General features: G+C 47.5%; 5 protein-coding genes and 6 non-coding genes across 11 annotated transcripts; 5 read left to right on the forward strand and 6 right to left on the reverse strand.

Moving 5' to 3' along the window:
* The first annotated feature begins 1,875 nt into the window (after positions 1-1,875).
* Positions 1,876-12,283, forward strand: LOC119381850 (uncharacterized). The gene is made up of 6 exons (XM_037649604.2): positions 1,876-1,896; positions 2,402-2,563; positions 5,292-5,433; positions 7,767-7,990; positions 10,844-11,127; positions 11,998-12,283. Exons 1-6 carry the CDS (start codon positions 1,876-1,878, stop codon positions 12,281-12,283), a joined length of 1,119 nt encoding a protein of 372 aa, XP_037505532.2.
* An 18,235-nt stretch (positions 12,284-30,518) lies between these two features.
* Positions 30,519-39,739, reverse strand: LOC119381851 (sodium/hydrogen exchanger 10). Its single transcript, XM_037649605.1, has 4 exons — positions 39,561-39,739; positions 36,942-39,444; positions 36,617-36,898; positions 30,519-30,872 (listed from the first exon to the last, which is right to left on the reverse strand). Exons 1-4 carry the CDS (start codon positions 39,737-39,739, stop codon positions 30,519-30,521), a joined length of 3,318 nt encoding a protein of 1,105 aa, XP_037505533.1.
* A 6,124-nt stretch (positions 39,740-45,863) lies between these two features.
* On the forward strand, positions 45,864-45,945 carry Trnal-uag (transfer RNA leucine (anticodon UAG)). Its single transcript has one exon. It is a non-coding gene; the product is annotated as a tRNA-Leu (tRNA).
* Positions 45,946-48,292: 2,347 nt separating this feature from the next.
* Positions 48,293-48,374, forward strand: Trnal-uag (transfer RNA leucine (anticodon UAG)). The gene has a single exon. It is a non-coding gene; the product is annotated as a tRNA-Leu (tRNA).
* Positions 48,375-50,781: 2,407 nt separating this feature from the next.
* On the forward strand, positions 50,782-50,863 carry Trnal-aag (transfer RNA leucine (anticodon AAG)). The gene has a single exon. It is a non-coding gene; the product is annotated as a tRNA-Leu (tRNA).
* Positions 50,864-70,104: 19,241 nt separating this feature from the next.
* On the reverse strand, positions 70,105-70,186 carry Trnal-aag (transfer RNA leucine (anticodon AAG)). The gene has a single exon. It is a non-coding gene; the product is annotated as a tRNA-Leu (tRNA).
* Positions 70,187-72,553: 2,367 nt separating this feature from the next.
* Trnal-uag (transfer RNA leucine (anticodon UAG)) lies at positions 72,554-72,635 on the reverse strand. Its single transcript has one exon. It is a non-coding gene; the product is annotated as a tRNA-Leu (tRNA).
* A 3,442-nt stretch (positions 72,636-76,077) lies between these two features.
* On the reverse strand, positions 76,078-76,159 carry Trnal-uag (transfer RNA leucine (anticodon UAG)). The gene has a single exon. It is a non-coding gene; the product is annotated as a tRNA-Leu (tRNA).
* Positions 76,160-91,607: 15,448 nt separating this feature from the next.
* On the forward strand, positions 91,608-107,845 carry LOC125757367 (uncharacterized). Its single transcript, XM_049412913.1, has 3 exons — positions 91,608-92,687; positions 100,699-100,860; positions 107,558-107,845. The coding sequence occupies exons 1-3, from the start codon at positions 91,608-91,610 to the stop codon at positions 107,843-107,845; spliced, it is 1,530 nt and encodes a 509-aa protein (XP_049268870.1).
* Positions 107,846-121,739: 13,894 nt separating this feature from the next.
* LOC119381852 (protein aurora borealis) lies at positions 121,740-122,552 on the reverse strand. The gene has a single exon (XM_037649606.1). It carries the CDS (start codon positions 122,550-122,552, stop codon positions 121,740-121,742), a length of 813 nt encoding a protein of 270 aa, XP_037505534.1.
* Positions 122,553-133,301: 10,749 nt separating this feature from the next.
* Positions 133,302-143,973, reverse strand: LOC119381853 (sodium/hydrogen exchanger 10). The gene is made up of 2 exons (XM_037649607.2): positions 140,851-143,973; positions 133,302-133,656 (listed from the first exon to the last, which is right to left on the reverse strand). The coding sequence occupies exons 1-2, from the start codon at positions 143,971-143,973 to the stop codon at positions 133,303-133,305; spliced, it is 3,477 nt and encodes a 1,158-aa protein (XP_037505535.1). The 3' UTR covers position 133,302.
* Between the last annotated feature and the right edge of the window lie 206 nt (positions 143,974-144,179).

Genomic DNA, 144,179 nt, shown 5'->3' on the forward strand with positions numbered 1-144,179 from the left:
GTCGGTAGGCATGCAGTGATAGTTCACCTTAAAATACTAAACAACAGAAAAAAAAAGACAGTGCTGATTTCTCGAATAATCGTTTGGACAGACCGCAAAACTAAACCGTGTAAAAATGTAAAATGCCGCCCGAAAAGGGAAGCGCACACTAAAACGATAGCTTTCTTCAATAAGGCAACCTGATGTTTTCTAATATTCTGTAATTTCTTCCAAATTTTGGTGTACAGGCCATAATCTGTTGCGAAAATTTCTAGATATAAATTTTTTTTTGTAATCCAATCAACTACTTCTGGAATTAAGAGGCATATAGGGAATCTTGTCTTCCTTTTAAGAATCACCTCCCCCCCCCCCCCTGGTTAACCTCCCTGCCTTTCCTCGCTTTTATATATATCTCTCTCTCTCTCATGGCTCTAAATTATAGCTCGCGCATTCGTGTGAATTCAGCCTTTTTTGGCGGCGTTTGTAGCTCAAGAACTTTCGTTGCGGACTTCACATGCACATTTAGTTAAACTTGGCTGCAGCTGGCTATTTTGAACGTAGTGACGTCAGCAAACGATTCAACGGAATTACATGTTTGCTAGCTGACAGACTAAACAATCACTTAGTTGTGAGTATTGTCTTTCAGTACCTTCCCTACATCGACGCTAAAGAGGAGAATGGCCACGTCAAGCTCCTGGGCTTCATTGGAAAGATCGCTCATGCGACGATAGACTCTCTGCGACTGAAGTGAGTTGCAGGAACCTCGACGTTGCTATTACGTAACTGTTAATCACGCATCGTAATGTCGTTCAAGTGTTATTCATGTACCCCCCCCTCCTTTCTTGTCCTATTATCTCTTTTTTTTCTTACATAGTGTTACGTTCGTCAAGCCTAGATATGGCACGTTCGGCGGGGAGTCTGTGAACAACAGCTGGCCCGGAATTGTTGGAATGTTGGTCAAGAACGTAAGTTTCGTGCCACTTCGTAGCCTTGGTAACCACTAAGTTACATCTTATCATCTTGCGAAACAGAACGGGCTTTCCACGAAATGCAAGACGTATACTCCCGAGAACAGGGGCCGAATTCAGAGTTCTAACTTCTCTTTCGTAAGTGCGTTTCCCAATTGGTCAGCCGGCTTCGCTAATGATATGCCCGTGATTGGCTGAAATGTTCTCTCACGAAATTTTTTTTCGCGTAAGACGTTTTCGTGAATGCGGAGCCAGAAGTATCCAGGGCATGAGCAGCAAACGCAGATTTTCTGCTCTGCTAGTGCATGACTCTTGCTTTAATGAAAAAGTGTGTGCAGGTCTCAAAGTCTACTACAGACTCCAACAATCAATTATAGACTATGTTCCTAGGCTGAGCTAGAATTCGGCTTTTTCGCAAACCTCATGGGTACCTTTCGTCCCCAGCAGTACGATTGAATTGAGGAGAAAGGGCGACAACTTTCGTATGCTTTTAGTAAACAAAGGAAAGCTTTTTCAGTTACTATAGGTAATCGACGCTGTTATACGTGCTTACCTGACACTGAAGCGTCATTAAGTTGTGATAAGGCCCCTGTATATAACCTATACAAACGAAGATGTCTGCCTAAAGATGGTAGGCTGCGAGATCGAGCTACATTTTGGGTCATGTATGGTTTTGAAGAGTGTTATAATCATAAACACCTCAAATTCGACCACTCACATGAATCAGCGAGACAATGACGGACAGTTTAGCTTCAATCATTGAAATAAAACTATACTTCAAATCAAATTAAATCACATCAAGCGTATTTTTTCTCGAAAACACGCGTGAAGTGGGCACTTGCAAAAAAGGTGCATGAAGCAGTAGCTTTAGAAGACACTGCATATAGTGGCACGGAAAAAATAGCTGCACAAGAAGATGCTCAAACAGATGACCGAAGAAGTCTTTTGCGTAAATTCATAGCGCCATATAAACGCAATTCTATGTAAGGTTGAAAAAAGTCAGTTTAAAAGCATATTAAATTTAACTAGACGACAAAAATGAGCGCACATTGGTTCCACAGTCACCCATGTTTTCCAGTCCAGGTTTTATAAACTCTGCAAGCGGATGAGCTGTGTTTCTTGTTAGATCTCTTCTAATCTATTATTGCCCTTGTCCTGAAGAACGCGCCATTTATCATTTCCAAGTTAAAAAAAAATGCAGTGTATTCGTTTGCCACTTCCACTTACATTTTCAAATAAGGTAAACATTCTCTGACAGTAAACAACCAAAACAAAGAAATGAAACTCTACAAAATAAATAAACGAAAAAAACTAAGAAAAATAAATAAATACAAAAACGAGAAATACGCCTCGGCAGCCAATGCACTAAAAAGACCTAACAAGATGCAACATTGTACTCATGCAGCAGCAGTCCAATGAATGAGTTATCTGCCTGTTCTTCTTTTTAACGACAGGAGGCGGATATCGCACCAGGGCCCCTGGTGGTGACTGCCCAGCGCGTGTCGGTGGCCGACCCAACAGTGCCCTACTCGTACGAGGAGATGGTCATCCTCGGAGGGAGGCCGAAGCAGTTCAGCAGCAATCTCTTCAGCATCGCGCTCACGTTTTCGCCCACGGTGATCAAACAATCATAGCATGTACTTTATGCTGTGGGCAGAAATTAATACAGATTATCACCAGTGACCCTTTCATATCCTTAACTCAGTGCGAGTCTAGTGGACTAAACCTCCTAATAAGTTGGCAGGTCTTAACGAGCTACCGTTTCGAGCCCGTTTCAACTTCCGAAACCGTGAGAAATTCCTTTAACAAAGTCCTCGAGACACCCACGTTCAGTCCATTGCGTAATACATGCGGGTGCCGACACCTTGGGCTGTTAAAGGAATCTGTTTTTTTTTTTTACGTAAATTGATAAGGTTAGGAAACATCATATGCACCAACCCAACCGTATTCATGCGTATACGGTCACCGTAGCGCTGTTCGTTGTGCTAAAGATACAAAACTGCAAGGTTGATAGCCCCATATATGGCGGCACCGAAACACATCCGTAAAATAGTCTATACGCGCGGAGAACTTTTCTTGGCCATGGAGCCAAGGTATGGAGCCACCAAAACCAAGGGTACACAGCCAAATTGCGCGAGTGATACCGCTAATGAGGGTAGTCCCACAATTGTGCCCGTATTTTTCTACGGGGAGAATAAAAAAAAAGCTCCTTCATTTTCTAGAAGACGCGCCTTGCGACAGGTTGCAGCGCACCAGTGACATATTTATATACGTTTAAATTTATAATCGCCACTTCGCGTTTTTGCACGTGTGAGACTGTCGTGCCTTTTATCGCGTACCTGAAACGCGCGACGGCGTCTGCATCGTTAGGTGAGCGTCCGTCTCGTTCTGGGTTTTCCATACACTCGCCTGAGAAACTTGCGCCGAACTTCACCCTCAAATGGTCGTCCAAGCAGACAAATCAAAATGCCGTCCAACGCTTATGCCGCGCAGTCATCACATCCCACAGTGGTACGAAAGGCGCACCAAACCGGACTACTTGGCGTAGAAGTATACACATGCAGAGGCTCCGCCCCCGCAGCTTTCCCTTCATGGCCAAGAAAAGAGAGAGAGGGAACCAGAAGAAATAAGCCAGTGCCACACAGCGAAGCTGTAAGCGTGCCACTGTATGTAATTGGCTCGCGAGATCACGTGGTGTCGTAAATTCTCCGATAGATTTGAAATACGCGCTCTTACACTTGATTGGTCAAAGCGAGATCACGTGACCTGCCGTCTCGGGCGTCTTAGCCAGCTCCTCCTCTGAGTTCAGCGAACGCCTCTCGTCACGTGATTTCTAGCGAGATCACGTGGTGTCGTAAACCCGCCGCTAGAATTGAAATGCGCGCGATTACACCTCATATAAATACAAAGAAGTTACTTTGAAGAAAGCAGAGGGGTCGCCCTGAGATAGCACTTTCTGCATACTACTCTGCACTGAAGGTCAATGAAAGAGGATGCAAATGTGTAATCGTGCATGATGATGGTGATGATGCACAAGTCGGATGTCTAAAAAATTAAAGATAAAGGCAATCCGCCCCCCTCCTCCTCCCTTTCCATATAAAAAATTTACTCAGAAATTACAGGATATTTTAGATTTCTTGAGTGGCGATTGGACGCCTTGAGATCTACTCTTAAAAAATTATTAGAGCTGTTCGCTTTGAGTTTCTGCTCGACTCTTGAACAAACAGTATTAGGTATGCGCGTTGCCGTCGTATCTTTCAAAGAGCGCGTTGAAGTAAGCATAAGTTATTGGGACACGCCTTCCAATACACCCGAGGGCTATATACACAGCATACTCGTAAGTAGAATACGCGTACTGTTTCAATAGACACCCAGATCGTTGCATCGTCTCCGGGCATGCTTCTTGAAAAGCAGTTATTTCCCCCGTCTCTGCAATAGGAACCTTGCATATGTATACTTGCCGAAAACTTCACCGACAGTTTGGAATAACCGCTCAAGTCATGATTTGCTGTAGCAATCAGCGAACATAAAAGAAAACAATAATATTAATAACGACTATTAGGGCGCGCTGCAGCGATGAATGCACATGTATATTGATTGACTTTGGGGAGCTTAAAATGTTAACTCAAGTCTCTGCTAGAAAGTTTTGGAGCATGCTCAGGAACGGTTCTGCATCAATGTCACGGAACACTTTGTATGACGTCAGCGTCACACTTCGGACCATTTCGGAAACCATGCGGTTGATGTAAACGACAGCGGGAAATTGCACGCGAGGAAGTTGCGCAATCTGAATTTGTACGCGTTTTATTAAGGCGAAAGCCTTAGACACCACATCAAACGCGAAAATTAACCATCGGCGTCAACAGGAGTGAAGCAAAAAATAACCACCACGTGATGACGTCCCCATGTATGACGTCATCAGGACGTCACAGATCGACAAAATTTGTGATGTGACCATGCGGTGTCATCTAACGTGACGTCACGTGATGACGTCACCACATGGCATCGTCCCTTGGTCAAGCGTGGGCCGATACCGGAGGCAGGGCAAAACTAGGTGAGGTACAAAAAGCTGTGGGAGATGGGGGACAATCAATACATCGACTGAAAAAAAACAAAGAAAGAAAGGCGAAGATGGCTTTCGCCTTCGAGTCGTGTTAGGCGAATGCATAAGGGACCCTGTGAATTTTTCTTTATGTGCCTATGTTGCAATATGTATGGCTTATTACGGCAGATTTGAATTCCTTACGAGACTATAGTTTCCTAGGAAACCTGTCGTAAACCGTGTGCTGCAGGAAATACACGGCGTGGTTGTATACGTTTGTTTTTTACGGTTGCAATTTTCAGGTCTGGATGCTGATCGTCGCCAGCCTTCTGGCGTGTGGTTTGCTCCACTACGTCATCGAAATAGCCTTGGGAGCGGGCAAAGAGAAATCTCGTGGTCCGGGATACTTCATTTGGCATTTCGTCGCCAGCGTTCTTTCAGAGAGTGAGTGCAAGAGTGCGCCATTTTGTTCACCGCTATACTGCCCGATGCATACGATGTCCGCATTAACTAGGACTAATTTCGTCGGCAAACAATCCATGATACTGGCGGTATTACAGAGCCATGGAGTTCCGCGTACAATATAAGGGCACAGGGTGCAAATTTGCGCGTCATTTCTCGTTCGTTCAACGTGGAAGCTAAGAAAGAGAGAGAGAGAGAAAGAGAGGAATAAATTTTAGCTTAGTGACCCAGCCTGACATGTTTACCTAGAAGGGCAAAAAAACGAGAAAAAGAAAGACGAATTCCAAGAACAAACATGAAGAACATACACCTGTCAATGCATTAATGCGCACGAAATGCACTACCGGCAAAATATCAAGGAGAAAGGCTCGTATGACTCATGAATAAAAATACGGGCGTTCGGCGTCGAACACAAACCGTTTACGAAAGTTGGATGGGCCGATCCAAGAGGTAGTGCATCACAGGGCGAGGTGCAGAAGGGTTCAAAAGGGTTGCTTACAACCGGTATGCTAAAGAGGTCATGAACCACTATTCGAAGTGATCATCGAGTTATACCTCGGAATCGGAGTTTATTCCCTCACGAGTCGAGTGCCTGAAAAAAAAAATCACAGCATATCCACGGAGTGAATGATGATGAGTGGGCGAAGCTGCGGAGGTTCATCGGTAAACCGTGAATCTTCCGTGAATTCTGCCCAGTACATCATCACCGACGTGAGATCGGGCGCGTTTATACTAAAGGTTCGATGAGTTATGACGACTTGCAGCGCACTTTAATTTCACATGTACGCTGTGAATTTTCATTGTTTAGAAAAGCATTGCTTAGAAAACATCTGGCGTCTTTCGTTAAGCAGCTGGCGTCTTTTCGTTTTGCTTTAGAAACATCTGGCGTCTTTTGTTGGTTTATTTCATCAATCAACGGCGTTTTGAACAAAATTTTTATTGTTTAATCACGCACAGGAGAAATCTCACCAGGCACTACCTTGGAGGTAAAGAATGGCTGCTAATGGGAATGAGAGACAGAAGAAGTCGGCTTTTAGCTAACGCTGCGAATTTTTTATTGTTCAACAACGCACAGAAAAAATCTCCCACCGGCACCACCTTGCAGGTCAAAGCGTAAGACTGGTTACATACTACGCTACGAGGGACGAACGGGTGCCGCTATAAGGAGCTTCGCCCCTAAAATTTCTCGAATTCTACAAGAACGAGCGGAGTTACAGGGTGGGTCGTGCGCTTAAGCGCTTTCTCTCGTCTCTCGTTTCGACGAACGCGCTGGAAACTACATAGTGAGGTATGGCGCGAGAGAACGGAGTTATATATGTGAGCTCGTCATGACCTTGAGAGCGCGTGATGATACGCGATCGCTCTCTCCCGTTGTGATTCCTGTGCGCATGTGTGGCTCACTGTGTAATGTTAGCAGATTATGGAGCTCTGCGTTAGCACGTGGCGGAACCCCGTGCAAAGAAGCGCAGTTGAACAAAACCCCGCTCTTGAGTTATGTCGGCTATTAGCGAATAACATGCTATCTGTTGTTTGACGTCAAACAGCAGGCGCCAGCATCTCCGAAGAGAGTGAGCACAGGCCGCTGTATGAAAAGAGGGCGCCTGAAAAAAATGGCAATTTCGCGCTCCGCTTCTAAACCCTCTTTGCCGCGCACGACTGCAAGATTTGGCCGAGATGTTCAAAGCGGTGTCTGCTATCCGCCGGATGTGTTATCTCACCAAGACCGAGGGGTAGTTCATGACCCGTTTAAGGCGAAAACCTTTTATGGCTCACGAGAACAAAAACTCGGTGTCCGGTGTCGGCCGCGCGAACAAGAATGGTACCGAAAACCCATAATTTATTGAGTGCCATGTGAGAGCATAGGCTTTCGCCTGTTACCTGCTTATCGTGGCTAATCGAACTGTCAGGATTTAGTTTAGTCTTATGAGGCGCTCTAGCGACGCACAATTCTGACACAGAAGGTCGCCATGGTCGAGAAATGTGCCGCAGTTGAACACATTCGTCGAAAGCTGAACACTGGTCGTTGCCCGTGAGGGAGATTGCCCGTGAGAGAGAATCGTATATAAATACTAGGGGCACACTACGCGCCCCTTCTGGGCGCGATGGTTGTGACGTTGGCATTGAGAAAAACCTTTACTGTATCGTCAGCGCATGTGCTCATCATGAACGTTTAGCAAACATATCTCCTATCATGTTCTCTCAACATGCGACACATCTGTAGCCGACACGAACGAACGTGTCCAATGTCACACAGCGTGTTTTGAGGCTGCGACGCCTGCAAGGGTTGAACCTCTCGCTTTACTCTTTCGCTGCAGCCGTGTCCTGTTGGAGCAAGCCGAACCCCGTCAGCCAGCGTCTGGTCACGGGCTTTTGGCTGATAAGCGTCATCTTGGTGACCACTTTCTTTACGGCGTTTATGAAAGCCAGCCTCCTGGTCAAGCAAGATGTCGAACGAATCTGGGATATAGAGGATCTGGCACGGGAGGAGAAGATACGACCGGTGTTGCTGCGCGGGTCTGGATTCTATCAGGCCATGAAGGTACAAACGAGGCTCGTCACGTTATCAGATATAAACATCATAAATGCGAACAGATAGTACTGCATACAATGTTCTACTAAAGTTTCTTCATGGTCTGATAATGCGATGATGATGAGAACTGTCTACCTCTCTTTGTATGCGGGAAGACCTTGAGACAGCTATAGATAGGGGTCGGAAAACAGCACCGGTGCTACCGCAAATCTTTCAAAACCTCACCTGCGTGGCGAAAAGTTTACGCAGTGCATCATTCTTGCGTTGTTTGCATGCCACGAACAGTTCGATACGTACATGATGTGGTCTATAGCTACGGCTCCCATAAGAGCACGAACATCTCTGTCGACGGCCTTCTGTAAAAGAGAAATAGGTATTCAGTGAGAAGCACGAAAAAAGAAGTCACAGTTTCGCCGCGAGAGCGGAGCGATGAATGCGATAGCAACAAATTGTAATGTTATACGACGCAGAGGTAGCAGCTAACTCCTTTTAGAACCGACCTCGCGTAACTCTGCAAAACGCTGGTGTAAGGGAATACGGCCGGCTTACTGGGATTACTGGGAGCGCGGTACACACAACAGACGAAGGAAGAACCACAGAACACGAGCGCTCACTAACAACTGGTTTAATCACACATTAGAAGGACACATCAATACACAAAGGTGCGCATGTCAAGAAAAGGTATAAGTGTATAAGCCATCAGTGTATAAGCCATCCAGTGTATAAGCCACCAGTGTATAGGCCATCCTTCATTATCACCACATGACTGTGAATTTAAATACATAGATAGTTCTTAGACAAGTGCCTCGATAAAGTGCGCCGCGTGCTGCTCGTGCTGTAATTTTTTTCCTTTTTTTGACATGCGCACCTTTGTGTATAAATGTGTCCTTATAATGTGTGATTAAACCAGTTGTTAGTGAGCGCTCGTGTTCTGTGGTTCTTCCTTCGTCTGTTGTGTGTACCGCGCTCCCAGTAAGCCGAAGAAGTATGAATTACCAACTAGCCCACCTTTCGATACTTTTGGAAGGCCGCTACGGCCGCTCGAGGGAGCGAAGCGGTTTTCGTGCTGTCTGTGGCTTCAACGCGAAGTAAGTAAGAAGAGAATGCACATACAAGGTTAAGATACTTCTAGTAGCGTCTGTCGAGAATCAAAGTTCGCAGTTACTGCCCGAGCGAAAAATCCCCCCCCCCCCCATACACACACACTGGCACCCCAGCAGCAACGTAAGACGCAGCAACACAACACGCACATTTGGACTTTACACGGAAAATGATGGCGAAGGAGTCATTTCCGTGTAAAATACACCTCGAGAGTCCATATAATTGCTATCGAATTAAAACAAAATGCCAGGCCTGCGCTGAAACCGCAGCACAGTCACAGCGAAAGCTGGCAGAGCGGCGTTTCTAGAGCCCGTTATAAGCTCTCTTCGGGCTACAATACAAGTACACTAGAAAGGTACCCACTACGCCATAAATCACAATTTTAGTGAAGTTGGGAAGCACCTACTAAGCCATTATTCGTCATTCTGCGGAGAAGCGAGGCACCAGCTACACGTCTGTAAGGCATTATGTGCACTTTGTTGACGCGACGACTGATGACGATGAAGAATTGTCGCTCAGCCCTTTGTAATGGGTTGGAATCTTTAAAAACGGCCCACCAGGTATGTAATTTGAATTGGGTGACGCCCGGTCGCTATTTCCCTCTCCCGTCATGCTGTATAACATACGTTGACGTGGGAGAGAGACGGAGGGGGGGCGAAGAACTTTACTGAGACCCCGAAGAAATGGATAATGCGCTTATGGGCTTCCTTGGCAACCAATACAAGTGCACTTGCGAGGAACCCACTAGGCTATAAATCATTGTAATTTTACTGATACCCCGAGGAAATGGATCATGGGCTTATGGGCTTCCTTGGCAACCAATACAAGTGCACTTGTGAGGAACCCACTACGCTATAAATCATTCTAATTTTTGAGAAGTAGGGCAGCAGGCACTGTGCCATTTTTCGTCATTCTTCGGAGAGCGTTGGTACCTGCTAAACGCATGTAAGGCATTATGCGCACTTTGTTGATGCTGTGCCTGATGACGATAAAGAATTATGGCAGAGCCCTTTGTAATGGGTTGGAAGCATTCAACAACCTACTCGCCTGGTTACAGAATTCGCGTTGTGCGACGCTTGGTGCTTATTTTACTCTTGCTATATTGCATATGCTAATGTGGTACCTTCCCGACATGAAGCCTGTATTGGACCTTTTTGCGGCGCAGTTTCAAGCACCGGCATGGCTCAGAGGTTAAATACTGGGCTCCCACGCTGAGGGCCCAGGTTCGAACCTCGTTCCATCCTGGAATTTTTTTCTTATTTCGTTTTTTTTCTTATTTCGAGCGATACTGGTTACGGACACCGGCGGCGGCGGACAACTACGGCGCCAAAAACGGCCGGTGAAATGACCTCATAACAGCTTTCGCTGTAAAAAACGCCGGTATATAGTTGGGGAATGTAAAACTATTACGTTTAGTTTGTGGAGGCTGGAAGCGTTATGCGGGACATGACAGTGACAACGAAAATAGGCCCACAATTTAAATGTATTTACTATCGCAATTAAGTACGAACAAAGCGTAATGAATGTGTGAAAACACAAAACTGGTTTATATGCCACGTTGACGCTGACGCGAGGCAGGGATTCAGTATGCTTAGATCATTTTTCTTAACACACGAAGTTCTAGATCGCATCTGAAGCGTACCATGGAGAGGTCACACTGGCAATGCATGTTACAGTGCTCCCATGCACGTTACCTTCCAAAGTGGTTTTGCTTAATTCACGTCCGGGTCGCCGGTCCAACTCTCCGCTGGGCGTGCGCAGTTCACGCGCGTGGAGTCGTTCCAGAAGGTCTACCGGCGTCTGGTGGAGCAAGGCGGTGCGCTGCCGGCCGCACAGCTGTTCAGCTTCTCGACGCTGCAAGACATCCAGGCCGAGCGTGCAGCCATGCTCTTCACGCGTGTGGCCATCAATCGGCGGCTGCACCGCTACTGCCCGATGCTGCACGGCGAGTTCTACTACGCCCGGCAGCCGGTCACCCAGGTGCCCATGGCCATGTTCGTGCGCAAGGGACTGCCCAGGGCCGTACGACGTACGCTGGACGCCAAGTAAGACATACTTTAATTAAATGGCTTCACGACAGTGCCTTGCAGTGCAATGCGGTAGGCCGCATAGTTATCGCTCTGAAGTGGCTCGCACTCCTGTGCACCGAGAATGGCTCTTGCAGAGGATAATTTATTAGAGCAAACGACGTAGAGAGATGGGCCTCTGATCAGAGTTCTCTGTAGCCTGATAATGTGTCCATGCAAGGATGCAATGAAAAGAGTGGAAGAAGAGAGGCACGAAATGTGATCACGGGAACAGACTGCTACTTCTCTGGAGAGACATAAATAGTGAGAGAGCTCTTTATTGCAATGTAGAGTGATAAGCCAGCCTACATTTGATTACTTGCAACACTACAGGGAATAGGATGAAGGGAAGAAAGGCCTAAATAGAGTGCGGGTAGAAAGTGATGTTAACTGGATACAAACTATGCACAAGCATGTCATGCATTAAAGCCGGTGGCCTGAGAACTGTAAGCTCTCTACGAGTACAAGCACATGGCGTGATCCACGCACAATAATCATTTTTATCCTTGTTTACTTTTACTGAACGATGTTCACCATGCGCTGGCCTTGAAACTTGCTTAGCACAATGAACCATCTTTATCATTATTCCTTATTCTATTTACAGGTTTTATCCTGGTTTACATTTCATTCATAATCATGTTTCAATCTCTCTTTTGAAGTTCTTAGACGAATATTTGATTCAGGTTTCGGTGCCTTCGTTCTAAGTCGTTCTCGGCGAAGTTCGTATGACGACCATCTTCGTAACCCCTTTCGTAGACCACGTTCGTATGCGTCTTCGTCGTGCTAAAATACTCTCATTGGTGTGCTTAAAATCTGACGAGTTCATTTCCTTTCGCCTCGCCGTCGCAGGCTAGGCCAGATGCGTGAGGGTGGACTGCTGGACAAGTGGTTGGCCGAGATCTCCGCTCCGGGTTGCGAGTCCGTTGTGCCGCAGGCGTCGCCATCTCCGGAGTCTGACGAGGGAGAGGCATCCGCTAGCCTTGAACACTCCCTGGCCACGTTTCTGTTGCTTGGCCTTGGGCTAGGCCTCGCCGTCATAGTGCTACTCCTCGAGAACCTCGCTCACTTCCTCGCTACGAGAAAGCCGCACGCGGAGAGGACGCGGCGACGCTGGATAAATGCTGCCCCGCGCTAGCATAGGGGCAACAGAATGGCGCCGTAGTGAGATTGAGACCAGGGTGGAGGGGAGTGGGCGGGCGGCTAACCCCCCCCCCTCCCCTTAGAATCGCTTGCCCCACCTTCCTCACTCCCAAGAGCAAGCATTGTCAAACACAACGCATATGTTTCCCGCCTCCCTGCTCCCCCACCCAAAGGAACTGCACTTGTCGTGTGTGCCCCCCACCCCACAGTAAAAAAATCATGGCGCCCCTGGTGTTGCGATGAGGGAAATGATGAGAGAGAGAGAGAGAGAGAGAGAGAGAGAGAGAGAGAGAGAGAGAGAGAGAGAGATAAAACCAAGTGCACATTCGTTTAGCTGTAGAGGTCGCACGCATAGGAAGGCAAACAAATGAAATAGACTGCAGCGTTGATCGCGACTCATATATTGCACAGCCACCTGAACGAGCCCCTAGTTACTAAGAACACCTCCAAACGTCTGTGACACAGATATGGCAACGAGACATTCGAGTGAAAAGCTTTACGATTTCAGGCAGGGCGCCTCAATGTGTCCGCTTCCTCCGCTACAGGGTGGAGACACAGCAGGGGCGTAGCCATAAATTTTTTTCGGGGGGGGGGGGGGTTCAACCATACTTTATGTATGTTCGTGCGTGCGTTTGTCTGTGCGCGTGTATATATACGCAAGCAAAACTGAAAAATTTCGGGGGGGGGGGTTTGAACCCCCCCAACCCCCCCCCCCCCTGGCTACGCCCCTGAGACACAGCATCTTGCGGGCACCATCTTGGTTTGAAGGTTCGCGTTCGCTGGCACTGCCCGTCGTGAAGCAATGAAGTGGTTTCAGTAAAATGCGCAGAAACTGGGCTCAGTTTATTCCTTCTGCCGGTAGAGCTTGAGGATATGTCCTTGGTGAGGCTTTTATTATTAAATGCTAAGCATTTCTTGGCGAACCAATGTCAGTTCGTGCGTATCTGTCTGTCTGCATGACAGCCTACGTATTCGTTTCCGCGCGGCCGTTTCATTAACTTGATGTATACCAAAATTAGCATGGCACGTCAAGAGCATGAGATGAATGTGACAGGTCATAGCCTAAAAAATTGTCATGCATCTCATGTACTTCATGATGTACACGACGCGGTCTTGATGCTCTCGCGGTGGTTTTGTTAAGTGGGTAATTACGAAAATTAGCAGGACATGACTTGGGTGCGCAACGAACACAAATGACAGGTCATAACTTGAATATGATGCCATGCATTTCATGTACATAATGACATACATGACACGGTCTTGGAGTTTCGACACCGTTTTATTTACTTGATATACATACATCGCAAATGGCACAACGTTATACATGTATGACAAAGAGATTACAGATCATGATATGTATACGATGTCATGTACGTCACGACATACATGATGCACACGGTCATAAGGATTTTGCGGCCATTTAATTACTTTGATGTAAACCAAGTTGTCATGACGTGACACTAGTGCATGAACAATATTAATTCGACTCAATTCGACTAATTCGACTCAAGTTCGACTCAATGATACGTTGCACTCAATTAGCGTATGGTGTGAAACATGGGGATTGAAGCTTAATACTTCGAAGACTGCGTGTATTACATTTAGCAACAAAAAAGAACCCTTGGAATTTTCTTATACTATTAATACTGCTTACATTAAAAAAACCAATCAAGTAAAGCATTTAGGTGTTACAATTACAAACAGTTTAACTTGGGAAACACATATAGAAAATGTGTGCAGCAACGCGCTAAAAAAGCTCGCATTTTTGAAACGAAAATTGCGTCGTACGTCATCAACCGTAAAATTAACTGCATACAAGACTCTCGTCAGACCGAAATTAGAATATGCGGATCTGATATGGAGCCCGCATCAAAAGTACTTAATCGGGAAATTAGAAAGAGTGCAAAATCTGGCCTTGAGGTTTATATACACCACATACTCGCGTTTTTCAAGCGTGTCCGTTCTTCGCGACAGGGCAAAATTGAAAAAACTAGCTCATCGCAGAAATGTATGAAATTTTTATATCAGCTGTACCACGGTCACTATAAAATTCCTCGTGAAAGTTACTTAACTGAGCCCCCCATGCGGTCGGGTCGTACAAACCACAACAAAACCGTTAAACAGCCATTTAGTAATCTTAAAATACACCAGCATTCCCTTTTTCCGCATGCAATATCACTATGGAATAAATTACCCGAAGAAGTAGTTAACGCTAATACAACAGAATCGTTTGTTCAGTTTTTAAATAACCTTTCGTTTGACATGTAAAGCTATGTTATGCTGAACAGCTATGTTGGCAGTTGACTCCCACCGTTCATTTTTTATGTATAGAGAATTTACCTCATGTGTTGAATTGTTGTATGTGCATGTTTTATCACGGTTATAATGTTGTGTGTTTGGAATTGCGAAGCATATGTTGATTGTAGTTTGCGTTTGCTTTACCGGTAATTTAGCGACTGTTGTAATCAGTATTGTTGTTATTGTTTATGTTAATGCTGTTCCCACTCCTGCTTGGGCCCGAATAGGGCCTGCAGTATTTGTAAAATAAATAAAATAAATAAATAAAAATAAAATTAGGACTCATGACATGAATGGCATGGCATGCTTGTCACTTCGTGTCATACATGACAAGACGCCATCGCGATGTCGTAGTGGCCACTTCACTGCATTTCTCTTAATAAAACGGACATCAAATGATATGCGTGCATGACGAACATAACGGCAGGTGACGACACGAATGCTCATGACATGCATGTCATGTATATCGTGACATGGATAACACAAGTGATATGATGCAGACGCCTTTCGTAGCGTCTGGTCAAAGAACTGATGCAATAAACACCAACGTGCTTAGAAAGAAGAAGGCGAGTGTTCACAGTACTCGACATTGCGGGAATTCCAAAGGCATGCGCAGTCCAGATGCAGCATTTGAGCAAATGTGGTATTTGGACGTCGCATTAAATTGCAAGGGTCTTGATACACTGACCTCTGCATCATGCACACTCGTGATGTGAGTCTTTGGGAAACTCGTCATTGTATCAGTGTTAGGCCCGTTATTATTTCTACTTTACATAAATGACATTGCTGACACACATAATGGTGAAATAAGACTGTACGCAGACGACTGCGTGTTCTACTTTGTTGTTAATTTTACTAACGATCAACTGCAACTGAAAAATGAACTCATGGACGTTTTCAGTGGTGTAATACATGACAAATGTCAGTAAACCTTAAAGGAACACTAAAGAGAAACAATGAATTGGTTTAGATTGATAAAGTGTGCTCGGAGAACTCTCGTGTAGTTTATTTCACCACCATAGGTTTATTGTTAGAGAAAACCAAGTTCAAAGTTTCATTTTTAAAATTTCGCGCCCAACTTTGTAATTCGTGACGTAAAAGACTTCAAAGAGCATTTAACATATTTTGGCGCCACTGGCTCGACGAAATTTCCACAAACTCGTTATGTCAAGCCTCTGGCCCCCTCAAAGGACAATGCACTTCGATTTATCCGATTAGGAACTAAGTGGGCCCAAGCAGGCGCCGTCGAAAATATGTGACGTCACGGCAAATGGTGCGGGAATTCCAAGGTGGCGTCGCCACCTGTATTTTCTTTTTGCGCGTTTTCTTGCTTATTAAGCGTCTTCGTGCAGAAAGCGTGGTGTTTTTGGTATCGTGGAAGACTACTTTACTAATGCGAGAAAAATCGTTTTGCTCTTTAGTGTCCCTTTAAGATAAGTGTTGTCATGCCTATAATAAATAGAACACAAATAAACTCATTTGACTACGCAATTAAAGGGTAAGTAACATCATATGTCGTGTCGAGCGCTATAAGTACCTTGGTCTTCACATTCGCAGTGATCTGCGCAGGAATGACTACATAACAGAAATCACTAACAAAGCAATGGCTTCGCCATTCCTCATGTGGCACAAAGCTTAAAGCATACGGAACTGTCGTCTTATCTATTCTTGAGTACGCTAATATTTTTAGGGACCCCGTTTCTTATGTGAATAAACTAAAAGTATAGAAATGTTTCAATGATTGCTTGCCAGCTCATTATCTAAAGTTCTTTGTATATGTATTTTGTGCCTTTCTCTTATGATTTTCCTTAAGCGAGTAGTATTTATGTTCTTAGCACCCTCTGCTGCGTCGCAGGTCTGACCGCCGCCTTGGTCAGTTGCTTCGCAGCCGCTTCGCAGCCGCTTCGCAGCCGCTTCGCAGCCGGTCAAGCCATGAAAGCCTCAAATGCAACAGACAAAATAGAGCTGGCGGAGCTTTCAAAGTTAATCAATAGGGGTAAAGTAGCCGACATAAGAAAGTATAATATGAAGAGAATTGAGCATGCTCTAAAGAACGGAAGAAGCCTCAAAGCTACGAAGACAAAACTGTGCATAGGCAAAAATCAGATGTATGCATTAAGGGACAAGGAAGGCAAGGTCACAACCAATATGGATAGAACAGTTGAGGTAGCGGAATAGTTCTACAGAGATCTGTACAGCAGCCAAGACAGTCAGGATGATAACGCAAGAAGCAGTAATATCCCAGAGGAATCCGACATCCCAGCAGTATTGACAGGAGAAGTAAAGAAAGCCCTAAAGGGAATGCAAAGAGGCAAAGCCGCTGGTGAGGATCACTTAACATCAGACCTGTTGAAAGACGGTGGAGAGATTATGTTAGAAATACTGGCCACCCTGTATACGAAGTGTCTCTCGACGGGGAGGATACCAGAATCTTGGAAGAATGCCAACATCATCTTGATCCATAAGAAAGGGGACGTCAAGGACCTGAAAAATTACAGGCCCATCAGCTTACTGTCCGTTGTCTACAAGCTATTTACAAAAGTAATTGCTAACAGAATTAATACGACATTAGAGTTCAATCAACCAAGGGACCAGGCAGGATTTCGTACAGGCTTCTCAACAATAGACCATATTCATACTATCAATCAGGTGATAGAGAAATGCGCGGAATACAACCAACCCCTATACATAGCCTTCATAGATTACGAGAAGGCATTTGATTCGGTGGAGACATCAGCAGTCATGCAGGCACTGCGGAATCAGGGCATCGACGAAGCCTATATAAACATAATGGAAGAAATCTATAGCGGATCCACAGACACTATAGTCCTCCATAAAGAAAGCGACAGAATCCCAATAAAGAAGGGCGTACGGCAGGGAGACACGATCTCTCCAATGCTATTCACCGCGTGTTTACAGGAGGTTTTCAGGGCCCTAGATTGGGAAGAATTAGGGATAAGAGTTAATGGAGAGTATCTCAGTAACCTGCGATTCGCTGATGACATTGCGTTGATGAGTAACGCGGGAGACGAATTACAGCTCATGATTACTGAACTGGATACGGAAAGTAGAAGAGTAGGTCTGAAAATTAATATGCATAAAACTAAAGTAATGTGGAACAATCTTGGCAGAGAACAGCGCTTTGCGATAGGTGGCGAGACACTGGAAGTTGTAAAGGAGTACGTCTACCTAGGACAGGTAGTAACCGCGGAGCCGAACCATGAGATTGAAATAACTAGAAGAATAAGGATGGGATGGGGCTCATTCGGCAAGCATTATCAAATCATGAATGGTAGTCTACCACTATCTCTCAAGAGGAAGGTATATAACAGCTGCATCTTATCGGTACTTACCTACGGAGCAGAAACCTGGAGACTTACAAAGAGGGTTCAACTGAAATTGAGGACGACGCAGCGAGCGATGGAAAGGAAAATGATAGGTGTAACCTTAAGAGACAGGAAGAGAGCAGAGTGGGTCAGGGAACAAACGGGGGTTAAGGATATCATAGTTGAAATGAAGAAGAAGAAATGGATATGGGCCGGGCATGTAGCACGTCGGCAGGATAACTGGTGGTCATTAAGGGTAACTGACTGGATTCCAAGAGATGGCAAACGCGTGAGGGGGAGACAGAAAATTAGGTGGGTAGATGAGATTAAGAAGTTTGTAGCAGCAGAAAGCACAGGACAGGGTTGATTTAGCGGAACATGGGAGAGGCCTTTGCCCTGCAGTGGGCGTAGACAGGCTGATGATGATGATGATTTATGTTCTTGCTTGATCATGTGTTTCATACATTTTATGCCACTGTTCTCAGTTAAAAAGTCACAGTTTCACCGCAACGGCGAAGCAATGAATGCGATAGCAACAAATTGGAATGTAACGCGAAGAACGGAAAGCAGCTCGAAATTTCCAGCGCGTCGCTCAAGCGCAAAGGACGCACGAAAAACACACACAAGACGAGCGCGAACTATCAAGTGTCGCAGTTGTTACTTATTTCTGTTTGAACAGCGTGCTTGTTTCGCAAACGCGGCAGCTGCAGCGAGCGAAGTCACCTTCGTACGCTCTGTAACTGCAGCGCGGACATCGCGGTGAAAGCACAAGACATACAACCCCCCTCTTCCCTCCACGAGATAAGCGCAATAAGCGCCCACGCAGGCGACCACGCCCTGTAGGTCGAAGTGCACGGAGGCGTGTGCGCGACGCTACGAGCGGGGCGATGGCCTTTAAAGCGCGCCCCTCGCGCACTTCGCGCCATCTCGCTGGTGAGCAAGAAAGCACGCTGAAGTAAATGGTGTATATAAATAGCTCGCCGTTAGCATGCTGAAAGACGGTACTCTTCTTGGCCTAGCCGTCTAAGGCCGCGCGCTGCGGAGCGAGAGGTCGCCCGTTCGATTCCGCGCGTCGGAAAGTTTTTCTGAATTATTTTTCTGTGTGGATATATATAATATATATATATATATATATATATATATATATATATATATATATACACACACATACGGGGCATGACAGCGACGCCGCCGGTAAAAACCAGCTGAGAGTGTCCATATAATTGCTATCGCAATAAAAGTTTGTTTTATTCGCTATTGCAACACACTCTGCAACAACTCCACGGGAGTCAGCAGTATATTCAAATAAATAATAAATAGCGCCGCTAGTCTGGAGGTGTTGACGCACCTGTCTCTAACGGCGCTGCCGGCGAAATTCTATTCTACGAGACTAAAGCGCCTTCTCGTAGACGCACACTGCCTCGGTTCACTTGAGCAGGGGCTCAGTTCCAAGAAGCCAGGCGGAACGACATCCGTCAGCTCCATGCGGGACCATGTGGAGGGGCGTCACGGAAGAGAGGCGTCCATGGAGTCGTCAATCACTAGGCTTAGCGGTTGGCAGTCCCGGTTCTTCTTCGATGACGCCGCAGAACAGCCTGCGCCTAACGGATCTGCGGCCAGTGATTGCTTCATGGTCTGCTTGCCTGTTTTGAGTCGCGTGGAATGTGTAGTAGTCCCCCAACACTGTGCAGAGGTCGACCTCTGGGGCTACTGAAAGTGTCGTCTGGCTCCACACTGTGGCTGCGTGGAGCTCTCGTCCCGGTTGTATGCCACTGTTCTCACCAACGAAGGCCGGAGTAGGGCTCCTGACCCTCGATGGAGGCTCCAATGGCGACGGGACGATTTCCTGGGATGAGAAGAACTGGTCGATGGTCTGCTGCAAGCGCTCCTCAAACGGGTCGTAGCGATCTTCTGGCTGGAGAGAACTTAGCTCTTCTTCATCAATGTTAACCGGAAACAGGACGGCCATCTGCTCGATTGACCACCTGAACGAGCGTGACGATGCCAGTGTTTCTGGGCTTCTCAATCGAAACATCGACGGCGAGCAGAGTCGTTGACTGAGCTGTTCTGCTTCCATTTCGAAGGGATTTGTTCTGTTGTTGCTGCAGATGCTGCTGCTGCTGTGGCGGATGCCGCGTCTAGTCTGCGGCTCCTTACTCGCCATTGCGCTGCTCCCATCGCGAGGGAATTCGGGCTCACCGAATGAGAAACCAACCTCTTCACCGTCGGTGCTAAAGTCACTGCTGCTGGTGCTGCTGCGCAGGAAAGACTGCGGAATTTCGGCCATTGTCGCGGCTACGCGAACACGATTCAGTCCCCTCGACATTCGCCGATTCGGTGCTATGCTGCTGCCACGTGCGAAACGGGGCTTGCAAAGTACCCAGTGTATTTCACTAAGCTGTTGTTGCCAGAGTAAGGCGCATGCTTTCAGTGAGAACCGTGAAAGCGTTGCATCTCCGTGGGACGTTGCCGGTAGCCTTCACGGGTGTACTTGGACGTTCAACTGCCACAGTGATAGCACCAGCGGTCCCTCAGACTTCGGTGCCTTTTGGTGTCCAGGTTGACGTGACAGCACCTGGTAGAGCTAAGGATACGCTGGCCCACCTCGACGTGGTTTAGACGTAGATGTAGATGTAGATCAGAACCGCAGAAGCAGCGTCGGCTTTCAGAGCGGGCACGTGAAGTGGCGCGAGCTAATGGCGGCGTGAGGGCGGAGTAGTAGTAGTATCCTCTACTGCATGGCTCATACCCACTCTGGGGAATTGGCCAAAAATTCATCTCATTAAATAAAAAAAAGTATTTTGAGTATTGAATGTTGATGCCAATAAAAAAGAATAAATAAATAAATAATAGTAATAAAAAGACGTACGCACTGCGAAATAGTTTTTCAAACATTCAGACCAGCCACTTTAATAGTTGTCCCGAATAGGAATTAGAATAAGAATAATAATAAGAAGAAGCACAATAATAATAAAAATAATATTAAAGCTTTTTTTCTATTACAATATTACTTATACAAGCGGGAATTTAAAGTCGTATTCGTTTTGTTTCGTGAAGGTATCTACACACGGCATCAAACACATTCCTGTGGCTGAAGCCCAGAGTTGAAGCACCGAAGGTAAGCACATTGTCAATTGTGAAGTTCAGCCCCAGGTTAATGAATGAGATATCAAGAAGTCTTTTTCTGAGTAATCTGTATCGGCGACATGATAAAAAATAGTGCTCTATTGATTCCATTTCTAAACAAAAGTGACATAGGGGCGATATCGCCAGACCAACCCTGTGTGAATAAGATTTAACGGGGGCACACGACATCGTAGTCTAGTTACTAATACTTCCAATTGTCTAGTATGACACCATTGGATCTTCCACGGAAATCTTAAATGACTAAATTCTGCCCTAGCTGTTATTAATTCTATGGCGTCTGCACGAAGTGAAAATTTTCTATATCAAATCGCAGTTATACTGGCCACCACAGGAAGGACAGAAAGAATTAGACCATTCAATGCAGCTCGCGCTAGTGAGTCAGCCATTTCATTTAATTCTAATCCAGAGTGGCCAGGTACCCATAATAATTTTAAGAGCTTCAGCTGTGGAGGAATTAGCGTCAGGAACGTCTTTAGGGCAGTTGATTTTGACGTTATGTAAGGGACGTGCATACTGACATGGAGTCTGTTATTATTATTGCACTATGGGCGTTCAAAGCTAGTTTACGCAGGGTTTAGAATAATTGCCAAGAGTTCAGCTTCAAAAATGGGGGTGAAGTCCGGTACTCTTAATGAAAATGACCAGCCAAGCGAAGGGGAGTAAATGCCTACTCCTGCCTTTTCGTCTATTACTGAAGCGTATTACTGAAGCGTCTGTGACTACTACATTATTTGTTTCCACGTGTGGAAGATAATCTTGCAGCCGGCTATTTAATACCCTGTATGGTTGAAATTTAGGTTTAGAGAGGAAAATCTCATCATATTCTATGTTTAGGTTCTGATTGGACACATTTGCTGCAGGCACATCTCGAATTTTCACGTTTATTCGGTCTAGCTGCTTCTGAACAAAAATAATCTGTGGTGTGCGAAAACGTGGCCAATGAGCAAGAAAAAAGGAGTATTGGTCGTTTATAAAAGCATATTCAGATCGTCTTAACGGATAGCTATAAAATTTAAAAAATGCCTGCACCGTTAGGATGCCGAATCAACAAGGCAATGTTGGCAGTCTAGCTTCCTGATATATAAAAATGTTAGCTACAAACCTAGGGAGCCCTAGACATAATCGCGAGGCTTCTCACTCCAGCATAATCACAGGCTTAAGTTTGTAAGCAGGGCCACCTGAGAACGGACGGACGGGCGGAGGATTGACGTATCGTCGTTTTCCTCGGCCTCACGTAAGTGACCCTTAACAAGATTGTAAAGAATACAGAAAGCTTTGGATAATTGTTTGACACTACATACATAAGCTGACTGTACAGAACAGGCAATCAATCGAGTAGTAATAGGATAAAACAAAACAATTTCTGCAATAAAGGTGTTTTAAATTGATGATGATGATCATGATGACCTCTTACTGATGACCCTTACCCACAAAGGGGGATGGGCCAAGAACCGGGCGGCAGGATATTTGAGGAAAATACTTATGAACCTAAAGATAAACGCTGTAACTTTAGACTAAAAAGAGAAAAGAAAAAAAAAAGAGCAGCTAATACTTGAAAATTCTGTAGAGCGAACAGTCAGACTAACAGATGTGATGTTTGTAATTAATAATGAAAATAAGCCAATATACACTAGCATGGTGATCTTTTTGTTTCCTGTATGTAATCAAACACTGCAGAGTGGACCTCCCTGTGGCTAAAACCTAATGTAATGCCACCAAATGATAAAGTTTGTGCAACATTGATTTTTAATCCTAACTTATGAAGGAGAGGGACGAGGCATTTTTTTCTCTGATTAGAATACCGGTGACAGAATAAAAAGAAATGCTCTATTGTCTCTATTTCACCGCAAAACTGACATAACGGTGACGCGCTGAGTCCAGCGTTATGTAAGTAATAATTCAACTTCGGAATTCTGCAGCGTAGTCTGGTGAAAGTAACTTCTACTTGCCGTGATACACACCACTGCTTATTCCAGCAAAATCTTAGATGTGCGAAGTCGCTGAATTGATCCAATGAAAATTTGCCTATTTCATTATGCAGACACGCATTTCGAAATTTTATTGTTGTCGCGTAAGCAGTATCGGGTATAATTCGGAGTAATGGGTCCGCTTAAATATATTGTGGCTAATGAGTCCGCCATCTCATTTAAATATATTCCGCAGTGGCCTGGTGCCCATAACAGCTGATTTTTTCGCAAGTTTGCCGGTGTTAAATGATGGAACATATTAATGAGCGGTAAGTTTGTCGCCGAAGAGAGCGCCAAACATACTGAAAGAACATCTGTAATTATAACTGCTTCTGATTCGCTTGAAGGAAGTTTTCGTAGAGCCAGAACAATAGCAAATAATTCTGCAATGAAGATAGGTGTGTAATCTGGAAGTATAACAGGAAAAGACCAGTCAAGAGAAGAAGAGAAGATGCCTACTCCAGCCTTTTCGTTTGATACAGATGCATCAGTCGCAATTATGTTGTCTAATTGTCAGGTGCGCAATGTAATCTTGCAACTGATCATTTAAATACCGTAATGGCATATCGTTTCGCATTCGGAGGAAAAATATTATCAAAATCTATGTGAAGTTTTGAATGACTTGTACGTGTTGAGCCAACATGTTTAATTTTTACTTTCAATGGTTCTAGCAGCGCCTGAACGAATATAATCTGTTTGGTGTGTAAGCGCGACCACTGTTTTTCAAAAAATAGGCTCGGATCTTTCATAAAAACGTAAAATAACTGATTCTGAGGTGAATTATATATGTTTAAAAAGGTTTGAACAGTAAGGATTTTGAATCTATTCATCAAAGATGGTATTCGCACTTCAATATACAACACATTATTTGCCACAAACTTGGGAAGACCAAGGCACAAGCGCAAAGCTTCCCTTTCTAGTAGTATTAAGGGTCTCATTTTGTAATTCGCGCTTCCAGAAAATAATACACAGCAGAATTCCATAATAGGCCGCACATACATTTTGTAAATCATTATCAATGTATTTCTTCGCAACCCCGTTTTCCTGTTTGCAAGCTTACGCAGCCACCACATGGCGCGTGTTGCCTTAGAGCCAACTTGTTCAATGTGACTTCTCCAATTTAATGTTCCATTATATATGATGCCTAAGTATTTAAGGGAATCAATTTAGAGAATTATTTCTTGACCATACATTAGCGAGGTGTTGACCGGGTCCCTAAACAAAAACGCGAGAAGCGAGCTTTTGTTGACGTTTCTTGAATATCTGAAGCCATATGCTTCTAACATATTTATATAATTTTGTAATGTCTGGTAAAGAGAGTGCAGATCACTATTGGTTGCGAAGAATGCAATGTCGTCCGCATACACATATAATTGAATATCGCGATGGGTTGGAATGGAGCTCATGAAAATATTGAACAAAACAGGCGATAGCACTGCTTCTTGTGGCACACAGCGTTTCTGCTTATATCTGTTGAAGAACAACCCCCTTGAAAGCAATAAAATTCTCTTTCCCTCGAAAACTCTGCAATCCATGTCGTTATGTAGTTTGGAAATTGATAACGTTTCATCTGTTGCATTAGAATTATATGCTCCACCTTATCGTACACCTTCGATAAATCTAGGGTCCCTAGCGCACAATATTCTCGTTGGCGCCGAGCCAGCTGTATGCGACTCTCCAAGTCCACGTGCTCACTCCATATGGAGCACCCAGATCGGAAGCCAATTTAACTCGGGTTTAGTATTGAGTGCTCATCAATATATCTTATTCGTACATTCAAAACTCTTTCTATCAATTTGATCAGATTAGACGTGAGAGAAATTGGCTTTATATTGTCAAGCGCAAACCCAACTCCCTCTTTTTTCGGTATCGGAATTATTTTGGAAAGCTTCCAGTCTGCAGGTATCCAAGAATTTTTCAACGAATAATTAAACCGTGTTACGGATTTCATGCGGGGAAATTTCGTACAACACTTTCATTATTGTAGCGGTCGCCCCATCTGGCCCTGGTGCTGCAGGAGGTAAATGCCTTACTACATTCGCCAGTTCTGTTAATGTAACCTGGCTGAATCCCTCACCTGCCATCGGGTTTACAATGTGCATAGGCATAATTGACATGGACCTATCTTCTAATCCTTTAGCGATATTTTATAATAATTCAGAGAGTTCGCGAGGAGAGAGAATTGTAGAATCAATCGTTTCTGATGGTCGTATCATTTTTCTAGAGCGTAAAAATCTAAAAAGCGCCTTGTTATTTTTTGACTTAGAAAGGTAATTAAATTTGTTAATATCATAGTCATCTTTTGCTTTGTGTACAGTGCGCTTAAAATCTGCTGCCATGTATTTGTAATCACACCAATGTTTGGGGGACTGATTGAGGACAAGTTGTTTCCACGGAGCTTTTTGGTTTCTATAACCCCTCATACATTCCGCATTCCACCAACCGCTAAATGATCCTCCTGTGGTCGAGTTCAATGCAAAAGTTGAATTTTTTAATGCTGTTTTCAATACCGCACACAGGCTCATAGCCCTAATATCTTCGTGCATGTCCTTTCGAGGAATCAAGGTAGCCTTTAGGTCTTTTTGTAATTTAACATAATCTACGAATGAGCAAATTTTTCTGGTTAGAAATATCTTCGGGAAGTTAATTTCGAAACTAATAGGAAGGTGGTCACTGTTTGAAGCGCTGTCTAAAGTATTCCACGAGGATATACTTATGGAGGAGGTTGAAAAAGTCATATCTATAGCCGACTTAGATTGACCTCTGACAAATGTAGCAACTCCTGTATTCACACAAGATAAGTTATTGTCAAGAGTCCATTCCCACAAGCGTCTTACACTTGTATCTGTTCTGAAACCCCAAGAGACATGGTGGGAATTGAAGTCACCAGTCAGTAGTATATCCTTTCTGCAGGAGGCTATCATGACGTCTAGGCATCTCGTGTCCTGTACGCCTGCCGGGAAGTATGCATTAACAAAAGAAAAATGAGAGCAGTTCGGCAATGTTACGTCTAACACCAAAATTTCGTAATCAGTAGCCATACACTGATAAGCTATCTTGACTCTGTGACTAAAGTTATTTGATACTAAGAAGGCCCGTCCACCACCTCTGCCAGGTCAATCCAAACGAAATGATTGGTAATATCCTAGGTAAAATTTTTGGCAATCTGCAAGCCAGGTTGCTTGAATAGCAATTATGTCTGGGGAAAATTGCGAAGGAATATGTGATAAATCCGTGGTTGCCGACCAAATCGATCGGCAATTCTATTGCAAGATTTTGAGGGAGCCTATTTTGACGCTAGAACAGTAGCAGGAACTGCTTGATCCAATATATCTTTTTTTTTTCAAGAAGTCTTGTTTCGAGAGCTTCTCAAAGACGACTTTCTTTGACAGGTACTTTTTCCACTTCGACGTTTGGGGAGACAATCCAAGGAAATCGTCTTCTTTCTCAGAACTCGGTTACTATTATTTTAAGCCTTACGTTACGGATAGCTATTCTTATTCATCGATGTGGAAAAATATAGTGAAATGAACGTGGCAATCTGTTCAACGTATAAAATTAATGTCTAATTCTAGACGTTCATGTTGCAGAGAGAGAGAGAGAGAGAGAGAGCCTTTCATTTGAAGAAGTGTGAGTGCTCTTCCTCGTAGGCTGTCGCGCTTAGTTCAGGGCCCCATTGGCTTACGCCCACCTCACGTGCCTGCTGGAAAAGCCGACACTGCCCCTGCGGCTCTGAGCTGGTCGGTACAGTCTCCACAAGTTCCGTGATTGTTTCTCCTTTGAATGCTCCAGCTAGCATTTCTCTTAAGTATAGTGAAGAAATAATTCCCCAAGATGACTCCATTAAATACCTATAGGAGCATTTATGATGAAAAACTAAGTTGATGCATTTACTATTACCCTGAGCATGTTAAATATAAGGCAACACGCGCTGTTGGGATGTTACGTAAACTTTGTCAACAACCCTCTGTGCTACGCAGAGACAATGTACTTAAGATTCATCGTATGTATGTTCGTCCAATTTTAGAATTCGGTTGCATTTTATATTCTGGGGGGGGGGGAGGCAGCACACAAGATTAATCCCCTGGTTCCTTTAGAGCGAGATGTCAAGTTGTCAAGGCGTACCAAAATTTACCGCAAATAATCTTTTGCATAACGAAGCCCGAATCCACACTCTACAATGCAGATTCCGCATTGTCACCATCAAAGCACATTTGAAAATGTACGTATCCTCACAAAGACGATTACAGTTTGTATTCATTTCTGAATCGAAAACTCTTTTTTTTGTTTCGTTTCTGCAATTTCTGAATGTTTTGTTTCAGCAAGATCAACTAGAACCCTTAAATGTTAACATACTTGACATGTTTTAACGAATAAACAATTCGTCAACACATACATTGAATTTGATGATATATTCCCCATCTAATGTCAAGCTGTTACCTTCTAGGTATTTAATAGGCTTGTTAGAAGACAATTTACCTCAATTGGGAAGTGTTCATATATAGTTGCCACTGAAGCATCCATGCGTTAAGAGAAAGCGGGAGTGGGCATTTTCTCGGACGCTTTATCTTCGTCCCACACGCTGCGCATCACGGATTATTCCTACTCACATGTTCGAAGCAGAGCTCTTTGGAATTCTTTTAGCCCTGCGAAACATTTCAGTAAATGATTCGGCAGTTGTTATAGTGACCGATTCGCCGTCTGTAAGTTGATTGGTTGATTGAAGCTTACCAATTTTGGCACATACCCACTCTGGGGGATTCGCCAAGAAAAATTATTGTAGCCTATGGATGATAATTACATTAATTTTTTACCTCCCTATTACTAAAGAAGAAAAAAAAACGCGAAGATAAATAGCAATCAAATTATAAAAGTTATTATAGCCTATGGAGGATAATTACATTAATTACAATTTTGAGCCAACCAGACAGCTGAGTTTACCTGACCCGACCAAATTTGACACTATGACTTACATTACATCTCTCACTTCATCTCCTTCGAAGTCTAACTTCTGAATGCATTCACATCAGTAATCCCTAAACACTTGCGTGCAGTGTGGTTGGTATCGGTGCCAGGCTTTATCGATACCAAATGGGAGTGGGAATAAGAAAGCCAGGCGGGACGGAGGGCTAGATTGGGACCCAGGGGGCCGCAACTCTAGGAGACCAGTCTGGCCAGTGGCGTTCCAGGATAGAACGAGGTTCGAACCTGGGCCCTCTGCGTGGGAGCCCAGTATTCTACCTCAGAGCCATGCCGGTGCTTGAAACTGCTTCGCAAAAAGACCCTGTACGGGCTTCATGTCGGGAAGGAACCACATTAACATATGTAATGTAATGTGGTAGAAGAGTAAAATAACAACCAGGCGTCACACAATGCGAATTGCACAACGAGTGGGTTGTTGAATGCTTCCAACCCATTACAAAGGGATCTGCCATAATTCTTCATCGTCATCAGCCACAGCATCAATAAAGTGCGCATAATGCCTTACAGGTGCTTAGCGGATACCACTGTTCTCCTCAGAATGACAAAAAAATTGTGCAGTGGCTTCATCCGTACTTCAAAAACATTATAATAATTTATAGCGTAGTGGGTGCCTCGCAAGTGCACTTCTATTGGTTGCCAAGGAAGCCCATAAGGCTCCCATGATCCATTTCTTCAGGCTCTCAATAAATTTAATTCCCTCTCTGTTTCTCACGTTAACGTATGTTATAAAGCGTGCTGGAAGAGCTAAATAACGACCGGGACTCACACAATGCGAATTACGTAACTAGCGGGTCATTTAGCGCTTCCAACCCTATATAAAGGTCTCAGCCGTAATTCTTCACCGTCATCAACCGTCGTATCAACAAAGTGCACATAATGCCTTACAGATGGTACCTCGCTTCTCCGAAGAATGACGAATAAAGTCGTGGTGGGTGCTTCCCAACTTCACAAAAATTATAATTTGTGGCGTAGTGGGTACGTAGCTAGTGTACTTGTATTAGTAGCCACAATAGAGTTTATAACGGGCTCTAGAAATGCCACTCTTCCAGCTTTCGCTGTGACTGTGCTGCGCTTTCCGCGCAGGCCTGGCGTTTATTTTTCTGCCGTGGGATACACAGCACAAAATGGGACTCGGCTCCACTTACCTGCCGGGACCTCACGTCGGATAAGGGCGTGCCCTCCTCCCCCCCCCCGAAAAAATTTCTGCCTACGCCACTGAGTCCCGCAGCCACTGTAGTGCGGAGCAGAAGCGAGAGAGTAGGGCGCCTCGATGTGTCAGCCTGGAGGCGCCCCAATTTTGGGATATGCGCAGCGGCGCCTCGCAGGTGCGTTTGGAGTGAACCACTCTAGCGGTTATACGACCGCTTGCTCCTCGTTCGAATCGCTGTGATCTTTATTCCCGGATATCCACAAAGAGTAGTAGCGCTCCAAGTACACTGCCTCAGCAAATATGGTCCTTCACTCGACTGCTGTGGGGGATCGTTCGTAAGCTAGCAGGAATGCTTAGCGATGAATCTTCGCAGCCGCGTTTTACAACAGTTTATGCGCGAGAGACATCGCGATAGAGATCAAGTAAAATACGCTTAATAGGGCCGCGAGGTCGTGGCTGAGAAAGTGCATCAGGAATCAGCTATAGCTCCATAACGAAGTGCTAAGTCTCCTTCCAACGGTTCACACTGTACAACTATCGAGTGACTCATGCCCGAGCTCTTGTATGTACATGCGAAGCGAGTAATAGCCAGGCAAACGCATATGTGGATCCAAAACCCGCGATAAACAACATTAAGAGGCCTTAGTTGGCATAAGTTCGCTTTAATGCGATGAGTCACAGGCTTACTAACATCGCATTAAATTTCTGATTACTTTCATTCATTCGCTCAAACAAACGGGCTGTATGTATGCTACCGCTTGCTTTGGAACAGCCACATGGAGCGCGGACGTCAAAATCTGTCCCTTGAGCAATGAGCCAGCGCAGCCTATTCCAGTGACTGGACACTGCCAGCGTGTTCAGTAGTGACACTGTTGACACCATCCACGGCACCTTTTGAGCCCTCATGCAGGCCTGTGCAAACCGAGTCCTCGTAGTGCGACTAGAAAATATGCCGAGTTTCATGTATTTAAACCAACAATCGCGAAAAAAAAAGCCGCGCGCTTCAGTCAGTTCAGCGTCCTGCACATTGTAAGTAGCACGCACTAGGAGTCCAGTCCTGACTGGTAGCATGCCGTAACAGCAAGTCTGTAAGAGGAATACGTCTCGATAGGAAATTCTACAAAAGTTGAGCGATGATCGTGAAAGCTACGACGAAATGATAATATGAACAAGTCTCAAAAACTAAAGAAAAACTATGATGAAGTCAAACTGTACATTGGCGCATCAGTCTGTGCGACAATTGTCAAAGACGATTCCATCGCCGCGTGGTGGTGGTTCCAATGGCGGCACGTGGAAATACCTGGTCCACCGCCACGGTTGCTAGCGCTTCATTGGCGTGCCGTCGAACGCACCACACAGCTAGCCTGGTCTGGCCACTGCCACGGAGACGGCGCGTTGCTTCTTGTAGTCGTAGTGCGTGAGCGGCTGGTGGAACCAGTCCAGGTCGCTCGGCAGGTGGTATCGCATCACGGTGGTGATTAGCATTATGGGCCGGGCCCGATCGGAGGGGTTACCCGGCAGCGTCATCTCGCGCACCGTGCCGGGGATGTACGTGGGCCCAGTGTAAAGCTCCTGCGTCTTGGAGCACTGGACCACTCCCTGAACCAGGATTACATCCAGCACGGCCTCGTCGAGCGAGAAATCGATGGCGTAATACAAGTTCGGCATGATGCCGTTCTCCAGGAAGCGCTTCAGCTTGTCGTGAGTCCACTCCTGTCGAGCGGGAGAAGTATGTGTATGAGCACACTGTGTCGCGGGTTTTTTTAAACTGAGGAAGCGTTAGATCTCTCGTCAAACGCAAGAAATGCACTGTGGGCATCGGCGGCGTCAACACGAATGGTAAAAGAAGAATCAGCATCAGGTGATGACGTCACCATTCTACGTCATCATGACGCTTGTAGCATAGCGCGGAAAACGATGACAAAAGATGAGGTAACAGGCGAACACAAGCGTCTGTTACCTCATATGATGTCCTCGTTCGTTTTCCGTGCTATATGCTACAAGCCAGTTTGTGAAGAAGCAACAAGCCCATATCGGTACCCTTATGACGTCACATATCGATAAATTAGTGACGTCATTATGACGCAACATTGCGTACCATTGCTCTAAAATGTTCTTGTATGTTTGCTTACCCAGCATGCGGTGTCATGCCAACGGAACGTACGTGCACAATGTAACAAATCAGAAATGAGGTAGCTTTTTGACGATCAGCTAATTTTGAAGGCAAACTAGAAAGCGAGCGTTGATATGGCAATAACATATTCTCTGTAGATGAGACGAAATTTCATGTTAATTGAACATTTTGCTTCTGTATTTCCATATGGCACCGGTAGACTCAATAGCCTCTGCCCATATGTGTTTATGATTCCGCAGGTCCCTTCGGTCTTGAGGCTTTTCCCGTCACGAAGTTATCGCACAGCAGTCATTAACAATATTCTAGGACAGCTCCGTGAATATCGGCTGATCGCACCGGCTCGCGCGACCACTGCCACACCGGCGTTCCCGCATTGTCTGCGCCCTGGCTGAACATTACTACGACTAGCTGTCTGGCCCCACCCGTTAAGGAGAGACCTGCCGGACGCCCTGGACGAGGCCGTGGGGTCGCCCCCCTGGCTCTCCTCCCCGGACACCATCGACGACCTGTACTAACCACCGTTGGTGCCGTTCGCTTCAACGTTGTGCGCGGGACGCTCGCCAAGACAGCCCCGGCGTCTCGCCGGTTGCATCGGGGGGCGGCAACGTGCCCGCGTTCTTTATGTGAAGCAGTATCGACGCCTGCAGCGGAGCCTATGATGCGGGCATCACAACCAGCCTCCGCTACGAAACGCAGTGCGAAACGCATGGCTGACTCACAAATTGATTCCTTCTTCCTCCTGTATGCCGACGACTTGACTGTGTGAACACCACATCCAGATCGGCAACGCCAGCAGCATGCCCTCCAGAGTGCTCTCTACAAGGCCTCGGACTGGTGTGCGCGCATAAGACTGACACTGTCTGCCACGAAGACGGCATTCATGTCTATTACCAACAGACAAGGTCGCCGTCGCATTCTGCAGACGCCTATTTGTTTGAGCGTAAATGGCCAAGCCCTCAGCACTGTATCCACGATCCGGGTGCTCGGAGTCGAACTGGACGCATGTCGCTCCGCGATTGCATGGGTTCGCTCTGGTCGTCGAAAGAGTGCTATACCCTCCATCTCATTCGATGCATATCTAAAAAAAAAAAACCGGAGGTGCTTGCTCTCGAATGGCCCGTGTTTCAGTGTGGTCGATCCTGCAACCTCGGCTTGTTTATCAAGCTCAGTTTCAACGCCTGGCATTGAGAGATTGGGACTTGCTCGAAACCGCCAACCGAAATGTCATGAAGGCGATCACATGCATTCCTCCGATAACACCTATCGCGACCCTCTAGGCGGAAGCGCAGCTCAATAGGCCTCGTGCGCTGCTGTTTCAAATCGGATATGCAGCGCCACTGCGGCGGCTGCTGGCAAAATGTCCCTGTTCCCTCCGTACCGCCGCGCTTGGCCGCAGCAGGTTGGCAATGACCCCTAGCAGCGCAAGCGTGTGTACGCGGCGAAAAAAGTCGACTTATATCTGCTCTTGCGAGTTCACATGTCATAAGAGCTTCAAGAACACGGCCGGGAAACTACCGACATTGGAATTCGTACGAGGCTGATCGGCAAAAACGTTGGATCGCAGCCGTTCGGAGCGCCCGATAAGCAAACTGGTCCTGTCTTGGCACAGTTTCTTTCGATTTCTATCCAAGTCACTGGCTATTGACACCCTTCCTCGTCCTTACTCCCGAATCTTTTTTAAAATTCAATTGCATGTGTATGTATATTATTATACACGCACACATTGAAACGCGCACGGACGAAGATACATAAAGTATGATTTAACCCCCACCGAAAAAAAAAAGTTGTGCCTGCGCTACTGTCCCAGGTAATATTGACACATTGTTGGTTCCCTTGATCCTCTTATTTACTGTTCGCCCGAACGGAGATTTGTGGAAACGATTGCGGCGCAAGACACTCCTCTGCAGTGCCCAATTTGTCGGCTGTGCACGACTGTATCTGAGGGGCCTCAGGATCGGCTTCATGATCGCACGACCTAGACAAAAAACACAGTTGCACATGTTCAAAAATATAATTTAGCAAAGTGTTTGACGTACCAACAACGCTAGAAAACTAAAAGACGGGAACTTCATGCGGTCTCTATCTTTTTATCGTTGCTAATATGTCATTTCAACTATCCCCGCTTTCTGCTAATGCGCGCCGGTCACAGGACAAGCGACGCGCGAGGCTGCCGATAAAAAGTATTCTCTATCGTACGCCAAGAAAAAAGTTTACTCGCTTGTAAACGCTCGTCGTACTCTACGCTTTTTATTTGTGCGACGCATTTTCCGAATATTTTCGACGGACCGACGGCACTTGGAGTTCTTACCTCACGCAGTAAACGTGATTAGCGGCGTACAAGTCGCCACGCCGAAGCGAACTACTTTGTTTGAAGTATTCCTGAACGTTTGCTATCCGTCCGTAGCCGCAAAAAAAGCAAGCAGGGCTTGTTTTGCGTTCACATTTTCACGCATCGACGTTCGCCACACACAACTTCGAGGTACGCGCCGGGAGGAGAACAGGGACAAAATGCGCGAAGTGGCCGCATTGGCGCTGCGCACTCGGGAGAGCGGTGGCGCCATCAACTGAGCGCACGAGGACTATACCATCGACGAAATCGTACACCAGCGTCGAATGGCTCGCCACCTAAAAAGTCAAGTTCCCTCGGCGGCAGCTCTAGCTCACTACTATAATTCAACGCTGCCACAGCCTGTCGCATCCTTGCCAGAAATTCTGCCATGGCTGAAGGCACAGGCCAGCGACAACGGACCACTGACTCGCCTGCGACAATCCAACCGACAAGTGGAACAGGAGGCCATCGTCACTACCATCGACGACTCACTCGCGGTATACGTAGATGCAGCTATCAATAGCTGCGTTTTGCACACCAGCCTCGTATGCCCCACGCTACCTGAAACGCAACATACATGCTCCTATGTTACAGAGGCACCATTCCCATCAGTGTTGGCGGAGCTCGCAGCTATACGAGACGGCTTAGCATTCATGATACCCAAGGTGGATTGCTTGTCACTCAATAGGTCGCTTGTCTATACGGACTCCACGCAGACAGTTCGAGAGTTGCGAAAAGTGACCAGCTCCCTCGATATAGCTTCTGATGTGCACCGACTAATTCACTCGTGCGCCTGCCCTGTCCGCGTATTGTGGACCCGTCGGTCTACACCGGCCAAATGGCCGCAGCTGCCGCTTGCCATACAGCGGAAGTTCAACACCCGCTCGCTCTACTTCGTTTGCCCCCAAAGGACAGCCTGCTCCTGCACAAAGAAACTACCCAGTCATACCGCGCCGAACGCCAGCTATACCCCCCACCCCACCGATCCCTGAAAAATTTTCACCAAATATTATGGCGCCGCCTTCAGACCCGCACCCTTCCCTCCCCCTATTTCTTTTCCCGCATTTACCCGGGAGCGTACGCCCCGTCCTGTGCTCAGTGCACTCATCCCCACGCTACCCTCACCCACATTCTCATGGAATGTCCGGCGGACCCTCCCCCGCGGGGCCCGGAGCCACTGACCACATGGGAGGAATGGGAGACCCTGCTGCGCTCGACAGACACGGCCAAGCAGAAGATCGCCACTGACCGGGCCGCCCACGTCATGGAACTGCATGAACTCATGAACGCATAGCGCAGTGGGGTCGTGCGGGGACCCTGGGACGTACGTGCCCAAATCCCTTGGTCAAATAAGTTTTACCCCCCCCCCCCTCCGGTGCTCCACGCGTGCACTCATTTCTTCGCGCGGATGAGACCTTCCCGGCAGCTTAACTCGCCGAGAGAAGGTTGCGCTCAGGAGTATTCGTATGGGCGCCGCGTTTACTCCTGCCATAAGGGCTGCATGAACATCCGGTGCACAGCCTCCCCCAACAACATGCCCCGTCTACGTTGCCCCAGCCACAGAGGCAACGATCGATCACCTACTTGGGACCTGTCCGGGCCTTCACAAGGCTCGCATCCGCCACCTCCTAGGCCTTGACTACCACCCCGGTCGACCACCTGACTTAACGCGCTGGACGCACGGGCCTTTGCATCGACCGCTCCTGGCATTTATCCGCGAAACTGAACTCTTTCTTTTTTTAACACGAAAGTGTTTTATGCCGGGATCCACCAAGTACTTCCGTTACCGGATATGACGTTCATAAAATGGAAGCCAACGAGTGATAAAGAAAAAAAGCCAAGCAAAAGATCCGCCTCTGGGAATCGAACCCACGAAGCTGCGGCCACGACGGTAAGCGCCCGACGCTAAACCAACTAAGCTAGCTTGGCAGAAGCCCGACACCTCACGAACGCGCCTTATACCTTTCACACATTCTCTCTCGCATAATGCTCTGTTGGCGGTGTAGATAGGCGGAGCGGGGCTGTGCCGCCGTGATGGACACTTACTAACGCTTACTCCGAGATTGCGCGCGACATAGGAGGTCATGGTTAAAGCGTCTCGATACCAGCGAGGGTCACTGGCCGCGCTGGCGTCGCCAAGGCACCCTAGACACAGTTACGTTCTTTGCCTTTCGCTTCGGGTTAGCGTACACTGGTTCATCGGAATAGTGCAGCTTCGACGTGCACCAACGGGATTTCTCCGAAGCCGACTACTTCGCTTGCGAGAGCACAGACTAACAAAACTGCTGCATTACGTGTTGCAGAAAGGACACGATTTCGACGGGCGAATGTCGTGCCTTGGTGGAGCAAGACAGAGGCCAGCGGGACCCACGCGTTTGCGGCTCAAGCTAAGAACCTCTACGAACTAGGCGTCAACATAGGTGCATTCACGCCAATCAGTGCTATAGCTGCCAAGTACGAATAGACATTGTACAAGCTCTGATATATCACTACAGAATAAGAACTACTTTTGTGTAGACACGTTTCACTTTCGTGTTTTACCGATTCCTATGACGGAGGGAACAGCCATGTTTTTTAACTTATGCCGTAGGGCATACTGGCGCCAATGAAAAAAAAAACAATATTCTAATGCATACGAAACGCCCATAACATGAATATGAATTCCTTTATAAACGGATTATTTGATTCCATTCTTTCGTGACATAGATTAACGACAGCCGATCAAAACTGGCCACTCTCATGCTGGTGGTCATACCTTCCAGAACCACGCGCGTAATGATATAACGTAAATTATATCTTGAAATAACTGTGCTACAGGGCAGTGCCATTTTGATGCTCGTTATTTTTTGCTCTCGTACTTTCCTCTAAAATATTTATTTAACTATCGCTGTCGGACAAAATATTGTGCCAAAATGTGCCTGAAGTAGAGCGTCCACCGTTGTCCGTTCTAAGGCACCCATCTCAATTTTCAAGGGACGACGGTTACATGCTCACCTGGTACCGCTTCTGGTTTACGAGCACTGCAAGCCCGATGCGGATGGCGACGCTGAGCCACATGCGATAGACGAGGTTCGGCGCCTCCGGGTGCTGCTCGACCAGCGCCGTCATCTCCTCCATGGGAATGCAGCACATCTCGACGTCCGTCTCGCATACGCACTGGCACACCGACGGCCTGGACGTCAGGAAGCCCAGCAGCCCGAGAGTGTCGGGCGCCACGAGGTAGTCCTGGAAGGCGCCCTCGCAGAAGTAGAAGTGCGTCGAGTCCGAGTTGGCGAGCTGCAGCGGGGTTCGCCCAGGGCTCCTCGTTGCAGCCGCTCACCCGGACAATACCCGAGCAGATGATGAAGACGCAGTCGTGCATGTTGTTCTTTTCCACCAGCAGCTCGCCTTCCTTCAGGTACTGGTAGAAGGAATTGAGCAGCCGCGGGACGACCTCGCGCGAGAGCCACGGCACGCTGAGCATCGTGTTGAAGGCGGTGTTGCCCACGGTCACGTTGGCGGGCATGCCGTCGGCGCGCTGGATCATCCACGACAGGCTGGAGAAGAGCAAGCCGAACTGCTTCTCGTCCAGTAGGCCCCCTTCGTGCAGCTCCCTGAGGCCGTCGAACGCCTTGTTGAGGATCCTTCGAGCTGCCTGGCGCGTCTTGGTCGCCACTTCAATGTTGGGGTAGCGCTGCTGGATGTCCACGACGTTCTTGAGTGTCTCCAGCTTGTTGTAGCCGCTGTTCTCGCGTATGGCGGCCGCCAGCTGTGGTGTGGTGACGAAACGGGACACCTTGTTCATCGCCTCGTCCTCAGCCGTGATGTAGGCCCAGCTGAGGTCATACGCGTAGAACAGTTTGCGGTTCAGCAGCCCGTCCAGAATGTCCCAAATCCACAGGAAAAGCACGACGCGCTTCTGCAGCGTCTTCACGATCCGGCACGAGATTAGTATGATGAAGCTTATCTGCAGGAAGCTGGTGTAAGTGGCGTCGGGCTTGCCGCCACCGCTCACAGTGGCCATGCTGATGAGCACGAACTCAGTCACGACGAGGAAGTACATGATAACATCAAGCTGCTTCCATATGTCCTTGCCCACGCGCAGCATGCCAACGGTGTACACCAGAATGCCCATCTCGATCGAATAGAGCAGCACGTAAGCGCCCTGCACTGACGTGATGATCGACAGCAGTAGCTCGTACTGTGACGGGTCCGCGCGCTTGTTGATCATAAACAAAGCCAGGCCACTGAGCAGCAACACGAAACCCAAAGCAATGAATCCGACCAAGGCGTGGTACCAGCCTTCCTTCAGCATGGCTGAGAGGAGGCTAACTTGCTCCATATCGTCTTCGTCATCATCTGTACGCGAGCGGGTGGAACGTATTGATCTGTATTGGCGCTTCTCGATGGCTTCGTTACCGGCGAATCGTTGCACCATATCCTTAAGCCGGTAGATCCAATCGGGGACGGTCACGAAAGGCTTCATCATGTTGTAATCCAGGCAGACTTCCTTCTCCATAGGATATTGCAGGGCGGCCAGTATCTTGCTCCTCGTTTTGCTGTGAATCATGCCATCCTCGTATTGTTTGTTGCAACAAACCTTCTGAAGTCTGAGGATTGAGCAGCTGGCCTTTCTTGCAGCAGCATTCCTGTAGACGCGTGCGGGCATGTATGTGTCCGTCTGCTCAGCGTGGTCGTCTTCCTCGACGCCTTCGTAAGGGTTGTCGATATACGTGTGCATCTGAACCCACTTCCAGTCGGCACCTGAGAACTTCTTGTCTCGTCGCTGAAGGCTAGTTGACGAATTCGCGGTGTTGCGAAGCGCGATTATGACCATGTTCATGTTGGCCCTTTCCACGTCCGATAGTGCCAGGAGCCCGAGCATGGACATTAGTTTCGGCAGCGTTGTGGTGTTCAGGACTTGCACAAGAAATAGCGTTCCCAGGCGAACAAACTGTTCTTGAAGGGCGTGCTTGAGGTTGACGGTCGGGAAAGCCCTGGTCAAGTCCATGGCGATCATTATGGCACCCTTGAAGTTCGCCCAGGCCACAATCAAGTATTGTTGCCAACTGAGGCTATAGCCCACAGATGACAGCAGCGGATACATCACGATGATGGTGACGAACCGGACGCCGATCTTGGCAACGTACGCGTTGACCGGGCTGATTATCTCATGCCACGACAGAAACTCTCGCGAGTCTCGGCCTATCCGATAAGCAGACAAGAAGATGACGACGACGTTGTAGCCGTACCTGATGAGCATCCAGAACTTCCTGATCGCTATCGGGTTGTACACAGTATCCGCTGCGTGAGAGCTGGCGGCAAGACCCATCGAGAGGATGGTGCTGATTCCAGCACCGTGCATAAACTGTTCGGCGAAGGCCCACGTCGCAATCACGCTAATAGCACTCACCACGAAAGAGACGGGAAGGTCCTGTGCCAGCGCTATCATGGCCATCGCGAGCGCGTGTCCGAGCGCCTTGCCCACCAGCGGCCCGAGGAACAGCGTAGACGTGACTGTCTTTAGGAAGGCATAAACAGTCAAATTCTCCGGCAGCGTGCTGAACCGGTAAGCCATCCAGAGAACGGTGGCTCCGATGAGCGGTTCGCCCATGATGATGGTCTCGAGTATGTGCGAGCGCGCCGACGACAGCGCGTTCATGTCGGACACGAACATGAGCTCCGGACAGCAGGTGAGCAGGCTGATGAGCACCGTCTCGGACAAGTGCTGTTTGTCGGCGTCCCGGGTGCCCGACATGTACAGCATGAAGAGCATGGTGCTGAAGAGCAGACCACCAAAGCCAAGCAGCACGCACTGCCAGAAGCACTGCCTGAACAGGTGGCTGCGAAGGTTGAACGAGCCGGTGAACGTGAGCACGGGCAAGTAGAGGAACAGCAGCTCACGGATGTGCTGGTCGGTAACCGGAAGAACTTTCTCCTTCGCGTCGTAGCCACTGACGACCGGCCCGCGCCGAATCCCAGCGCTGCGACCACGGCCACGACGGGTATGTTGAGAAAGCGTCGCAGCGCGCGGCACACGCCGGCGACGACGGCCACCAGCAGGAGGATGATCACGCTCACCTGCCTGTCGTGGAGGTTGAACTCAACGTCGCCTTCCTGGCCGATCAGAGAATTCATCTCTGCGGCGCTTTGTTCGTCGACTGAATAATACGACTGAGGCCGATGGCTGCAGATCGCGAGGAATGCCTTCGCGTGACCCGTGCTCGCGTGACCCGTGCACCCGTGTTCTTGTTCTTGTTCACCTTCAACTGTGGCTCACACCTATTGTGGGGGATTGGCCAAGAATTGAGTGGGTTTATCAAATGTTATAATATTTTAGAAGGGAGGTTAAAAATACAAACATTACAAATTTGATAGCGAATTTTCGCGCTTGATCAAATATGAAAAAATAATAATAACAAAATAAAATAAGCCAATGCCCTAATTAGAAAAAAATATATATACATGTGTCGACACAGAAGGATACTAATATAGATTAGCTAGTTGACCGACTGGTTTCATTGAGATAATCCCTCACGGCCACGCAAACCTTCGCATTGGAGAACCCAGAAATAGAGGCTCCAAAATACAAAATCACAGGCACGGATAAATTCCTTCCAATAGCACGTAAAGGTGTTTCCAAAAGATGTAGATGTAGATGTAGATCCTGTACTTCCAAAAGGTGCACCCGTGGAAGGCTCTATTCTTCTTCGTTCTTTACCAGCCGTGTACAGACGCGCCTTTAGCGACGCTTATGCTGGCCGAACTGTGTACAAAACAGACTTGAAGCGCCTTCAAGAGCCATATTTGTTTTTTTCGGGACCGTGCAAACCCCAATTTTCGTGCGCAGAAGTAATAATCGCGCTTCCAATGCGGTATGAGGACGCTTATTAGTAGATAAAATTGCAAAAAATATTTGTTTTATCCAAAAATTAAGGCAGCTTCGCCCTAATGGCGCCAAACCTGAAGGAAGCTATGAGCAGGGCGGCCTTCTTTGTTTCTCTTTTCTCTTTCTTTCTTCCTCTGTCTTTTTCTCTCTCTCCGTTTATTGTGTCTTTTTTCTCTCAATATTTCTATTTATTTCTTTCTCTCTTTTTCTTTCTCTTTCTTTCAAGACGCACGTCTTGTTTTCCCTCTAGCCTGGCCGTTACTTCTCACAGTGCGAGCGGGGAACGGGGTGCGACAGCCAGGCGAGTGAGGGGGAGCTATTTTTCGATATGGATGGATGCTATGAGCGAGGCTTGGGACTAAAGCCGCCACCTCACGGTGTGTGTTGAAGCGTTGACGAAATTAAACTTGTATTGCACAGCCGCAGAATGGGACGGTCGTAGCAACGGCGCGCTTCTTTCTTTCTTTTTCGAGCCTCGTGGCACAGATGTCACCACCCCTTTATCAAGGGGACGCTCATAGCATCCACCCATCAAACCAAGAGCACCGCGAGGGAAAGTGTGAAAGATAAAAGGTGCGTTCATGTAGCCTCCGTAATGTGTTTGAGGGTAGCTCAGTGGGCTAAACGCCCGCCAGCCATCGTCGCGGACCGAGAGGTGCGCGACGATGACGTGACCAATACGTTCTGTGACAGAAATATGTCATGAAAGTCTTGGTGGACCCCGGCATAAAACACTTTCGTGTTAAAAAGGCATGACCCGCATGATCTGCAATGGGCTGAACGATGGGACGTCCATGCTATGCTTTACTATCTCCTGCCCTACCATCCAACGTTACTAGAACAAACTCAGTTTAAAAGCTCCGCCGGAGAGGCGGTCCGCGTGGCGGTCGTGAGAACTAGTGGCGCTGCAGTCACGTCTAGCTCCCGCGGCTGGCGCTTGTTGTGATCGGCGCCGGCGATGTACGAGCGCACGTGGGTTACAGCGTCGTCTGCGCTTTGTTAGCTCGTCATTTTTGCGACTGTTCTTGACCGGGCTTAGCGTCTTGTACGAAGTGATGTACGAAGCGTAACGAGGGCGAACAGATTCACAGTGCGGTATGCCGACTTGCTTTGCGCCGGGCTGCAAGAGCGGCTACCGCAACGACGACTCCGCTTCATGACACTTCTTCGGACCTCCAAAAGACCCTACGCCATTCAAGCTTCGCATCGCAAAGATAGAAAGCTGACTGCGAAATGCAGGGTCTGTGACGTTCATTTGAGAGTGACGACATTGTAAAGCACTATCGTCGTGTCGTTGCGAGACAAGAGGTTTTGATCCCACGTGGAAAGTGGGAACTCGCGCCCGGTGCCGTGCCGCGCTTGTTCCCAGCACTTCCACCCCACATTTCAAAGCCAAAATGTTCGGGGTTTTGGCGCAAATCCTCCCCAAAACGCACGGCGTCCCGCGAAAGCCCCGTGCCCAGTTTGGAGGAGCCGCCAGAAATAGAACAACAAAACGAAAGGCAGGCGATTACCTATATACGCTACCGAGACTGAGAGTTGCATCACACTGACATTCGATCAGTTGTCAGCTGTCGCCATGCCTTCAAAGCAGTGGATTTTCGAGAGATTTTACGACGAGGTATCCAACAAGATGTGCGGAATATTTTACACTCGCCGGCTCGGGAACGGGCTGCTCAGCGCAAAAATTTGACACGGTACACATAGAAAAGACGAGGACCAGCGCTGGTTCTCGTCTTTTCTAGCTGTACCGTGTCAAATCTTTTGCGCTGAGCAGTTTAATAATGTAATACCAACTAGCCCAATCCCACACTTTGCTTCGGGAACGGAGACTTACTTGTGCAAAAGATAATTGTAGTTGACGAGCAGTTTAACTGCGTAGTGAACGGCTACAGCACGAAACGCAAACGGCTGTCGTACAGTGTAAGTGCTGCGGGCATGGAACATCTGCTCGGTGAAGTTGAAAAATTGAAGTTGAATACTGACGACTGTGACAGAGTACGCGCGAATAACTGCTCGGTGCTCACATCAGGGCCGAGCTGTTCGAATTGTGTAAGGCACCGTAGAAGGATGCGACGTAGAAAGATGAGACACCGAAAATACAACTATCGCTGAAAAAATTGCTCAGAGACGACATCTATTCGATGTAATCGCACACTGAGATTTCATTTACGGAGTTCTCGTAAAATTTTCCGATTTTGGGTCAGTATCCCTTTAACCGTCGCGAAAACGTGTCTTGTAAACATTGCAGAGCATTGGCAATGTTTTTCAAAAACAATTTTTTCAATAAATTGTAGAAACACGAGTACTGTTTTTCTAGAACGTTTCTGTATCTCGAGTAAGTACGCTTCTTTGTACACTATAAAGGCTTTTACAAACGTGTTGGGTTGTTCTTGGTCTAGATAAGACGGCAGCGGCTAAAATTGTGGTGGTAGTTATAAAAATTACGCTGAAAACCCTCATTCACTTAGAAACTCTTATGCCTGGAAGTTAAGCGCAATGTAGACAGCTCAAATATTGTCACAGGGTCGTGACGTCGACGAAGGCAGCAGTCAGCAGGTCCGAGTTGAAGCTCTTTATTCGGCCGAACTTGTGGCCGAGAAACTCAAAGTCAAACTACAGCAATACACTGAAAGCGGCGAACAGAGCGTCGACCGTCGATCAAGTGACAAGCGGTCAAGGGCGTCGGATTTTATACAGGCGCTATCGAACTTTCCAGCGAAATCGCTGGTGGCGGCGTTATCTCTCGACAAAGCTGGAACATTCGCGTGCAGCGCGCAATCTTACCAAAACGATCTACGATCGCGAAGCTTCTCGAACACTGCTTCGCGGACAGCGTCGGGCGCTGATAACCGTCCTTGCTGGTCAAACCCGAATACATCAAAATAAAACAAGAAGTGGGCGTGGCAATATAGACCGAACATCGATTCTTAGCCAATCAATGAACAACGCACGCGGGCCAATGCATACAGACGACCTTATGCATATCCACCTAAGCATCCACCTAACTAATACAATAAGAAAGTTGCCGCGCAGTTGCCGCGAGCAACTGCGCGGTGCACCGCAGCGTTATGCCGTGGCAGCAGACGACGCGCCGATAGTGGAGCAAGACGGAACTGCAGCGCCGCTAGTTCTCGCGACCGCCGTTCGGACCACCCTCCTCCGCTGGCGGAGATACGGAGCTTTGAAACTGAGTTTGTTCTAGTAACGTTGCTACCATCCACCCCCACATCTCTCCAGTGGCGTACCAACTCGTTGTCGAGGGGGGGGGGGGGGCAAACGCCCCTCACTCCGTCGGACGTGTATGTACATATATATATATATATATATATATATATATATATATATATATATATATATATATATATATATATATATGTATGTATGTATGTATGTATGTATGTATGTATGTATGTATCTCAATGAAACCAGTCGGTTAACTAGCTAATCTACATTAGTATCCTTCTGTGTCGACACATGTATATATATTTTTTAAAATTAGGGCATTGGTTTATTTTATTTTATTATTATGATAGCAAGGCTAAGCAGGTTGATTGGAGAATAAAGCCAAAACCTTTTTTATCGCTTCCAATTCGGCCAAACTAAAACACACTCCACACTTCTGCACACTCATCGACCCGCAGCGGCTTGGACATGGAGCAGCGGTAATGCTGTTCCTTTTCGCTTAAAGCAAATTAATTTCCTGAAACAGGTAGAGGTTTTATCGCTCCATGAAACGTTTGATGGCTTCCGCCCGTATTTGCATCGCCGATGACTTAAATTTAAGGCCAGACAGAGCACAATAAAAGCATGAAAAACTGAACTAACGTTAAAGATCCCCTGCTCAGCGGTAGCCTGCTCTGCAATGCTCGAGCACAAGACGCCAAGGTGTCGCATAAGCGGCCTCCACCGCAGAGAGCCTACAGTGCGTGGTCGTGAGAGGCGAAGGGCAATCGTCACAGCACAAGCGTAGGACAAATTTCATTATATAATTACGCGATTGCTGTGTTGAAGGAAAACTTCGCCTCAATTGGTGCTTTGCCAGCGTGCAGCCGACAGTGACCACAATCGAAAATTGGGAAGGGGGGGGGGGGCTAGCGGCCCTCTTGCCCTCCCCCCCCGGTAGATACGCCTATGCATCTTTCCTCCTCGCCCTGACTTCCGTTTGTCATTCTCTTCTGTGTTTGTCCTCATCACTTTCTCTTTCTTCCTTTCATATCTCTCTCTCTCGCTTTCTTGCTTGCTTCCTCTTTATTTCTACCTTTTTCTCTTTATTTCTTTGTCTCCGCAGACTTCCGCATACTTTGTCGACGCCGCAACAAAAGCTGTCCAAGCTAATTCCATACCAACACCAAAGCGACGCAATGGCTCGGCAGGGGCGCGGTAGACAAAGCACTAGCACGATCGCTATTTCTTTCCGTATTCTTTCCTGAAGACTGGTTACGTCGCAACGAACCTGTTTGACAGTGCTGCTTTCTTATGCGCGCTGCAGTTTCGTCACGTGGTAGTTTCATATTTCAAGGGCTTTCTTCTTCAGCCACAAACACACGCAATTAGTAAATTGCTGAAAATAGCTGGGTACATGCCCCTTAGAGACGCCTATAGACTAGTCACTTTATATAAATAGACGTGTACTTCACGAGTTACAAAATCTATTATAAATGCATGAAATTCCAGCCATAAAAATTACTTACTGCTACTCCAATGTACTTGGAGCAACACGTTCTAAGTTTGCTTTATGTAACGCCGTTCTGTTATATTCAGAATATTGGTACTCGATATTTGGGACTTCCTGTACACATATGTCTCGAAGCATTTGCGCTGCATGCACCGAGTTCTCGATAATTTTTTTTTTCTGAGGAATACAGTTGCTTCTCAATATAAGAGACCCTGCTCCCTCTTTCTTCTTTTGTTATCTTTCTTTCTCCTTGAGGTTACAAGCTATGGCATTACCCCCATAGGGTCCATTCCTCCCGCAACTTCAATCGGAATCTTTCAAGCGTGATGGCTTTTGGTTGCGCTTTGCCTTACGGCAACAGGAAGCTGTGAACTGCTTTTCGCTGTAATGAATGTGTGTGTGTGTGTGTGTGTGTGTGTGTGTGTGTGTGTGTGTGTGTGTGTGTGTGTGTGTGTGTGTGTGTGTGTGTGTGTGTGTGTGTGTGTGTGTGCGTGCGTGCGTGCGTGCGTGCGTGCGCGCGTGTGCGTGTGTGTGTTTGTGTGTGTGTGTGTGTGCGTGCGCGCATTGTAAGGCAACGATTGCAACGGACGTCTAATCAGAAAACAAAGAGTGCGCCTGTTTTCGGTGGAAGTACGTATATTTTCCACGAAGCGCATTCGAGGCACAACGGAAACGGCAGCGCATTTGTTTGTGCCGGTAGCGTGGCCGAGTGGTCTAAGGCGCTGGTTTTAGGCACCAGACACTTCGGGGGCGTGGGTTCGAATCCCACCGCTGCCACAATAACTTTATTAATCTGCGAAACCGCGTTTTATTGCTAATTTTAGCGCTATACAAGCCTGAGCAGGCAGCAGTCAGCCCATAAAAGAAAGCAATTCATTGCGAGTTCGATGGACAAAAGGATTTATTTCTTACAAAATTACGCCTGATTAGCTTACCAGTAAATGGTTATGGAACACTAGAGGCTCACGATATTTCACAATTATGAACTTAACTGGTTACATTACCCACAGTTTCTCGCTGCCACAATAGCTGTACCAATAACTTGAATGGGTAGTCGCGATGTAACTTTGTTTCCCCTCTCATTGTTTTTTTCTTGAACTTCTCAGTCATCGCAATTACTGTGTTGCGGCTTCTCCAGAAATGACTACTGACTCAAGAATTAACTGCACATGGCTTCAGGGGCTACACGAACACCCACAAGCATGAACTCTCCAAGGATAAGAATATTCTCGCGCGCGCATGACATTCGTTCCACGCACACGCCGGTTGTCAGGTACGTTAGCATGTGGCGTGACGCGAGTAGCTGTGCAGCTGTAGCTGCAGCTGCGAGTGGGAAGTAGTCATAGTGTGACGACGCGAAGAGTGCGAATGCACACCGCGTGAGTGTAGACTCGGCGTTTCGGCAAAGATCCAACGTAGGAATAAGTAGTGTCTATAATCTCGCCACTCCGCCTTATCAGCTTATCAATGATACGCAGTTGGCGCTGCTTCGCAGCCGTCCTAATTTTCCGGAATGAAAATATTGCCACGTCCAGGGTCAGTAGCGCAGCTAGAAATATTTTAGGGAAATAGAGGAATAGGGAGAGAGGGTAGTGATGGGGAGGGGGGTGAAGACTTTCACCATTGCCAACCCTTTAATCATTGCTACTCGGCTGCTCCTCGCCACACTGATCCTTCTTTTTTTTTTCGCCCCCAACACACTATATCTACATCTCAAGGAAAGGCATAAGCTACTATAATCTGAAACAGTTAATTAGGTAAAGGCTGCAGTCCCAGGCTGATCGGGAAGTCATCTTTTTATAATTTTGTTGTTAGGTGTACCTTTGTAAAGGGAGCTTCATCTGGTAATTAACACACACTAGAGGTGTGCACGGGCTCCGGGTAGCCCGAAAGCCCGAGCCCGACCCGGCCCGCGGGCCGGGCTCGGGCGGGCCGATGTATTTTCACCTCGGGCCCGGGCCGGGCTCGGGCTACTTGGAGTTTTATCGGGCTGGGCTCGGGCCCGGCGCAAAGCCCGACTCAAGCCCGAAATATAGAGAATGAGCGGGAATTGTTTTCCAGCACGCATACAGCGCCTTTTCCGCGACCGCCCTTTACCGCTTTTCCTTTCCAGTCGTTACCTTAAACAAAAGAGGAATAGGTAGAGCACTGCCTCTGTTGCACTCCGACAAACAGAGAAGTAACACCACCTGAGCTAGTGATGGCGCCGCGCGACTGTTCCGCGTTAGATTTAAGGCCAAATCCCATATGAGTGAAAATGCACGCGACTGCGACGAGCGACCCGACGTAGATCGCCTTCGTGCAAGCTGACGCTTGCATTGGCATACCCCATACATGTGACGGCTTTGGCGAGCGAACTCCATTGTTGCTGGTATGAGGACGCGTCTACTTGTAATTTGTAATCTGTGTAATAGAGACTGTTCGTCGTGTGTCGTTTGATCATATTTGATATGCTCAATCAAATGCCAAATTACCGAAAAACGATGCTTTGTTTTCGCAGCGAACCTTCAAAAAGCCGGGCCGGGCCCGGGATTGTGTTTTCGTACGTCGGGCTGGGCCAGGCGGGCTCGCAGCCCTCTGCTGTCGGGCTCGGGCGGGCCTTCGACAAAGTCAGCGGGCCTGGGCCGGGCTCGGGCTCGGAAATACGGCCCGTGCACAGCTCTAGCACACACACACACACACACACACACACACAACACACACACACACACACACACACACACACACACACACACACGCGCGCGCGCGCACACGCGCGCACACACACACACACACACACACACACACACACACACACACACACACACACACACACACACACACACACACACACAGGCACGCACGCACTGTCGCCTCGTTACTGTTTCATGCCACGAGATATCAGGAGATATCAGGTAACGTCAACGGGAACCTTTCAAATGTGTTGCCTTTTGATTACACGTATATGCGCTTACGAGAATGGGAAGCTGTGAACTGCTTTTCGGTTGAATGTATATAAGGCAATGTGTGCAACGAACATCTAATCAGAAAACAAACCATGCGCCTGTTATCATTGGCAGTGTATATATTTTCCGCGAAGCGCCATTCGAGACACAACGGAAACGGCAGCGCGTTTGTTTGTGCCGGTAGCGTGGCCGAGCGGTCTAAGGCGCTGGTTTTAGGCACCAGTCTCTTCGGGGGCGTGGGTTTGAATCCCACTGCTGCCAGAGTAGCTTTTTTTTTAATTGTAAGCGTGCGTTTTATCACTAACTGTAGCGCTATACAAGAACAGCTGACGTCAGGATGTATAAAAAGAGCTATTGACTATGAAGCTCAATGAAAAAGAGTATTTATTTGTTACAATAAAGAATGACGTCTGCTAAGCCTAACAGGAATAATAATAATTATTATTATTCGGGCTTAACGTCCCAAAAGCACGATGTGGTTATGAGGGACGCCGTAGTGGTGTGCTCAGGAAATTTTGACCGCTTGGGGTTCTTTAAAGTACTCCTATATGTAAGTACACGGTCCTCAAGAATTTTCGCCTCCGTCGAAAATGCAGCCTCCGCGGCCGGGATTCGATCCCGCGAAACTTACCAGCAATGCGGTTCTTGATGTTGGAGTTCACTTACTACGTTATTCACAGGTGCTCGTTGCCATCCTGAACACGCTTCTTCGCCACGCCTGTAGCTTGAATGGGGAATCGCGATGTAATGATATTTCTCTCTTTTCTTTCTGCTTAAAGTTATTAATCTTTGGAATTAGTGTGTCGCTGCTTCTTCAGGAATTACTACTGGTTGAAGGATATACTTTGGGGAAAAATTTTGTAGCGTAAAATAAGACAAGGACGAGAAGGGAGGGCACAATACGTGCGCTAACTTTCAACAGAAAGGTTTATTTCAACCGAAGAACGAATATATACAGTGGTGATGCTCAAACGCTACAGCCAGATGTCATGCGCAGAGAAGTACTTTTTTGTCATTCTGATTTTAACAGGAGACGTGCAGAGAAGTGAAATTTCTTATCATAGCCTTTTATAGAAGATATGCGCACCAACCACAAAATTAATGCATGTTCAAAAAATACAATTCTTTTTCTGACAGGGACAGGGACGGCGTGCTTACACAATCGCTATTCAACTTTGCGATTTTGGCGGCTTGTACTATTAGTTTCGTTAGTGCATAACGGTTAGTCATTAACACCTTGGTGCTCTCAAAAACCGGGGCACACCCACAAGCTTTGCAATGCATCGCGAGCCAGCCATCGTTACCCTTCTTTACAAGGTTGGAGTGCTCTCGTAACCTGTCATTCAGACAGCGCCCCGTCTGTCCGACGTACTGCTTTCCGCAAGAGAGGGCAATCTGATACACTACCCCCTCTCTCAGGGGCGTAGCCAGAAATTTTTTTCGGGGGGGGGGGGATGGTTCAACCATACTTTATGTATGTTCGTGCGTGGATTTGTATGTGCGCGTGTATATATACGCAAGCAAAACTGAAAAATTTCGGGGGGGGGGGTTGCACCCCCAACCCCCCCCCCACCTGGATACGCCCCAGGCCTCTCTACAGTCCACGAACTGAGTCGTATTTCTTATCTTGCAAGCAGAGGCGTTTTGCGGTGCTGGACTACTCAGTCTGCAAATAGAATTAAGCTTCGCCGGGGCGGAAAAAACTACCTGCACATTAGCACGTGACGCCACCCGTTTTATGTTATGCGAGATTTTGTGCATGTACGGCACAACGGCTATCTTGTTTCGCACGGCATCAGCGTTCGAACGACGACCTTGATTAGCGTGCCGGTACTTCTTAATCAAGACCTCGGCGACTGACACCTGGACGTGCACGGGATGGCCAGCTTCCGAGAGGTGGAAGGACTGCTTCCAGAGACTGTCCTTTACAAGATTTGTTGATAGCGTTATCTAGGCAGTGTCTGACGATGCTTCTTTTTACGAGTTTGGTGTGAGATGAGCTGAACGGCAACAACTGCTTGTTGCCCCTGGGATCATACTGCCAGCAGGTCCGGTTATCACGGAACGTGAACTTGATATCAAGGAAGCGGAGCTTTCCATCATTAGTAGGCAGTTCATGCGTTAATGACAAAGGGTCTAGGCACTGTCGGAACAAGTTCAGTACGTTAGCAATTGGAGGTTCAGAGGGAACTCGGTCGCGTTTAAAAACGATCAGGTAATCGTCGACGTACCTAAAGATTCGCCACGTGCCTACGTCAGAGGACAAGCTAAGTAGCTTTTTGTCAAGCTGGGCTAAAAATAAGTCACTCAGAAGCGGAGCGATACAAGACCCGATACAAACTCCTTGTTTTTGAATAATAGGCTTATCGTCCCAGAGGATGAACGTTGACTTCAGATAAAAAGATAAAAGTTCTAAAAAGCCTCTTGACGACACCCCTCGCTCCGCTTCTCAGTGACTTGAATGCGTGAATGCTCCTTAACAAAGTAATACGTGTTGTGCATTGTTTAACGCCACTCTGACTTGGAGCGTTTATTATTTTTTTTTCCGTAATTGAATCGCGACGGCAGCCGTAGAGCCAGGCATGGCACGCAGCTGGAAAAAAAGTAGGTCGCCTATCGAGCACACGTGGATACAGCCAGTTTAAGTGAGTCGGACTGCAAAGCCGTCGGTAGCGTGGCCGAGAGGTCTAAGGCGCTGGTTTAAGGCACCAGTCTCTTCGGGGGCGTGGGTTCGAATCCCACCGCTGCCACAAATCTTTTTGCTCTGTCAAATTTTACCCGTTTTCAAAGTCCCAGTAATAAAAAAAAATGTTTGCTTTCGCCTGCGTTAAGTAGTCCGCAGAATACAGTTGCCATTACCTAAGTTCCGGTTTTTGTTTATACCTTTGCTGTAATTACCCCACTTTAACTTTCTTTGTCAGCCGTCAGTTCCTCTCAACACACAGAAACAAACAAACAAATAAAAAGTGCTGGAAGCACCTCGCTGCTCGTGAGGAGATCATCGTCAACAAAGAAAAATATCGACGAAGAACGGGCCACATAATAATAATAATAATAATAATAATAATAATAATAATAATAATAATAATAATAATAATAATAATAATAATAATAATAATAATAATAATAATAATAATTCACTCCTCCATCACTTGTATACCAACCTGCAGGATCGAGTCGGCTGCCAGCAAATCTTGACTACCCCAGACATGTGCCATCATATTATTTCTGTAATTGCAATTTTCTATATCATTGAAACGTCAGAAATGACATAATTTTATAGAGGGTGTCCCGAATATCACTCAGCATGATTAAAAAAAAAGAGAAACGGCGTTACGAGAAGCAAACATAGTACTTATTAATAATAGTGCACTGGAGCAGCCAGTATCGATCTTTCCGTTAACGAGGTTTACTTAATTAGTCATAATTATATTTTATTCTCGAGAAGTACTCGCCTAGTTATCAAAGTGTCAATGAGGCATATGTAGGCATGTTCAAATGACATCTGACCGGGCTATGTTCAACATCGTACTAATTGCGTGCATAATTTTTCCCGCTGATAAAGAAAACCCGCGTAATCGAAAAGCGACATGTGAATAAACTGCCGCGTGCATCATGAAGCAGCGTAATTAAACAGTGTTACATGTCGTACTCTGACCAATCGCGTGCGGCTGGATGTAACGTCACGCCTCCGTGCTTATTTTGGAACGCGTACAAGATCGCACCACACGTGTCTTTCCCGTCAATGCGAGGTAACTCTCACAAGCTTTCGCTGTAGAGTTCCCCGGTTAAATTATTACCTGCATAAACATGGCTTCTCATTAACTAATCTCTGTGCAGTTTGCAATGAACCGGAAACAATAGATCACTTTTTTCTATCATGCCGCCGTTTCGCCTCACTCCCTAGAATGTTTCTGGAAATACCGACTGGTAGGCTGGGCTTACAATTTACTATATACTTCTAGCCTGTTGTCGTTTGGAGCGAATTAGTTTGGGGCAAGCCGCAGTGCTATTATGACTGCGCTACACAAGTTCATTCAAGCAGCAGGAAGAGTACGCTGCTAGTGCTATCGACCACTGAAACCAACGTTGTTTCCTTTTTTATTAATATTTTTTTTCAGTCTTTATCCTATGTTTTTTTTAATTTCTTAACTTTTTCACTTTTTATTTACATCGTGTTTCGTTCTTATTTCTTTTTGAAGTTTCATAGGGTTTACATTTCCCTTTATAATTGTCAGTGTGGCCAATCCCCTTCATGGGTATGAGTCAGTCTCCTTAAGGCGAAAAACAAACAAACAAACAAACAAACAAACAAACAAACAAACAAACAAACAAACAAACAAACAGGCTCACCGTGGGGTAGAAAGTCAAGAAAAAAAATTACGCCATCTCCCACTCAAGGGAACCATGAGGAGATGCGAAGCAGCATTGGGGGCGCACACCAATCTTTCGTTACGCTCACTCGGCGTTTCCGTTAGTGTGTGAGGTTTGTATTTAAGTGTTTGTGTTATTATGTTGTGTTTGTGCGTCGCGTTCCGTTAGCGCCGAGTGAACGAGTGGGGCCGACGTTGACGTTGCAACTCATCTGAACGGGAGCGAAGCAAGAATAACGGAAGCCGACCGAGCGCACGCGCTTATATACACATGGAATGGGGGAGGAAGAGGAGAGAGTGGGTTACAGGCTGTATTTGGCTGCGGCGCGGCTGCATCACGTGGGAGGAAAGGCAGCGCCGCGGCTAGAGTGTACTAGAAAATATTCTAGTACACTCTACCGCGGCGGCAGCGCGGGTGAGGAGAGGAGAGAAGGCGACCGAACACCTGCGTAAAGAAGGAGAGTGGGAGAGAGAGTAGGCGCATGCGCAGTGGAGCGCGGCGCTACCACCGACGCCGGCCACAGCCCCGAGCAAAAGCTGCTTCACATCTAAAATGTACGGATCACACGATCTGCCAATCCCTGGCCGAAGAAACGCGCCGCTTTGGTCTTACAGAGTCAGCCGTAATCTGAGCAGTGCTCCGGTCGCGTTATCAATAAGAACAGTCGGTCATGAGATATCGATAATGACAGTTTCGTACAATTGAGCTGAAAGAATTCCTGCAAAGTTGCGGCGCATGTGGTTGGCGCTCGACCTGTACCCTTGCCATACTGCGGAACGCGGTCTCTGGCGGCGGACAACAGGCAACGCGGCTGCTTGCACTAAGCTTATTTGAGGGTGCTGCTTTCTTATGCGTGCTAGAGTTACTGTATATTCTACCTTTAGGTAGCATATGCAGTAACTATAATGCGGGTGGGAGCGTAGTCACGTGTTATTTTTCATATTTCGCGGGCTTTCTTTGTCAGCCGGAAAAAATGAGCACGCAGTTAATACGTCTGCAAATAGAGCACTTAAATATCACTTAAACATCCCTAAATATGCCTCATTACCATTTCAATATTAGAATGAGTACTTGTCAAGTCACAGATATAATTAGTACGAATTAATTAAGCCTCATTAACAAAAAAACTAGTAGTGGCTGCTCCGGTGTGCTGGGACCAATATGTACTAGGTTTGCTTTGCGTAATGCCGTTCTTTTTTTTTTTAAATGGTGCGGCGTGATAGTTGGGACAACTTGTGTGTATTATGTTCAGCCCCCAGCCACACTTACCAAAAATGTTTTATCAACACACTTGATTTCTTGGATTTTATTAGTTGAGTGATACACACGTGGTCGAATCAATCAGGGTTATTTTAACAGCAGTGCGCGTCCCCCAGCCGGCCATCATGTCAGCACCCTTATCACTGCACGGCGGTGGAATTTGCAAAAATAAAAAAAAAATGTACCGAACAACTTCGTTGGTAACTATGCTACGCGTTTGTTTTATTGCTATAGCAATTATATGGACACTCTCGGCTGATTTTCACCGTCGCCGTCATGCCCCGGATATATATATATATATATATTCGAGGAAAGGTGTCGCCGGATCCGGGAGTAATAGCAGAAGCAAGGTGTTGACGCACAAGTGAAAAGAAGCTTTATTTGACGTTTCGGCCGTGGGCCCGGCCTTCGTCAGAATGAAACGAGGACACTGGAACGGTCACTTATATGATATAAGTGACCGTTCCAGTGTCCTCGTTTCATTCTGACGAAGGCCGGGCCCACGGCCGAACGTCAAATAAAGCTTCTTTTCACTTGTGCGTCAACACCTTGCTTCTGCTATATATATATTATATATATATATATATATATATATATATATATATATATATATATATATATATATGTATGTATATATATATAAAGAAGGGACAAAGAAAAAATAAAGGAGAAGAAAAAAATTCCGAAGCACCGACCGGGGATTCGAACCATCGACCCCTCTCCCCAGCCCGCTGCATTAGGCAACTCAACCATGCCCCGTGCATGCGCCGGCGAAATAACGGCGAGCTATTTATATACACCATTTACCGCTGGTGGTAAGCAAATCTCGGGGGGCTTGAGCGCGTCATCTATCACGCAAAGCTCCTAATTTTCTTTCAATTTGAAAACTGCCCTTGAGACGCGCGCGACAAAGTGGCCCTTTTCTGTACCCACTCGTGATGTGGAAGAAGAAAAAAAAACAAACAAAGACACCGGGCACACCATGCATCACACGCCCCCGTGCAGCAAGAAACGCAGGGGGTCACTCCGCGCGCCGCACTTTGAAAAGAAAAAAAGAAATATCTAAGAGCATCTGATTCTCCATTGTCGACACTTGCAACGCGTTGCTCAAGCACAAAGACGTAACAACTGTGACAGGCGCTGCAAGCATCGAGCTTCTCGTTCTTCGTGTGACATTCCAATTTCTTGCTATCGCATTCATTGCTTCGCCCTTGCGGCGAAAGTGGGACTTTATTCAAATTGCCGTTTCTTTTCTACGTGTACTGCTTTGCACAACGGCTTCTTGGCCCTGTTAAATTCCTTCAAGAGTTTTCTGTAAAACAGTGAAAGGAATCAACATAGTCGTTACTGATGTTATTGTTACTTGGTATTTTATTTGCGGTTGGATCCTTCCAGCTGATGAATGGAAGTACATATTATACCAGGCGCCTGCGTAGTCAAGAAGTCAACATAGTATTTACTAATGTTGTTGTTACTCGGTATTTTATTTGCGGTTGGATTCCTCCAGCTGAAGAATGGAAATACATGTTATGCAAGGTGCCTGCGTCCCCCCCCCCCCCTCTTCCACCTGTTCCACCGCAAACACGTAATCGAGTCAAAATTTCAATGTCCCTCTAAAGAAATCCTAGGCGCGCTAATGATAATGCCGATACGTGCAGATGTTGTGGCCTGATGGCGTCGAGACCGCGAGGGGGCGCGAACACTGATTGCCTTCCTAGGTCTGCCAATTAAAATACTTTATCTTAAAACTTAATGGCGTGTTCACCAGCTTGAATGCAAGTGCTTCGGTTTAAACGTATGCCTCCGTGCCCTTTATGTAGGTTCTTCTTTATTCCTTCCTTTTTTTGTAGTTACGTAACCGAACGTCATAGCAGCGCATGTATGTATATGTATCTCCCCTTGCGACGTTGAAACCGACTCCTGATCTTGAGTAGTACAACACAAATAACAGGCCTGTCAAAGCCACCGTCTGGCTTTGACAGGCCTGTTATTTGTGGTGTTCTACTCAAGATGACAATAAAGATTATTATTATTATTATTATTATTATTATTATTATTATTATTATTATTATTATTATTATTATTATTATTAATAATATTAGAACTGCCCACGAAATCGTTCTGATCTGTTATTTCTTTACAAGCTAGTCCACGGTATCATATCATGCCCTGTACTTCTCAACTGTGTTAATTTTCGGATTCCGCGTAAGTTAACCAGAGAGAACAGACCGTTTCATGTACCCGCCTGCTTCTTCCAACACTCTCGTTCACAGAATACAAAGTCTCTATAATGTTAATTTTATTGATCTTGACGTTTTTCGTAGTCCACAGTGATTGTTTTTATCCGAGCTTTTCTCTGTCTTGACATAGTATGGCACAATGTACAAAGTCTTCCCTTCTCCGTCTTTCCGCATAGTTGTGTATATATATATATATATATATATATATATATATATATATATATATATATATATATATATATATATATATATATATATATATATATATATATATATATATATATATATATATGCAATAATATTTTTCAATCCCCTTCAACATTTCTCGTGTTGTCTTATTTTACTCCTCCCCTGTTGTGTTCATTTCTCTTTGTCTACGCGTTTTTGCTGTTGCTTTTTCTGAAGACTGTTTGAATTGTATTGCTTATTTTTATTGTTTTATTTTTGCGTGCGCCTGCACGAAGACCTTACGGTTGTTCCTGGGCACGTTAAATAAATGATTTATTATTATTATTATTATTATTATTATTATTATTATTATTATTATTATTATTATTATTATTATTATTATTATTATTATTATTATTATTATTATTATTATTATTATACTCGCAATTTCATTGACCTGACCCTCGACTTCTCACTTACGCAGCTTGTTAATCAAGCCACACGTCAGCAGAACATTCTGGATCTGATATTTACATCTGCTCCTGATAACGTAACGACTCTATCTTATAACTCTGGGTTTAGTGACCACATGCTTCTGTCCGCTGCGTTCGAGATACCTGTCTCCTCGCGTAACATAGTGCAGAAACACATTTTGAACTACAACAAAGCCAACTTTGAAGCTATTAACCACGGCCTTGAAAACTTTTCGAACACTTTCCTTCCGTCGTTCGCCTCTCGCTCCGTCACGGAAGATTGGTCTCTTTTTCAACATAAACTAACCGAGTTGGTTCATGCGCACATACCACGTATCTCGCTTACCACGTACCTCATCTAAACCATGGTTTCACAGATCGTTACACACAATGAAAAACAATAAAAAAAAGAGGCTCTTTAAGGTTGCTAAGCTCAGGGGCACACCTGAGTCTCAGGCCAAACATCAGGCTGCGGAAAAAGCCTACTGTCGCGCCCTTCGTAACGCTAAATGCAAATTTATGTCTTGTGACCTTCAATCGCTTATTAAAAACAAACCTTGAAAATTCTGGAAATCAATCTCTCCTACTAACACCGTTGACGACATTTCACTGGTGAATGATGATGGGATAAACGTTAACCCTAACGATTGTGCTACCTTATTCAATAATTATTTTTACCAGTGTTTTTACTAAGGAAGACCATTCCAACATTCCATGTTCGGAAGAAGTTGATTATAGGTACATGGATCCCATAGTCATTACTACTTCCGGAATTTCGGCACTCATTAAAAATCTGAAAATATCAACACGCGCAGGAGCCGACGGTATTAATACTAAACTTCTTAAACAGACCATTACATTTTCTAGTATGATACTTACCCATATCTTCAAACAATCATTATCAATAGGCGAAATAGCGAATGAATGAAAAATCGCCAAAATCATACCTGTATTCAAATCGGGAATCAAATCTAACGTTAGTAATTATCGCCCCATATCTCTAACAAGTGTCCCATGTAAATTACTCGAACATGTCATTGCCTCTAACATCGCTCAGCACTTAGAAGCTAACAATTTCTTTTATCAGAACCAACATGAGTTCAGAAAAGAATTTTCATGTGACACTCAACTAATAGAATTCACCAATGATTTGTTCATGGACATGGATAAGTACCTTAACATTGACTGCATATTCATCGATTTCTCTAAAGCTTTTGATCGTGTTCCGCATTGTCGTCTAATATCTAAACTGTCCTCATTAAATCTACATTCCTTAACACTATCCTGGCTCAGAAACTTTCTTTCATTCCGTAAGCAGTATACCGTTACTAATTCTTTCTCATCTCCTCTAACTGATGTAACCTCGGGTGTCCCCCAGGGTAGCGTTTTGGGTCCCTTGTTATTTTTAATTTACATTAATGATCTACCATCTCATATCTTCTCTAATATACGACTCTTCGCTGACGATTGCGTAATCTATCGTAAGATAACTTCATCATCAGATCATCTCGCTCTCCAAGAAGACCTAGATCTCATAACTAATTGGTGCTCACGCTGGCAAATGTCACTTAATACCGATAAGTGTAAGCTAATGACCTTCACTCTCAAGAAATCGTTTTCGCTCTTTCACTATACCCTTAATAACTGTCATGTAACACGCACATCATCTTACAAATACCTTGGCGTGCATCTATCATCCACACTATCATGGATCACGCATATAGATAAAATTTCAGCACAGGCATCTCGCACTCTCGGCTACCTTAAACGTAACCTTAACGACGCTCCAACATCGACCAAATCACTCGCATATCTAGCATTCGTTCGTCCTCAACTTGAATTTGCCTCATCAATTTGGTCACCTCACAGGCCTACCTAATCGACGTCCTTGAACGTGTACAAAACCGCGCAGCGCGCTTCATTGCTAAAAATTACAGCCGACATGCCAGCATCACTCACATTAAATCTTCGCTGTCATTGCCTTCCTTAGATTCCCGCCGAAAGATCGCTTTGATCAGCTTATTTCATAAAATAGCATCCGGTAAACACGTAACCACCCTCCCTCTTTCCCAACCGACACGAACGTCCCGCCGTTTGCACAATAACCGTTCCTTCAACCGCATTTTCGGACGCACTAACGCATTCAACTCATCAGCATTGCCAGTAGCACTTGAATTATGGAATGGTCTTCCCGATAACGTTGTCAACATTCATGACCCTATATTGTTTCGTCACGAAGTAGCCACCATTTTTTCATGACTAGTGGCTTCTACCTTCCATTAAATCATATACATGCTCTTCACTAACTATTGTATAATTTGTTGTTGTCAAGTGATGTATCCTTACAAATGAGTATCTCTGCATTTTGTTTATTAGTTGTATGTCACGCTTGCTCTCGCTAACAATTATATAACGCTGTTTCATAGCTTTATGTAGCATAACATGTATCGTTTTAATGCTTCCACTTATGTGATCTTATACACTGTATAATCCCCCACTCACACAATACTCCTGCTGGAGCCTGTGGGGGTTTTGTGAATAAATAAATAAATAAATAAATAAATAGATAATAATAATAATAATAATAATAATAATAATAATAATAATAATAATAATAATAATAATAATAATAATATAATAATAATAATAATAATAATAATAACAATAATAATAATAATAACAATAATAATAATAATAATAATAATAATAATAATAATAATAATAATAATAATAATAATCAATCAATCAATCAATCAATCAATCAATCAATCAATCAATCAATCAATGATTTATTTAACGTGCCCAAGAACAACCGTAAGGTCTTTGTGCTGGCGCACGCAAAAAAAACAATAAAAATAAACAATACAATACAGACAGTTTTCAGAAATAAAAAGAGCAAAAACACGTAGACAAAGAGAAATGAACACAAAAGGGGAGGAGTAAAATAAGACAACACGAGAAATATTGACGGGGCATAAAAAATTAGATTGCATATATACAACTATGTGGAAAGACTGAGAAGGGAAGACTTTGTACATTGTGCCACACTATGTCAAAACAGTGCAAAGCTCGGATAAAAACAATGATTGTGGGCTATGAAAAAAACGCCAGGCCTGCGCTGAAACCGCAGCACAGTCACAGCGAAAGCTGGAAGAGCGGCGTTTCTAGAGCCCGTTAAGCTCTCTTGGGGCTACAATACAAGTACACTAGAAAGGTACCCACTACGCCACAAATCAAAATTTTTGTGAAGTTGGGAAGCACCCACTAAGCCATTATTCGTCATTCTATGGAGAAGCGAGGCACCAGCTACGCGTCTATAAGGCATTATGTGCACTTTGTTGACGCGACGACTGATGACGATGAAGAATTATGGCTCAGCCCTTTGTAATGGGTTGGAATCTTTAAACGGCCCACCAGTTATGTAATTTCCATTGGGTGACGCCCGGTCGCTATTTCCCTCTCCCGTCATGCTGTATACGTTGACGTGGAAGAGAGGCGGGGGGGGGGGGCGAAGAACTTTATTGAAACCCCGAGATAATGGATCATGCGCTTATGAGCTTCCTTGGCAACCAATACAAGTGCACTTGCGAGGAACCCACTACGCTATAAATCATTGTAATCTTACTGAGACCCCGAGGAAGTGGATCATGCGCTTATGGGCTTCCTTGGCAACCAATACAAGTGCACTTGCGAGGAACCCACTACGCTATAAATAATTGTAATTTTTTAGAAGTAGGGCAGCAGGCACTGTGCCATTTTTCGTCATTCTACAGAGAGCGTTGGTACCTGCTAAACGCATGTAAGGGATTATGCGCACTTTGTTGATTCTGCGCCTGATGACGATGAAGAATTATGGCAGAGCCCTTTTGTAATGGGTTGGAAGCATTCAACAACCTACTCGTTGCGCAATTAGCAATTGTTTGACGCCTCGTTACAGAATTCGCGTTGTGCGACGCTTGGTGCTTATTTTAATCTTCTACCACGCTATATTGCATATGCTAATGTGGTTCCTTCCCGACATGAAGCCTGTATAGGACCTTTTAGCAATGCAGTTTCAAGCACCGGCACGGCTCAGAGGTTGAATACTGGGCTCCCACGCAGAGGGCCCAGGTTCGAACCTCGTTCCATCCTGGAATTTTTTTCTTATTTAGTTTTTTTTTCTTATTTCGAGCGATACTGGTTACGGACACCGGCGGCGGCGGCGGCGGCGGCGGCGGCGGCGCCAGCGGCGGCGGCGGACAACTACGGCGCCAAAAACGGCCGGAGAAATGATCTCATAACAGCTTTCGCTGTAAAACGTCAAGATCAAGAAAATTAACATTATAGAGACTTTGTATTCTGTGAACGGTAGAGTGTTGGAAGAAGCAGGCGGGTACATGAAACGGTCTGTTCTCTCTGGTTAACTTACGCGGAATTCGAAAATTTACACAATTGAGAAGTACAGGGTAGGATATGATACCGTGGACGAGCTTGTAAAGAAATAAGAGATCAGAGCGATTTCGTCGGCAGTGAAGTGATGGCAGTGATAATAATTCAGCAGTACTTGAACGAGATCCAGAGTCATTTTTAGCAAAGCGATGGTTATATATGCTGAGGAATTTTTTCTGGACTCGTTCAATGGTGTTACCGCTGGATTGAGCAATGCCATTCCATATTCCATATCACGGACGCATACTCAAGTTGCGGAAGACATATTGCCGTGTACAATTTGTGTAGGGCCATGGGAGACCTGAATTCTCGAGATATTCTACAAACACATCCGAGAGAACGAAGGCCCCGCATAGCAGCACGCTTAACGTGAGAAGAAAAGTTTAACGCGCTGTCAACAACACCAAGATCACTGATTTCATAAACCTTGCATAACGGCACAGAATTGACAGAGTATTGAAATGACACGCTAGATGTTTTGCGAGTGATAGACATGAATTTTGTCTTCGAGGTATTCAGAGAAAGGTTATTACCGTCGCACCATTCGGAAAAAGAGCGCAAGTCTGACTGCAGCAAGCGACAGTCGTTAACTGATTGAATTTCCTTAAAAATCTTGATGTCATCGGCATACAAGAGGAAAGAAGAATTACGAATGGCAAAAGAAACATCATTAACGTAAATTAAAAATAGGAGTGGGCCTAATACCGACCCTTGAGGGACCCCACTAGTCACTTTATACAAAGAAGACGTTTGGCCATTTACGGCAACATAACAATATCTATTGAGCAGATAGCTCTGCAGGAGATTCACAACTGACAAGTCAACATCAAAGTGCGCAAGTTTAACCATAATCAGCGTGTGGCTGACTACGTCAAAAGCCTTGCTCAGGTCACAGTAGATTACGTCAACCTGTCCTCTCTGAGAAATAGGTGTGGAGATCTGCGTCATGAAACTAGCAAGATTTGTTAATGAGCACTAACAGACAATAATGCCAAGGAAAGTATAGGGGATGTTTTTAGTAGTAAATGTAAGGTAAATGTGAAGAAAGAAAAGTGGACGAAAAGATGGCTTGCCGCGGGCAGGGACCGAACCTGCGACCTTCGAATAACGCGTCCGATGCTCTACCAACTGAGCTACCGCGGCGGCCATCCCCCCGTCCACTTTATAGGGTATATATGTACATTTAAACGTGTGAGCGTCAGTCAGCGCCGCCAGTAGCCATGACGGCGAGTGTGGAACACTCTTTTTTGTCTGTTGGCGTCACGTAGCACGTGAACTTATTACGAGCTGGCAGCTGACCAATAATCCCTCGCATACCACCTGAAAGCATCAAGTCTGCCAGAACGAGACCCTTGCTATGAATGAAGGAAAGAAGTGTTAATTTCTAAGGGCTCGTTTTCTTTGTTATACACAATGTAATGAGCACTAACAGACAATAATGCCAAGGAAAGTATAGGGGATGTTTTTAGTAGTAAATGTAAGGTAAATGTGAAGAAAGAAAAGTGGACGAAAAGATGGCTTGCCGCGGGCAGGGACCGAACCTGCGACCTTCGAATAACGCGTCCGATGCTCTACCAACTGAGCTACCGCGGCGGCCATCCCCCCGTCCACTTTATAGGGTATATATGTACATTTAAACGTGTGAGCGTCAGTCAGCGCCGCCAGTAGCCATGACGGCGAGTGTGGAACACTCTTTTTGTCTGTTGGCGTCACGTAGCACGTGAACTTATTACGAGCTGGCAGCTGACCAATAATCCCTCGCATACCACCTGAAAGCATCAAGTCTGCCAGAACGAGACCCTTGCTATGAATGAAGGAAAGAAGTGTTAATTTCTAAGGGCTCGTTTTCTTTGTTATACACAATGTTAATGAGCACTAACAGACAATAATGCCAAGGAAAGTATAGGGGATGTTTTTAGTAGTAAATGTAAGGTAAATGTGAAGAAAGAAAAGTGGACGAAAAGATGGCTTGCCGCGGGCAGGGACCGAACCTGCGACCTTCGAATAACGCGTCCGATGCTCTACCAACTGAGCTACCGCGGCGGCCATCCCCCCGTCCACTTTATAGGGTATATATGTACATTTAAACGTGTGAGCGTCAGTCAGCGCCGCCAGTAGCCATGACGGCGAGTGTGGAACACTCTTTTTTGTCTGTTGGCGTCACGTAGCACGTGAACTATTACGAGCTGGCAGCTGACCAATAATCCCTCGCATACCACCTGAAAGCATCAAGTCTGCCAGAACGAGCCCTTGCTATGAATGAAGGAAAGAAGTGTTAATTTCTAAGGGCTCGTTTTCTTTGTTATACACAATGTTAATGAGCACTAACAGACAATAATGCCAAGGAAAGTATAGGGGATGTTTTAGTAGTAAATGTAAGGTAAATGTGAAGAAAGAAAAGTGGACGAAAAGATGGCTTGCCGCGGGCAGGGACCGAACCTGCGACCTTCGAATAACGCGTCGATGCTCTACCAACTGAGCTACCGCGGCGGCCATCCCCCCGTCCACTTTATAGGGTATATATGTACATTTAAACGTGTGAGCGTCAGTCAGCGCCGCCAGTAGCCATGACGGCCGAGTGTGGAACACTCTTTTTTGTCTGTTGGCGTCACGTAGCACGTGAACTATTACGAGCTGGCAGCTGACCAATAATCCCTCGCATACCACCTGAAAGCATCAAGTCTGCCAGAACGAGACCCTTGCTATGAATGAAGGAAAGAAGTGTTAATTTCTAAGGGCTCGTTTTCTTTGTTATACACAATGTTAATGAGCACTAACAGACAATAATGCCAAGGAAAGTATAGGGGATGTTTTTTAGTAGTAAATGTAAGGTAAATGTGAAGAAAGAAAAGTGGACGAAAAGATGGCTTGCCGCGGGCAGGGACCGAACCTGCGACCTTCGAATAACGCGTCCCGATGCTCTACCAACTGAGCTACCGCGGCGGCCATCCCCCCGTCCACTTTATAGGGTATATATGTACATTTAAACGTGTGAGCGTCAGTCAGCGCCGCCAGTAGCCATGACGGCGAGTGTGGAACACTCTTTTTTGTCTGTTGGCGTCACGTAGCACGTGAACTTATTACGAGCTGGCAGCTGACCAATAATCCCTCGCATACCACCTGAAAGCATCAAGTCTGCCAGAACGAGACCTTGCTATGAATGAAGGAAAGAAGTGTTAATTTCTAGGGCTCGTTTTCTTTGTTATACACAATGTTAATGAGCACTAACAGACAATAATGCCAAGGAAAGTATAAGGGGGATGTTTTTAGTAGTAAATGTAGTAAATGTGAAGAAAGAAAAGTGGACGAAAAGATGGCTTGCCGCGGGCAGGGACCGAACTGCGACCTTCGAATAACGCGTCCGATGCTCTACTACCAACTGAGCTACCGCGGCGGCCATCCCCCCGTCCACTTTATAGGGTATATATGTACATTTAAACGTGTGAGCGTCAGTCAGCGCCGCCAGTAGCCATGACGGCGAGTGTGGAACACTCTTTTTGTCTGTTGGCGTCACGTAGCACGTGAACTTATTACGAGCTGGCAGCGGACCAATAATCCCTCGCTACCACCTGAAAGCATCAAGTCTGCCAGAACGAGACCCTTGCTATGAATGAAGGAAAGAAGTGTTAATTTCTAAGGGCTCGTTTTCTTTGTTATACACAATGTTAATGAGCACTAACAGACAATAATGCCAAGGAAAGTATAGGGGATGTTTTAGTAGTAAATGTAAGGTAATGTGAAGAAAGAAAAGTGGAACGAAAAGATGGCTTGCCGCGGGCAGGGACCGAACCTGCGACCTTCGAATAACGCGTCCGATGCTCTACCAACTGAGCTACCGCGGCGGCCATCCCCCCGTCCACTTTATAGGGTATATATGTACATTTAAACGTGTGAGCGTCAGTCAGCGCCGCCAGTAGCCATGACGGCGAGTGTGGAACACTCTTTTTGTCTGTTGGCGTCACGTAGCACGTGAACTTATTACGAGCTGGCAGCTGACCAATAATCCCTCGCATACCACCTGAAAGCATCAAGTCTGCCAGAACGAGACCCTTGCTATGAATGAAGGAAAGAAGTGTTAATTTCTAAGGGCTCGTTTTCTTTGTTATACACAATGTTAATGAGCACTAACAGACAATAATGCCAAGGAAAGTATAGGGGATGTTTTTAGTAGTAAATGTAAGGTAAATGTGAAGAAAGAAAAGTGGACGAAAAGATGGCTTGCCGCGGGCAGGGACCGAACCTGCGACCTTCGAATAACGCGTCCGATGCTCTACCAACTGAGCTACCGCGGCGGCCATCCCCCCGTCCACTTTATAGGGTATATATGTACATTTAAACGTGTGAGCGTCAGTCAGCGCCGCCAGTAGCCATGACGGCGAGTGTGGAACACTCTTTTTTGTCTGTTGGCGTCACGTAGCACGTGAACTTATTACGAGCTGGCAGCTGACCAATAATCCCTCGCATACCACCTGAAAGCATCAAGTCTGCCAGAACGAGACCCTTGCTATGAATGAAGGAAAGAAGTGTTAATTTCTAAGGGCTCGTTTCTTTGTATACACAATGTTAATGAGCACTAACAGACAATAATGCCAAGGAAAGTATAGGGGATGTTTTAGTAGTAAATGTAAGGTAAATGTGAAGAAAGAAAAGTGGACGAAAAGATGGCTTGCCGCGGGCAGGGACCGAACCTGCGACCTTCGAATAACGCGTCCGATGCTCTACCAACTGAGCTACCGCGGCGGCCATCCCCCCGTCCACTTTATAGGGTATATATGTACATTTAAACGTGTGAGCGTCAGTCAGCGCCGCCAGTAGCCATGACGGCGAGTGTGGAACACTCTTTTTTGTCTGTTGGCGTCACGTAGCACGTGAACTTATTACGAGCTGGCAGCTGACCAATAATCCCTCGCATACCACCTGAAAGCATCAAGTCTGCCAGAAGAGACCCTGCTATGAATGAAGGAAAGAAGTGTTAATTTCTAAGGGCTCGTTTTCTTTGTTATACACAATGTTAATGAGCACTAACAGACAATAATAAAGTGGACGGGGGGATGGCCGCCGCGGTAGCTCAGTTGGTAGAGCATCGGACGCGTTATTCGAAGGTCGCAGGTTCGGTCCCTGCCCGCGGCAAGCCATCTTTTCGTCCACTTTTCTTTCTTCACATTTACCTTACATTTACTACTAAAAACATCCCCTATACTTTCCTTGGCATTATTGTCTGTTAGTGCTCATTAACATTGTGTATAACAAAGAAACGAGCCCTTAGAAATTAACACTTCTTTCCTTCATTCATAGCAAGGGTCTCGTTCTGGCAGACTTGATGCTTTCAGGTGGTATGCGAGGGATTATTGGTCAGCTGCCAGCTCGTAATAAGTTCACGTGCCTACGTGACGCCAACAGACAAAAAAGAGTGTTCCACACTCGCCGTCATGGCTACTGGCGGCGCTGACTGACGCTCACACGTTTAAATGTACATATATACCCTATAAAGTGGACGGGGGGATGGCCGCCGCGGTAGCTCAGTTGGTAGAGCATCGGACGCGTTATTCGAAGGTCGCAGGTTCGGTCCCTGCCCGCGGCAAGCCATCTTTTCGTCCACTTTTCTTTCTCACATTTACCTTACATTTACTACTAAAAACATCCCCTATACTTCCTTGGCATTATTGTCTGTTAGTGCTCATTAACATTGTGTATAACAAAGAAAACGAGCCCTTAGAAATTAACACTTCTTTCCTTCATTCATAGCAAGGGTCTCGTTCTGGCAGACTTGATGCTTTCAGGTGGTATGCGAGGGATTATTGGTCAGCTGCCAGCTCGTAATAAGTTCACGTGCTACGTGACGCCAACAGACAAAAAAGAGTGTTCCACACTCGCCGTCATGGCTACTGGCGGCGCTGACTGACGCTCACACGTTTAAATGTACATATATACCCTATAAAGTGGACGGGGGGATGGCCGCCGCGGTAGCTCAGTTGGTAGAGCATCGGACGCGTTATTCGAAGGTCGCAGGTTCGGTCCCTGCCCGCGGCAAGCCATCTTTTCGTCCACTTTTCTTTCTTCACATTTACCTTACATTTACTACTAAAAACATCCCCTATACTTTCCTTGGCATTATTGTCTGTTAGTGCTCATTAACATTGTGTATAACAAAGAAAACGAGCCCTTAGAAATTAACACTTCTTTCCTTCATTCATAGCAAGGGTCTCGTTCTGGCAGACTTGATGCTTTCAGGTGGTATGCGAGGGATTATTGGTCAGCTGCCAGCTCGTAATAAGTTCACGTGCTACGTGACGCCAACAGACAAAAAAGAGTGTTCCACACTCGCCGTCATGGCTACTGGCGGCGCTGACTGACGCTCACACGTTTAAATGTACATATATACCCTATAAAGTGGACGGGGGGATGGCCGCCGCGGTAGCTCAGTTGGTAGAGCATCGGACGCGTTATTCGAAGGTCGCAGGTTCGGTCCCTGCCCGCGGCAAGCCATCTTTTCGTCCACTTTTCTTTCTTCACATTTACCTTACATTTACTACTAAAAACATCCCCTATACTTTCCTTGGCATTATTGTCTGTTAGTGCTCATTAACATTGTGTATAACAAAGAAAACGAGCCCTTAGAAATTAACACTTCTTTCCTTCATTCATAGCAAGGGTCTCGTTCTGGCAGACTTGATGCTTTCAGGTGGTATGCGAGGGATTATTGGTCAGCTGCCAGCTCGTACTAAGTTCACGTGCTACGTGACGCCAACAGACAAAAAAGAGTGTTCCACACTCGCCGTCATGGCTACTGGCGGCGCTGACTGACGCTCACACGTTTAAATGTACATATATACCCTATAAAGTGGACGGGGGGATGGCCGCCGCGGTAGCTCAGTTGGTAGAGCATCGGACGCGTTATTCGAAGGTCGCAGGTTCGGTCCCTGCCCGCGGCAAGCCATCTTTTCGTCCACTTTTCTTTCTTCACATTTACCTTACATTTACTACTAAAAACATCCCCTATACTTTCCTTGGCATTATTGTCTGTTAGTGCTCATTAACATTGTGTATAACAAAGAAAACGAGCCCTTAGAAATTAACACTTCTTTCCTTCATTCATAGCAAGGGTCTCGTTCTGGCAGACTTGATGCTTTCAGGTGGTATGCGAGGGATTATTGGTCAGCTGCCAGCTCGTAATAAGTTCACGTGCTACGTGACGCCAACAGACAAAAAAGAGTGTTCCACACTCGCCGTCATGGCTACTGGCGGCGCTGACTGACGCTCACACGTTTAAATGTACATATATACCCTATAAAGTGGACGGGGGGATGGCCGCCGCGGTAGCTCAGTTGGTAGAGCATCGGACGCGTTATTCGAAGGTCGCAGGTTCGGTCCCTGCCCGCGGCAAGCCATCTTTTCGTCCACTTTTCTTTCTTCACATTTACCTTACATTTACTACTAAAAACATCCCCTATACTTTCCTTGGCATTATTGTCTGTTAGTGCTCATTAACATTGTGTATAACAAAGAAAACGAGCCCTTAGAAATTAACACTTCTTTCCTTCATTCATAGCAAGGGTCTCGTTCTGGCAGACTTGATGCTTTCAGGTGGTATGCGAGGGATTATTGGTCAGCTGCCAGCTCGTAATAAGTTCACGTGCTACGTGACGCCAACAGACAAAAAAGAGTGTTCCACACTCGACGTCATGGCTACTGGCGGCGCTGACTGACGCTCACACGTTTAAATGTACATATATACCCTATAAAGTGGACGGGGGGATGGCCGCCGCGGTAGCTCAGTTGGTAGAGCATCGGACGCGTTATTCGAAGGTCGCAGGTTCGGTCCCTGCCCGCGGCAAGCCATCTTTTCGTCCACTTTTCTTTCTTCACATTTACCTTACATTTACTACTAAAAACATCCCCTATACTTTCCTTGGCATTATTGTCTGTTAGTGCTCATTAACATTGTGTATAACAAAGAAAACGAGCCCTTAGAAATTAACACTTCTTTCCTTCATAGCAAGATTTGTGGTAGTTGAGCGGCCAGCGAGAAAACCATGTTGATTAGGAATCAATGAGTTTTTCACACTAAAATACAATATGTCGTGAAGAGCCAGCTCGAAGATCTTTGATGTGGCACATAGTAGAGAAATCGGGCGATAATTAGAAGCATCTGTTTTAGAGCCCGACTTAAATACTGGAAAAACACGAGCAGTTTTCCACATGCTTGGAAATGTGGAAGTGTCCAGGCAGTTATTAAATATCGTAGTTAGTACTGGGACAAATATACTACCATAAGCTTTTAGTATGGCGGAGGGGATGCCATCTGGCCCACATGATAAGGATGGTTTTAAGCGCTTAATGCATTCGCAGATAAGATTTTCATCCAGCGACAAAGCACTGGATGAGCTAACCGCCTTGGGCTGTTGTCTGATATCAGTGCTAGAGTCTGAGGCCTTCTAAACGGATGAGAAATGCGTGGCAAAACAGTCAGCGACGGCATGCACTTCTACCCCATTTGAGTCCAGTAGTCTGAAGGACTGTCCGCTTTTGCTGGACCGTTTACGTACATACTTCCAAAACTCAGCCGGCCTGTCAGAGGCGCTTTTTTCTAAGAATTCAATATACGAACTATGATCCCGTTTATATAGGCGTTTAGAGAGAGTTCGAAGGAAGCTGAACTCTTCCTTCCACTCGCTGGATGGAGAACATTTAGATTTCCTGTGTGCGTGATCTTTATGCTTCAGTGCACTGATAAGTTCAGATGAGAACCAGTGGGGATATTTACGTTGTTTAGGTGTATATTGGGGAATAATAATAATAATTATTATTATTATTATTATTTATTCCCCGGTGGCTCGTTTCTCGTGGATACTTTTGTTTGTTGACGCCGTGTGTTGAGAAGAGCAGATGGCTGACAAAAGAAGTTGCAGCGGGGTAATTGCAGCAGCGGTATTAACAATACGTGAATTTTCGTAAGAGCAACTGCATTCGGCAAAAGGCAGGTGAAAGCAAAAATTTTATACATTATCTGAGCGTTGAAAACGGATGAAATATGAAATAAAAAAAGTGTGGCAGCGGTGGGATTCGAACCCACGCCCCCGAAGAGACTGGTGCCTTAAACCAGCGCCTTAGACCGCTCGGCCACGCTACCGACATTTTTTCCATTGCGAGTTAGATAAGCTGCCTCTGTTCATGTGTGTCCTATATACGTGGCCTACTTTATTTCCAGCTGCGTGTCATGCCGGCCTCATTGGCGGCCGTCTAGACCCCAGGAAGACAAAAAAAAAAAAAAACCGCTTCAACTCAGAGGGGCGTTAAACAATGCACAGCACGTATTACCTTGCTAAGGAAAATTCACACGTTGCACGCTGAAGTGTGAAGTGGCAGCCAACTCGCGAGGAACAACGGCATTGTCTGTGCGAACAATGGCGAGGTTTTACAGAAAAGCGGCATATAACTGCTATCAGATATGTGCCATAGAAATTGGGAAAGCCGCACTACTCACCACTGGTGCACTAAAATAAATAAATAAATAAATAAATAAATAAATAAATAAATACATAAATAAATAAATAAATAAACAGCCTGAGCGCTACACTTCTGGCCAATGCAAGTGCTGGTGTCAGTGCCGTAAAGCCAACCGAACAACGCAAAGCATGCCCGAAAAGAATTAGTCCACTGCGAGCACGTTTATATGCGTGCGCAAGTTGTACAGGCGCACGAAATTCGATTTATACGACGTTGAATTCCCTGCGAAAAAGCCATATCATACAAATATGTATTCGTAAAGAAGTTTCGCATTTTAGATGTTGATGCAACGTGAGCATATGTACTTTTAATTGCAATATAGTACTTTCAGCTCTCATACTAATACCTAAAGTACAAACTTGATTGCTACATGGGCCCGACATACTTAGCAGCAACCCTTTGTGTGTGTGTGTGTGTGCATGTGTGCGTGCAACACATCAAGTTCTTTCCCATGGTACACCAGAAACAAAATTGCTGAATTTTCTTGTAACTAGCTGAATTCCCCCTTTCAGCCCGCGACCGGCCTGAGCGCAGCCGAATAGCGAGGAATGGAGGGATAATAAGGATGAATATATAGCTCTGTATTGGCATATCTTTTGCAACGAAGCTGCGACAAGTTGTAACGATATTTAACACGTTGCAATACATGCAGGCTATCTCACTTTGATTTGCCTCCCCGCCTTCCTCTCCAGAATATTTTATATCAGGAATACTTTGTGTTAAAATGACATGCAACTCGCGTCTGACTCCTCCCCCCCCCCCCCCCCCACCACAACCGCACCCTCTTCATTCTTGAAAAAAAATTCTGGCTGTGACAGAATTTTTTCTGGCACAGCCAGAATTTTCACAGCCAGCCAGAATTTTCACAGCGCAGCCAGAATTTTTTCAAATTCTGGCTGGGCCAGAATTTGAAAAAAAAAATCTGGCTGTGCCATGTGTGATTATATTTATCACTCCAGCAATAAAGGACAGCTGTGATGCAACTCAGCGGCTCCTCCATGTCATTTATATTGTTGATACCACTGTCGATAAGAATGTTACACGCTTGTGTACTTGTCAATTTTTTGCGCTGTGAAAAGTCGTTCGTGTTTTTATCGTCGGAGAGAAGAACCATTCCACGTGCTTTATGAAAGAAAATTTATATTTGCATGTATTTTTTTTTTCAGTAGAACTTACGTTGCAAGCTAGCATCTGAATTCTCCTTTCTCTCCTTCGTCCGTATTTGTTTGAGTGCCTGAATGTTTGAGTGCAGACGACTGCATACCAGCTAGCCCAAATGTTTGTTTTGTTTTTTATAAGCCAGAGTGGCCAGGTTATCGACACTCTACAGATACCTAAGTTGGTTCTTAGCCAAAACGATGAAAACGCACTTCCACGGTCTGCCTTCACTCTGCACGTCGTGACACTATAACTGTTTACCACTCGCAGCTGCAGCAGAGCTAAACGCGTCAAGCACACACGCCTGTGTACGCAACGAATGTCATGCGCGGGCGACTGTTTTCTCGTCTGCGGAATGTTTCTGGCAAACCAGGCAACGGCTAGATGCGTGTGAATGTTCCTGTAGTCCCCGAAGTCATATACTTCAGCCAGTAGTAATTCCTGAAGAAGCAGTGACGCACTAATTGTCACGATTGATAACTTCAAGCAAAAAGAACAGTGGGAGAAAACTGTTACATAGCGATTACCCACTCCAGCTAAGGGCGCGGCAAACAAGCGCGTTCAGTGTGGCAACGGGAAGCTGCGAATAACAATATCGTAATAAAAGAACTCCAAAATCACGAAATATAGTTAGCCTCTTGTACTTCATAACCGCTTACTGGTAAGCTTAACGAGCGTCATTCTTTTTTTGTGACCAATGAATGCTCTTTTTCATCGAGCTTCGTGCTGAATTGCTCTTTTTTATATGTATACTGACCCGTGTCAGTTGTGGCTTGCATAGCGCTACAATGAATGATAAAACGTATGCTTACAACTAACAAAAAAATTGCTGTGGCAGCGGTGGGATTCGAACCCACGCCCCCGAAGAGACTGGTGCCTAAAACCAGCGCCTTAGACCGCTCGGCCACGCTACCGACACAAAGAAACGCACTGCCGTTTCCGTTGTGGCTCTACGGCGCTATATACGCGGGAAAAACTTACACTGCCAACAAAAACCGGCGCAGTGTTTGTTTTCTGAATCGACGCTCGTTGCAAACTTTGCATTACAATGTCACATACATATACGTTCAACCGAAAAGCAGTTCACAGCTTCCTATTCTCGGGAGGCCCGGCGCTGGGAAGGTTGCCGTTGACGTTACGTCATATCTCGTGGCATGAAACGGTAAGAAGGAGAAAGAAAAGGAAGGAAAGAAAATGGGGGAGGGATGGGGCCTTTATGATGAGAATAAGCTGTCTTTCTCAAAAACAGTTTCATTGAGAGAGAGAGAGAGCGAGAAGCAACTTTAATAAAATAAGGCTTCTAGGTTAATGTGGGTGGATCCCTCGTCCAGGGTAATGTTGTTCCCAGTACATTGGAGTAGGCGCCAGTAATATTTTCGTTAGTGACATTTTACTACTAATTTATAATATATTGTGTAAGTCGAGAAGTGGACACCAAGTCATATAAGGTCTTTTAAGGGAAGCTGAAGAGGTTTTAGAATTCCTTAAAACTTTGTGGTTAGGAAGGACCGACATTATTGTCGACGACGTCGTAATTTTTTCCGCGATTGTTGCAGCAGGAGCTTTAGAATACAGGAAGTAAAAGTTTGCATTGCTCCGCCCACGCGAGCGTGCCGCAAGTGTGGGCGTGGAAACCTGCGCCATCTTCCGTTCCTTTGGCACAGCTGGACTCGATATCTTCGTTCTGCAGCTGGATTACGATATCTGGAGAAGCGACAAACAGCCGAGCGCAACGTGAACAAGGGTCTCTCGTATCTTCAAACGTGGCCTCCGTGACTAACTCTTGACGTGCCGTTGCCGGAGCTAATCGACGAGGCCACGCTTCAGCAGTGCTGCTGTTGCAGATAACGCGGCGTCCTGAGGATGTCGTCACCGCTTTCGCTCAGCATCTCAAGAAGCCCTGCAGCCACAGCCCGTGTTTTTTGCCAAAAAGTGCTATTTGCGTTCACTTTTGAGTACTCTCACCTCGATTTTCGAATTTAGCAGAGATTTAACACGCTCCAAAGTCAATTTTTTCAAAAGGTGCTTCAGCTTCCCTTTAAAATACATGTAAGTGAAGTATATTCCGGAACGGAGTAATTGCGTTTTATTTGTGTGTGTGTGTGCGTGTGTGTGTGTGTGTGTGTGTGTGTGTGTCATGCATTTACGAAGTGCACATTCACATGTGCTGTGGAGCCCTTCTCCCGTAAGCTTTGGTTGCAGGTTGCATATAAAAGTACAGGGGTGGTCCAGTGGCGTAGCCAGGGTGCGGCGCACCAGGCCAGTGCCCCCCCTCCCGGAATTATTTTTTGCCATGGCATACAGAGGAACATGAGCACACCTGCCAGCCCCGCCCCCTCTTCCGATCAAAGTGGTGACCCCCTACCTCCCCACCGCCCTCGAAAAAAATTCTGCCTACGCCATTGGGGTGGTCAAAGGTTCCCAGGCCAATATCGCATATAATCCTACGGCAGTGCGGCCTGAGAACTTTTGACCACCCTGCATATTTTTCGGTGTTATATTGAGGTGTAATGTGGCGGGGAGCAGCCGAGTAGCAATGATTAGAGCGGGGAAGATGGTGAAGGTCTTTGTTCGCAGCTCCTCATAAACGGCGCTGCGAGAACTAGGCACCTAGCCCCTCCCCCGCTCCCCAACACCTACCCTCATTTCCCTGTTCGTCTATTTCTCTAAAATATTTCTAGCTGCGCTACTGACCCTGTGCGCGATAAGATTTTCATTGCGGAAAATTGGGACAGCTGCGAAGCAGCGCCAACTGCGTATCATTGATAAAGCTGACAAGGCAGAGTGGCGAGATTATAAACACTACTTATTGCTACTAGAGGTGTGCACGGGCTCCGGGTAGCCCGAAAGCCCGAGCCCGACACGGCCCGCGGGCCGGGCTCGGGCGGGCCGAGTATTTTCACCTCGGGCCCGGGCCGGGCTCGGGATACTTGGAGTTTTATCGGGCCGGGCTCGGGCCCGGCGCAAAGCCCGACTCAAGCCCGAAATATAGAGAATGAGCGGGAACTGTTTTCCAGCACGCATAGAGCGCCTTTTCCGCGACCACCCTTCACCGATTTTCCTTTCCATTCGCTACTTTAAACAACAGGGGAGCAGGTAAACCACTGCCTCTGTTGCACTCCGACAAACAGCGAAGTAACAACACCTGAGCTAGTGACGGCGCCATGCGACTGTTCGCGTTAGATTTAAGGCCAAATCCCATATGAGTGAAAATGCACGCGACAGCGACGAGCGACCCGACGTAGATCTGCTTCGTGCAAGCTGACGCTTGCATGGGCATACCCCATACACGTGACGGCTTTGGCGAGCGAACTCCATTGTTGCTGGCATGAGGCCGTATACTTGTATAGCAAGAGCGCCGCGCTTCGTTGAAGCCGGAATCGTTGGACTGCTTGCTGTTTTTGCTCGACAATTTGTAATGTGTGTATTATAGACTGTTCTTCGTGTGTCGTTTGATCATATTTGATATGCTCAACAAAGTGCCAAATTACCGGAAAACGATGCTTTGTTTTCGCAGCGAACCTTCAAAAAGCCGGGCCGGGCCGTGCCCGGGATTGTGTTTTCGTACGTCGGACCGGGCCGGGCGTGCTCGCAGCCCTTTGCCATCGGGCTCGGGCGGGCCTTCGACAAAGTCAGCGGGCCCGAGCCGGGCTCGGGCTCGGAAATACGGCCCGCGCACAGCTCTAATTCCTACGTTGGTTTTTGCCGAAACGCTGAGTCTACACTCATGCGGTGTGCATTCGCACTCTTCGCGTCGTCACACTATGACTACTTCCCACTCGCAGCTGCAGCTGCAGCTGCACAGCTACTCGCGTCACGCCACATGCTAACGTACCTGCAAGGCGGCTTGTGCGCGCAACGAATGTCATGCGCGCGCGAGAATATTCTTATCCGTGGAGTGTTCTTCGCAATCCAGGCAACAGCTGCATGCTTGTGAGTGTTCGTGTAGCCCCTGAAACCATGTGCAGTTAATTCTTGAGCCAGTAGTCACTTTTGGAGAAGCCTCGACACAATAATTGCGATGACTGACAAGTTCAAGAAAAAAAATGAGAGGAGAAACAAAGTTACATCGCGACTACCCATTCACGCTATTGGACAGCTATTCTGGCAGCGAGAAACTGTGGGTAACGTAACCAGTTAACTTTATAATTGTGAAATATAGTGAGCCTCAAGTGTTCCATAACCATTTACTTGTAAGCTAATCCGGCGTCATTTTTTTGTAAAAAATAAATCCTCCTTTCCATGACACTTCGCAATGAATTGTTCTCTTTTATGGACTCACTGCTGCCTGATGTGGCTTGTATAGGACTACAATGAGTAATAAAACGCAGGTTTGCAGATAAGAAAAAGTTACTGTGGCAGCGGTGGGATTCGAACCCACGCCCCCGAAGAGACTGGTGCCTAAAACCAGCGCCTTAGACCTCTCGGCCACGCTACCGACACAAACGAACGCGCTGCCGTTTCCGTTGTGCCTCGAACGGAGCTTCGCGGGAAATATACACACTGCCAACGAAAACAGGCGCACTGTTTGTTTCTGATTGTGTGCTCGTTATACACGCACACACACACACACACACACACACACACACACACACACACACACACACACACACACACACACACACACACACACACACACACACACACACACACACACACACACACACGCCCCACCACGGTGGTCTAGTAGTTATGGCGCTCGACTGCTGACCCGAAGGTCGCGGGATCGAATCCCGGCCGCGGCGGCTGCATTTTCGATGGCAGCGAAAATGTTTGACGCCCGTGTACTTAGGTTTACGTGCACGGTAATAAACCCCAGGTGGTCGAAATTAGAGGTGTGCACGGGCTCCGGGTAGCCCGAAAGCCCGACCCGGCCCGCGGGCCGGGCTCGGGCGGCCGACTTATTTTCACCTCGGGCCCGGGCCGGGCTGGGGCTACTTGGAGTTTTATCGGGCCGGGCTCGGGCCCGGCGCAAAGCCCGACTTAAGCCCGAAATATAGAGAATGAGCGGGAATTGCTTTCCAGCACGCATACAGCGCCTTTTGCGCGGCCGCCCTTTACCGCTTTTCCTTTCCATTCGCTGCTTTAAACAAAAGGGGAGCAGCTAAAGCACTGCCTCTGTTGCACTCCGACAAACAGAGAAGTAACACCACGTGAGCTAGTGACGGCGCCACGCGGCTGTTCCGCGTTAGATTTAAGGCCAAATCCCATATGAGTGAAAATGCACGCGACAGCGACGAGCGACCCGACGTAGATCGCCTTTGTGCAAGCTGACGCTTGCATGGGCATACCCCATACACGTGACGGCTTTGGCGAGCGAACTCCATTGTTGCTGGCATGAGGCCGTCTACTTGTATAGCAAAAGTGCCGCGAACACTCTCTATTAGAGACTGTTCGTCGTGTGTAGTTTGATCATATTTGATGTGCTCAATAAAATGCCAAATTGCCGGAAAAGGATGTTTTGTTTTCGCACCGAACCTTCAAAAAGCCGGGCCCGGGATTGTGTTTTTGTACGTCGGGCCGGGCCGAGCGGGCTCTCAGCCCTTTGCCGTCGGGCTCGGGCGGGCCTTCGATAAAGTCAGCGGGCCCGGGCCGGGCTCGGGCTCGGAAATACGGCCCGTGCACAGCTCTAGTCGAAATTTCCGGAGCCCTCCACTATGGCGTCTCTCATAATCATATCGTGGATTGGGTAAGTTAAACCCCAGGTATTATTATTATTATTATTATTATTATTATTATTATTATTATTATTATTATTATTATTATTATTATTATTATTATTATTACATACACACATAACAGTGAAAAGCAGTTCACAGCTTCCTATTCTCGTAAGGCAACGCGCAACCAAAAGGCATCACACTTGTTGAAAGATTCCGATTGACGTTGCGCGAGGTACGTGCCCTATGGGAGGAATGTCGTAGATTGCAACCTCAAGGAGAAAGGAAGATAAGAAAACAAGAAAGCGGGAGAGGGTCCCTTATATTGAGAAGCAATTGTATTCCTCATGAGAAAAAAGTCACATTTTCATCGCAAAGGTGAAGCAATGAATGCGATAGCAAGAAATTATAGTGTTACACGAAGTGAGGCTGGCAGCTAACTGTTTGGTATCTGATCTCGCGTAACTACAGAACGATGGTGTAAGAAAATACGGCCGCTCCGGGGAGCGATGCTCTCCACATAGTCACTTCACGTTGATAGCGCAGCACGTAGAATGGTATACGAGCCGCCCGCCCCGCTGTGATGGCTATCGAGACAGCGCGTGCGCCAGCGATCGCGACCGCGCCCTTAGATTCAAAGTTCAAAGTTGCTGCTCGAGCGACTCCCCACCCCCCACCCCTTGCGTCTTCGCATCCTTTAAGGCTGGTTAAAAACGGGCGGGGCGTTTCCTGTCTGCTTCGACGGCAGGCCTCCCAAGCGAGGTGATGTTATCGCACGCACCCTCCAAACGACGGCAATGGGCCGGCTGGTTGAACTCTGCTTCGGCCGCGTTCGTCGCCCCCGCTCGCGCACTTTTACCCGCGGTAGAACGTACAATTCGCGGGGGGGGGGGGGGGGAATCTTACCAATTTGGACTTCATACCGGAAGGACATGACGGCAAAGGCGACGGCGAAAACCCGTCGAGACTGTCCATATAATTGCTATCGCAATAAAAAAAAATTACCGAGAACTCGGTGCTTGCAGTGCGACTGCTTCGAGACATGCAGGGAGCCCGAGAGGTCGAGTAGCAAGATTTCCAAAATAAGAGAACGGCGTTACACGAAGCAAACCTAGTACGTATTGTTCCAAATACATAGGAGTAGCAGTAAATAATTTTATGGCTGAAATTTTATGCATTTATATTAAATTTTGTGACTTGAGAACTACACATCTATATAGAGTGACTAGTCTATAGGTGTCTCTAAGGGGCATGTAGCCCAGCTATTTTCACCAATTTACTTGCTGCGTGGTAATCCTTTGTGTGTTTGTGGCTGAAAAAGAAAGCCCTTGAAACACCACGTGACGAAACTGCAGCACGCATAAGAAACCTGCGCTCTCATATAGGTTCGCTGCGACGTAACCAGTCTTCAGGAAAGAATACGGAAAGAAATAGCGATAAATGAATGAAACAACTTTTTTGCGAGATCCGGCTAATTGCTGGTCCGGGCCAGACCGCTCAGATGGAGGTCGGAAGACCTTGTCTTCCACTAGCCTCCCTGGCCGGCTGGATAGCCCAGGTTTGGTCCTGTAGATCGGAGCTGAGCAGCGTTTTCCGCCATCGCTCCCGGAGAGGTTCTGGGGAGTCTGTTTGCTGATTGGGACACCCCCATAGCATGTGGCTTAGGGGGGCCTCTTCTGTTCTACATGCTTTACGTATTGAGTCTGGGTAGATCTCTGGGAACATCCTACATGTGTAACTGAACAGGGTTGGGATAAGAATTGCTTTGCAATGTGCGCCACTCTGTCGCCTGTTTTCTATCTAATTTTGGGTGAGGTGGAGGGAAAATCCGCCTCAAGTCTCGACAGTGCTTTGTGCATTCGCATAGCTGGTTATTCTGTCTTTCCTTAGTAGTTCGTTTTCGGCAACAGCATTTCCCGACGAGGGTACCCCTTGGGCTGCGCGGCGGGTTCGTCCTCGCGACAGCGCGTGGACCATTTCGTTCGGGTTGCAGGTGGCTGTGTTTGTGTGTGCCGCAAAACCAAATTAGATATCTAGGTTCCTTCGAACACGTCAATTCCTGGCTCTGGGTTAGAATTCTCAGGTCATGTTGCGAAATACGTCCTTGCGCACAATTCCTGATCGCGACTTGTGAATCTCTCAGAATGAAGCTGTGCTTAGTGGAGGTGAGGGCCATGGCAATGGCCACCTCATCAGCTTCCTTTATCCTTGTATTTAAGAGGGTACATGCGTTAATGCAGTTTCCGGTAGCGATCGCGCTAATGCTTTGTCCACCCCGCCCCTGCCGAACCACTGCGTCGCTTTGGTGTTGGTTTGAAATTAGCATTGAAAGCTTTTGTTTTGTCTTGTCGCAGACTTTGTCTTCGCAGACAAAGTCTGCGAAGACAAAGAAATGAAGAGAAAAAGATAGGAATAAAGAGGAAGCAAAAGCGAGAGAGAGAGAAAGAAAAGGAAGAAAGAGAAAGAAAGATGGAAACAGAAAGTGATGGTGGCATACAAAGAAGAGAGTGAGAAAGGGAAAATCTGGGGAGGAGGAGAAATGTGAGGGCGAAGTGGAGGAGAACGACAGGAGTTAGTGAAGCAGAGCATAGACGTCACATCGTTCAGGCCATTGCCGATAATGCGGGTGTAAACCTTTTTTCAATACCCCAGTCGTTATGCTGAAGCACAAAGGCAAAAGGGCTCGTCAACTCTAGGGAAGCGTTCTTCATCAAAATGAAGGGTGATGATTTCATATCTGAACCGTCTGATTCTTTGCTAGATTGCGAGGTACGCACGCTTAACCATTTCCTTGACGTCATCTAAAATTTGTGCGCTCGCATGGCGTTGGTTTTCATTGCGTTCGTTTTTTTTTTTTGTTTCAGTAGAGTTCAGTTGTTGGAGAGCGCTCGTACTGTGTCCTTCTCGTCTCGTGCTCCGTCCTGTTCGCGCTGATTTTTACAAACCTGCATAGCTTCTAACTCGCCCACCTCGCTACCTTATAGCATAGACAGAATAAGAAAGAGAAAAATAGAGAGAAACAAATGTAGGAATAGAAAGAAAGAGTGAAAGAGACAAAACCAAAGAAAGAGGAAGAAGGAGATAGAGACAGAGAGAAAAAAAAGTTAAAAAGAAACAGGAAGCAAGCGAGAAATAGAAAGAGAGAGAGAGAATCGGAAGCAAAACAGAAAGAGGAAGGAAGAGAAAGAATAAGATAGACAGAGAGAGAAATAAATAGAAGTAAAGAGAGCAAAAAGGCACAATAAACGGAAACAGAAAAAAGAAAGAAAGGGTGAAAGAAAGAGAAACCCAAAGAGAAACAAAGAAGGCCGCCTAGCTCCTCGCTTTCTTCAGGCTTGACGCCATTAGTGCGATGCTGCCTTAATTCATGGATAAAAAAATATTTTTTCAGTTTTGTATACTAATAAGCGTCATCTATCCGCCTCGGAAGCGCAATCATTATTTTTGTAGACGAAAATTTGGGCTTTTACGAGCCCCCCCCCAAAAACAAATGTGGCTCGTGAAGGCGCTTGAAGGAGTTTGTTTTGTATACAGTTTGGCCGGCAAAACTGTCGTAAAAGGCGCGTCTGTACATGACTGGTAAACAACGAAGAAGAAAAGAGCCCCCTACGGTTGCACGGGTCACGCGAGCACGAGTCACGCGCAGGTCTTCCTCGCGATCTGCAGCCATCGGCCTCAGTCGTATTATTCAGTCGACGAACAAAGCAGCGCAGGGATGAATTCTCTGATCGGCCAGGAAGGCGACGTTGAGTTCAACCTCCACGACAGGCAGGTGAGCGTGATCATCCTCCTGCCGGTGGCCGTCGTCGCCGGCGTGTGCCGCGCGCTGCGACGCTTTCTCAACATACCCGTCGTGGCCGTGGTCGCAGCACTGGGATTCGGCGCAGGCCGCCTCGTCAGCGGCTACGACGCGAAGGAGAAAGTTCTTCCGGTTACCGGGCAGCACATCCGTGAGCTGCTGTTCCTCTACTTGCCCGTGCTCACGTTCACTGGCTCGTTCAACCTGCGAAGCCACCTGTTCAGGCAGTGCTTCTGGCAGTGCTTGCTGCTTGGCTTTGGTGGTCTGCTCTTCAGCACCATGCTCTTCATGCTGTACATGTCGGGCACCCGGGACGCCGACAAACAGCACTTGGCTTAGATGGTGCTCATCAGCCTGTTCACCTGCTGTCCCGAGCTCATGTTCGTGTCCGACATGAACGCGCTGTCGTCGGCGCGCTCGCACATACTCGAGACCATCATCATGGGCGAACCGCTCATCGGAGCCACCGTTCTCTGGATGGCTTACCGGTTCAGCACGCTGCCGGAGAATTTGACTGTTTATACCTTCCTAAAGACAGTCACGTCTACGCTGTTCCTCGGGCCGCTGGTGGGCAAGGCGCTCGGACACTCGCTCGCGATGGCCATGATAGCGCTGGCACAGGACCTTCCCGTCTCTTTCGTGGTGAGTGCTATTAGCGTGATTGCGACGTGGGCCTTCGCCGAACAGTTTATGCACAGTGCTGGAATCAGCATCATCCTCTCGATGGGTCTTGCCGCCAGCTCTCACGCAGCGGATACTGTGTACAACCCGATAGCGATCAGGAAGTTCTGGATGCTCATCAGGTACGGCTACAACGTCGTCGTCATCTTCCTGTCTGCTTATCGGATAGGCCGAGACTCGCGAGAGTTTCTGTCGTGGCATGAGATAATCAGCCCGGTCAACGCGTACGTTGCCAAGATCGGCGTCCGGTTCGTCACCATCATCGTGATTTATCCGCTGCTGTCATCTGTGGGCTATAGCCTCAGTTGGCAACAATGCTTGATTGCGGCCTGGGCAAACTTTAAGGGCGCCATAATGATCGCCATGGACTTGACCAGGGCATTCCCGACCATCAACCTCAAGCACGCTCTTCAGGAACAGTTTGTTCGCCTAGGCACGCTATTTCTTGTGCAAGTTCTGAACACCACAACGCTGCCGAAACTAATGTCCATGCTCGGGCTCCTGGCACTGTCGGACGTGGAAAGGGCCAACATGAACATGGTCATAATCGCGCTTCGCAACACCGCGAATTCGTCAACTACATTTCAGCGACGAGACAAGAAGTTCTCAGGTGCCGACTGGAAGTGGGTTCAGATGCACACGTATATCGACAACCCTTACGGAGGCGTCGAGGAAGACGACCACGCTGAGCAGACGGACGCATACATGCCCGCACGAGTCTACAGGAGTGCCGCTGCAAGAAAGGCCAGCTGCTCCATCCTCAGACTTCAGAAGGTTTGTTGCAACAAGCAATACGAGGATGGCATGATTCACAGCAAAACGAGGAGCAAGGCACTGGCCGCCCTGCAGTATCCTATGGAGAAGGAAATCTGCTTGGATTACAACATGATGAAGCCTTTCGTGACCGTCCCCGATTGGATCTACCGGCTTAAGGACATGGTGCAACGATTCGCCGGTAACGACGCCATCGAGAAGCGCCAATCCAGATCAATACGTTCCACCCGCTCGCGTACAGATTATGACGAAGACGTTATGGAGCAAGTCAGCCTCTTCTCAGCCATGCTCAAGGAAGGCTGGTACCACGACTTGGTCGGATTCATTGCTTTGGGCTTCGTGTTGCTGCTTAGTGGCCTGGCTTTGTTTATGATTACAAAGCGCGCGGACCCGTCGCAGTACGAGCTACTCCTCTCGGTCATCACGTCAGTGCAGGGCGCTTACGTGCGCCTCTATTCGATCGAGATGGGCCTTCTGGTGTACACCGTTGGCATGCTGCGCTGTGGGCAAGGATATATGGAAGCAGCTTGATGTTATCATGTACTTATTGGTCGTGACCGAGTTCATGCTCATCAGCATGGCCTCCGTGAGCGGTGGCGGCAAGCCCGATGCCACTTACACCAGCTTCCTGCAGATAAGCTTCATCATGCTAATCTCGTGCCGTATCTTGAAGACACTGCAGAAGCGCGTCGTGCTTTTCCTGTGGATTTGGGACATGCTGGACGGGCTGCTGAACCACAAACTGTTCTACGCGTATGACCTCAGCTGGGCCTACATCACGGCTGAGGACGAGGCAATGAACAAGGTTTCCCGTTTCGTCACCACGCCACAGCTGGCGGCCGCCATACGCGAGAACAGCGGCTACAACAAGCTGGAGACAATCAAGAACGTCGTGGACATCCAGCAGCGCTACCCCAACATTGAAGTGGCGACCAAGACGCGCCAGGCAGCTCGAAGGATCCTCAACAAGGCGTTCGACGGCCTCAGGGAGCTGCACGAAGGGGGCCTACTGGACGACAAGCAGTTAGACCTGCTCTTCTCCAACCTGTCGTGGATGATCCAGCGCGCCGACGGCATGCCCGCCAACGTGACCGTGGGCAACGCCGCCTTCAACACGATGCTCAGCGTGCCGTGGCTCTCGCGCGACGTCGTCCCGCGGCTGCTCAATTCCTTCTACCAGTACCTGAAGGAAGGCGAGCTGCTGGTGGAAAAGAACAACATGCACGACTGCGTCTTCATCATCTGCTCGGGTATCGTCCGGGTGAGCGGCTGCAACGAGGAGCCCTGGGCGAACCCCGTGCAGCTCGCCAACTCGGACTCGACGCACTTCTACTTCTGCGAGGGCGCCTTCCAGGACTATCTCGTGGCGCCCGACACTCTCGGCCTGCTGGGCTTCTTGACGTCCAGGCCGTCGGTGTGCCAGTGCGTATGCGAGACGGACGTCGAGATGTGCTGCATCCCCATGGAGGAGATGAGGGCGCTGGTCGAGCAGCACCCGGAGGCCCCGAACCTCGTCTACCGCATGTGGTTCAGCGTGGCCATCCGTATCGGGCTTGCCGTGCTCGTGAACCAGAAGCGGTACCAGGTGAGTATGTAGCCGTGGTCCCTTCAAAATTGAGATGGGTGCCCTAAAACGGAGAAATGTGGACGCTGTACTTCAGGCACATTTTGGGACAATATTTTGTGCGACAGCGATATTTAAATAAATGCTTTAGAGGAAATGTACGAGAGCAAGAAACAGCGTGCATCAAAATATCACTTCTCTGTAGCACAGTTATTTCAAAATATAATTTACGTTATATCATTACGCGCACGGTTCATGAAGGCATAACCACGAGCATGAGTGGTCAATGTTGATCTGCTGTCGTTATTCTGTCACGAGAGATCATGAACTGGAATATTCAGTTTATAAACGAATTCATATTCATGTTATATGCGTTTCGCATGCATTATAATATTGTTAATGACAGCTGCGCGATAACAGCATGATGGCAAAGCCCTCAAGAATCAAGACCGAAGGCATCTGCGGGATTGATAGGGACACATGGGCACAGAAGCTATTGAGTCTACCTGCGCTATCTGGAAATTCAGACGGAAAATGTTCAATTAACATGTAATTTCGTCTTATCTATAAAGAATTCATTATTGCAATATCAACGCTCGCTTTCGAGTAAGCCTTCATAATTAGTTGATTTTCAAAATATTATCTCAATGCTCTTTATTACATTGCGCATTTGTTCCATGTACCTTGGGTTGGTATGGCGCCGCATGCTGTGTAGGTAAACTTATAAGAACATTTTAGAATGATGTCACTTAATGTTGCGTCACGATGACGTCACAAATTTGGCGATCTGTGACGTCATAAGGGTACCCATATGGGCTTTTTGCTTCTTCGTACACTGGCTTGTAGCATAGCACGGAAAACAAACGAGGACGGTATATGAGGTAGCAGACGCTTGTGTTCGTCTGTTACCTCATATTTCGTCCTCGTCTGTTTTCCGCACTGTGCTACATGCATCATGATGACGTAGAATGGTGGCGTCATCACCTGATGCCGATTCTTCTTTTACCATTCGTGCTGACGCCGCCGATGCCCACGGTGAATTTGTTGCGTTTGAAGAGAGATCTAAGGCTTTCTCATTAAAAAACCAACCCCGCGACACAGTGTGCTCCTACACATACTTCTCCCGCTCGACAGGAGTGGACTCACGGCAAGCTAAAGCGCTTCCTGGAGAACGGCATCATGCCCAACTTGTATTACGCCATCGACTTCTCGCTCGACGAGGCCGTGCTAGATGTCATCCTGGTCCAGGGCGTGGTGCAGTGCTCCAAGACGCAAGAGCTCTACACCGGGCCCGCGTACATCCCCAGCACGGTGCGCGAGATGACGCTGCCGGGTATCCCCTCCGATCGGGCCCGGCCCATAATGCTCATCACCACCGCGATGCGTTACCACCTGCCGAGCGACCTGGACTGGTTCCACCAGCCGCTCACGCACTACGACTACAAGAAGCAACGCGCCGTCTCCGTGGCGGTCGTCGGACCCGGCTAGCTATGTGGTCCGTCCGGCCGCGCGAATGACGCGCCCGCAGTCGTGACGCTCTACCGGGTCTTCCGACGTCCCGCCATAGGAACCACCACCACTTGGCGATGGAATCGTCTTTGACAATGTTCGTGCAGACGTCTGCTCCAGTGTACAGCTTAGGTTCAGAATTGTTTTTTTAGTTCTTTTTCTTTGTACAATATCGCCTTATCGCAGCTCGATGGTCTTTTCACCTTGTCTCATTCACGATGTTTTTATAAACATTTCGTAGTAGCTTTCACAGTCATCGTAATTACTGTAGAATTTCGTATCGAGACGTATTCCTCTTACAGACTTGCTGTTACGGCATGCTACCAGTCAGGACTGGACTCCCAGTGCGTTCTACTTACGATGTGCAGGACGCTGAAGTGACTGAAGCGCGCTGCTTTTTTTTTCGCGATTGTTGATTTAAATACACGAAACTCGGCATATTTTCAAGTCGCACTACGAGGACTCGGTTTGCACAGGCCTGCGTGAGGGCTCAAAAGGTGCCGTTGATGGTGTCAACAGTGTCGCTACTGAACACGCTGGCAGTATCCAGTCCCTGCGGTAGGCTGCGCTGGCTCATTGCTCAAGAGAGATTTTAACAACCGCGCTCCATGTGGCTGTTCCAAAGCAAGCGGTAGCATACATACAGCGCGTTTGTTTGAGCGAATGAATGAAAGTAATCAGAAATTTAGGGCGATGTTAGCAAGCCTGTGACTCATTGCATTAAAGCGAACTTATGCCAACTAAGGCATCTTCATGTTGTTTATCGCGGGTTTAGGATCCACATATGCCAGGGGCGTAGCCAGAAATTTTTTCCGGGGGGGGGGGGTTCAACCATACTTTATGTATGTTCGTGCGTGCGTTTGTATGTGTGCGTGTATATATACGCAAGCAAAACTGAAAAATTTCGGGGGGGGGGGTTGAACCCCCCAACCCCCCCTTGGCTACGCCCCTGAAATATGCGTTTGCCTGGCTATTACTCGCTTTGCATGTACATACAAGAGCTCGGGCACGAGTCACTCAATAGTTGTGCAGTGTGAACCGTTCGGAGGAGACTTGGCACTTCGTTACGGAGCTGTTAGCCCCGAGAAGTTGGGGTGGCGCCACCTGGCGGGAGGCGCGGATGACGTCACGGCAAGGACTCTTCGACGCCCGCCGTGACGCGCCGGCATATCACGCGCTTGCTTCGTGCGCTGTTCCGCTGTTTACGTTCGCTTTTTGCCTGTCTCAAGCTTCAGATGAATGACGGAAACAGCATCGATAAGGTTCCTAGTAAAACGACAAAAAGTTATATGCATCTTTTCTTCACAGTCCCCAACGGTGCCCGCGCACCGTCGTGCACACTTTGAAAGGGGTGATCAGGTTTGTTGTGTCGCGCTGCTAACTTCGGGGATGAGTCTGATTCTCGACCACAGCAGCCGCATTTCGACGGGTGTGAAAAGCAACATTCCTCTACGTAGATACAGGGGCACGTTAAAGAATTCGAGGCGGTAAAAATTAATCTGCAGCGTGAATCACAATCGCGTCGTGGTCTTGACACGCAAGACACCTTATTCATATTATTAGGTTGTGTTGTTCACGGGCGATTCCCTTAAAGATATGATGGCTTCGCCTCCACAAGTGTTATATGCATCGGAGGCATCCGCGATCGGCGGACAGCGTTCTTGCCAGTGTGCCAAGCCCCGCGCACGATTACGAAAGCGCATGCAGTATTGAGCTTCGCAAAATATCTCGAAAGCGCTCGCCCGAGAATACTGCCGCAGTTGTTGTGTTTGTTTTTCTTGCGTACTCGCTAACTCATCGTGTTGTTTAGTTTCACGTTTTTCTCGCAATAATTTCGGGGCTTCATTTCATAACATAAAAAAGTTGAGGTTAATTGCAGAAACTCCTTATTGGTGTCAGATTGTGTCTTTATGCAGCATCGTAGCAACGGCGCTGTACACTTGTATAAATACTAGTTTAGATAACCAGCTCATAAACTATTTTTTTTTGCATTTGATATACCCCCGAGCATCATGAACCTTTATGTGGACATGACGTGCGAGACCATTGATTGACTGATTAAGGCGAAGGACGTTCAATTAATACGTGGGCCACGTCACTGAGAGTCAAACAGTTCAAAACGATCATTTCGATTTTCAGGCGTTTGTTTTGCAGACGATTGCTATCAACAGTGCGCCCACGAGAATTTAACATTACCGCTCGTGACCCGGTGGTTGATCGGACCAGGAGGATCGACACCAGGGGAGCGACGGGAGTAGTCACATACCACGTCAGCTCCGGCAACGATCGCAATTATTTGCGTTTTTTCAACTCGTGTCCCTACAAGCCTTCTACCATCGTCTCCAAGAACGTCAGCGGCAACCGTGGACACCATATCTGTCCAGGTGGGTCGTCTTCTGACCCTTTTTCGGTCACTTGAAGCTTTCGCCACGCCACCGCAGAGCTAAGCCTAACGGCGGTAAGGGCCGCGCTGTCCCTGCCCGGGGATTCCCCGGCTATGGCGGCTCCAAATCAAGTCACCGGTTACGATCCGGCGTCTCTACGGATCGTAAGCATGGATACCGCTCAAACCGAGGCACCTATGCCAACTGAAGAAGAATACCTCCAGGATATGCTCCGCGTCTGGCGCGGAAAGAAGAACTCAGCGGTGGCCTCGAGAGACGCAGGGGCTCTTGCAGCCAGACAACACACAGCGTCTCACTCTCAGCATGCACAGGGCAAGAGCGCGCCGAGCGACGCCTCGCAACGCATCAAGCAACTCCAGTGGCGGCCGAAGAACACGCCGCGCATCGAAAAAGACGATATCATAGTGGTGCTGAAACCCCGTGAGACGCTCGACATCAAGGCCACTTTTGGTCCTGGACAAGCCGGCGCTGCAGTCCGCAGCATTCTCGGAGCCGACGCAAGTGTGGGCCTTGCGGTATGGCCCATCTGGGACCAAAACGTGCTTGTCTGCACGCTCAAATCAGTGGACGCCGCCGAGAAACTACTCCGGGACATTACGCTGCCGGTCGGGGGCCGCCAGCTACCATTTCGGGGACACCCCAAGCTCTCCGGCGAGTTCTGTCGGGGCGTCGTTCATGTCTCCCAAGACGAAACGTCCGAAACTGTGAAAAGCAAACTCAGTGCTGAACCAAATGTAGTGACTGTGCGCAAGCTGGGCGACACCACGGTTGCAGTGATCACCTTCGCGGGGACCAAGGTGCCACGGACGGTGTTATACAACTGCGAGCGGCTCCCTGTTCATCTATATAAGAAGACAGTGCCTGCATGCCCCCTCTGTGGCACAGTGGGCCACCGAGCAGATACCTGTCCGCGACCGCAGCCTGGCCGCTGCATAAGCTGTGGGGTCCAGGTACCTGCGGCTACTCCTGACGGCCAAACAGAACATCAATGCGTCCCGAGCTGCCTGCTCTGCGGCGGTGGCCACAAGACTGGAGCTCCCGGTTGTGCCGGACGGTTCCGGAAGCCAATAAAATCGGGATCCCCACGCGGATCCAAGCCGAAGACAGCGGGGGGGCACAAACAGCCTCCGATGCCCAAGACCAGCCCCAAGAAAGCGCCAGCCGCCAAGTCGAATAAGCCAGAGCCCAAGAAGGCCCACACTGGGCCCTCCACCAATGCAAAGCCTGGGACACCATCGAAGCCTCCTGTCCTCATGGTCAAGGACTTTCCACCCTTGACACCCGTCCAGGCACAGGTGAGCTGTTGGGGTGGGGCAGTCTCCGGACCCTCCCCTTCTCCATCCCCTACCGAAACCGCCCTACAGCAGCAGATAGAGGAGCTCAGGCGCCAGAACCGATTTCTTGCGCGCAAAATTCAGGAATTAGAAGCCAAGCAGGTCGGGTCATCCGAGCCAGAGCAGGGAGCCGAGGTAGAGGACGGGGATGACGGATCCTCCGTAACATCCGACCTCACTAGCGTCTCGCGGCGGGACGCGGACACGGTAGTTGGATCAGTCTCCGCCACTGGCGCCACCGGTCGCCTCGAGTCCCTGGAGCGTAAAACCGAGCAATTAGAGGAGCGCATGGCAGCCCTCCCCGATCAAATCATGTCGGCAGTGCGCGCGTCCTTCCAGGACATGTTCACGGCAGCCTTAACGCAAGCACTTCCCGAAATTGTGGCCCAGGTCTCTGACTCAGTTCTTAAAGCCGTGCAGCCCTGGGTTAGCACCCAAATTAAAAACACGACTCAGTGCGACTCCCCGCAGCTCAAACGCAAGACGGCCTCTCGTCAGGCAGTGGACGAAGACTTTTCGGGGCTGGCTCCTGGTGGGCCGGTGCGGCCTCCTATGGCGGCCGCACCGGCTCCAGGCCCGGGCCGGTCTCTTGCACCGTAAATAAATACTAAAAGATGGCTAGCCGACCTAACAAGAAAGCTAAAAACCTACAAAAATTTGAGATTATCCAATGGAACTGCAGGGGTTTTTAGAGCTTGGAAAAAACGGTCGCACCTCCAGCTCTACCTGCAGTCCCTTGGAAATATGCCGGCCCTGCTTGCTTTGCAGGAGCCCGGCATGGACGCTAAATTCCCTGGGTACAGTACTTTCCAGGGGGGCCCCTCGTCGTGCATCCTGGTGAATAAGGCATATACAGCGATTCAGGTCAATTTAAACTTGAGTACCGATCAAGAATACACAATGGTCAGGGTACTGCCTCTCAGACGTCGCGACCCGTCAATACATATCCTAAATATATACAGCCCCCCGAGTAAGCCGCGCGTAACTTTCAGCGAAATCTTCCTTAGTGCAATCAAATTGGCAGACAAAGATCCTTTAGTGATTGTTGGAGACTTCAATGCTCCCAGCCTTCACTGGGGCTATCACTACGAGCAGGCCAGAGGGCGTAAGCTGGCGGGGCTTATCTCCACCCTTCGCCTCACGCTGCTCACGGATCCGGCGTACCCCACTCGAATGGGGAACTCCGTAACCCGTGACACGTGTCCGGACCTCACTCTCGTAAAAAATGCTAAGGATGCTACCTGGGAGAACTTAGGCGATTCTCTAGGCAGTGATCACTGCCTTCTCCGAGTTACACTCCTGGAAAAGCCAGCGCATAAAAAATGGGGTCAGGCCAAGCTGACCGATTGGCAACAATTCCGTAATGAAACTATTCCCCCCGTATTATTTTCTGGCGGCTACGCGGAGTGGGCTACACACATAAACCACATTCAGAAAAAACACATTACTACACTTCGAACCAACGAAGAGATCCCCGCAGTGGACACTCACCTCCTCCACTTGTGGGAGGCGCGCCGCAGCTTAACAAAACGTTGGAAAAAACAGAAGACTAATCGCAAACTACGTACCCGTATAGCCCAACTCACGGAGCAGGCTGCAGCGTATGCTGCTCAGCTCTCCGATTCAAATTGGATAGCCCGCTGCGACGCCGCAGCTCGTCAGATGAGCTCGAAGGGGACATGGCGTCTCTTTCGCAGTCTCATAGATCCCTCTCAAACGAGAGGGGAGACGCAAAAGCAACTCCGGCGAGCTCTGCATGGGTACCAAGGCACGTCGGCACAGCTTGCGGATGCTCTGTGCGATAGATATCTCTGTCGCACGGAGGACCCGACTGGGCCAGCGTACACGTACTCTGGTAAGCCTAACCACGAACTCGATGCCCATTTTCAGTTGCATGACCTTAAAGCTGCCTTAGCTAAAATGCGACGGGGTACGGCTCCAGGGAGGGACCGCATAACAGTGAAACTGTTGGCAAACCTCCCTGACACAGCCTATCTTCATTTATTAGAATACATGAACCACATCTGGGACGGACGTCCGCTCCCTCCCGAGTGGAAAACATCACTTGTGACTTTTATTCCCAAAGCAGGCAAGGCCGTGAATACGGAAAATCTGAGGCCCATATCACTGACCTCGTGCACGGGCAAGCTTATGGAGACGATGGTACGGGATCGCCTCTCTCCATACCTGGAGAGCAAGGGCTTCTTTGCAGACACCATGTTTGGGTTTCGCCCACATATGTCTGCACAGGACGTCCTTCTCCAGCTGCACAGGGCCGTCATACAACCCACAACTATGCAACACAATGACAAAGCCATCCTCGCCCTTGATCTGAAGGGCGCTTTCGACAATGTTAAACACGATAGCATCCTGGCCAACTTGAGTTCCACCGACTGCGGGGCTAGGACCTTTGCATATATAAGAGATTTCCTCTCTAAACGCCAGGCCCTTCTTCGGATCGAGGACGAGGAATATGGCCCGTACATTATGGGAACACGGGGTACCCCTCAGGGAGCTGTGTTATCACCGCTCCTGTTCAACATTGCTATGATGCGCCTTCCAAACAAATTGGCCCAGGTGGAAGGCATTCAACACGCAGTATATGCCGATGACATTACAATATGGACCACCGAAGGGAGCATTGGGGAAATGCAGGAACGCCTTCAGCGGGCCGCATCCATAGTCGAGGCGTATGCCAACGATTGTGGACTCCAATGTGCTCCAACCAAATCAGAGCTTCTGCATGTTAGAGCGAAGCCAACCGATAAATCAGCCATACACATCTCTCTGTCTGGGGTTCCCATCAGAGAGGTGGAGGAGCTTCGGATTCTCGGCCTGTTCATTCACCACAGACTCAGACCGGACTCCACAATTGCGAAACTCCGGATAGTAGGCGAACAGGTAGGGCGCATGATCCACCGCGTTTCCAACAAGCGGGGCGGTCTGCGGGGCAGGGACGCGCTTCGGCTCGCCCATGCCTTCGTGACTAGCCGGATACTCTACGCCGTCCCATACCTTCGCACTAACAAGCACGAAGACGACAGAATAGATGCCATCATTCGCAAGGCGACTAAGCGAGCTCTGGATCTCCCTGTGGCCACCTCCAACGCCAAACTCAGAGCTTTAGGCGTGCTCAACTCCTACCAGGAGTTGCGGGAGGCCCACCTTGTGAATCAATACACGCGGCTCGTGCAGACGGCTCCCGGGCGCCGCCTGCTAAACCGATTACAGATCCAACACGTTTGCCCTGCAGAGGAGGCGGAGCGTATTCCAGAACTGTGGCGCCATATGCTCTCGGTCTCTCCGCTCCCCAGTAACATGGATACGCACACGCACGAAAGCAGACGACAAGCGCGGGCTCGGACGCTTGAAAGACAACACGGCTCTCGACCTGGTGTATTCTACGTGGACATAGCAGGGCCTTCGCCCAAGGGATTTTACACGGCCTCTGTAATTCACCAGGAAAAACACGCCAATGGGCTCTCCTTCCGAGCACAAAATTCAGAGCGAGCTGAGGAAGTAGCGATAGCGCTTGCTGCCGCGGATCCCAATTCGAAAGTCATCATCACGGACTCCCGTAGCCGGCCAAATTCTAAAACGGGCTGCCATTGATCCGACCCCGAAACGCATTATATGGGCTCCTGGCCATCAGGGCTTACGAGGTAATGAGGCCGCTGACGCGGCCGCCCGAGCGCTTACCCACCGGGCTCCTCACCCTGGCTCTTCTGACTCAGAGGCCAATACACCGCTTCTGCGGTTCAAAGAAATTCTCTCATATTATCGCGACACTCGCCGCCTTTTCCCGGCTCCTGCAAAGGGGCTGAGTAAGGCGGATGAGCGAACTCTAAGGCGCCTGCAGACAGGTACTCTACTCTGCCCTGCAATATTAAAGCACTACGATCCAAACACGGATGGGCGGTGCCCACACTGTGGGGAGACCTGCGATATCTTCCACATGGTGTGGGCATGTACTAAAAATCCCGACCTGCCCCCTTCCCCTACCCCTTCACGAGAGGCATGGGAGACTGCCCTCCTCAACTGCTCCTCACTGGAGTCGCAACGGGCTCTGGTGCGACGGGCGCGAGACGGGGCCTCGTCATGCGGTGTCCCGGACTAGGGACGCCGACCATGTACCGGGGTCATGCTTTGGCCCCCAAACTCTCTTTTTTTTTTCTTTTATAATAAATGTTTTTCATCATCATCATCATCGGACCAGCAGTTCATGCAAATCAGGGTATACGGCCACATAATTCCAGACGAATGTTGAGAAGAAATGTTTACATAATCCAAGTGTACTAACACCTCAGAATTTCCCGAAACCATTGTGTGCGTGGTAGTATTAGTTTGTTTAATTTCCCTGATGTATTAAGTGATTCGTCACGATAGACAGATTAATCTGAAGTCTTCTGTAGCAGAAGGCGCAATTCTGTCAAATCACCTAGATAATCTGCAAAGGCAGACGTAACTTGTACAATGTATTTAGTGAATTGAAAAAGTCCTAATTTAATTTGTAATCTGCGGGACGCGTGTTCTAACCGTGGAGTCTACGCCAAGCTGTAATGAAGTTAGAACCATTAGCGTAATTTTTTTAGCAACGATGTCTTGTAGTACGCGGTGAAAACAACGAATGTCTTGCTCTCGTGCGTCACCATTTTCACGGCGAAGCTTCCGTTCGGACGGGAATTCGCCCATTATAAGCTATATTATCCAAACTTTCTACAGCTTACTAAACTTTCGCTAGTAGCGTAAACTTCAACCTTCTCCCTTGGGAGATTTCCATCGCAAGAATGAGCAGTAATCACCACCGTATCGTGAAAGAGCGGGTACGCGGCGGGCGCGGAAAAAGGCGATCCTCGGCCGCGGAGCAAGCGAGTCCTTGCCGTGACGTCACATCGCCGCGACTTCCGCACCGCCAGTGTTCGTTCTCGGGGCTAATAGCTGATTCCTGATGCACTTTCTCAGCCGCGACCTCGTGGCCATATCAAGCGTATTTTACTTGATCTCTATCGCGATGTCTCTCGCGCATAAGCTGTTGTAAAACGCGGCTGCGACGATTCATCGCTCAGCATTCCTGCTAGCTTACGAACGATCGCCCACAGCCGCCCACAGCACTGTCGAGTGAAGGACCCTATTTGCTGAGCCAGTGTACTTGGAGTGCTACTACTCTTTGTGGATATCCGGGAATAAAGATCACAGCGATTCGAACGAGGCGCAAGCGGTCGTATAACCGCTAGAGTGGTTCACTACAAACGCACCTGCGAGGCGCCGCTGCGCATATCCCAAAATTAGGGCGCTTCGAGGCTGACACATCGAGGCGCCCTACTCGTTTCTGCTCCGCACTAGAGTGGCTGCCAGACCGGTCTCCCAATGTAGTCCTCCGTACAGCCTGCCTTTCCCATTACCATTCCCATGTGGGAGTGGGAATTGGCCTGGCACCGATACCAACCGCACTTCACGCAAGTGTTTAGGGATTACTGATGTGAATGCATTCAGAAGAGGAGACTCCGAAGGAGAAGATGAAGTGAGAGACGTACATACGCTAATTTCTCCCCAGCTGAAGCTAATAAAATTATTATGGGTACCTGCCCATTGTGGATAAGAAATGAACGAAATGGCTGACTCACTAGCGTGAGCTGCATTGAATGGTCTAATACTTTCGGTCCTTCCAGAAGTGGCCACTATAACTGCAATTAGATATAGAAAATTTTCACTTTGTGCAGACGCCATAGAAATAATAATAACTAGTACAGAATTTAGTCATTTAAAATTTCCGTGGAACATCCAGCGGTGTCCTACTAGACAATTGGAAGTATTACTAACTAGAATACGATGTCGTGTTAAATCTATATTCACACAGGGCTGGTCTGGAGGTATCACCCCTCTGTCACTTTTATTTAGAAATGGAATCAATAGAGCACTATTTTTTTATCATGTCGCCGATACAGGTTACTAAGAAAAAAAAAAGACTTCTTGTTATCCCATTCGCTAACCTGGGGCTGAACTTCTCAATTGACAATGTGCCTCATTCGGTGCTTTAGCTCTGGGCTTCATCCACAGGAACGCGTTTGATGCCGTTTGTAGATATTGTTACGAAACAAAACCAATAAGACTTTAAATTCCTACTTGTGTAAATATTGTTATAATAGTTATGACCTTAAAAAAGAAGAAAAAAGTTTCATTATTATTATTACTATTAATGCCATGCTCCATCACTTTTATGCCAACCTGCACGATATATGGAGTCTGCTGCCAGCAAATCTTGGTTACCCGTGTCATGGGCCATCTAATAATTTCTGTAGCTACAATTTTCTAGTATCATTGAAATAATAATAATATCTGGGGTTTAACGTCCCAAAACCACGATATGATCATGAGAGACGCCGTAGTGGAGGGCTCCGGAAATTTCGACCACCTGGGGTTCTTCAACGTGCACCTAAATCTAAGTACACGGGCCTCAAACATTTTCGCCTCCATCGAAAATGCAGCCGCCGCGGCCGGGATTCGATCCCGCGACCGTCGGGTCAGCAGTCGACCGCCATAGCCACTAGACCACCGTGGCGGGGAGTATCATGGAAACTTCAGAAATGACATAACTGTATACAGGGTGTTTCAACTATCACGCAGCACTATTTAAAAAAAAGAGAAACGGCGTTACGCGAAGCAAACCTAGTACAAATTAAGCCCAGTACACTGGAGTAGCCAGTACTAATATTTTAGTTAACCAGCTTTAATTAATTAATGATACTTATATTTTAAGCTCGTGAAGTACTCGCCTAATTAACAAAATGTCAATGAGGCACATGTAGGCATGTTTAAGTGACATCTAACTGCGCTATTTTCAACAACGTACTGATTGCGTGCTTATTGTTTCCGGCTGACAAAGAAAACCCTTGAAATCTGAAAAGCGACACGTGACTAATCTGCCGCATGCATCATGAAGCAGCGTCCTTAAACAGGCTCACCTTGAGGTAGCAAGTCAAGAAAAAAAGTACGGATCACACGATCTGCCATTACCCGGCCGAAGAAACACGCCGCTTTGGTCTTACAGGGTCAGCCGTAATCTGAACAGCACTCCGGCCGCATTATCAATAACAACCGTAGGCCATGACATAATGACAGTTTCGTACAATCGAGCTGAAGGAATCTCTGCAAAATTGCGGCGCATATTGTTGGCTCTCGTCCTGTACCCCTGCCAAACGGAACGCGGTCTCTGACAGAGGACAACAGGCAACGCGGTTGCTTACAGCAAGCTTAATTGAGGGCGCTGCTTTCTTTTGCGGGTGAGAGCGTAGTGGGAATAGCCGGGCGGGCGCGAGGGACGCTCTTCCCAACGTCTGTAACTGACGTCCAATAAAGTTGTTCTCTCCCTCTCTCTCTCCCACGTGTTATTTTTTATATTTGACGGGCTTTCTTGATTAGCCAAAAAGAATGCGCACGCAATTAATACGTTCCTGCAAATAGCGCAGTTATATATCTTTTACACATGCCTAAATACGCCTCATTGACATTTTATATAATTAAGCGAGTACTTGTGACTAATTAATTAAACCTCATTAACGAAAAGGTAGGAGTGGCTACTCCGGTGTATTGGTACCAATATGTACTAGGTTTGCTTCACGTAATGCCGTTCCTCTTTTTTTTTAAATCGTGCTGCGTGATAGCTGGGACACCCTGCATGTATTATGTTCGACCAGACATACTTATCAAAAATATTTTATCAACACACTTGATTTCTTCGATTTTATCGGTCGAGTAATACCCACGTAGTCGAGTCAAGCAGCGTTATCTTACAGCATTGCGCGACCGCCAGCCGGCCGGCATGTCAGCATCCTTATCAGTGCAAGGCGGCAGAATCTGCAAAAATAAGGATGTGCGAAACAATTTCATTGGGAGCAATGCTACGCATTTGAGTATTCAATTTTCCGTTTGTTTTCTACGGGCACTGCTTTGCACAACGGCTTCTTGGCCCCATTGAACTCGAAATTTCAAGATTTTTCAGTAAAACACTGAAAGAAAACTGAAGAAATTATAATATTCTTTAGTGATGTCGTTGTTATTTGGTTTTTTTTGTTTGCTGTTGGATTTCGGTGGCTGGAGCAAGGAAATGACACATTATGCGAGGTGCTTGTCACCGCCCCCCCCCCCCCCCCCCGCACCGACGGTTATTCTGAGCGTCGGGCAAAGGTCACGTCGTTCCGCCACACCTATTATTATTATTTTTGTTGTTGTTGTTGATGTTGTTGTTGTTGTTCTGAAGTCCAGTCTTAGTTTACTATAACACACGAGCGTCAGCCCTCCGCCCCTTCCTGATGAAGAGGGGGTTGCACAGTTCTGAAGGCCCCTATCGCCACGGCGTACTGCGTGTGTATAGCTGGCCGTAAGTCAATATTAGTCCAAGTGTCTGTATACTTGCATCAACTACACTGTGGCTGATTCCGTCTTCTTACTGAAGCGACATACGCAACACTGAATGAGCTCAACGCCATTGCTTTCGATTGAGCTTAGTTCCCCTAATGGAAATGGTCTGCAGTTCACCAATTCACATAGATGCTGCGGTCGCGCTGATAACACTACGGAGAACTGTTTGATCAAAGTGCAGCGAAAAAGTACCCATGAGGAAAAATCTAAATGCGCGCAGGCAGCCTTGCAATTAACTTCTGAAAGCGAATAGGTCTTATGAATTTGATTCCCCTGCAAATCCATCGATTTCTGCTAACTTTGTCTGTACGGACAATTCCATGTCTGTTGACGCAGTACATGTGAATGAATCCTTGAGGACACGACGCAATAAACATTCTTCCTGCGTTCAAGGACAGATTACGACCCCATTTATCCATGCCTAATGTATTGCTCTTCCCCGTATGCTCTTGCAATGCTTAGGAGCATCAGATTATCAGGGGTAGTCATCAGAAAAGTTCGAACAGTGAATAGCGGTCATTCCGCTAATTAAATCAATATCGCTTGTACTGTGCCAGGGAGAGGTACGGTATCCTGCAGAATGGGGGAGTCAACCGCTGCGCAGACCGATTCAGAACGCCAAACACGCAGGACTTATGATGGAGGATCTTCGCAAGAGGCATTGGAAGATTGCGTATTTGTCGGTCGGCGGTGGTAGCTCACTCTAAAATACTAAGAAGCTGAGGAAACACATCCCTGACATCTCGGAAAATTGTTTGGATTTAGCAGGTGATGCTGACAGACGGGAAAACAGAAATGTGCAAAATCTAAAATGCCGCTCGGAAACGCAAGCGCACATACAGCGGTACCTTTCTTCAGCAAGGCAACTTGGTGTTTCCGAGTATTCTTTAATTCCTTCCAAATTTAAGAGTACAACCAGTAATCTGGTGCAGAAATTCACAGGTATCGAATTTCTTCAAATCTAATCGGCTACCTCTGGAATTCAGAGGCATATAAGGAATTTTGTCTCCCTACGCTACGTCGCAGCCATGACTTTAAATTAGCTCGCAGATTAGCGTCAATTCAGCCTTTTTGGCGGCGTTTGTAGCTCAAGAACTTTCGTTGTCGACGCCATGAAAAGGTTGGGTAAACTTAGCTACAGCTAGCTATCCTGAGCGTAGTGACGTCAGCAAGTGATTAACAGACTTCGATGTTTGATAGCTGACTAGCTTAACGATCACTTAGTTGTAAGCATTGTCTTTCAGTACCTTCCCTACATCGACGCTAAAGAGGAAGATGGCCACGTCAAGCTCTTGGGCTTCATCGGAAAGATGGCTCATGCGACGATTGACTCCCTGCGACTTAAGTGAGTTGTGGGAACGACGCCGTTGCTATTACGTAATTGTTAAGCACGTATCGTAATATCGTTCAAGTGCTATTCATGTATCCTCGCCCTTTCTCTGTTCTACCATTATCTATTTTTTTGCTGACATAGTGTTACGTTCGTAAAGCCTAGATATGGCACATTCGGCGGGGAGTCTGTAAACAAGAGTTGGCCAGGAACCGTTGGAATGTTGGTCAAGAACGTAAGTTTCGCGCCACTTCGCAGCCTTGTTTAAACTACTAAGTTACAGCATGCAATATTGCGATACAAAAAGTGTTTTCGACGAAATGAAAGATGTACTCCGGAGGACAGAAATCTCCAGCACAAAAGCTTCGCGCTAAATGCGAATTTTTCACTATGCTAATGCAAGATCAATCTACTCTAATGGATAAGTGTGTATACGTCACAAGATCAGCTACAGACCATGGCAATTAATACAGAACCTATGTCCCTAGGCTGAGCTAGAATTCAGCTTTCTCGCAAACCTTGTGGGTACTTTCGTCCCCAATATCACGACTGAGTTTAATAGAAAGGGAGACAGCGCTCGTATGCTTTAAGTAAACGAAGGAACACTTTTCCAAATAGGAGAGCGACGCTGACATGCGTGCTTACCGGACGCTTAAGCGCCTATAAGTTGCGACGAGGCCTCTGTATGCAAAAGAAGACGTGCGCCCACAGATGGTATTGCGAGATCGAGCGGCATTTTGGCGCATGTGTGCCTGTGTACTGGTTTTGAAAAGTGGACAGTTAATACAAGTCGCCATACGCAGTGGGCCCTAGAAAAGCTGCCGCTCAGGACCGGTCGTAGACAGTCTTAGCGCTACGAAAATGAGGTGATCTCCATGGAAACGATCTGCGAAACTCATAAACTGCGCAACCTCGACCGCTCACAAGGAAGCCGCGAGACATAACAGACGTTTTGCCTCACTCGTTGATGTAAAAATATAACTCAATTCCAATTGCTGAAGGACTTGACTTTCAATTTGCTGAAGGCCTTGACTATTTGGGAAAAAACACCTATTTTCATTATTTATTTTTGGTGCAACAACCCCCCTCACCAAAATTTCGGGCGGGGGAGTGGGGCGCCGGGCCCCTAGGGCACCCCCCCCCTAGCTACGACCCTGCTTCCCATCTTTTACTGCCCTGTCCTGAAGAACGCCCATGTTTATGATTTTAAATTAAAAAAAAGAAATAAAATGTATTGGCAGGCCGCATCCACGCACATTTGATGATGTAAACATTCTGTGACTGCAAAAAACCAAAACAAATAAATGAAATATTACAGAAAAGAAAGAAACGAAAAAACAAGAAGGAATAATACAGAAACGAGAAATACGCCTCGGCAGCCAATGCACTAAAAGAAAGAAAAAACTAACAAAATGCAACATTGTATACTCATGCAGTATCAGTCCAATGAATGCGTTATCTGCCTGATTTTTTTTTTGTTTCGTTTGTTTGTCCTAACTACAGGAGGCGGACGTCGCTCCAGGGCCTCTGGTGGTGACTGCCCAGCGCGTGTCGGTGGCCGACCCAACTGTGCCCTACACGTACGAGGAGATGGTCATCCTCGGAGGGAGGCCGAAGCATTTCAGCAGCAATCTCTTCAGCATCGCGCTCACGTTTTCGCCCATGGTGACCAATCCGCCACGGCATGCACTTTCGGCTGTGGGAAGAAATTAATATGAATTGTCCGCGGTGACCGTTTCATATCCTTAATTTAGTGCGAGTGTAGTGGAGTGAAACTTCCATTAAGTTGGCAGGTGTCAACGAGCCACAGTCTCGAGCACATTTCAACTTCCGAAACAGTGAGATACTCCTTTAACAAAGTGCTCCAGACAGGCACGTTCAGCCCATCGCTCAGCAAATAACGGCCGTTTCTATATATAGTCAAGAGAGAGAGAGGGAGAAATAGAGAGAGAGAAGAGATATATAAAGAACTTATTTGGAAGAAGGCAGAGAGGTCACCCTGAGATTGCGAGCTCTGCATGCGACTGTGCACTGAAGATCAACGGAAGGAGATTTAAATGTGTAACTATGAATGATGATAGCGATGATGATGAGGTATAAATTGTATGACTAAAAACTATAGGCACCAATAACGCAAGCGCGATCTCTTCGTCACGACACAAAGGGGCACAACGATTGGTGGGACGGGCCGCCGCCGAGTATCGCGGCACTTGTGAAAGAGGATGCGAAAGAGGCATCGGCGGTGGCGAGGGGCACCGCAAACAGTTGTTCTATGCGTCTTTTGTCTACGGACGCGATCCGCCAGAATCTAGACTTACACAGCTTCGCAAAAAAACAACGACTATTAAGGCGCTATGTAGCGATGAGTGCACATGGTATATTGATTCTCTGCGGAGATCTTTAAATGTTAACTGCTGTCTCCTGCAGAGTTTTCGAGCGTGCTTAGCGGGGTTGCCAATGGTGGCTACTTTTCGCCAAATTGGCGAATTTGAGAGGCCCGTGGCGACCTAAAATTATGAATGGCGACATGGCGAATTTATGGCGATTTTCGGCTTAGGTCTCCACTGAGTTTTGCATCCTAAGCTCAGTGTCTTCCCAACGAATGAGCGGCAACATTCTCTGTATTTTTCTTGGTTTTAGACCCACGAGTAGAATGGGCACATTACGCGTCATTTGGTATGTCCGTCCTCTAACTCGTGTGTATCTTCTCCTCAATTCATCTAGATGCAGGAGGTACTGGAACGTCTCCCAGAGACATTCTAGCAAAATGTAAGTCAGCGGACTGCATTGCAAACCGCGAGGGGGCAGTGTTTGACTATAAGTTTATGGCTTTAGGTGCTTTAAGCTTCTCTAAAGTTTCGCTTCTGAAGGGGCTAGACGACGGGTTGGCCGCGTGTTCCGACCATTTGTTCCGCCAAAGCTCCAACTGTTCTGAATAGCTTGGCGACTTATTCACTGTTGCAGTACCCCCAATTCAGCTCGTAAAGACTGTTTTGGAATAGCGAAGAGAGGCGGATACGCGGCTATTTGTGCAATAAAAAATATTTATTGAGGCATTTTCCACTGTTCTCGGTAAGCATGTGCAATGAAAACAATTGCAATATAACATTTTACATTATCTACCTGCTCATTAATAACGCATCGGATTGACGCGTGTAGATATAAGTGACTATAAGAAAGGGTCGGTGGCGTCCGGTATCATATTAGTTCACACTGACAAGGTGTAAGACTCACTAATGATCGGTTACTGTACGAATTCTGTCGTGTTACCTTCAATAAACCTTTTAATCCATTTAATTTGTATAAGGGTACGTAAAGCTGTCTACAAGCAACGCTTTCACGGTTTTCGCCCAAGGTTTACCACACATTTACCTTTGAAACGAGCGGACAGGAATTGAAGGATATCATGAGCGTTTCATTCATTCAACCTTGCGCCACCACGCACATATCTTGCGTCTAGTCGGAGAAGCAGCACCATGCACTCCCATGGTGAAGCGGGCGATACGACTGGCATTGAGAAACGTCAATATAATTTATGGGTCTTGGATGGTACTGTATTCTACTAGGCTATACGTGAGTGGACATTTTTATTACTAGGTGTGCCGTACACATCTAGAATGGCGACTTCTTTGGCGAAATTTGTAAAAAAATGGCGACTTTTGGCGATTTTTCGCTCGTCATTTGGCGACATTTACTCGAAAGTCAGTGGCAACCCTGGTGCTTAGTAACGATTCTTCGTCAATGTCACGGAACGCTTTGTATAACATCAGCGTCACAGTTTGGGCCTGTTGTAAACCATGAAGTTGATGTAAACGGCAGTGAGAACTGTACGCAATCTGCGTACAGAAAGTAGCGCAATCTGCATGTGTACGTGTTTTATTCTATATGCGCGCCCATTTTGCAATGTCTATGGCTTGTTACGCTGAATTTATTACTGTCTATTGCGAGAGTGTATTCTTGGAGGAAAGTTGTCGTAAACTATGTGTTGGACTAAAGGAATGCGATGGCCACCGTCTTGTTAAAATCTACGAAATAACAAGTTTCAGAAGAAGTTCTGTTGGGACCACGACCTCGTCATCAGCGCGATATTCTGAAAGCGCTGAACAAGTTTTTGCGAGAGAAAGAATTCGACAAGAGACTGTAAATAGTTTCTGGACATTCAAGGTTTTGCTTCATCGCCACTTTCCTCCTCATCATCATCAACACCTCTCTTTCCCACCCCCTCCCCTTTCCTAACGCTGAGTAGCAGGCCAGAAGATTGATTCGGGCCGACCTCTCAGCTTTTCTGCCACAATAAACCTTTCTCTCTCTCTAAAGGTACGGCTCGTCTATGCGTTTGCATTTACGGTTGCAATTTTCAGGTATGGGTGTTGATCGTCGCCAGCCTTCTGGCGTGTGGTTTGCTACATTACGTCATCGGAATAGCCTTGGGAACGAGCAAAGAGAAATCTCGTGGTCCGCGACACTTCATCTGGCATTTCGTCGCCAGCGTTCTTTCTGAGAGTGAGTGCAATAGTGCGCCATATTGTTCAACACTATATTGAGCCATGCACACGGTGTTCAACATTAGCTAGGCCAGCCACGCCGCGATGGTCTAGTGGTTATGGCGCTCGACTGCTGACCCGAAGGTCGCGGGATCGAATCCCTGCCGCGGTGGCTGCATTTTCGACGGAGGCGAAAATATTTGAAGACCGTGTACTTAGATTTAGGTGCGCGTTAAAGAAACCCAGGTGGTCGAAATTTCCGGAGCCCTCCACCACGGCGTCCCTTATAATCATATCGTGGTTTTGGGACGTTAAACCCCAGATATTACTATATTAGCTAGGCCTAATTTCTTCAGCGGAAAATCCATGGGCTTACTGGCACTGTCGCAGGACAAAAAAATGTTCAGCGTAAAATGTAAGGCTACCATGGTGCAAATTTGTGCCTCATTTGTCATTTGTGCGTTGCATAAGCTAAAAGAGATAGATAGATAGATAGATAGAATATTTGTTAGCTTAGTACCCAGCTTCACATATTACTCTAGGAGGGAGGGCAAGGGATGGAATGAAGGCCAGTTTCAAAAACAAACATGAAGAACATAGAGATGGCAAGGTATTAATGCGCACGAAACGCACTACCGAATTGTTACCAAGACGAAATACTTACACGGTTCATGCGTAAGAATATCGTGCTTCCTGCGTCAACAGCGTCAACACGAATCATATGCAAAAGTAAGGTGGGCCGATCCCAGAGGTAGTGCAGCACTGGATGAGGTGCAGTAAGGTTCAAAAAGGAGGGCAGGGGGATGCTATAACAACCTGTATATTAAGGCAATAATCTTTTATGGTTGACGACTAGAAAAATTCGGCGGCTGGTGTCGACCGCTTAAACACGAGTGGTACTAACAGTCAGTAATTGAATTAGCATCTCGCGGGAACATGGTCTTTAGCCGGTACTCTCTTTAGCGTTAGCTAAATTAAGGGTCAACTTTTAGGGGCGAAGCTCCTTAGGGTGTGCGTCGTTCCCTCCTCTGTAGTAGTAGTAGTAGTAGTAGTATGTAGCCAGAATAGAAAGTTGGGCGAGTTGGTGTATATTCATATTTAAAGAAAAGCGGCGCACAAAAAGACGGAGACAAAGAAGAGAACCACACACAGCGCTGCACTCACAACTGAAAGTTTATTCAGAGCAACAAGAATTTAAAAGGTAAAAACCGCGCATGACAAGTGAGGTACAACGTGATTAGGTGATACGCTCATCAATAAAAGTAAACTCTTTTTTGTGCAATGTAACCGAGGTCTGGCTTACGCAATCATCACGTGACTTGTTAATATGATAGGCTTCAGAAACCTCACGGGTGAATTGATCGTGGTGCTTAAAAATAATAACTGTGTTAAACAGAACAGGTGTGCACCCACACGTAGCACAATGCGATGCCAAATGGGAAGGCGAGCTGATGTGCAAAGAGAGATAGTGCTCCCGCAACCTTTTATTGACACAGCGGCCCGTCTGTCCGACATAATGTGAACACAAGACAAAGGAATGCGGTACACCACCTCCACAGCACAAGGCACATACTTATTTCTATGGTTTACGGCACATTTCTTTACATCTGGCTTGTCCTTGTTGTCTAGCTTATTTGACACCAATGCACATATCTTTCCCAATTTATTGGGTGCCCTAAAAACCACATCAACTCCGTAAACAGGCATTACGTGAGTGAGAGAGAGAGAATTGAACTGTATGATCAGGCACACGTTCATTTCGCTCGGAGGTGGGGGACTTGCTTATTCCAGGTAACCATGGCTTGCAGCCGACGCGCGAGCCTTGTCCACCAGTCGGAGTTGGTCCTCAGAGTTTAGTGACGTCAGCATTGCCGCCCATTGGTCTTCCGGATTTTGTTGTACGCTCTGTTCGTCTATGGGGCATTTCATGACAAGCACAAAAAAAGTCGCCAGTTTTGTCGCAAGGGTGAAGCAATGAATGCGATGGCAACCAATAGTAATGTTATACAAAGTAAAGCTAGCAGCTAACTCCTTTAAAAACCGATCTTGCGTAACTCTGTTTTCGTGCTATCTGTCGCCTCAGGCGAAGTAAGCGGTGTGAGCAGAAAACGTACATACAAGGGTAGGAGCCGTCTTCTAATGTCTGTCGAGATCAAAGTTTACAGTTACAGCCCGAGCGACGCAGACCCCTCCCCCCCCACACACACACCCTTTCATGCTCCTTCGCCCAACGGAGCTGGTGAGCGCGTTTCATCTCTGCTTGAACCGCGCCCGTCTGCGGCCTCGGCAAGTTTTCGCTTGTAAAGAGAACATCGACGCACGAGGCGATGCTATATATTTGGACTTTATACGCGACATTACGGCGACGGCGATGAAAAAAAATGGACCTCGTGGGCCCATATAATTGTTATCGCAATAAAAAACTACTGTATTTATTTATTTATTTATTTATTTATTTATTTAGGCCCAAGGCACTAAAGAAAGGAGTGGGGGAAAGAATAATTACAAGTGGAGTTAAAACAAAAGCGTAATAAATGTGAGAAAAACACAAAATTGGTTGATATGCAACCTTGACGCTGAATTGATGCGGGGACTTCAGCTTGCTCAGATGAAAAAACGCCAGGCCTGCGCCGAAAGCGCAGCACAGTCACAGCGAAAGCTTGAAGAGTGGCATTTCTAGAAGGATGGATGAATAAACTTTATTTCGGTCCCTCGGAACGCGCCCTGGCATCTCTAGATCCCGTTATAAACTCTCTTGTGGGTACTAATACAAGTACACTAGCAACGTACCCACTACGCCACAAATCATAATTTTTGTGAAGTTGGGAAGCACCCACCACGACATTACTCGTCATTCTGCGGAGAAGCGAGGTACCATCTGTAAGGCATAATGTGCAGTTTCTTGATGCGATGCCTGATGACGATGAAGAATTATGACGGGGCCTTTCGTAATGGGTTGGAAGCTTTAAATGACCCACTAGTTTCGTAATTCGCATTGTGTGACTCCCGGTCGTTATTTCCCTCTCCCACTACGCTCAATAACATAGGCTAACGTGAGAAAGAGATAAAGAGAGGGAATTAACTTTATCGAGACCCTGACGAAATGGATCATGGGAGACTTATGGGCTTCCTTGGCAGCAAATATAAGTGCACTTGTGAGGACCCCACTACGCTATAAATCGTCATAATTTTTGTGAAGTAGGGAAGCAGCCACTATACAATTTTTCGTCATCCTGCGGAGAAGCGTGGTACCTGCTAAACACCTGTAAGGCATTATGTGCACTTTGTTGATGCTGTGGGTGATGACGATGAAGAATTATCGCAGAGGCCTTCGTAATGGGTTGGATGCATTCAACAACCCACTCGTTGCGCAGTTCGCATTGTGTGACGCCTGGCTACAGAATTCGCGTTGTGTGACGCTCGGTTGTTAATTTACTCTTCTACCACGCTATAATGCATATGTTAATGTGGTTCCTTCCCGACATAAAGCCTGTATAGGGTATTTTTGCAAAGCAGTTTCAAGCACCGGCATGGCTCTGAGGTAGAATACTATGCTCCCACGCAGAGGGCGCAGGTTCGAGCCTCGTTCCGTCCTGGAAATTTTTTCTTATTTCGTTTTATTTCGAGCGATAGTGGTTACGGACACCGGCGGCGGCGGTGGCGGACAACTACGGCGCCAAAAACGGCCCTTGTTGTGATCTCATAACAGCTTTCGCTCTAAAATAGCACATCATGTTCTATATCGCATCTGAAGCTGACCATGTAGCGGTCTGACTTAAAATGCATTTTACAGTGCTGCCGTGCCCGTTACCTTCCATAGCGGTCCTGCTTAATTGACGTCCGGGTCGCTGGTTCAACTCTGCGCTCTGCGTGCGCAGTTCACGCGCGTGGAGTCGTTCCAGAAGGTCTACCGGCGTCTGGTGGAGCAGGGTGGTGCGCTGCCGGCCGCACAGCTGTTCAGCTTGTCGACGCTGCAAGACATCCAGGCCGAGCGTGCAGCCATGCTCTTCACGCGTGTGGCCATCAATCGGCGGCTGCACCGCTACTGCCCGATGCTGCACGGCGAGTTCTACTACGCCCGGCAGCCGGTCACGCAGGTGCCCATGACCACGTTCGTGCGCAAGGGACTGCCGAGGGCCGTTCGGCGAACGCTGGACGCCAAGTAAAGCATCGACCAATTAAATGGCGTGACGATAGAGCCTTGCTGTGTGAACCGCTAGGCCGCATCGTTACTGCTCCGAAGTAGCTCGTACTCCTGAGGACCGAGAATGGCTCTTGGAGAGGATAATTTATTAGAGCAAACGAGGTAGAGCGATGGGCCTCTGATCAGAGTTCTCTGTAGCCTGATAATGTGTCCATGCAAGGGTGGATTGAAAAGGGTGGAAAAAGTGAGGCACAAGGTGTGATCACGGGAACACACTGCTACCTCACTGGAGAGACAGAAAGAGTGAGAGAGCTCTTTATTGAAATGTAGAGTGATAAACCAGCGTACCTTTGATTAGATGCAGGGAATTGGATTGAGGGAAAAGAGGCCGTAGGAGAATGCGGACAGTAAGTTATGTTCACTGGAGACAAACTATAAGCACCTCTTGTATTAAAGCCGGTGGCCCGTTGAAAGTAAGCCCTCTACGAGTTGCTACAGGTGACCTGCTTGGTCCATGCATTATGATAATTTTTTTCTGTTTGTTCATTGTTACTCAACTATCTTCATCATGCGTTGGCCCTCAACCCTGCTTACGACAATAAACCATCTTTATGATCAATTGTTTTTTCTATTCACAATTTTATCCCGGTTTGCGTATACGTTATTCCTTATTTATTTATTTATTTTCAAATACTACAGCCCAATGCAGGGCTATTGCAGGAGTGGGGTACATACAATAGGAAAGAATAACAGTAACATCACAACAAGTTCTTCTTCAGAACAAATATCGCCACCTCTTGAGCACAACCGGGTATGTAAATGAAAAAAAAAAAAAATTGGACAACAATATCATTCAAGTGCCTCCAAAAAATCTGACATATTCATTTCACGAACAGAACCGGGTAGATCGTTCCAGTAGACAATAATTTTCGAAAAAAAAACTGTATTTGAACATATTAGTACGTGCAAAGAATGGCCTTATGTTAAGATTGTGACCACGTCTAGTTGCAAGAGCATTAGCATACACGATGTAATTATCATTAGATAGCCGGCATGATGAATGAACATAAGAGTGCAAAAGTTTCAAAGAGTCAATATCACGCCTAGCGCACAATGGAGATAACTTCAAAGATTTCATTGCAGATGAGGGCGAAAAATCAAGGTCATAGCGATGAAAAATGAAGCGAACAGATTTCCTCTGGAAGATTCAATTTTAATTACGTCACACACTTTGTATGGATTCCACACACACGAAGCGTACTCTAATATAGGGCGGATCAGTGTTTTGTACATTAGTAATTTGGTGGATTTTGGCGATGCAGATGATGTACGTCTTAAGTAACCTAATTTTTAATGCTTTAGATGTAATGTAATCTATGCGATGCGACCATTGCATGTTGTGTGTGAACATAACGCCAAGGTATTTGTATGTCTGTGCTCGGGGAACTGCGATGTTGTTGAAGGAGTATGCATATTGTGATGGAGAATGGCTGTTCGTGAAAGATAAAACTACTGTTTTTTGGAAGTTTATCTGCACCTGCTAATCCGAGCGCCAAGAACAAAACTGCGAGAAAGAATCTTGAAGTATGGCATGATCATTAGGAGAAGTAATTACCTGGTAAAGTACACATATCGTCGGCGTACAGGCGAACTTGGGACCTAATATTGCTGGGAAGGTTATTTATAAAAATCAGAAATAACAGGGGACCGAGAACGGAGCCCTGTGGGACACCAGATGTAACTTTTACTGCTGACGAGGTCTTGGAATTGAATGAGACGAATTGAGAGCGCGAGTTTAGAAAGCTTGTTAACCAGTCAATTAATTGTGGATTATTTAAAAGTGCCTCTAGTTTACCTATAAGCTTGCTGTGTATAACGGTGTCGAAAGCCTTCGAGAAATCTATAAATAATGTGTCAATTTGATTACCAATATCTAAGTTACTAGTAATATCATGTGAAAATTCCACCAGTTGCGTTACTGTGCTGAAGCCGCGACGAAATCCATGTTGTGTGCAGGACAGAAGATTATTCGATTCAAGAAGCTCAGTTATGTGTTTATGAATGATGTGTTCGAGCAGCTTTCCAGAATTGGAAGTAAGTGATATGGGTCTATAGTTGGAGAGGAGTTGTCTGTTTCCTGATTTATGCAGAGGCAGGACCTTGGCTAACTTCCGGGACGAGGGGACTGTACTTGAAGACAAAGATTTGTTAAAAATGATGGTCAAATAACGTGAACACCACAGAGCGTATCGCACCAGAAAGCTATTCAGAATATTATCGGGGCCAGTGCACTTCTTCGTATCTAACTTGAGAATCAAGTTTAGGATACCATCTGTGCTAATTACCAGATCGTCGACGGACAGCTCTGGATTAGAACTTCTAAGTGAAGGGAGAGCATTATTGTCGTGCGTGAACACAGACTGAAAATAGATATTGAACGCATTAGCTATCTTAATAGGGTGTGAAACTGCCGTGCCATCTAATATAAAGGAAACTGTATCGGTTCTAGCGGGGTTAATAGAAGACCAGAATTTGCGTGGGTTAGATTTTAATAATGCTGGAAGTTCAATTTGGAAAAAAAAATGTTCTTAGCACATTCCATTTTTTTACGCAGATCTATCACAGCAGTGTTAAAGCGACTGATAACACCTGGATTACCTGTCTTTTTCAAACGGCGCAGACGACGAACGCGACGTGAAGTTTGCAGCAAGCTGCCATTCATCCATGGAATCTACGGATTTCCTTTTTTTGCTTTTGAGAGGAACGAATTGATCAATGCATAACTTCACGACATGCTCAAATGCGCTGACTAAAGTGTCAACGTGACTGTGACTACAAAGTGCCTGAAAAGAATCAAAGTTGGAAGCTAGCACATCTGTGATAGAGGCATCATCAGCATGAACGAAATCATGAAACTGCGTAATGCTAGGCTGCTGTTTAATTAGATGGGATGGAAGCGATATGTGCACAGCTTTGTGGTCGGAAATGCCATCAATTACGTCGCACTGAAATGCTGTTTGAACTAAATGAGAACTGAGGAAAACGAGGTCTAGGAGAGCGTTGTGGCGAGTTGGAGATTATACAATTTGAGTGAGGCCCAGGGTTAGGGAAATAGATACGAGTTCCCTACAAATAGAAATTTCTTGCCCAGTGCAACTTTTTGTTTGCCAGTTGATACCCGGTGCATTAAAGTCCCCTATAAAGACAAATTCTGAGGTACCGAAGTCAAGTTTGTGCATAAATGTGCTAAGCCTTTGTAAATATTCTAAGGAAGAACCTGGTGCACATAGCATACACCAACAATTATTGACAGTTTATTTAAACATAGTTTACACCATACTAGTTCAACATCTGGTGTGTCGGGGAGCACAAAAAATTTGATGTCAGAACGAATCAGTAGCGCTACACCACCACCTTTACCACGTGATCGGTCATTGCGTACTGCTACATAACCGGGTGGGGTAAGTTCACAATCAAACACTCCATCATGTAGCCAGGTTTCCGTTATGGCCACTACATGGGGAGAGTACGACGTAACAAGAGCAAGTAAAGGCACGAGCTTTTTAACAATACTTCTGGCATTTGAATACAAAATACTGAGACTTTTAGAAATCCCTGGCAGTCAACGAGAATTTGCTTTAGTTTTTGAAGCAAACGATTCTTTAGTGGCACCAGTAGAATCACGCTTTAAGGAATCTGTACTATTGTCCCAGATGTAGCGCACGTCATCAATATAGGCATGATCATACCGTAGTTTTACTCTGGATCCGTTATCTCGATAACTGGCAGTTGTGTCCCACAGTTTCTTTCGTAAGGTGCGCACATTCGGGGATAGATCTTCAGTTATGTACAGACCGGACCCTTTCAGTTTGGAAACACATTTCAGGACGCGCATTTTTTCCCTGTAATCAAAGACTTTCATTATGACTGGTCGTGTTCTCCCTTCACGCGATCTGCCTATGCGATGACATCGCTCAATATCTGGGCATCGTATCTGAAGGCGCTCAGATAGCACCTGTGTTACAGCATTCAGCCAAGAGTCGGTATTTTCATCACGAGTTTCCGATAATCTATGTAAAAGAATATTGTTTTGGCGCGAGCGCTTTTCTAAATCATCTGATTTTAAACTGAGTTTGGTGACAGATTCTTTAAGTGACGCGATTTCAGAGTTAAGCGTGTCATTTGTCACACCACAATTAGTAATAGCTGCGGAAGATTCGAGTGCAGATACACGATTCTCAAGGGCTTCGAAGCGCGAGTTAAATGCTTCCTTGATATCGGCAATATCGATTGCAATTTTTTTCTGGCCATCCAGTAGTTGCGCAAGAAAATTAGCCATGTCGGTTGGGGAACTAGTTGAGCTGCCAGTGCTACTCGCAAAGGGGGTGTTTACCTCGGTTGACTTAGCAGTATTAGCTGAAGGGACACCTCTAGGACCGGGGTTAAGTTCGACGTCACCACTCAAGAGAAGGCTATCGAAACAGTGCAAAACACGACAGCAACAAACAACAAGACTGTTCGGGCAGAACAGCAGCAATAAGAAGCGGTCGTCGGAACGATAGCTATAGGCATCAGGAATATAACATACCTGCGTGAAAAGCAGGCAGCGATTTAGCGTCATTCTGGTGTTGCCGCTGTTCTGCCCACTGATGCGAGGAGCCGCTGCGAAGTCCTTTATAGCGTCCGGTGTTGACGTTGCCGACCACGTGTTAACGATGAATGGCTTTGTGAAGATGACGTCGGTCTCAGGCGGAACATGTGGGAGTCCGTCGCTAAAGCCGTGCGGCGTCCCAGGGTCAACTTCAAGCGATGTGAGCACCCAATCGACAACATCCTCTTGTTGCAGAAGAGGCAGCATGGAAGAAAAGGCAGCGTCACCGCAGAGCAATCCATGGTAGAATCCAAAAAGCTGCGTGAAAAACAGGCAGCGATTTAGCGTCATCCCGGTGTTGCCGCTGTTCTGCCCACTTATCTTGTTACAATCTCACTTCTGAAGTTCTCCGACAAAAAATTGGCCGCGTATCTGCGTGCTTCGCTGCAAATGTCGTCTAAAGACGATAGAAGAGGCGCTGCGTGAGATATGGACGCCATCTGGCAATACGTCGGGAAACATGAGTGCTGTGTTGCGGGCTGGTAGTCCCGGCGCAGCGGCAGGCGAAGACCGGCAGTGACCAACGCGACCGGTGGGGACGCCGGCCAGCCCGAACACGCTGTTTGGCGCGATGCGCCGAAGGAGAAGAAACGTCCGCACTCAACCAGTACTCCCCACAAACTCTCTTACTTACACAAACTCTCTTACTTCCTGTTTTACGCCTGGGTAAAACAGGAATGCCAGAGCGGCGCCCCCTGTCATTCGTACAATGCAATACTGAACCGAAACCGAAACACAACATGAGCTTGTGCAGAGGGCACGGAGGAAGACAAGTTTCAGCGCAGTCGCATTTTCAGCGCACCTTCAGAAACTAGGGTTGTAACATTGTAGGGCGAGTAGGGCCAGAAGGACCGTCACGACGAAAACCTGCCTCCTCAGTCGTATTCGCCTGGAACGTTGGTGTGGCTTCGCGTTCCCACCTCCGCTCCACGCCTTTCCACAAAGCTACTGCCTAAGTACGAAGGCCCCTACCGCGTCCTACGTCAAGCATCCCCAGTTAACTATATGATTGAGCCTGTTCAATCATCTACGGACCGCCGTCGTCGCGGCCGCGAGACTGTTCACGTCGATCGACTGAAGCCGCATTATGACCCACCAGTTGTACCTGTTCCTTAGGTCGCCAGGATGGCTCCTTTTCCGCGGGGGAGTGATTTGTAACATGGTAGGGCGCGGACAAGAACGCCTGCGAAAGAAGAAGACGAAGACGGTTGTTGTTGGCGCTCGCGCTTGCTCGGCTTGGACCGCTGATCGCTTCAGCTGTGGCAATCTTTTAATAAACGCGTTGCTGTCTCAACGTTAAACGCATACCATCAAGGTTTTTAAAATTGCGTATCTATGTATTTTCTATTAAAGGAACACACCACCTAATACTTACCTAATGATGTTACGCCTCAGATATGCGTAATATTTACTTTTTGATCGACAACGTTCACAAGTATGAACAGCCGTACCAGTTCAAGATGGGTGGGCGGTAAGCAAGTGGTTCAACTTTGGCCGGTTGGCTGAATCGGGTGACGTGCCGACAAATAGAAAGACAGAAAGACTGCGTTTAAGTTCCCCAAGAAAGAATATCGTCTTTAATATTTGATTGTGAATCCTGTGCCTTTTAAAGACGATAGTCTTTCTTGGGGAATTTAAACGCAGAAATTTTGGTCTGTCTTTCTATCTGTCTGTCTGTCTGTCTGTCTTTCCAGCCACTAGCTTAATAGAGCTTATTGCTGCTTAATAGAGCTTACAACTTTGTACTGCTGGTACAAAGGGGTGTGACAGTCGCTTCGGGTGTTTTTTTTGTTTTTTTTAATATTTGTTTGTTCGGCCACCACGTGGCTGAAAGGTGCACGGGTGATTTGAAGTGTAACATACTTGCGGAGTTTTGTGATATCATTTGGCTTTAAGTGTATCTAATACGCCGCGTGAACGATCTATAGCCATGGTCAAAAAGACCGTAAAGTGTTCAGGATGCGGAATGGGGCAGAAAATAGAGGTTTGTGAGGATGAGACGACAGAGAGAGCTGATGCCAAGTGTAAGCAATGCGAGTTAGAGGCGAAGATGGAAATAATGATGGCCGCCCAGAATGAGCTCATGGTGAGAATCTCCGAGCTGGAGAAAGCGGTAGCGACAGAGCGGGAAAAAACGATGGCTATGGCGGAAAGGCTTAAGTCAGCCGAGGAGGGATTAGCAAAGGTAGCCATGCCAGCAAAGGTAGCCACGGGGAACAAGGAAGCAAGCGACAGCGGGAACAATGGGGCATCGACCCTCACAGTGGTGGGCGCGAAGGGGGAAACAGGTTTGGAAAAGACAGGTGCAAGGGTCACAGGACCCACCTTCCGCGAAGTAGTCTTGGGAACGGGAGGGGACAAAACAACAGCAGTAGCACGCGCTCGTAGCAGGTGCAGTGGCCAGGTGCGGGAAAGTCCAGCAGAAAAGTCGGATCACGTGATAACCGCCGGGGACTCGAATTTAGCTACATGCGCAGAAGCAGTCAAGGAAAGGGTGAGAGGCGACAAACGAGTTTTAATAGGGAAGTTCCCGGGCCATAGGCTGGGATCAGTGATGAGACAAGCTAACGCAAAACTCGCAACTAAGTCTAATGGACGTAACCTCGTGATAATCGCGGGAGGTCTAAACGACGTCTTGAGTAACGAATCAGCCGAACTAGCGACCACATTGGCGAAAGGGGTCGATGACATGCGCGCCATTTCCCCTCAGGTGCAGATAGTGGTATGCACAATACCGGAGGTACCGGTGCGTGACGGCAACCTGCAAAGAGCGGTTGTCGACGCAAACAAAGAGATATGGCAGATGAGTAGAGAGAAAGGCATCGAGGTAGTGGAAATAAACAGAGAGGTGCACAGGTGGGGTGGTTTTCGAAGAGACGGAATACACTTCGATAGGAGGCTTGGCCATGAGGTGGGTTGGCGTCTTGAAGGACGCGCAGTAGCTTTTTGGGGGGCACGCGGGCCCTTCGGTGCCTATGGTAGCTTGTAATAAGGAAAACAACCAGGGGGACTCTTTGACAGGTAGTATAGCGAAAAAACAGAGAAAAGGTAAAAGAAGGGAGAAGGCGCGTGTTGCAATTAGTTACATTAACATGCAGGGTGGCAGAAAAAAGGCAAAATGGTTAGAGATTGAGGGACAGTTAAACAAGGAACAGATAGGTGTTTATGCGGTTACAGAAACACACCTTAGAGACTTGGAAGAGCCGCCACATATTGAAAATTATGTTTGGGAAGGATGTAACAGGATCACACCAGAAAGGAGAGGTGGGGGGGTTGGAATGCTAATTCATAGCAGAACAAAATGGGAGAGAGTGAAACAAACGTGTTCAGAGCACATATGGGTTTCGGGCACAGTAGGTGGAAAGAAAACGTGGCTAGGTGCAGCTTACTTGTGGACAGGGAGTAACTGCAGAGACAAGAATCTGGAGATAGTGAAATGCATAAGCACCGATATTAAAGAATTTGGTCATGATGCCGAGATAATCCTTCTAGGGGACATGAACGCTCACATTCATGACCTTGACGGATATTCAGACACCAATGGCAAGTTATTGCTAGATCTCTGCGAGCAACATAGTCTTGAGATAGTTAACGTGGGGCCTAAGTGTGAGGGGCAGATCACGTGGGAAGTCAGAAACAGGCAATCGAGCATTGATTACTGTCTCATGACAGAAGGAATATATGACAAACTTAGAGAGATGAGAATAGACGAAGAAGGCATTAACAGCTTGGGTAGTGATCATAAACGCATAATATTACAAATGGGATATAAAACTGAAAATAAGAACATAGAATCAAAGTTTGGCAGCTCGTATCTAAATGACAAACAAATAACAAATATAGCCGCAAGAGTCGAGGAAAAAGTAGACGAACTACCAGGCAAAGACTGGAAGTATAGTGAGCTGCTACATGTAATCACGAAAGAAATGGAAATAGAGAAGAAAACTATTTGTTGGAAAGGAAAGAAAAAGCCAAAAAGTTGGTGGAACAAAGAAATCCGGGAAGCGATCGAGATGCGACGTCAGGCATCACGGGAGCACAGACAGGCAAAAAAGGAGAAGCGGCCACAGGACGAAGTCAACCAAATATGGGAAATATATTTAGAGCAAAAATCCATTGTGCAGAAATTAGTCGAGGCAAAAATTAAAGGTGAAAGTGAACGCTGGATGACAGAGATTCGCGAAAAGAAGAAGGCCGCGCCTAGGATATTTTGGAGCCACCTAAAAGCGCTGGGTAGGAAATCTGTCACAATGCAACAACATATGGTAGATGAAGGAGGAAATAAATTGGAAGGATATGAAGCGCTAGGTTACATCCGAAAGATAACAGCCGATTCGTTTAAAAAGGTCCCCCAGGGGATTCCCCCGGTGAGTAAAAGTACGCAAAGGGGTGCAACCGACGAAGATGTAATACTAGAGAACTTCAATTGGAAGAAGGCCGAAGGAAAAATTCCTAAGCGCACTACTCCGGGCTTAGATGGGGTTCCCGTCAGCCTCATTAACGAATTCGGACATAACACTAAAGAAGCACTGCTGAAAGCCGTAGAAAAGTGCTTACAGGAGAGGGAAATACCAGACAGTTGGCGAAAAAGAATGAACTTAATCTATAAAGGCAAGGGAGAAAGGGATAACATTCGCTCGTATAGACCGCTAACAATTACATCGGTGCTATACAGGTTGGCGATGCAGGCAGTAAAATTAAAAATAGAAGCGTGGGTAGAACAAAATGATATTTTGGGAGAACTTCAGAAGGGATTTCGAATCGACAGGCGGTTAGACGATAATCTGTTTGTTCTTACCCAGTGTATAGAAATATCTAAAATAGAAAACAGGCCCTTATACGTAGCTTATCTAGATATCACCGGGGCGTATGACAACGTTAATCAGGAAATTTTGTGGGATATATTGAAGGAAGTGGGCATAGGTGACGACTGTGTACAGCTTTCAAGGGAAATATACCGAGAAAATAGAATTTGTATAGAATGGGAAGGAATAAGTAGCAAGGACAGCGTTGAAATTAGCAAGGGGCTGAGACAGGGATGCCCTTTGTCCCCGCTGTTATTCATGCTGTACATGGCGAGGATGGAAAAAGCGCTAGAAGGTAGCAACATTGGATTTAATTTGTCACACAAACAGGTCGGAGCGATGGTTGAGCAGAAACTTCCAGGTCTATTTTATGCTGATGATATTGTCTTATTTGCGGACAGTCAAGATGATATACAGCGACTGGCAGATATATGCGGAAGGGAGTGTGAGGCTCTAGGACTAGGATTTAGTGCAACAAAATGTGGATTGATGGTATTCAATGATCACGGAGACCATACGGTCTTAATACAGGGCCAAAAAATACCGAGGGTAAGCGAGTACAAGTACCTCGGAGTATGGGTAAATGAGGGGGATAGATATATGGAGGTACAAGAGAAAGCATCGGTAGCAAAGGGAAAGAGGAATGCTGCAATTATGAAGCACAGAGCTTTATGGGGATACAATAGGTACGAGGTGCTTCGAGGGCTGTGGAAGGGTGTGATGGTTCCGGGGCTTACATTTGGGAACTCAGTGGTGTGCATGAAGTCAGAGGTGCAATCAGGAATGGATGTAAATCAAAGGACGGTGGGCCGCCTCGCGTTGGGCGCTCACGGGAAGACGACAAATGAGGCGGTAAAGGGTGATATGGGATGGACAGGCTTTGAAGTGAGGGAAGCGCAGAGCAAAATGAGATTCGAAGAGAGGCTGAGGAAAATGAAGGAGAGTAGATGGGCAGAGAAGGTTTTCAGGTATTTGTATAGAAAAAGCGTTGACACGCAGTGGAGAAAAAGAACTAGGAGGCTCACCAGTAAATATACGGCTGGCAGTGCGGGCGATATGGCAACAAGGAGCATTAAGCGGAAGGTCAGAGAGGCGGAGAGGACTTATTGGATGACAGCGATGGAAAAGAAGCCGGCTCTGAGTAACTACTGAAAAGGAAAAAACGAAATAAGGAGGGAAAGGTTTTATGATAATTCAAGGGGAAGCGCTTTACTGTTTGAAGCAAGCTCGGGCTGCCTTAGAACGCGTAGTTATTAAGCGAGATTCAGTAACGAAGAAGAACATTGTACATGCTGCGGGGGAACTAAGGAAACGATGGAACATGTACTGATTGAATGTGGCGATATTCTCCCAGGTATACGTGTGGGCACGAGTCTACATGAAGCCTTGGGTTTTAGGGACAACAATGGAAAGCTGAACACGTCCGCGATAGAAATAAGTAAGAGACGGTTAGAGTATTGGTGGCAGAAAAGTAGAGATAAAGTACAAAAATAAATAATGGGGGAAAATAAGGTCATTCTGCCTTAAGAGGCAGAGAGATGGACCGTGAATTTATATTTTTTGGTATAATAACATAGATTTAATCAATGTAGATAAGGCATTAGGACAACATGAAACAAGGAAGCTTTTCTTCTTCTTTCTCTTTTTTTTTCGCCTTCGAGCCTGGTGGCAGACATGTCACCGCCCCGTTATAAAGGGGACGCTCATAGCATCCATCCATCCATCCATGTTTTACCCAGGCGACGTGTAAGTTACAGAGTTTGTGGAGAGTACTCGTTGAGTGCGGACGTTTCTTCTCCTTCGGTGCATCGCGCCAAACAGCGTGTTCGGGCTGGCCGGCGTCCCCACCGGTCGCGTTGGTCATCGCCGGTCTTCGCCTGCCGCTGCGCCGGGACTACCAGCCCGCAACACAGCACTCATGTTTCCCGACGTATTGCCAGATGGCGTCCATATCTCACGCAGCGCCTCTTCTATCGTCTTTAGACGACATTTGCAGCGAAGCACGCAGATACGCGGCCAATTTTTTTGTTGGTCGTCCTTGGCAACATGTTGCCCGAGTACAGAGGAGCCCCGATTTCTCAGATACCATTACCATAAATCACGCGTCTTCGTCATACGAAGATCCTTTCTGAGTTATGTATGTCCACAACTGCGAACAAATCCCGCAGAGTTTATTACCTTTCGCCTCGCCGTCGCAGGATGCGCGATCTGGCGCGGTGCATCGCGCCAGATGCGCGAGGGTGGTCTGCTGGACAAGTGGTTGGCCGAGATCTCCGCTCCGGGGTGGGAGTCCGTCGTGCCCCAAGTGTCGTCATCATCGGAGAGGGAGTTAGACGACGGGGAGGCATCCGCCAGCCTGGAACACTTCCTCGCCACGTTTCTGTTGCTGGGCCTTGGGTTGGGTATAGCCGCTATAGTGCTATAGTGCCTCGAGAACCTCACTCACTTCCTCGCTACGACAAAGCTGCATGCGGAGAAGATGCGGCGACGCTGGATAAAGGCTGCGCCGCGCCAGCATAGAGGAAACAGAATGACTCCGTAGTGAGTTTGGTGGTGTTATGCAGGGGCAGCGCGAGGGGTTGGCCCTGCATTACACAGTATTTCCCTCATGCAGGGGTCGCCCCGCCACGGTGGTCTAGTGGTTATGGCGCTCGACTGCTGACCCGAAGGTCGCGGGATCGAATCCCGGCCGCGGCGGCTGCATTTTCGATGGAGGCGAAAATGTTTGAGGCCCGTGTACTTAGATTTAGGTGCACGTTAAAGAACCCCAGGTGGTCGAAATTTCCGGAGCCCTCCACTACGGCGTCTCTCATAATCATATCTTGGTTTTGGGACGTTAAACCCCAGATATTATTATTATTATCATGCAGGGGTCTGGTACCCTTGGTGTCACGATGAGAGAAAGGATGAGAGGGAGAGAGACATAAAACCAACTGTGCGTTTCTTGAGCTGTAGAGATCGCACGCTTAAGAAGGTAGACAAATGAACGAGACTGTAGTGATTATAGCGCTTTGGACGAGCCTCTTCTTACTAGAAACATCTCCAAATGTCTGTGGCACAGAAATGACAAGATATTCGAGTTAGAAACTTTACAATTTCGGATAGGGCACCTCAATGTGTCCGTCTCCTCCTCTACAGGGTGGAGACACATCTTCTTGCGGACGCCATCTTGGTTCTAACGGTCCCGTCCGGCGGCACTGCCCGGCATGCAGCGATGGAGCGCTTTCAGTAAAATGCGCAGAAATTGGGCTCAATTTATCCCATCGGACGGTACGGCTTGAGCATATATTCTTGATAAGCGTTGTGTGAGGCTTTTATTATTAAATTCTGGTGAACCAAAGTAATTTGATGTGTATCTGTCTGCCTATATGACCGCCTACGTCTTCGGCTTCGCGCTGTCGTTTCGATCATTAACTTGGTCTATGACAACTTTGGCATGACATGACAAGAGCGTGAGATGAACATAAATGACATGTCATAACATGAATATCATGTCATGCATGACATGTACGTAATGATATACATGACACGGTCTTAGTGCTGTCTCAGTGGTTTCATTAAGTTGGTAATTACCAAAATTGGCAGGACATGACATAGGTGTGCAACGAACACAAGCGACAGATCACAGCATGAAAAACATGTCATTCATGTCGCGCAAGTCATGATATACTTGATAATGATGTACATAATAGAAAGAACGAGAAAGGAAAAGAAATAGAGAGAAAGAGAAAGAGAGGAGGAAGGAAATAAAAATAGACAAAAAGGCACATAAAAAAGCAGAGAGCAGAGACAAAGAAAGAAATAGAGGAAGAAAGAAAGAAAAAATGGCAAAACTTAGCAAAATGCAACAGTCAGGACGACCTAGGTGCCCATCAGCTATAATGTCTCTTTAGAACAGCGCCTAAAGCGTAAACTACGCAATTTTTTTTTTGCTTAGCAAGTTCATGTTTTATTCACCATCGTAAACCACTGCAGCGAATCCACTGGAATCAGCAGTATTGTCAAATACATAATAAATACCGCCGCCAGCACGTATGTGTCCACGCACCTGTCACTAACGGCCATCTCGAAGAAAATCTCTTCTACAAAACTAAAGCGGCCTCACATAGACTCGCACTGCCTCGGTCCATTTGATCAGGGGATGAGTTCGAAGAAGTCAGGCGGAACGACATCCGTCAGCTCCATTACGTCCAGAGCGCTATCTAAGTCCGCCAGGCTCTCGAATGTGCAGTCATTTACGTTCCCGTCAGCAAACAAGAAATACTGCACAAGCTCGGGTAGCCTCAGGCTTCACAGGTTCGGAGGTGTTGCTGCCATAAGTAGTGAACCGGTACCGGCTAGGTGGATCATGGGAGACCGCTGAGCGATTTGATCTTCTAGATCAGAACCCTGGTTTCAACGAATTTGTATGACACCGCTATCACTGATAGGACTCGAATGCGGGACCATGTGGAGGGGCATCATTGAGATAGCCCTTCCCTGGAGTTGCCGGTCAGTAGTCTTAGCGGTTGGCAGCTCCGACTCTCGTTAGTTGGCTCTTCTTCGATGACGCTGCAGAACAGCCTGCACGTCACGAATCTGCAGCCAGTGATTCCTTCACGGGCTGCTTGTTCGTTTTGAGCCGCATGGAATGTGTAGTGGTCCTCCAATATTGTGCAGAGGTCGACTTCATGGGATATTGAAAATGTCGTCTGGCTCCACACTGTGGCTGCGTGGAGCTCTCGTCCCGGTTGTATGCCACTGTTCTCACCAACGAAGGCCGGAGTAGGGCTCCTGACCCTCCATGGAGGCTCCAATGGCGACGGGACGATTTCCTGGGATGAGAAGAACTGGTCGATGGTCTGCTGCAAGCGCTCCTCAAACGGGTCGCAGCGATCTTCTGGCTGGAGAGAACTTAGCTCTTCTTCATCAATGTTAACCGGAAACAGGACGGCCATCTGCTCGATTGACCACCTGAACGAGCGTGACGATGCTAGCGCTTCTGGGCTTCTGAATCGAAACATCGATGGTGAGCAGAGTCGTTGACTGAGCTGTTCTGCTTCCACATCGAAGGGGTTTATTCTGTTGTATTTGTTGTTGCTGCAGATGCTGTTGCTGCTGCCGCTGCTGCGACAGATGCCGCGTCTAGTCTGCGGCTCCTTACTCGCCATTGCGCTGTTCCCATCGCGAGGGGATTCGGGCTCGCCGAATAAGAAACCAACCTCTTGACCGTCGGTGCTAGAATCACTGCTGCTGGTGCTGCTGCGCAGGAAAGACTGGGTCAATTCAGTCATTGTGGCTGCTAACCGAACACGATGCAGACCCCTCGATATCTGCAGATTCGGTACTATGCTGCGGCCACGTGCAAAAGGGGGCTTGCAAAGAGCCCAATGTATCTCAAGATGTCGATGCCAGAGGAAGGCGCATGCTTTCAGTGAGAACGGCGAATGCCTTGCATCTTCGTGGGACGTTGGCGGTAGCCTTCGCGGGTAGACTTGGACGTTCAGCTGCCACTGCGATAGCACCGGCGGTCCCTCACCCGTCAGCGGTGCCCTTAGGCGCTCAGGTTGACGTGACAGCACGTGAGACAGCTAAAGATACGCTGGCCCACTTCGACGTGGTTTAGACACGTCGAACACAGAACCGCAGGAGCAGCATCGGCTGTGCAAGCGGGCTCGCGAAGCGATGTTCCTTGCATTTGGCTCACACCCACAACGGGGGATTGGCCAAGAAGCCGGCGGTTAAACTAAATTGGAACATTTAGTAAAAATCAGCGAAAGGGAAAAGTGGCTTTTTTCAAATAGAATAAGGCGCTTGTCGTGATACAAGAAAAGGAAATAAAGAAATAAATAGGATTTTGTTTGGGTAGGGGGGGATGAGAAACAATAAATTGAGAAACAATGAATTAGCGAGGTAACCTCACTGTGTCACCCTAACGGCGCCGTTTGCTTGCGTGCTTGCTTGTTCCTTGCATTTAGCTCCCACCCACAACGGGGGATTGGCCAAGAAGCCGGCGGTTGCAGTGATGATGATGCAGTGAAGCCGAGGATTGACGTATCGTCGTTTTCCTCGACCTCACGGAATTAACTAAAAAAACATTGGAATTAAATGCACAAAGCTTTGGATAGTTGTTCGACACTGAGTAATATACCTCAGCCCGCTATGTAGAATAGGCAATCAATCGAGCAGTAATAGTATAAAACAAAATAATTTCTGCCAATAAAGATATTTAAAATTTTAAATGCGAAGCATTTCTTAGCGAACTTCTGCGACTTTGAGCGTATCTATCTATCTATCTATCTATCTATCTATCTATCTATCTATCTATCTATCTATCTATCTATCTATCTATCTATCTATCTATCTATCTATCTATCTATCTATGCAGGGGCAGCGGGAGGGCTTGGCCCTGCATTACACAGTACAGGGGTCATACAGGGGTCCGGTACCCTTGGTGTCACGATGGAAGAAAGGCTGAGAGGGAGAGAGAAATAAAACCAACTGCGCGTTTGTTGAGCTATAGAGATCGCACGCTTAAGAAGGTAGACAAATGAACGAGACTGTAGTGATTATAGCGCTTTGGACGAGCCTCTTCTTACTAGAAACATCTCCAAATGTCTGTGGCACAGAAATGACAACAAGATATTCGAGTTAGAAACTTTACGATTTCGGACAGGGCACCTCGATGTGTCCGTCTCCCCCTCTTACAAGGTGGAGACAGATCTTCTTGCGGACGCCATCTTGGTTTGAACGTTCCTGTCCGGTGGCACTGCCCGGCATGCAGCGATGCAGCGCATTCAGTAAAATGCGCAGAAATCGGGCTCAGTTTATCCCTTCTGATGGTACGGCTTCAGCATATTTTCTTGACAACCGTTATGTGAGGCTTTTATTATTAAATTCTGGTGAACCAAAGTAATTTGATGTGTATCTGTCTGCCTATATGACCGCCTACGTCTTCGGCTTCGCGCTGTCGTTTCGATCATTAACTTGGTCTAGGACAAATTTGGCATGACATGACGAGAGCGTGAGATGAACATAAATGACATGTCATAACATGAATATCATGTCATGCATGACATGTACGTAATGATATACATGACACAGTCTTAGTGCTGTCACGGTGGTTTCATTAAGTTGGTAATTACCAAAGTTGGCAGGATATGACATAGGTGTGCAACGAACACAAACGACAGATCACAGCATGAAAACGATGTCATTCATGTCGCGCACGTCATGATATACTTCATAATGATGTACGTAATAGAAAGAACGAGAAAGAAAAAGAAATAGAGAGAGAGAGAGAGAAAGAGAGGAGGAAGGAAATAAAAATAGACAAAAAGGCACACAAAAAAGCAGAGAGGAGAGACAAAGAAAGAAATAGAGGAAGAAAGAAAGAAAAAAATGGCAAAACGTAGGAAAATGCAACAGTCCGGACGACCTAGGTGCCCATCATCTACAATGTCTCTTTAGAACAGCGCCTAAAGCGCAAGCTACGCATTTTTTTTTTGCTTAGAAAGTTCATGTTTTATTCACCATCGTATACCACTGCAGCGAATCCACAGGAATCAGCAGTATTGTCAAATACATAATAAATACCGCCGCCAGCACGTATGCGTCCACGCACCTGTCACTAACGGCCATTTCGAAGAAAATATCTTCTACAAGACTAAAGCGGCCTCACATTGACTCGCACTGCCTCGGTCCATTTGAGCAGGGGATGAGTTCGAAGAAGTCAGGCGGAACGACATCCGTCAGCTTCATGACGTCCAGAGCGCTTTCGAAGTCCGCCAGGCTCTCGAATGTGCAGTCATTTACGTTCCCGTCAGCAAACAAGAAATACTGCACAGGCTCGGGTAGCCTCAGGCTTCACAGGTTCGGAGGTGTTGCTGCCATAAGTAGTGAACCGGTACCGGCTAGGCGGATCATGGGAGACCGCTGGGCGATTTGATCTTCTAGATCAGAACCCTGGTTCCAACGAATTTGTATGACACCGCTATCACTGATAGGACTCGAATGCGGGACCATGTGGAGGGGCATCACGGAGATAGCCCTTCCCTGGAGTTGCCGGTCAGTAGGCTTAGCGGTTAGCAGCTCCGACTTTCGTTAGTTGGCTCTTCTTCGATGACGCTGCAGAACAGCCTGCACGTCACGGATCTGCAGCCAGTGATTCCTTCACGGGCTGCTTGTTCGTTTTGAGCCGCATGGAATGTGTAGTGGTCCTCCAATATTTTGCAGATGTCGACTTCTTGGGATATTGAAAATGCCGTCTGGCTCCACACTGTGGCTGCGTGGAGCTCTCGTCCCGGTTGTATGCCACTGTTCTCACCAACGAAGGCCGGAGTAGGGCTCCTGACCCTCGATGGAGGCTCCAATGGCGACGGGACGATTTCCTGGGATGAGAAGAACTGGTCGATGGTCTGCTGCAAGCGCTCCTCAAACGGGTCGTAGCGATCTTCTGGCTGGAGAGAACTTAGCTCTTCTTTATCAATGTTAACCAAAAACAGGACGGCCATCTGCTCGATTGACCACCTGAACGAGCGTGACGATGCCAGCACTTCTGGGCTTCTGAATCGAAACATCGATGGTGAGCAGAGTCGTTGACTGAGGTGTTCTGCTTCCACATCGAAGGGGTTTGTTTTGTTGTTGTATTTGTTGTAGCTGCAGATGCTGCTGCTGCTGCCGCTGCTGCGACAGATGCCGCGTCTAGTCTGCGGCTCCTTATTCGCCATTGCGCTGCTCCCATGGCGAGGGGATTCGGGCTCGCCGAATAAGAAACCAACCTCTTGACCGTCGGTGCTAGAATCACTGCCGCTGGTGCTGCTGCGCTGGAAAGACTGGGTCAATTCGGTCATTGTGGCTGCTAACCGAACACGATGCAGACCCCTCGATATCTGCAGATTCGGTACTGTGCTGCGGCCACGTGCAGAAGGGGGCTTGCAAAGAGCCCTATGTATCTCAAGATGTCGATGCCAGAGGAAGGCGCATGCTTTCAGTGAGAACGGCGAATGCCTTGCATCTCCGTGAGACGTTGGCGGTAGCCTTCGCGGGAAGACTTGGACGTTCAGCTGCCACTGCGTTAGCACCGGCGGTCCATCACACGTCAGCGGTGATGATGATGATGATGATGCTCCTTGGATGATGGCACGTACCCACTCATGCGGTGCCCTTATGCGCTCAGGTTGATGTGACAGCACGTGAGACAGCTAAAGATACGCTGGCCCACACCCACAACGGGGCATTGGCCAAGAAGCCGGCGGTTAAACTAAAATGGAACATTTAGTAAAAATCAGCGAAAGAGAAAAGTGGATGTTTTCAAATAGAAGGCGCTTGTCGTGATACAAGAAAAGGAAATAAAGAAATAAATAAGATTTTGTTTGGGTAAGGGGGGGGGGATGAGAAACAATAAATTGAGAAACAATGAATTGGCGAGGTAATCTCACTGTGTCACCCTAACGGCGCCGTTTGCTTGCTTGCTTGCGTGTTCCTTGCATTTGGCTCACACCCACAACGGGGGATTGGCCAAGAAGCCGGCGGTTACAGAGGGATGAGGATTGACGTATCGTCGTTTTCCTCGACCTCACGGAAGTAACTAAAAAAACATTGTAATTAAATGCACAAAGCTTTGGATAGTTGTTCAACACTGAGTAATATACCTCAACCCGCTATGTAGAATAGGCAATCAATCGAGCAGTAATAGTATAAAACAAAATAATTTCTCCCAATAAAGATGTTTAAAATTTTAAATGCGAAGCATTTCTTAGTGAACTTCTGCGACTTTGAGCGTATCTATCTATCTATCTATCTATCTATCTATCTATCTATCTATCTATCTATCTATCTATCTATCTATCTATCTATCTATCTATCTATCTATCTATCTATCTATCTATCTATCTATCTATCTATCTATCTATCTATCTATCTATCTATCTATCTATCTATCTAGCCGCCTACGACTTTGTGCTCTCCTGCTCGTTTCGTTAATCGAATGTACACCAAAATTGGTATGGCATAACATGACTGTATGGCGAACATGAATGACGAGTCATGGCATCAAAATAATGACATGCATGTCATGAACGACATGATATACATGCCACAGCCTTGGTGCTCTTACGGCCATTTCGTTAACTTGATATATACGAAAATTAATACGGCGTGACAAGACTGTATGAGGAACGTAACTGACAGGTCCTAACGTGCAAATCATGACACGCATGTCATGTACAGCATGATATACATGCCACGCTCATGGTGCGCTCGCGGCCGTTTCGCTAGCTTGATATATACCAACATTCGTATTGCGCGACGTGACTGTGTGACGAACATAAATAACACGACTTAACACGAAAATCATGACACGCATGTCATGTAAAGCATGACCTACGTGCCGCAGCTCATGGTGCGCTGGCGGCCGTTTCGCTAGCTTGATATACACCAAAATTGGTATTGCGTGACGTGACTGTGTGACGAACATAAATAACACTAGCTAATATGAAAATCGTGACACGCATGTCATGTACAGCATGGCTTACGTGCCGCTATCATGGTGCGCTGGCCGGCCGTTTCGCTAGCTTGATCTACCCCGAAATTGGTAATTCGCGACGTTACTGTGTAACGAACATAAATAACATGAGTGGCACGCATTTTCCTCAATGACAGACAAGATGATGTATGAAGCTCTTTGCTGGCTGCTTCGCATTACATCGATTCCCACAATGAGTGGGACCTGGCGGCTTTTTTTATGAATTGTACAATCGTAGGAAATCGTCTTCTTTCTCATAGCTAGGTTAGTATTATTAACACGAAAGTGTTTTATGCCGGGGTCCACCAAGACTTCAGTGACGTATTTCCGTCACGGAAATGACGTCGAAAAAATATACACAGTCAGATGACAAAGAAAGAAAGGTACCGTCAACGGGCATCGAACTCACGACCGCTTGGTCCGCAACAACAGATGCCGGGCACGCCACCCACTGCGCCACGGTCACAGACTCTGGAGGCTTTACGAACGCGCCTTTTATATCTACCAACCTCCCGGTCGGCTGGGTGGTGTTGACATCTGAGAGTGGTAAGGTAAAGTAATTCGTCATTGCTGTGGCCTCCGCGACTAGAAACTTGCAACGCGTTACGCGTCCGTCCCATTCGGCGCGTTTTCAATAGAAGTTGAATTTTGTCAATGCCTTAACACACCGCGAGGTGGCAACCTTTGCCCAAGCGTCGTAAAAGCGTCGGCTTCGCTCAGCATCACGCTAATACAAACCCAAAAATAGCTCTGCGACGCGCGCCTGCCTCACCTGGCTGTAACACCGCGTTCCATGCTCACGCGCTCGCCCCGAGGAAAATCGCGGCCAGGCTACCGGGGCGGCACGACGCCCCCTAGTCCGGCCGTGGTTTTTAATCACGTTTTAACATGCCGCGGGATGGCGACCAAGCTCTGCGTCCGATATGCGACGCTCTTCTGGCTATCACACCTCGTTCTCTGATTACGCTTTCACCGTTAAATACTACAGCTACCACAAGGGTTTGTTTCATCATTTAACATGGACGTTAGTCGTCGGGATGGAGGTGTACCAGCAATCATCAAAGCGGGTGCATACACGTTAAACGGCGCCATCAGCTGCCAGACATCAATATACATTGTGCAAACTCTCTTATATCAATGGAGTACAGTAAGCATTCAGTTTTTTAAGCTTTCTGTTACCAATAAGACAAACCCTACTGAAACGTTCCGTATGCCATTCCAATAATCCCGTATGTTTCCGTCAGAATCTTACGGAAATATATGAAAAACATATGGATTCCGTATGGAGACATACGGAATTATTGAAATGGCATACGGAACGTTTCAGTAGGGAAGCTGTTCTTATTGATCTTTGCGGAAAAATAGTATGAAGTGAACACGACAATCCATTCAACGTAATCTATTATTATCTAATCGCCGACGTTCCTGTTGCAGAGAGAGATACAGCAATACTTAATTTGTATATACAGAGGTCTGGTCTGGCGCCACCTGTTCCATGCGGTTACTGTCGAGAGCATGAAAACATTGATTATTTTTTACTTATCTGCGGTCGTTTTATAAGTCATGAAAAATGGCATTTAGAAATTTTATTCGGAAACTTAAAGGGGTCATGAACCACTTTTCCAAGTAATGATCTAATGACCTCAGTATCGGAGTTTACTGTCTGCCGAATCGATTGCCACAAAGATTTCTCGAATCCGTGAAGAACGAGCGGAGTTACGGGTGTTTGGTGCACGCTCTCAGTGGTTTCTCTCTTTTCTCGTCCCGACGAGCGCACTGGAAGCTACACAGGTAGGCATGGCACGGGGGAAAGAAGTTACGTCAGCGCGCGTCGTGAAACGCGATCGTTCTCCCGCTGTGATTCGCCTGCGCGAGTGTGGATTCTGTGTAATGTTAGCAGACTGAGGAGTGGGGCGCCGGCAAGTGGCGACACCCCGTGGCAAGAAGCGCATCTAATCTGAACGCCGCTCTCGGTTTATGTCCGCTATCGGCCAATGGGGATGCTATGTCTTTTGCGACGCGGAGAAGCAGATACGCGACGTCAACTAGCAGACGCCTCCACCGACGAGAGTGAGAACCGGCCTCTGTTTGAAGAGAGGGCGCCTGAGAAAACAGCAACTTCGCGCTCCGCTTGTAGCCTTTACGCGGCGCGCACGACTGCAATATTTGGCTGAGCAGTTCATAGCCGTGTCAGCTTTCCGCAGGATGTGTTTTTTCAACAAGCCCAAGGGGTGCTTCATGACCCCTTTTTAAGAATTAATCTGAATTCGTAAAATATTTAGTTCTTTAGGGCGCTTTCGCTAAGATACAGCAACAGCAACGTCTGCTTAGATATATCCGATTTTCGCAGTGACACAAGATGAGTTCCAGGTGAATATTATTACGAATTAACATTTCGTGCTTCGTAATTCCTCCCACTAGTTAACTGTATTTCATATTATTGTATTAACGCTTACCTTAATGGCTATACCTAGTCAATTTCAATTGTTGTTTATACCCTAGGCCAGTGGTTCCCAAATGGGGGTCCGCGGTCCCCAAGGGGTCCACGAAGCCATTTTCGGGGGTCCGCGAAACGCGTTTTTTTTGGAGGCACACTGTATGCTATGACAGCGGCCCCTTTTGCATTTTGGTATGCTTCAGCGCATAATACATTTGCCTTGCGGCAGAGCTGACTTATGTTTCCCCTTCTTCATGAGATGGCTGTATATAAAGCTTTTATTGTGGTTCTCTACTACATATGCCCGCGAGCATGCTTTCTCCAGACTTGCATATTTGAAGAGCAAACATAGCTAAAAAGAGGTTGAATGTGGCTGCAGACCGCACAACTTATTAAGCTGTTGAGATCGAATTGGCACGACACTTTAGTTTGACCATTCATTGCCAGGGAGAAACAACAGGCACCTATTTCACGCTGCGTGTTGTGCTAATTTATGACTGCCCCTTTCCTCTCTGCAAGGTGTCCCTCATCACTTCCACCAGTTCACAAGGGGTCCCCGAAACATTGCCCTACGAACCACTCCCCTACGCGATCAATTCATTCCTAACCCTTCGTCTTAATTGAAACATTTTCCCCTTTATATTAACCACCGGTTTCATGGCTAATCCCCCGGTGGGTAGGAGCAAGGAAAAAAGGCAGAAGCAAGCAAGCAAGCAATCTCTCAGGAGAAATCCTATGGTAGAGGATTAGGGGGTAGACCGGTCGTTGTCCATTCGCAGACGCAGTGATATACTGTGGGCTTGGCTCCGCAGTAGGGGCAGTAAGGGTGATGGTGGAATAGGTGAAGGGCGATAGGAACTTAATGCCGACGACCCTGAGAGAGCGACATGCAAATCTGAAATGTCATGAATAACAGCCAAGCTGCGTGCGTCAGATGTGAAGAAGACGACGATGCCGGTTTTGGAAAAAGAAAGGAATCTATGAACACATAATTGCAGTAGAAGTTAATTGTAATGACAGAGGGTACGTGAAGCGAGAGGAAGGAGTGTACTGAGCAATTGTTCTTTTTAAAAAAAATTTGCGCACCTTGCACTATGTCGCGCAAGGCTGGGTCACAGCAGAGCTGGTGGACACCTAGCTGGTCTTGGCTTGGCTTGGCTTCCACCCTCTTGTCTCTCTCTTTCCCACCCATTGCTATACTATACCATACACGGCTATGTTTGCTCTCATTCTTTACATCTTTTTTTTTGTGTCTGTTTCTTTGTATCTCTTTCTCCCTCTATTTCTTTCTCTGTCTTTATATCTTTTCCTCGCTGTCGTTCTACTTTTTCTCTCTTTCTTCCCATTCTTTTTCTATATTTTTCTCTTTCACTTTCGTTCTATATGTCTTTCTTTCTCCCTCTCTCCATCTGCAATCGTCCTCTTGCCTTCCATCCTTTCCTCTCTTTCTTTCCTGTCCTTCTATCTACCTCTTTCTTTCTGTCTTTACTCGATTCCCCTCCCCCTTCCCCCTCCTCGCCTTCACCACTCTCCTCCTCACCCTGACTTTCCTTTCCCACCCCCTTGCTATAATGTGCTATGCAAGGCTATGTTATGGTCTGCTAGCGTGCCTGGATAGCCGAGTGGTTAGGACACTCGCCTTGGTATTGTAAGTACCCGCGTTCGAGTCTCCGATTTCTCTCGCCAAGAATTTCTGTCTTCTTTCTATCTCTTTCTTTCCCTTTCTCTCTCTTTCTCGCTTTCTTTCTCTCTCGCTCTCGTTCTCTCGCCCATCAGAGTTGCTGTATCCCACGCCGCAATACACTTTATTGATACCAGATGGGAGTGGGAAAGCCAGGCTGGGCGGAGGGCTAGATGGGGAGACCAGTCGGCCAGCCTCTCTATGGCGTCGCAGAAACGAGTAGGGCGCCTCGATGTGTCCGCCTCGAGAATTTCGGGGCATGCTCAGCAGCGCCTCGCAAGTGCGCTCGTAGTAAGCCTGCGATGCATGGCATGAAAGCGAACTGATGCGAACTAAGGCATCTTAATGTTGATTGCGGGTCCTGGACTGACTTCGCCGTTATCTGAACCGATGCAAGGAGACTTTGCAACTTCATTAGGGAGCAATAATTCCTAATGCGCGTTCTAAGCGGCGACCTAATGGCCACATCAAGCGTATTTTACTTCGCATCTCTGTCGCGATGTGTCTCGCGCGTAAACTTGCAAAAAATGGCTGTGACAATTCATCGCTGATCACTCCTGCTAGCTTAGGAACAAGCTCCCACAACAGTCGAGTGAATGACCACATTTATTGGGCCGATGTACTTGAACCACTACATCGGTTTGTGGATATTCAGGAATAAAGATCACAGCGACCCGGCCGAGGCACAAGCAGTTGATTACATTAATTCATTCTTTCGGTAAAACAAACGCGCTGTATATGCCCTAAAGCTTGCTTTGGAACAGCCCCATGGAGCGCGGACGTTAGGGTCAGCACCTAGAGCAATGAGCCAGCGCAGCCTACCGCAGGGACTGGATACTATTAGCGTGTTCAGGCGGCACAGTTCGCACGAAACACAGAAGCTTGATGAGCCCTCGCGCAGGCCTGTAGAAACAGTCCTCGCGGTGCGACGCGAAAACATGCACAGCGGTAAGTAAATACAAAATTTGGAAAAAGCAAAGACAAAAAAACCACGCGCTTCAGTCCAGCGTCCTGCACTTCATAAGTAGAACGCATTGTGAGTCCAGTCGTAATTGGTCGCATGCTGTAACAGCTAATCTAAGAAGAATACGCCTCGATAGGAAGTTCGACACCAGGTGATTGATCATCGTGAAACGTATGACGAAATGTTTATAAAAACATCGTGAATGAGACAAGGTGAAAAGACCATCGAGCTGCGATAAGGCGATATTGTACAAAGAAAAAGAACTAAAAAAAACAATTCTGAACCTAAGCTGTACACTGGAGTAGACGTCTGCACGAACATTGTCAAAGACGATTCCATCGCCAAGTGGTGGTGGTTCCTATGGCGGGACGTCGGAAGACCCGGTAGAGCGTCACGACTGCGGGCGCGTCATTCGCGCGGCCGGACGGACCACATAGCTAGCCGGGTCCGACGACCGCCACGGAGACGGCGCGTTGCTTCTTGTAGTCGTAGTGCGTGAGCGGCTGGTGGAACCAGTCCAGGTCGCTCGGCAGGTGGTAACGCATCGCGGTGGTGATGAGCATTATGGGCCGGGCCCGATCGGAGGGGATGCCCGGCAACGTCATCTCGCGCACCGTGCCGGGGATGTACGCGGGACCAGTGTAAAGCTCCTGCGTCTTGGAGCACTGGACCACGCCCTGGACCAGGATGACGTCCAGCACGGCCTCGTCGAGCGAGAAGTCGATGGCGTAATACAAGTTGGGCATGATGCCGTTCTCCAGGAAGCGCTTTAGCTTGTCGTGCGTCCACTCCTGCCGAGTGGGAGAATTGTGTATGAGAACACAGTGTCGCGGGCTTTTTAATGAGAAAGCCTTGGATGCCTCATCAAACGCAAAAATTGAGCGTCGGCATCGGCGGCGTTAACAGAAGTGATAAAAAGAATCACCATCATATCATGACGTCATCATGACGTCACAGATCGCCGAAATTTGTGACGTCATGATGTCGTGACCTCACTATGACGTCACATAACGCGACGTCACATGATGAGGTCCTCACAGCATCGCTTGATGAAAGGTGTGCCGATCCCGGAGGCAGTGCAAAATCATGCGAGGCGTAAAAAGCTTGCAATGCCTCGGATCTTGGATGCTGTGAAGAAAAGTACACCATCTCCCGATAAAGGGAACCATGTGTGGATGCGAAGCAGCGGGAAGATGGTTAGCTTGAGCGGGAGATGGCGTAATTTTATTGAGAGGATGACTGAGAATGTGTAAGAGAAGAGAGACCACGCCACTCGACGTTGGCGTTTCGATTCGGCTTCCCGAGCCCGGAGTTCAGGGTTCTCTTGCCACCGTTCACGTTTCCTTTCGGCTTCGCGAGCGCAAAGTTCGGGATCGCCACGTCGCCGCTCCCGTTTCGCGGCAGCGGCCCGAGCGCTCATCGCGGCGCTGCGCAGGAGAGAGAATGAGGCGCGCGCGCTCCGTCGTTTTCATACCGCTGAACTACCGTGGCACCCCCGGCGGAGTATGCAGCTGTCGCACCACCTGTCGTGCGCGCCGCTCCGTAGAGGATTCCTAGAGGAGAGCGGGAAGCGTAGGAGAGGAGAGAGAGGGGGAGGGGACGCGCATGCGCAGTGGGGGGTGGACGCCGCGGGACGCGGGAGTGAGGGACAAAGCCCCCGCCATAAGCTGCTTCGCATCTAAAACACGTTAGGTGCAGAAAGCTTTCGGGGGTGGGAGAGGATCAACACATCAACTGAGAAGAAAAACAAGACGAAGGAGATAACTTCCGCCTTCCCGTCGTCTTAGGCGAATCCGTAAGGGACCGTGTGACTTTAACATCGCAGCTGTTTAACCCGGCCGTAAAATGTGGACCCTGCAGCAATACTATCATAATCATGAACGGGTATGTGGCACAGAATTGGGGCACGTCCCACTACTCACCGCTACGGCGTTGCCTGTAACCCAGATGAGTGATAGAACGAGTACAGAGAGATAGAGATAAATAAATAAATAAATAAATAAATAAATAAACAAACAGAGGGATGGAAATAAAAATATAAGGAAAGAGAACATGCCGAAAAAACATACTTGACGAGGCGGGATTCGATCCCGGTAACCCTCGAACCGAAGGCGAGCGTCCTAACCACTGAACTATCCAGGCTTTTTTTTTTTCTTTATCTTGAACTATCCAGGCACGCTAGCAGAGCATAACATAGACTAGTATAGTATAGTGTAGCAAGGGGGTGGAAAGAGTAAGTGAGCGTGAAAAGGAGGGAAAGGAGGAGGGGAGAGAGTAAAACGTATCAGCGAAATAAGAGAGATATAGAGAGGGAGAAATGCAGAAAGAAAAAGAGACAGACAGAACATCAACGAAAGGGAGAGAAAGAAGTAGAGGGGGGAAAAAGATAGAGAAAAATTCTTGCCGAAAGAAATCCTTCACTTGGCGGAATTCGAACCCGCGTACACTCGATCCGAAGGCAAGCGTCCTAACCCCTCGGCTATCCATGCAAGGTATCAGAGCATGCGAGCAGACGTAGCACCGAAAGAGAGTCATGAGGCGTCCTAAGAAAGTGCGTACTCCCGAGGAGGAAGCCGCGGATCTCGAAGCTGGACGTGTCGGTCGACGGGGAGTACGAGCGACGACGGGCCCGTGCTCCTCTGTGAAAAGCTTTGCGCGACTTAGTGCGAACATTAAAAATGTTTCGTTAAAGCATTGGTTGTCACGTTTCGGTTTTGTTTGGTGTGTGCCGTATGAAACGCGATATACCACACCATGCACGGCAAAAAAGGGCCAACGTTTGGCAGCACCCAATGGAAGTAGGGCCCATTCAATTTGTAAGCTGAGCCTCTGACCCAGACACTTCGCCTTCAGCTGTAGTAAGGCAAAGTGGAGCGCGCACTCCTCTCCGTCCACCACCAGGAAACCAGGATGCTGGATAAACGGCGGCTCTCCCTCGTATTGCATGTTTAGTTCCTAGTTAGCAGAAAACGAAGGACCACGGCGCGACAAAGAAATACAGGCTCTATATTAAGATTTCAATTCAATTAAATGCTGTATTTATCTTTCACTGAGCAATGAAAGAAATTAGCAGTTACAAAAAGCTACTGCAGTGACTAGGTGACTGCCCCCTTCTAATAACAGCCACGGAGAGTGCGTATAGGTCGTAGATCACTAAAGAAACACTAAGAATGAGGTAGACGAAATAAAAATATTACACGTTAGTGGTAGGTTCTTCATAAGTGGATTAGAAATGAAGCTTTGTGTTTTTGCGAGATAAAAAAAAATAATTATTCAGAAAAAAATAAAGAATGACAGCGGTAAAAATTCCTCGGCATTATTTTCTGTTAGTCCTCAATTATACGGAACCACGACGAAGTGTAATAATTCTTGAGGTTTTACGTCCCAAAACCACGATATAATTACGAGGGACGTCGTAGTGGACTGCTTCGGAAATTATGACCGTCTGGTGTTCTTTAACCAAAGCATGACGCCTCCATCGAAATGCGGCCGCCGCGGCCGGGATTCGATCCCGCGACGTTCTTGTCAGCAGTCGAGCAGCATAACCATTAGACCACCGTGGCGGGTAGAGGAATGTCTAGTCTACTGAAATCAAATAATGTTACAGTATCTTAAAAAAAAAAACACGTCAAGGACATCCTGCAATGATATGCTTGCGATGCCAAAATACATTATTTCTTTTTGTAAATTTAACAATGGAGGTAGTTGCTATTGGAGCACTTATTTTCCATAGTTAGAGTGATTTCGTGTTACTTCCCAGTGTTCCGGATTGCGTGTGTCCTATGCGACTACGTTGATCCTAACTAAGAATGGCAAGGTTTTGCAGTGCGCTGTCTTGCTTCTTCATACACGACTTATAGTAGCAGGAAAGCCCGTATCCATAATGTGATGAAACTTTTACTATGGGTAATTTTGCAAAGAATGGAGCTGTATGATACAAATAGGGCATGTTACAAGTTAATGTAATAATTTTTGCAGTAACTCCATAATATTAACATTTGTGGTTGTGCCCCACACAAGTGCGCCATAGTTAAAAGTGCAAGCGAGTAATGATTTATAAAGGAGTAGATTTAAGGTAACCGCAAACGTTGCAAGAACCCAATAGTGCGTGAAAGCTTTCCAACCGAGATATCAATGCGTGCATCCCGCGATATGTCTGCAGAAAAACGGATGCCCATAGTTTTAAAGGGCTGACTGTATTCGACCGATGTGCCATTGATAAATAGTGGATAAGTTGGAGTCTATGACGCGGAAGAAACATTAATGCTTTCGTCGACATTTAATCTCAACTGGTCTTGCAGGGACCAATTCTGCATTAAATAAGGGGCAATGATGGCATTATTTGCGAAATAAACAGCGGAGCGACCAGAGAATAAAATGCTAGTGTCATCAGCGTAAATGACCTTCGAATAACGCATCCGATGCTCTCGGACGCGTTATTCGAAGGTCGCAGGTTCGGTCCCTGCCGGGGGCAATTTATCTTTTCGTCCACTCTACTTTCTTCAGATTTATATCCTAATTACTACAAATAACACCCCCTATACTTTCCTTGGTATTATTGTCTGTTAGTTCTCATGAATATTACTTCTATCCGGAGTTATACTCCGATATGTGTAGGTTTTGTAATCGAAGGGTGGACCTGAATCATATATTGTGGGCTGCCTCAGAGTGCCAGGGCAAGATAGAACATTCATTAACACTAGAAGTGCAACTCAAAGTCCTTCGGCAGGCCGAGGATGCCGCCAGAGCACAAGGACTCATGGCTGCCACCTAGGGAAGGGAGCCCATCCTTCCATATCTTGCCGTTTTAAATAAGTTATTTTCTCCTTGAATGCGTTATAGAAGTTACTTTATTTATTTGAGTGTCTCATCTTAAATATAGCTTGCGCGGGATATTTGTTGTCCTAACGGCTGCCAGAGGAGCGTTACCAAGAGTGTATGACAACATTGAGGCATAATGCGTTCCGGTAATACGCGAGATGCGCTTTTTTCTTGTGGTAGTTGTTATACTTTAGGAACAGTGTTTGGGGCTTCAAGACCTTCAGGCGAGTTAAGTTCATGATACCATGTGCAAACGTTAATATCTAGTTTTGTGTTAGTGCTTATGATTCCAGGTTCACTCATAAGTATGGAGTAGGAATATAATAAGGGCAAGGAAGCTCCCTTGAAGAACACCGGAGGTACCGTTGGCAACGTGAGCGTTCGTTGTTCACTACTACGAATCATACGAGTAAAGTTGATGCGGTAATGTTTTTCACACACTCAATAGTGACGTGACTTTCACCTATTGTCAGTACCTCTTGTGTCCTATATGCCAACGTGGTTCTCAACACCAACTACGCTACACCGCAATGTCGGCATCCTGTGGCGTGAAACACCTGCGGATTCCCCGTACCAAAAATGCGCCTGAAGTATTTTCTTCAGCACTATGACAGGGAACAAGCGAGCGCGTTGCGAACAGCCTGAAACCCCAATTCGGTCGATACTCGGATCGCGCTGTCAAAAATGAAGTGGAAGCGGTGACGTTTTCCCGTGAACTTGTCACTCCAACCATGCGTCTGTTTTCACGATGCGCGAAATATATCACACAATTAACAGCTTGACTTTGTAGCGCCTGCTGTAGCACTCACGCGCAGCGAAAAGCAGCACCCCTTTGTAAAATCACTTCGCTCTATCTTGATTTTATGTGTCAGATGCACACACACAAGCGAATGAAAAAGCGGTAGCTTGCACGGACTGCCGCGCCCTGCATGTCAGGGCCCGCCCTATAGGGCTGACGCGCTGGAGTTTTGAGTACTGTGGCGGAGCCTGGTGGCGTGCGCCGAAGTTGCTTGGGTAGTCAAAAATGGACGCCGACCGGCGAGTTACGCAGTTCTCAGTTGCTTTAAGCGTTTTACTTAATTTTGCGCCTAGTTTTCAGGCTCAAAAAGTGCTTAAAACGTACGCAGGAACTTGTCCGCTATGCCTGCAGAGTCTGACATGTTTGACGAGCGATCCCTGCTTCAACAAACCGTGCCGAAAGCAGGTGGTCTGGGCGACGGCTCTGAGCAGCGCGGTCCCGAAGCGCGGTCGCCGCCGTTATTGTTGCGTGGTTAATTGCCTTGAACATGGGGGTAAGAATCCTAATGTGCGGTTTTACTGGTTCCCCTGAAAGCCGTACGAAGTGGAGCGACGGAACCGCTGGATACGTGCCGTCCGACGCGTGAAGTGAGTACGCGAGCAAAACGTGGTTTGCAACGTAACGTGCTGATTACTTTTCGTACGCGCGTGCACGCGTTTATATATGTATATATTCCCTGTGTGCAGTCCAGACGGCACGCTGTGGCTGCCGACGGTGATCACGAGGATATGCAGCCGGCATTTCGTGCGAAACGAGAAAAACGATGCCACGAGTCACCCTGCGTATGTGCCTACGATTTTTCCGGCAGCTTACAGCCGGCTGCTTCCAGCGGCCGGCTGTAAACATTGCGCGCCGTCGCTTCTCGACCGCCACCGCACGCTGACAGAATTTGACGAATTCCCTAGAAGCAAATGTTAATAATATCTGGGGTTTAACGTCCCAAAACCACGATATGATTATGAGAGACGCCGTAGTGGAGGGCTCCGGAAATTTCGACCACCTGGGGTTCTTTAACGTGCACCTAAATCTAAGTACACGGGCCTCAAACATGACCGTGCATGGGGAAAAAGTGTGTTTGCGACTGAATGCGGCAGAAAACGGCACACGACGGGAATGCGCTCATTCGGGCCGCCGACGGCTAGCCTTCGTCTGGACCTTTCTTGATTCCGTTTCATCGTGTAATGCAAATCATGTCGGTTTTCTTAACAGCAATCTTTTCGTTTATACACTGTCGTTAATCGCGCGAGCATGCCTCGTAAAACTTAACTCGAGTTCAACGTCGTATGAGATTCGCTGCACTTGCGAGTTGCAGCACGCCGAAATGGTTCCTTCCATCTCCTGCACGTCGTAAACATACTTGACGTTGAACTTCTTGCGTTTACGCAGATTGCTTGGCCTGAAGAACTCAGCCACGCCAGAAACTGGCCGAGATCCAAAGCGCAGCACAACCGACAGCGGCGGCTCCATTGCGCATCTGAGCTTAGTGCTGCATGCGGCCGCCTGTCTGACTACTCGAAACCAAAGAGCGCCGCCTGGGCAGCCAGTCAGGCCTATACTCGCGAGCGGCCTGTGATACGCTATCAGCTGCAACTTGTATTGCGATAACAATTATATGGACATTCTCGAGGGGTTTTTGCCATCGCCGTTGCCGTCACCGTCACGTCCCGTATAAAGTCCAAATTGCCCTACATGCCGTCTTGCACCACAATTGAAAACATTCCGCTCCACATTGCCCCGCTCGGGAGGCCCGCCGTCGAAGCAGAGAGGAAACGCCTCACCCGTCTTGACCCAGCATGAAAATGCGCGAGGGGCGGGGGGAGGGTGTTGTCGCTCGAGCAGCAACTTTGAACTTTGATTCTAAGGGCGCCGTCGCGATCGCTGGCGCGCACGCTATCTCGGCAGCCATCAGCAGGCGGCTCGCATACACCCTTGTACGTGCTGCGCTCTCAACGCGAAGAGGCTGTGTGGAAAGAGCATCTCTCCCTGGAGCGGCCGTACTCTTTCACCAGCGTTTTGTAGAGTTACGCGACATCGGATCCAAGACAGCTGCCAGCCTCACTTCGTATAACAATGCAACTAGTTGCTAATTCATTGTTTCGCCCTTGCAGCCAAACTGACTTTTCTCAGCAAGAGCGAGGCGGGCGTGCCGACAATTTAGCGGGTCCGCGGCGACGTTTTCATTTTGTTTCCTATAGCGGCGGCTGCTAATCGCCCTGCGCCGGGTTTGAGGCTATTTGCCACGCACTCGCGTGTTCCCTCTCATTGTGCTCACAATAGCACATTGTACGCTATTGTCCCATGCACCCATATGAATTGCATTAATGCACCCATATCAATTTTGAAGCGACCACGGCTACATACTCACCTGGTACCGCTTCTGGTTCACGAGCACGGCAAGCCCGATGCGGATGGCCACGCTGAACCACATGCGGTAGACGAGGTTCGGCGCCTCCGGGTGCTGCTCGATCAGCGCCGTCATCTCCTCCATGGGGATGCAGCACACCTCGACGTCCGTCTCGCATACGCACTGGCACACCGACGGCCTGGACGTCAGGAAGCCCAGCAGGCCGAGACTGTCGGGCGCCACGAGGTAGTCCTGGAAGGCGCCCTCGCAGAAGTAGAAGTGCGTCGAGTCCGAGTTGGCGAGCTGCACGGGGTTCGCCCAGGGCTCCTCGTTGCAGCCGCTCACCCGGACGATACCCGAGCAGATGATGAAGACGCAGTCGTGCATGTTGTTCTTTTCCACCAGCAGCTCGCCTTCCTTCAGGTACTGGTAGAAGGAATTGAGCAGCCGCGGGACGACGTCGCGCGAGAGCCACGGCACGCTGAGCATCGTGTTGAAGGCGGCGTTGCCCACGGTCACGTTGGCGGGCATGCCGTCGGCGCGCTGGATCATCCACGACAGGTTGGAGAAGAGCAAGCCGAACTGCTTCTCGTCCAGTAGGCCCCCTTCGTGCAGCTCCCTGAGGCCGTCGAACGCCTTGTTGAGGATCCTTCGAGCTGCCTGGCGCGTCTTGGTCGCCACTTCGATGTTGGGGTAGCGCTGCTGGATGTCCACGACGTTCTTGAGTGTCCGCAGCTTGTTGTAGCCGCTGTTCTCACGAATGGCGGCCGCCAGCTGTGGCGTGGTGACGAAACGGGACACCTTGTTCATCGCCTCGTCCTCAGCCGTGATGTAGGCCCAGCTGAGGTCATACGCGTAGAACAGTTTGCGGTTAAGCAGCACGTCCAGCATGTCCCATATCCACAAGAAAAGCACGACGCGCTTCTGCAGTGTCTTCACGATCCGGCACGAGATTAGTATGATGAAGCTTATCTGCAGGAAGCTGGTGTAAGTAGCGTCGGGCTTGCCGCCACCGCTCACGGAGGCCATGCTGATGAGCGCGAACTCGGTCACGACCAGGAAGTACATGATAACATCAAGCTGCTTCCATATATCCTTGCCGACGCGCAGCATGCCAATGGTGTACACCAGACTGCCCATCTCGATCGAATAGAGCAGCAGGTAAGCGCCCTGCACTGACGTGATGATCGACAGGAGTAGCTCATACTGTGACGGGTCCGTGCGCTTTGTAATCATAAACAAAGCCAGGCCACTGAGCAGCAACACGAAGCCCAAAGCAATGAATCCGACCAAGGCGTGGTACCAGCCTTCCTTGAGCATGGCTGAGAGGAGGCTAACTTGCTCCATATTGTCTTCGTCGTCATCTGTTCGCGAGCGGGTGGAACGTACTGATTTGGATTGGCGCTTCTCAATGGCTTCGTTACCGGCGAATCGTTGCACCATGTCCTTAAGCCGGTAGATCCAGTCGGGGACGGTCACGAAAGGCTCCATCATGTTGTAATCCAGGTAGACTTCCTTCTCCATAGGATACTGCAGGGCGGCCAGTATCTTGCTCCTCGTTTTGCTGTGAATCATGCCATCCTCGTATTGCTTGTTGCAACAAACCTTCTGAAGTCTGAGGATGGAGCAGCTGGCCTTCCTTGCAGCAGCATTCCTGTAGAGGCGTGCCGGCATGTATGTGTCCGTCTGCTCAGCGTGGTCGTCTTCCTCGACGCCTCCGTAAGGGTTGTCGATATACGTGTGCATCTGAACCCACTTCCAGTCGGCACCTGAGAACTTCTTGTCTCGTCGCTGAAAGCTAGTTGACGAATTCGCGGTGTTGCGAAGCGCGATTATGACCATGTTCATGTTGGCCCTTTCCACGTCCGACAGTGCCAGGAGCCCGAGCATGGACACTAGTTTCGGCAGCGTTGTGGTGTTCAGGACTTGCACAAGAAATAGCGTGCCCAGGCGAACAAACTGTTCCTGAAGGGCGTGCTTGAGGTTGACGGTCGGGAAAGCCCTGGTCAAGTCCATGGCGATCATTATGGCACCCTTGAAGTTCGCCCAAGCCACAATCAAGCATTGCTGCCAACTGAGGCTATAGCCCACAGACGACAGCAGCGGATACATCACGATGACAGTGACGAACCGGACGCCGATCTTGGCAACGTACGCGTTGACTGGGCTGATTATCTCATGCCACGACAGAAACTCTTGCGAGTCTCGGCCTATCCGATAAGCAGACAAGAAGATGACGACGACGTTGTAGCCGTACCTGATGAGCATCCAGAACTTCCTGATCGCTATCGGGTTGGACACAGTGTCCGCTGCGTGAGAGCTGGCGGCAAGACCCATTGAGAGGATGGTGCTGATTCCAGCACCGTGCATGAACTGTTCGGCGAAGGCCCACGTCGCAATCACGCTGATAGCACTCACCACGATGGAGACGGGAAGGTCCTGTGCCAACGCTATCATGGCCATCGCGAGTGCGTGCCCGAGCGCCTTGCCCACCAGCGGCCCGATGAACAGCGTAGACGTGACTGTCTTTAGGAAGGCATAAACAGTCAACTGCTCCGACAGCGTGCTGAACCGGTAGGCCATCCAGAGAACGGTGGCTCCGATGAGCGGCTCGCCCATGATGATGGTCTCGAGTATGTGCGAGCGTGCCGACGACAGCGCGTTCATGTCGGACACGAACATGAGCTCGGGACAGCAGGTGAGCAGGCTGATGAGCACCGTCTCGGCCAAGTGCTGCTTGTCGGCGTCCCGGGTGCCCGACATGTACAGCATGAAGAGCATGGTGCTGAAGAGCAGACCACCAAAGCCAAGCAGCACGCACTGCCAGAAGCACTGCCTGAACAGTTGGCTGCGAAGGTTGAACGAGCCGGTGAACGTGAGCACGGGCAAGTAGAGGAAGAGCAGCTCACGGATGTGCTGGTCGGTAACCGGAAGAACTTTCTCTTTCGCGTCGTAGCCACTGACGAGGCGGCCTGCGCTGAATCCCAGCGCTGTAACCACGGCCACGACGGGTATGTTCAGAAAGCGTCGCAGCGCGCGGCACACGCCGGCGATGACTGCCACCACCAGGAGGATGATCACGCTCACCTGCCTGTCGTGGAGGTTGAACTCGGCGTCGCCATCCTGGCCGATCAGGGAATTCATTTCTGGGCAGCTGTGTTCGTCGACTGAATAATACGACTGAGCCTGACGGCTGCAGATCGCGTGGAAGGCCTACGCGTGACGCGTGACTTGTGAGCCCGTGGGTGGCTCTTTTCTTCTTCGTTCTCTACCAGTTGTGTATCGACTCGACTTTCGCGACATTTTTGCTGGCCGACCTGCACATGAGACCGATGTCTTCAAGCGCCTTC

Source organism: Rhipicephalus sanguineus, chromosome 2 (assembly GCF_013339695.2).
Source record: "Rhipicephalus sanguineus isolate Rsan-2018 chromosome 2, BIME_Rsan_1.4, whole genome shotgun sequence".
Lineage (NCBI taxonomy): Eukaryota > Metazoa > Arthropoda > Arachnida > Ixodida > Ixodidae > Rhipicephalus > Rhipicephalus sanguineus.

Coding starts and splice junctions, on each gene's coding strand:
- LOC119381850 (XM_037649604.2), top strand. CDS start 1,876: ATGACCGAAGAAGTCTTTTGC. Junction 5,434..7,766: donor CGCCAGCGTTCTTTCAGAGA/GTGAGTGCAAGA, acceptor CTTTCGCTGCAG/CCGTGTCCTGTTGGAGCAAG. Junction 7,991..10,843: donor GATTCTATCAGGCCATGAAG/GTACAAACGAGG, acceptor GGGCGTGCGCAG/TTCACGCGCGTGGAGTCGTT.
- LOC119381851 (XM_037649605.1), bottom strand. CDS start 39,739: ATGAATTCTCTGATCGGCCAGGAAGGCGACGTTGAGTTCAACCTCCAC. Junction 39,445..39,560: donor GGATTCGGCGCGGGCCGGTC/GTCAGTGGCTAC, acceptor CAACCTTCGCAG/CCACCTGTTCAGGCAGTGCT. Junction 36,899..36,941: donor TCTGCTCGGGTATTGTCCGG/GTGAGCGGCTGC, acceptor ACCCCGCTGCAG/CTCGCCAACTCGGACTCGAC.
- LOC125757367 (XM_049412913.1), top strand. CDS start 91,608: ATGGTACGGGATCGCCTCTCTCCATACCTGGAGAGCAAGGGCTTCTTT. Junction 92,688..100,698: donor ACCGATTACAGATCCAACAC/GTTTGCCCTGCA, acceptor TCCTAACTACAG/GAGGCGGACGTCGCTCCAGG. Junction 100,861..107,557: donor CGCTCACGTTTTCGCCCATG/GTGACCAATCCG, acceptor CTGCGTGCGCAG/TTCACGCGCGTGGAGTCGTT.
- LOC119381852 (XM_037649606.1), bottom strand. CDS start 122,552: ATGACTGAATTGACCCAGTCTTTCCTGCGCAGCAGCACCAGCAGCAGT.
- LOC119381853 (XM_037649607.2), bottom strand. CDS start 143,973: ATGAATTCCCTGATCGGCCAGGATGGCGACGCCGAGTTCAACCTCCAC. Junction 133,657..140,850: donor TGAACCAGAAGCGGTACCAG/GTGAGTATGTAG, acceptor CCCACTCGGCAG/GAGTGGACGCACGACAAGCT.